Below are 126771 nucleotides of genomic sequence, written 5' to 3' on the forward strand. Positions count from 1 at the left end.
CATGAGATGTTCCATCTTGAGCTGAATGAGTCTTGTTGAGATACTGATTTATACCTGATACTACATGAGATGTTCCATCTTGAGCTGAATGGGTCTTGTTGAGATACTGATTTATATATTCTATGGACTCTGTGAACCACAATTTTCTTGCACAGGCCATCACAAAAACAACCGCTGTGCTACGTGATTAATGATTAGGCACTTGCACAACTCCAGAGTCGTGCTCTAGGCCGAAGTCCCAAATTGACATGAGAGTTTAAAATTGAGACTACGCAAGTAAAGCACATAATCACGTAAAGAATATAGATAAGTAAACAAGAAATATGCTCGTTTGGAGAAAACTTTCAATTATATGAAATTGTGCTACAGAACATTGACATAAACATGGATATCTCCCAAATACACAAACTCTACAAAAATAATCTTGGAGCTCATTGTAAATTTGGTTAAGAAACAATAAAAACGGCCTGCTTCAGAAACTCTAAGTTAATAGTGACCCCTTCTACAGTACAAATCGTTTCAGGTTTTGCTGTATCTTGAAGCTGCATTATCATTTTCGTATCCATTGTTCTTCCCCTTGATGAAGAAGAGGGAATTTCCACACACATTAAAGGATGGACTTTTCTGCGTACTCAGAATCAGCAATTTGCTCTAGAGTCCAGATTCTACAGAGGTCTGTGAAATCATGTCTAGTCTTTGCTTCTTGTTTACTTCTGATGATTTTGTTTCTGAGGCTGCACCAGGAACCTTTGGATTTCCAACAGCAACGAATGCTACTCTCTTCCTAGTCTCATGCTTGAGGTTCAGGTGTGGAACTGAATGCATACGAGTACTAAGGGTGTCAGGAACTGAACAAGCACCACTTTCATTTTCCAGTTGCCTCCCACTTTGAGAACCTCCAGCATCACTGCAATGGTTCATTTTATCTGGTTGATCAGCCGCAGCAGCACCTGCCTGTTTGGCTGTCTGGTTTGTTTCTTCAAAGTTTGGTGTATCTGAAAAAATGGCCACAAATATCAATGGAGGTAACAAGAATGCTTTTGTAGTTAGACACCATACAATGATAAAAAAAGAATGGACCCTGTTCAATGGAACACATAACAAACAATTTGGTAATATACCTTTCGTTTGGTTCCCTAAATAACAATTGACTTTCAAACCAACGGTAACCTAAAAGGTAATTTACAATTACAACAAGGACTAATCAAGTGTTGCACCATAGCTGTAAGCCTGTAATACACAAAACATGATGTATTGAAAACCAGGACCTTGTTGGTTATCATTCAGCTAGGCTATATCTGACGTTAATATTCTGACACATGTCAGGCATGGTATCTGCCATATACCATAAATCATGCCAACATGTTCAATGGTTACGGTTTACCAACAATTAATTCTAATGTAACATACTTCCAAAGATTGATGGATAACCCAAAAAAGCAGTCTCAAGTGCCTTAGTAGCTAGCATGGGAACAAGAAGCATAATAATGTTATCATTAAATAATTCAATTCTGTACATTTGATTAGAGGTATGTTCTTCAAAATGTATTACTACTAAGGTGCTTGAAGTTCATTCCAACTCGGTGCCTATTCAGTAAGCAATGCATCATGTCAACTAATTCAGAAAAATGCAACTAAGAATTGAGGATCTTCATATATTTATCATGAAGAGTAGAAGATAAAGCATTTCAACCTTCACTAATGAGTGCAAGCGTCTCATACTGGATTGAAGATTCAGGACCAAAGGACTTCTGATCCTCAACTTGGGTTTCCTGACAGCTACCTTTCATCTTTTCATGCAAAACAAATTTATCTTTCACCCATACACAATCCAGAATTGTGCAGGCATCATTCGTAGAGGGGTAGTACTCTCTGAAAGCCTGTGGAAATAACCAAAAGAAAATGAGGCAAAGTTATTCATTGAAATCATTATATCTTCTAGAAAGTTCAGATTGTGCGAGAAGTGAAAACACAGTCTTATACAGTACATTCCATGATATATAAAATAACAGTATTGCTGGTGTGGAAGCAAAACACACCTGCACTCCACCGATGCTAATCTTAACAGCCTGCTTCCTATCAGTAAGATCTGTAACCTTATTATATAATGATACAACATCAAGTAACATCTGTGAAACAAGTACCAGAGGGTCAGAGTCTACAGCAAAAACTCTGTTGGGAAAAGAGAAAGAATAACAATATCAGCCAGCATGTGATTCCAAAGTGAAATTTCTTAACTTATTAGGACGGTGTATGCCAGAAATTTATTACAGTATTTTCCTGATACAATCTTAGTCATGCCTGTGGATTGTAACCCTCACCTGTTGGACCAGGACCCTTATTCGTGCAAGCAAAGAAAGCACTGCTGTACAAAGATCAATGAAGAATGATCTAGCAAGTAAAAATGTTATCTGACTGTAATGTAGGTTAAGGAACTTTGGATATCTTTCAACCATAGAGATATGGTAGGAAGTTATATCTGCTTCCTTTTACAAGGCTAATCCTCAATGGTAAGCCATGACTCACTTATAGCCTAGTACAAGTGGACAACTGGTTCTATTAGGGGTTATAAGAAACTAAAAGGGACATGAGAAAAGAAAACAAAGGATACGTTGCTGCCTTCATAACAGGTTCAGCCATCTGCAAAGGACAGAGAAATTTTTGGCTGAGATTTGATAATTGATATGATACGAAGTTGGGTAGAGTATGAAATCTCACTTCCAGGCTACAGCGTCAATGCTCGGAAACACAAAACACACCTGGGATAACAAGCGGGCAACACCCAAAAGCCTCTCATGATGGCTGTGGTTTGCACCAGGTTTCTTCTTAGTCTGCCTACATCAGAATCCAGAAAAAGGCTAAGTAACAACCCGAGGAATTTGTAAGGAGCGCAAATGCAATAGCAGACTGACTTGGTCGGGACGAGGACCGTGTTGGCCGGCTTGCGGCATGCGAGGACGGGGAACACGGCGTTAAGGACCTCGGCGAGCCCGGCGCCAAGCAGCAGCTTCAGGTCCCTCCCCACCTGCGCGCACAGACACACGTGGACTCGTGTCATCACCGAGCGACTCGCCAGCCGAGATGGGGTTATCCGGGAGGATGTGGAGATGCGGCGCTCACCTTGAGGAGGTACTGGAAGTAGGCGGCGCCGCGGTGCTGGTTCCGGTGCTTGTACACCAGGCGCTCGAGCACCCCCGCCTCCGCCTGCAGGTGACGCAGCGCCGCCCGAAGCCGCTGCTCCTCGTCTCCCTCCGCCGTAGAACCCGCCTCCGGCCGCGGCCGCTGCGACATGGCCGACGGCGTGTGAGAACGCGGTGGCGGCGGCTGTCCGTCCGGTCCGGTGTTGTTTCTTTCTCTTGAACCGATTTGGGCCTGGGCGGGCGAGGCGCGGCTAGATGGGCCGCGAGTCTGATCCAGCTAGAAGAGTTCGACGACTCGATGGGACTGGACTTAAATGGAATCTCATCAACATCCGGATTTTTTGGTGGGAGTTCGAGGACTCGATGGGACTGGACTTAAATGGAATCTCATCAACATCCGGATTTTTTGGTGGGGGTGGCGGCGTGGATGCAAGGATCGAACTGTATCTACAGAGGGCGACGTAACCAGACATTAACACCGGACCTTTCTGAAGCCACTACTACCCATCCACACACACACACACAAAATACAACTGCCCCATGTCCAACTTGGTCATTTCGCTGCCCGTGGGCCTGTTTGGATACGATTATAATCGGCTTTTGGGTGAGAAAAATCGAGAATCGAAATTAATCGCGCCAAACGGTCCGCGCTTACTTCGATTTCCTCCGCCGCTGCTTCAGTTGGCCGGCCTCCTTTGCACGTAAAATCGAAAATCAGAAAACGCGGTCGCAATCACGATTCTGGAGGCCGCCGATTCGCTGCGCGGCGATTCCGCATGCCGAGGAAACAAACAGGCCCATGGTGGGGGTGGCGGCGTGGATGCAAGAATCGAACTGTATCTGCAGAGGGCGACGTAACCAGACATTGACACCGGACCTTTCTGAAGCCACTACTACCCATCCACACACACACAAAAAATACAACTGCCCCATGTCCAACTTGGTCATTTCGCTGCTCGTGGGCCTGTTTGGATACGATTATAATCGGCTTTTGGGTGAGAAAAATCGAGAATCGAAATTAATCGCGCCAAACGGTCCGCGCTTACTTCGATTTCCTCCGCCGCCCGCAGGCCCCGCGCGCCGCCGCTGCCCCCGCGCGCCGCCGGCCGCCGGCCGCCGGCCGCAGCCCCGCGCCCCCGCCCCCGCCGCCGCCCGCAGGCCGCAGCCCCGCGCGCCGCCGCCCGCACGTGATGTGTTGGAACGACAGCAATCATCGGCAGCAGATCTAAGAGAGGTTAATTAGTTTGCCTCCTTGATTATTTGTGGTGCCTTTTCTTTTTACATCTTCTTAACATATGATGAATTTGAACTTGAAATTTTATACGGTGGTAGAGTAGTCTATGAAGTATATACATAATTTTTTTGAGAATTTTTTATGATTTTTATTAGTTGGTTTGCACGGATATCAGGTTTGCACCTGATATGTTGCCTACTTCTAAACCATATTTTTGTTGTGAACCTTTATTTCCGTATAATATTTGAACATAATCTAGTAATCCACCGCCACACCTAAAATTTTCGGCGTCCTCCGCCACTGACCACAACCCGCGAGACCAGAGCTGCCACGGGGGGAAGACTGAAGAGGCTATTAAGGCGGCACCGGGTGCCTTCCTTGCCGCAGAGTTTATCCCAAGGCACCCGCGGCAAGGCCGTACTAGCCCAAGCGGTCGCCATTGGCAATTAAGGAATGGAATTAACGCTGGCTGGTTGCCTCGTGGGGAAGTGGAAGGGATCCGCGAAAAGGAAAGGTTCAGGCGATTTTTTTTTTGTCGCGCGTCGCGGCCGATGGAGGGAGGAGAGAGCGGCCGTGGCGGTGGGGGGCGGGGTGGAGGAAGATGCTCCTAGGAGAAGACGGCTTTGACGATCCCGACGCTGACGTGTGGGATGGAAGAGTTGGGCCTGGGCGGGCTGAGCTCAGTTTCCTCACTGGTCACTTGGTGGTGGTGGCCCACTATATACATAAATTTCAGCCTGATGAGTGTGGTGGCCCATCTCCGAGCTGTCCAGCGGCCATCGCCTTCTCCACGCTAGATCTGGGCTGTTTTTTTCTGAAAATAACCGGGCTGGGTTTGGGTATTCAAAGCTTTTTGGTTCAACTTGGGAAGTCCAGCCAGGTCCGGCCCGCCCACTAGCCCACGTGACGAGACGAGACCAGCCAAGCAAAACCGAGCCGGCTAGGGTTGCACCCCTGCTCAGCCTCGCCTCGCACGCAGGCTCGCAGCCTCCGGCTCTCCCCCGCGACACGACACCGCCGCCGCCCACCGTCTCTACCATCGCCGCTTACCGTCTCCGCCGCGCCCCTCCGGCAAAGCTTACCCCGGTTCGTTTCCCCTGCCTTGCCGCGCGCATCAGCAACCCCCCGCGCGAGGAGGGCTCGTATCGACATCTCAGGTTATGATCCGATCCGATCCCATTCCACTTATTTTTTGGTCGAATTGTTTCTGCGATTCTGGGTCGCACGATTTACTCGTTCATCGAGAGATCGGGTGCTACGCGGAGCCGTATTTGGTTATGTTGCGTGGTTAGCGGGAGTAATTAGGGTTCCTGGATGCGGAGTCTGATTTCGTTGCCCCTGAAATTTGATGGACCTAAAATCGCAACTACGGGCTAATTTTGTGATAAAATTTTCCCTTTTTTTTTCTGTGTTTAGATGTTTGGGCGAAATGATTTGGAAAAATTCCTTCCATAGCATTGCAAGGTCACCACTTGGTAAATACCATTAAAAGGTAGCTGCCCCATAAAAGGTAGATTCTGAAACATTTTGTACTTTTTATGGTATTTTACGGAGTGGCGATCTTTTACTGGTATGTTTTCAAAATGGAACCGAATTTAGGTATTTATGGGCACTCTTGTGGTTCTGAGTTTTGAGAGATTCTACTTAATGCACAATTTAGTTTGGTGAATTGCTCTTGGATATTGGATGAAATCGATTTTTCTTATATGCAGCTTGAAGCTTACACGATAGCAAGTATCTAGTAGGAAGAGCATTTTGGATAGCTTACACGATAGCTTGATGCTTCAATTCTCCTTATTTTTTTGTAAAATAATGGCGGACACCATTTTGGATAGGCTAAGTAGAAGGGGAAATAATTGGTCGAGTCCAAGAACCACTAAAATGTTCTCTAATTCTTCCTATATATATATATTTAGCGTTTATATATGTCGCAAATAGTTCCATGATGAAACGTCGAGATTCTCTTTGTTACTAATTTTGTGTATCTTCTATTACATTTAATATTTTAACTCTAATATTTCGTTACTAATTTATGTTTTCTCTTTGTTTGATAGCTTCTTTGGTCCAATTGTTGATTTGATGCGTACTTTACGTGTTTTTCTTCATTTGAGGTACTTCTAAACCATATTTTTGTTGTGAACCTTTATTTCCGTATAATATTTGAACATAATCTAGTAATCCACCGCCACACCTAAAATTTTCGGCGTCCTCCGCCACTGGACAGGAACAACACCGGACCGGACGGACAGCCGCCGCCACCGCGTTCTCACACGCCGTCGGCCATGTCGCAGCGGCCGCGGCCGGAGGCGGGTTCTACGGCGGAGGGAGACGAGGAGCAGCGGCTTCGGGCGGCGCTGCGTCACCTGCAGGCGGAGGCGGGGGTGCTCGAGCGCCTGGTGTACAAGCACCGGAACCAGCACCGCGGCGCCGCCTACTTCCAGTACCTCCTCAAGGTGAGCGCCGCATCTCCACATCCTCCCGGATAACCCCCATCTCGGCTGGCGAGTCGCTCGGTGATGACACGAGTCCACGTGTGTCTGTGCGCGCAGGTGGGGAGGGACCTGAAGCTGCTGCTTGGCGCCGGGCTCGCCGAGGTCCTTAACGCCGTGTTCCCCGTCCTCGCATGCCGCAAGCCGGCCAACACGGTCCTCGTCCCGACCAAGTCAGTCTGCTATTGCATTTGCGCTCCTTACAAATTCCTCGGGTTGTTACTTAGCCTTTTTCTGGATTCTGATGTAGGCAGACTAAGAAGAAACCTGGTGCAAACCACAGCCATCATGAGAGGCTTTTGGGTGTTGCCCGCTTGTTATCCCAGGTGTGTTTTGTGTTTCCGAGCATTGACGCTGTAGCCTGGAAGTGAGATTTCATACTCTACCCAACTTCGTATCATATCAATTATCAAATCTCAGCCAAAAATTTCTCTGTCCTTTGCAGATGGCTGAACCTGTTATGAAGGCAGCAACGTATCCTTTGTTTTCTTTTCTCATGTCCCTTTTAGTTTCTTATAACCCCTAATAGAACCAGTTGTCCACTTGTACTAGGCTATAAGTGAGTCATGGCTTACCATTGAGGATTAGCCTTGTAAAAGGAAGCAGATATAACTTCCTACCATATCTCTATGGTTGAAAGATATCCAAAGTTCCTTAACCTACATTACAGTCAGATAACATTTTTACTTGCTAGATCATTCTTCATTGATCTTTGTACAGCAGTGCTTTCTTTGCTTGCACGAATAAGGGTCCTGGTCCAACAGGTGAGGGTTACAATCCACAGGCATGACTAAGATTGTATCAGGAAAATACTGTAATAAATTTCTGGCATACACCGTCCTAATAAGTTAAGAAATTTCACTTTGGAATCACATGCTGGCTGATATTGTTATTCTTTCTCTTTTCCCAACAGAGTTTTTGCTGTAGACTCTGACCCTCTGGTACTTGTTTCACAGATGTTACTTGATGTTGTATCATTATATAATAAGGTTACAGATCTTACTGATAGGAAGCAGGCTGTTAAGATTAGCATCGGTGGAGTGCAGGTGTGTTTTGCTTCCACACCAGCAATACTGTTATTTTATATATCATGGAATGTACTGTATAAGACTGTGTTTTCACTTCTCGCACAATCTGAACTTTCTAGAAGATATAATGATTTCAATGAATAACTTTGCCTCATTTTCTTTTGGTTATTTCCACAGGCTTTCAGAGAGTACTACCCCTCTACGAATGATGCCTGCACAATTCTGGATTGTGTATGGGTGAAAGATAAATTTGTTTTGCATGAAAAGATGAAAGGTAGCTGTCAGGAAACCCAAGTTGAGGATCAGAAGTCCTTTGGTCCTGAATCTTCAATCCAGTATGAGACGCTTGCACTCATTAGTGAAGGTTGAAATGCTTTATCTTCTACTCTTCATGATAAATATATGAAGATCCTCAATTCTTAGTTGCATTTTTCTGAATTAGTTGACATGATGCATTGCTTACTGAATAGGCACCGAGTTGGAATGAACTTCAAGCACCTTAGTAGTAATACATTTTGAAGAACATACCTCTAATCAAATGTACAGAATTGAATTATTTAATGATAACATTATTATGCTTCTTGTTCCCATGCTAGCTACTAAGGCACTTGAGACTGCTTTTTTGGGTTATCCATCAATCTTTGGAAGTATGTTACATTAGAATTAATTGTTGGTAAACCGTAACCATTGAACATGTTGGCATGATTTATGGTATATGGCAGATACCATGCCTGACATGTGTCAGAATATTAACGTCAGATATAGCCTAGCTGAATGATAACCAACAAGGTCCTGGTTTTCAATACATCATGTTTTGTGTATTACAGGCTTACAGCTATGGTGCAACACTTGATTAGTCCTTGTTGTAATTGTAAATTACCTTTTAGGTTACCGTTGGTTTGAAAGTCAATTGTTATTTAGGGAACCAAACGAAAGGTATATTACCAAATTGTTTGTTATGTGTTCCATTGAACAGGGTCCATTCTTTTTTTATCATTGTATGGTGTCTAACTACAAAAGCATTCTTGTTACCTCCATTGATATTTGTGGCCATTTTTTCAGATACACCAAACTTTGAAGAAACAAACCAGACAGCCAAACAGGCAGGTGCTGCTGCGGCTGATCAACCAGATAAAATGAACCATTGCAGTGATGCTGGAGGTTCTCAAAGTGGGAGGCAACTGGAAAATGAAAGTGGTGCTTGTTCAGTTCCTGACACCCTTAGTACTCGTATGCATTCAGTTCCACACCTGAACCTCAAGCATGAGACTAGGAAGAGAGTAGCATTCGTTGCTGTTGGAAATCCAAAGGTTCCTGGTGCAGCCTCAGAAACAAAATCATCAGAAGTAAACAAGAAGCAAAGACTAGACATGATTTCACAGACCTCTGTAGAATCTGGACTCTAGAGCAAATTGCTGATTCTGAGTACGCAGAAAAGTCCATCCTTTAATGTGTGTGGAAATTCCCTCTTCTTCATCAAGGGGAAGAACAATGGATACGAAAATGATAATGCAGCTTCAAGATACAGCAAAACCTGAAACGATTTGTACTGTAGAAGGGGTCACTATTAACTTAGAGTTTCTGAAGCAGGCCGTTTTTATTGTTTCTTAACCAAATTTACAATGAGCTCCAAGATTATTTTTGTAGAGTTTGTGTATTTGGGAGATATCCATGTTTATGTCAATGTTCTGTAGCACAATTTCATATAATTGAAAGTTTTCTCCAAACGAGCATATTTCTTGTTTACTTATCTATATTCTTTACGTGATTATGTGCTTTACTTGCGTAGTCTCAATTTTAAACTCTCATGTCAATTTGGGACTTCGGCCTAGAGCACATGACTCTGGAGTTGTGCAAGTGTCTAATCATTAATCACGTAGCACAGCGGTTGTTTTTGTGATGGCCTGTGCAAGAAAATTGTGGCCATAGAATATATAAATCAGTATCTCAACAAGACCCATTCAGCTCAAGATGGAACATCTCATGTAGTATCAGGTATAAATCAGTATCTCAACAAGACCCATTCAGCTCAAGATGGAACTATCAGGCAGTCAGTAATCTAGCAAAACAAAAACAAAACTAACCATGCTTCAAACAAGAATAATTGGTGAGGCAAAGATCTCACAGAATGAAGATCTCGCTATTTCTATGTAAATTACAAGATCGGTGACAACAAGGAGCACTAACAAATATGCCCGCTACACATCATCCATCAGGGCAATCTTGGAAGAGCAACTTTGTCGAATGAAAGAAAGCTGACCCGCCCATTATCCACATGGCAATACTTGAGAGGAATACCCCCAAAATTGTTTTCCACCATTTCCAATTCAATCCTTGAGGGGGGCTTATTCCTGCACCAGATTGAAAAACAATGTCAATGTCTTCTTTTAGGACTTTAAGTCAACCAGTCAAAGTTGTGATAGTCTGATACAAACATTGATCAACAAAGTATATGAGAGCAACCCTATTACGTAATAAATTTTATTCATATGCTATAACCAAAAGTCATCTTGGCATCTTTTTTTCTTTACTTTCGTAACAGTATCTGCACTTTATAAATTTGCACAGACTCTTAGCCTAATGCATGACCAGAATCAGCTATTATCCTATCTTCAGGATAAAATTTGGTGACAATGGAAATAAAATGAGATAAGTTGCAATAAAACAGTCACAATGAGGATTAAGTGAGAGTCCACTTAGACATTGTTTGAACATGAAACTGTAATCAACTGGATAAAAGGAACATTACCTTAACAGACATAAGAGGAAACTAGGGGCGCCTGGGGATGATTTTTTAAATTTGCTGTTAGGCAAATACACTTCAAAGGATGGAGATATCTCATCAATGTGCATTTCCTTCAGCAATTTGGTTATGTTACTGCAGGTGCCGTCAACTCTATTGAAGCTCTGATCAGTGTGCACCACACTGGGAGGAACAGTAGTATCACAAGTACCGCTATTCTTCATCGTCCAGGGCAGTGGCGGAGGACCCAGTGTGGCGAGGTGTGGCGCTCGCCACACCTCGGCCCGGCCCAAGCGGGAATACGTCGGCCCGGCCCAACTAAAAAAACTCTAACCCAATCCCCAATCCCCAGTTCCCCACTAGCACTTTGCAGCTCCCGCGCCCGCCGCCCCGCACTCCCGCGCCCGCAGGCCCCGCGCGCCGCCGCCTGCGCGCTGCCGGCCCCGCGCGCCGCCGCCCGCAGGCCCCGCGCGCCGCCGCTGCCCCCGCGCGCCGCCGGCCGCCGGCCGCCGGCCGCAGCCCCGCGCCCCCGCCCGCCCGCCGCCCGCAGGCCCCGCCCCCGCCTGCCCGCCTCCCGCAGGCCGCAGCCCCGCGCGCCGCCGCCCGCCGCCCGCACGTGATGTGTTGGAACGACAGCAATCATCGGCAGCAGATCTAAGAGAGGTTAATTAGTTTGCCTCCTTGATTATTTGTGGTGCCTTTTCTTTTTACATCTTCTTGGAACAACAATAATGGTGGATTTACTGCTAACCATTTACGGGAGTCGCCTTGCTCGTCTGATGGCCTAACCGTGGTTTTGCCCTGCCTCTTACTTGAGGCTGTGTAGGAACGGGAGCAACACTCTTGGATGGTTATTGGTCCAAAAGTGGCGACAAGTTCTTCAAGGCAGGGGAAGCTAAGGGGCGGTATGCATGACTCTTTTGTTTTTTATTGTTCCTACATATACTGGATGGATCCTTTTACTCTATGATAAACATTTGTACTATGCGCTATTGTTTCCCTTTACTATTAGTACTAGATATCCCCATAAAAAAGTCTTAAAAATTGTACTAAATCCATCTAAGGGCGCATCAAATAATTTTAGCTATGTTCTAGCTGTAATGTCTATATATGTGCAACCTCGCTTCATTAACGACAGGTAGCATAATGATCTAGCAGGTTCATCTCCATCCACTTGTTCCTGTCTTTGCTTCAATTCTCCTTATTTTTTTTGTAAAATAATGGCGGACACCATTTTGGATAGGCTAAGTAGAAGGGGAAATAATTGGTCGAGTCCAAGAACCACTAAAATGTTCTCTAATTCTTCCTATATATATATATTTAGCGTTTATATATGTCGCAAATAGTTCTAGGATGAAACGTCGAGATTCTCTTTGTTACTAATTTTGTGTATCTTCTATTACATTTAATATTTTAACTCTAATATTTCGTTACTAATTTATGTTTTCTCTTTGTTTGATAGCTTCTTTGGTCCAATTGTTGATTTGATGCGTACTTTACGTGTTTTTCTTCATTTGAGGTACTTCTAAGGCAACATATCAGGTGCAAACCTGATATCCGTGCAAACTCCGTGCAAACCAACTAACAAAAGTCGCAACAAATTCTCAAAAAAATTATGTATATACTTCATAGACTACTCTACCACTGTATAAAATTTTAAGTTCAAATTCATCATATGTTAAGAGATACTAAAAAGAGAAAATTCTGAGAGATAAATAAAAGAGAAAACTCTTAAAACTTTCTCTTTTTTTATCTCTTAACATATGATGAATTTGAACTTAAAATTTTATACAGTGGTAGAGTAGTCTATGAAGTATATACATAATTTTTTTGAGAATTTTTTGCGACTTTTGTTAGTTGGTTTGCACGGAGTTTGCACGGATATCAGGTGAGGCAACATATCAGGTGCAAACCTGATATCCGTGCAAACTCCATGCAAACCAACTAATAAAAGTCATAAAAAATTCTCAAAAAAATTATGTATATACTTCATAGACTACTCTACCACCGTATAAAATTTCAAGTTCAAATTCATCATATGTTAAGAGATACTAAAAAGAGAAAATTCTAAGAGATAAATAAAAGAGAAAACTCTTAAAACTTTCTCTTTTTTTATCTCTTAACATATGATGAATTTGAACTTGAAATTTTATACGGTGATAGAGTAGTCTATGAAGTATATATATAATTTTTTTGAGAATTTTTTATGACTTTTATTAGTTGGTTTGCACGGAGTTTGCACGGATATCAGGTTTGCACCTGATATGTTGCCTACTTCTAAACCATATTTTTGTTGTGAACCTTATTTCCGTATAATATTTGAACATAATCTAGTAATCCACCGCCACACCTAAAATTTTCGGCGTCCTCCGCCACTGACCACAACCCGCGGGACCAGAGCTGCCACGGGGGGAAGACTGAAGAGGCTATTAAGGCGGCACCGGGTGCCTTCCTTGCCGCAGAGTTTATCCCAAGGCACCCGCGGCAAGGCCGTACTAGCCCAAGCGGTCGCCATTGGCAATTAAGGAATGGAATTAACGCTGGCTGGTTGCCTCGTGGGGAAGTGGAAGGGATCCACGAAAAGGAAAGGTTCAGGCGATTTTTTTTTTGTCGCGGGTCGCGGCCGATGGAGGGAGGAGAGAGCGGCCGTGGCGGTGGGGGGCGGGGTGGAGGAAGATGCTCCTCGGAGAAGACGGCTTTGACGATGCCGACGCTGACGTGTGGGATGGAAGAGTTGGGCCTGGGCGGGCTGAGCTCAGTTTCCTCACTAGTCACTTGGTGGTGGTGGCCCACTATATACATAAATTTCAGCCTGATGAGTGTGGTGGCCCATCTCCGAGCTGTCCAGCGGCCATCGCCTTCTCCACGCTAGATCTGGGCTGTTTTTTTCTGAAAATAACCGGGCTGGGTTTGGGTATTCAAAGCTTTTTGGTTCAACTTGGGAAGTCCAGCCAGGTCCGGCCCGCCCACTAGCCCACGTGACGAGACGAGACCAGCCAAGCAAAACCGAGCCGGCTAGGGTTGCACCCCTGCTCAGCCTCGCCTCGCACGCAGGCTCGCAGCCTCCGGCTCTCCCCCGCGACACGACACCGCCGCCGCCCACCGTCTCTACCATCGCCGCTTACCGTCTCCGCCGCGCCCCTCCGGCAAAGCTTACCCCGGTTCGTTTCCCCTGCCTTGCCGCGCGCATCAGCAACCCCCCGCGCGAGGAGGGCTCGTATCGACATCTCAGGTTATGATCCGATCCGATCCCATTCCACTTATTTTTTGGTCGAATTGTTTCTGCGATTCTGGGTCGCACGATTTACTCGTTCATCGAGAGATCGGGTGCTACGCGGAGCCGTATTTGGTTATGTTGCGTGGTTAGCGGGAGTAATTAGGGTTCCTGGATGCGGAGTCTGATTTCGTTGCCCCTGAAATTTGATGGACCTAAAATCGCAACTACGGGCTAATTTTGTGATAAAATTTTCCCTTTTTTTTTCTGTGTTTAGATGTTTGGGCGAAATGATTTGGAAAAATTCCTTCCATAGCATTGCAAGGTCACCACTTGGTAAATACCATTAAAAGGTAGCTGCCCCATAAAAGGTAGATTCTGAAACATTTTGTACTTTTTATGGTATTTTACGGAGTGGCGATCTTTTACTGGTATGTTTTCAAAATGGAACCGAATTTAGGTATTTATGGGCACTCTTGTGGTTCTGAGTTTTGAGAGATTCTACTTAATGCACAATTTAGTTTGGTGAATTGCTCTTGGATATTGGATGAAATCGATTTTTCTTATATGCAGCTTGAAGCTTACACGATAGCAAGTATCTAGTAGGAAGAGCAGCTCTGCACGTGTTCTTTATTTGTTCTTATAGTGAGAAAAAAACACCTTGAATATGTCACAAATAACAACTTGTAAGCTGGTCTCAATTGTAGTTTAATGAAATTATGAGCTTTTCTGTTTTTTCAGCTCTTTACCACTTCTTATGTTCTAAGAATTGTACTTAGTTCCTGTTAAGTTTGCAAACAGTAACACTACCTTCCTCACTTCTTTAGATCGCAGAGCAGAGAAGAGGAACATCCTACATGGATGTCATGCAGACAAGTGACTCTTCACATCATGGAATTGTAGAAAATAGCCCATATAGAATCCCGTATAGCAGAAATGCAGAAGGCGGCAAACTTGGTAATTCGTGGTATTTTAGTAGAAAAGAAATAGAAGAAAATTCCCTTTCCAGAAAAGATGGCATTGATCTGAAGAAGGAGTCTCATTTGCGCAAGACATACTGCGTATTTCTGCAGGATTTGGGAATGAGGCTTCAAGTGTAAGTTTGTATTCTATACAAAAATTTACCATTGCTTGTATTCCTGAAAAGATAACAGCCAATTCATCTGTAATATTTAAATTACTCTTTTCATGTTTGTTTGGCCTGTTATTTCAGTGCGGCCTATTTCTTTTTCCTATTAACCATTTGCTGCTGTCTGAAGAACTCTTTACATGATAACCTTACAAATATGAGGAAATCCTTGTGCTTCTCATCTGCAGTATGAATGATAATTACACGGCAGTGCTTGTATACGAAACGTTTTTTTAACATCTAGAGTGGACTGACATTTTGCGAAAGATGGCTAGAGGTGTGGGTTGGATTGGCAAGGTTAGACTGGTTGGTTGCAGCTAGAGAATATGGAGTGAGAGGGAATACTTGCTTGCTTTCCTTTAGCAATACTGGGACCCTTATTTTATTGGCTCCGTACATCATTGTAACCAAATAGATAAGATAGAATCCTAACAAAAATACCATCTGATACTCAAGCGGCTTAAAATGCTGCTCGAATTGTGGCCTACATGCGTACTGAGCATGGCCCACAGCCATAAAAGATACATTATGTCAACTAGGTGATGCCCTTTCTGTCTAGATACGGCATTTGTTGCAAAGATTCAAGATTTAATGTTGTCGCAAACTTTGGTTAGAATATTAGGATGGCAAATGTTTTTCTGAATGTACAAGATCTACCTAGTGCTTAGAAGGCACAGATGGTAAAGATTTTATGTTACATAAAATGGCTTTCTAGAGGCCAGGCAACCAAACATTTTGTGAAGTCGGCTATTCAAGTGGCGATTTAATCATTTGTTCTCTCGTTGCATTGAGTGGGCTTGTCTAGTTTCCGCTAGTACTTCAGCAAATCATAATGATTACTAGTTCTCTTATTTAATCATGTACTCCATTTCAAAATGTAAGTCATTTTAGTTTTGTCCCAAGTCAAACTTCTCTAACTTTGATCAAGTTTATAGAAAAATGCATCAACCTCTACAACATCCACCATGAAATGTCTTGTTAGTTCATTTATTTGGTGTTGTAGATATTAATATAATTTTCTATAAATTTGGTCAAAGTTAGAAAAGTTTGACTTAGCACAAAACTAAAACGACCTATGTTTTGGACCAGAGGGAGTACTCTCTGTCCTATTTGCTGTAGTTTATGAATTATATAGTTTATACACTTTTCCCTTCTGACAGCAAAATGCTTTTTAATGTAGGCCTCAAGTTACCATTGCTACAGCTATAGTGTTCTGTCATCGGTTTTTCCTTCGTCAATCTCATGCAAAAAATGATAGGCGGGTAAGTGTTATTGAAAATATACATGGGCTTGTACTGTTTGTGGAACATTTTATTTCATTTGTTTTTTGCACGACTGTATAGTGATACTCAGCAGTCAACAAATCATTTTCCTTTTTCCTGTCAATCACTTTGCCTAAATGTAGCCTGGGCTATCGTAGCATGTGGTAACTTGTCTGTGCGTTCTGTTCTGTTACCACCCATTTGTTGAAGACACAAAGATGATTTTGTTTTGGTAGCATGTAGATCATATCTTTACTTGCTAGTTGGTGGTAGGTTACAACACCTTCACCTTTGCAGATACTCCATGGACTAATCTCTGTGTGCATATGCATAAAGCATGAGGATGCCTTGTGGAGTATAGGGTAACTGGCACAGTCGTATCATGTGGCTTGTAATACGAAACTCTGGCTTATGATATGATTTTATGGTTTTTAATATAATTGCATGTCTGTAATGTGTAGGTTAGTGCGTAGTGTTTAGGATATTCACCTATTTAAGATCTGTTCTATTATGTGACAAAAATCATTTCCTGATACGCATATCACAATTAAGTTGGTTGGCAATACATCCTTTCTATTTGTAGTACCACATTGCTTACTTTTTCTTACTTGCTAGGGATAATGTTTTCCCGTCAACAGTTAATTTAATAAACTTATAATATGTATGTTCATTATATCATGTAGACAATTGCAACAGTCTGTATGTTCTTGGCGGGAAAAGTTGAAGAAACCCCCAGACCTCTTAGGGATGTCATACTCCTTTCCTACGAGATCATCCACAAAAAGGATCCTGCTGCAGTTCAGCGAATCAAGCAGAAGGTGAGGTAGTTGAATTGATTGATAGCATTCATCTTGATATTTTTGTTTTTAGGCAATTAGTAATCTTTTCGCAGGGTACGCCTTTTTTAGGTAATTAGTAATATCATTTTTTGCAACTGGCAGTGATATATTTAGTTTTACCTGCAAACACTTCCTCTGAAGCCACTTCTAGTTAATCATGATCATTCTTTTTATAAGATGGGACTGATCTGCTTGATTCAATTTTGTTTCTTAATTACTCTAGCATAACCAAACTGCCTGTGCTTTGTTTTGTTCAGGAAGTATATGAACAACAGAAGGAACTTATTTTACTTGGGGAGCGTGTTGTTCTTGTAACACTTGGTTTTGACTTGAATATCCACCATCCATACAAGCCCTTGGTTGAAGCAATAAAGAAATTCAAGATTGCTCAAAATGCACTTGCTCAAGTTGCCTGGAACTTTGTCAATGATGGGTATGCTAAAATTACTCTTCTTGTTACAAAGAGTAATCCTCAAATATGCCTATTTACTACGCCTTAAAAGTGGTGTACAGGCTCCGCACTTCGCTTTGCCTGCAATTTAAGCCCCACCATATTGCGGCCGGTGCAATCTTCCTGGCTGCGAAATTTCTCAAAGTCAAGCTTCCATCAGATGGCGAGAAAGTCTGGTGGCAAGAGTTTGATGTTACCCCACGTCATTTGGAAGGTTTGTTTCTGGATGCAAAGTGTGTAGGGAATACCTGCACTGCAGTAATAGGTATTCGTTTTTGGCTAGGGCTCGTATTTTGTAACATCGTAAGTTGCAGCTGTTGTTGCTGCTGGTTAGCTATCTTGGGATCTCATTGATTGGCACCCAAATCTGGTGTTCAAATTGATCATGGAGCTAGGTTAGGTGAAGACACAATTTTGCTGCTATGCCGCAAGAGAGTCTCTTGGTTTGTTGAGCATATTGCATTCTGGAATAGACGAGGGTATGACATGTAGTGGAATGCACCTTGATTTGGATGGCCACTACTAGTATCGAACTGGATATATTTTTGCTAGCGATATCTTTTGAGTAGAACTGTCTTGTTAGACCTTGTCACTTGTTCGAATTTATTATGGCTGTTTGCCACCATCGATGCCTCTTCCAGAGTCTCTCTTCAAATGTTACTTTTGATGCTCGTGATGTCAAGGAGGAATGCTGACACTATTTTATTTATGATATTTATTTTTTCAGAGATTAGCAATCAAATCTTGGAGCTCTACGAGCAAAGTAATGTTGCGCCACCATCATCGCAAGGAAATGACACTGATAGGAGCCCTGCTAGTGTTGCTAATCATCGTGCTTCTGGGAAAGCTCCAGGAAGCACTGGTGCACCTGCTGCCCATGAACACCATCAAGCATCCAGACAGTCAAGCCAGCAAAACATGCCAGGCCACCGTGGCTATGACCACCCTGATCCAGAGAAGCAAAACTCAAACCAGAGGACACCGCAGAATGACGCAAGGGATGGTGTTGTTAATAGCAATGATGGTCCCAAAATGTCATCCTCGATGATGGACGCAATGAAGAAGATAGACAAGGATAAGGTGAAAGCAGCTCTGGAGAAGCGGAGGAAATCCAAAGGTGATGTTTCTAGAAAGGTTGACGTGATGGATGATGATGACCTGATTGAGAGGGAGCTGGAGCATGGTGTGGAGTTGGCTGCTGAGGGTGAGAAGGTCAAGCAGGAGAGAAGGCAGAGTTGGTCCCATCCTTCTGCACACCGGGAGGACCAGCAGAAGGCTGCTCGCGTGACCGGAGCTACTGAAGAGGGCGAGCTGTCCACTGATAGCCAAGAACACCATTCCCCAACTCTTGACAATCGGAGGAGGAATGACATCCGTGAGCACCGGAACTATGACCGTGGTGAAAGGGACATTAAAAGGCTAAGGCCATGAAACTTGGACCCTCCCCTTCGGGGGAAGTTGTTTGTAGTGTATTGCATGTGGCTTCATGTTACATATGATGACTGTATGATGTAGAACCTATTTTTCTGTCGTGGGCGTCGAATAAGCATCAAGCTCATTCGGTATGCTGGGAGATTTGAAATGTGGTACATGATGTAAGAGATGGCTCCCCCGAGGGGGAAGTCTATATAGCAAACAGATTGTTGTATGTTTGTTGACATCCGATAACAAAGCAGATGCTGCCTATTCATGTTTGATATCAGGGGCATCCTCAGAAACCCAGTTCTGCCTTGAAAAGAATTTCGTCTTTAGTCTTTACTTCAATGCTGGTAATGGGAATGTGCACTTAAATACTGGTAATGGCTGTTTGCACCGAGTTTTTGCTGTTGCTTATTTGCAGCTTTTTTCCCCAGAGATTAAGCGGAAGCAAAGCCAAACGGCTGTGACATGTGAGACAGATGGCCTTGGATGCCTACACGGGCACGAATCTGTCTGTAACTTGCTCGCAACCTCGTGCGTGACTGCTCACTGTTGGGAACTTGACTGGGAGACGTGACACGAACGGGCGATGGAACCGGTCGATCGACGAGGCCGCCGGACCCCAGATGCCACAGTCCTGCAGCTCGTGCCCCATGCCACCAGCCGAGAACTCCTGCTGCTGCTGCAGCACTGTGACATTGACGGCGGCGGGGATGGGAGCGTGAGCCGTGGGCGTGGTGACGGACGCGTCACCTCTGGTCTCCGGGAGAAAGAGAGAGGAGAAAACACAACGCGGCGGGCGCGGGGCGTTTGGTCACTTGTCTCTCCGACGGCGACGATCCAGGCCGTGATGGGATGCGAGTTCAGTTCATCTTCGTACTGTGCGTCTGGGCCGGGCGAATCTGCCAAATGTCCCCAGCCTCCTCCCCTGCCTGATCTGGGCTCGGAAAGCCGTAAAGCAGCGGGCTGCTGCCGGGCGGGAACGTTTGGGTTGGGTGTGTGTGGCCCGGGCGGCACTGTGTGCTGAGTTCGTGTCGCCGTCGTGCCGTCAGATCCAATTGTGAAGAGCTTGAACAACGGTCTAGAAGCCTAGTAACGGTCTAGAGCCTACCAACCGTCTCTCTTTGTGCGCAACTGGGGTCACTACCACATGAGATGCTACCCTGGAAGGCTAGAAGGCTATAGCATCGGTGCGTTCGACGTTCGTGTATAGCGAAGCTCGTGGAAAGAAAAGGTTGGAGCAGTGCCGCCAAAAACAGAAGTGAATTTGATTTGACCGGTTTTTCTTGGGGTTTTTTCGTATGGTGCCAATGATCTGCACACCCTGAGCTGCCGGCCGGCGGCATCTTTTCCATAGTTGTAGTTGGCTGATCAACGACTTGGTTTACATGTACCGGAGCATCTCCAACACTCTCCCTTTTCCAGTAAACAAATAATATTAATAACATTAGGAAGAAGATATACTTCAGCAGTTCACTAAAATCTCTCCCTTTTCCTAATAATTATTAGGTTATCCAAATATTTCACCCCAACTCCTTTTAAATAAAAGGAGAATTTTTAACTCTTCCAATACGTTAGCTGTACTGGGATGAGGTTATTATAGAACTGTAGAAGCATCTCTGCCAATGATATATGAAAGTGGTACTGGAACATTCCAATACTAGGAAGATGTTTATTGAGGAACTGTTAGAGGTGCTCAACAAAGTTGGCCTGATTTACATTGCCCTAACAAAGTTGGCCTAGTTCAGTAGTTTTAGCTAACGACGACAGCCGGCAAGTTTTTTGCGAGATTCCTCAATTTGCCGGGCTGTGAAAGCGACATCTGATCTGAGAAACCTCCCAAAAGCACACTGGTGTTGAGTTCTTAACTGTTGCTAATTAGACCGAACGTGGCGATTAGTACCACGGCTTTGCATTCACAATGCTGTAGTGATGAAGTGCGTGGTGATGTTGAAATAGGACGGCCTGATGGGTGACCTGGTGAGGACTTGAGGTTATTTGTTTCTTGGATTCATTGAATGTCCTGTACGGCGAGTGATGGGGGTGGTTGGTGATGCTGGTCATTGTGTTGGCTTGCCTGTTATGCTTTTACAAATGTGATGGTGAAATCTTAACATTTGCTGAACCGTGCCATGTTTCTAGAACCTTGCACAGTTGTACTTTATGATAAAAGCAGAATTAGAAAACCATTTAACTCTTGTGGGAGTTACAGCACGGTGCTCAACTTTTCACCAATTATGAGAAGATTATTGCATTTGGATACGTGTGATTGCGTCGAGTAACAAGGCACATAAAGTCCTAAACTGCTGAGGACTACAACAGAAGTGTGCATATATATACTTTTCCACTGAGTGAGCTAGCCTTTGTTCGGCCACTCAATGGAGTTTCATCAGGAGGAGAGATGAAGGAGAATTTTATAAGATGAGAGAGGACTTTTATCCTATGAAATCCTGCCGACACAGTTACTAAATTCTCAATCTTACTAAATATAATATAAAACTGTACACTGAGACTGGTCTTAAGCTCATCATTAGATGGTAATGGAATCTAACCTTTAGAACTAGGAGGTAATTAACAGGAGCAAAAGAACTGAAACATTGCCAACGACGCGACTTAATTTCGCATCACCAAATTTAGGATTTTGATCGTTAAATAAATCATCCCACGCTAGATTACTGGTATCTGTTGGAATTATGGGCTTGGCCCATTTATTCTAATCAATACAATAAAGAATTTAAAGTCCACTATTAAATGCTAGGGAATCAATTGCTTAATTCCATACCGAGATCTGAGGAGGATCTCAACCGACTTAAAGGGTGGACTTCGTGTATACTACTTGTGAAGCCGGTAAAAGGAGGTCGGTGAACCACACGCGCGCGCTCGCTCGCCTCGCCGAGGCCGTGGGCGTGGGCGTGGGCGAGGCGCGGCCGGACATGACGTGCAGGTGCGGTGAGCTGCTTTCTGTCGTTCCTATCGCTAGCGAGAGCAGGCTTCCGGAACCTCCGCTCGCCGAAGGTCCTGCACGGGACACGGGCAATCAGATTTTTGGGGAGCGTCTTGACGCGACTGCTCGCTCCCTGAACGACTAATTCGTCTGCTTCCTGGTGACCGTTCGTGGGACTGCACTGCGAAGCTCTTCCTGCATCGATATCGTTCGGCTACTTCAGGCAAGGCCAGTTGAATAGCATATCTATTCCAGCTGGTAACGGCGCAACCGGTGCCTCCGGCACTGGTCCCGCCTTGGGGTACACTCTAAACGTCTAAACCTATTCTGATTTAACTTTTTATTCATGCTTATTAGTAAGAATAATATGAACACATGCACATATCTTATTCACACATTATCACTCGTTTATGCCATGAAATTAATGGTAATATTTGAAATTAAAATATACCGAAAATTGCCTAGTTATCTAACAGTATCACCATTACTGTAGGGCATTTTTGTCTCTTTGGAGCACCTACTGACAAGAACTAACATTTCGATTTTACGTGCCTCCACACACTGCAAGTCAGCAACAGTAATATGATTGTGCAGATGCAGCTTTCAGCTGTGCCCGGGAACCGAGCCTTGTTTTGGAAACCCCTTGTTTTCTAGCTCTGCACGCCCATGGCCATAGCCGCCTTCTTTTCTTTTTAGTGGCCGGCCAGCTCGCCTCGACGACGCCATGCCAAGCTAAGCAGACTCGCATTGCTCTAGAGGAGTAGCGGCTAGAGAGAGCCAGAGAGGGGCATGGCGCTGCTCGAAGCTGTGGTGTTCCCGCCAGATCACCCCCCGCGCGTCCCGTGCTGCAGGTCGTGCGGCACGAGCTGCGTCCTTAGCGGCTACGGCGTCGCCGCAGCCGGAGAGTTCGAGGGGATCATCGAGAGGGGCGTGGTGGTGCAGGAAGACGGAGTGCCGGCCGTGGTGACGCCGCCGCACGGCAGCGCCTGCTGCGCATGGGCCGGCGGCGCGGCGACCAGCAGCTGGGCTGGCCCCGTGCCGTCGACGACGTTGGCGACGTCGTCCCCGCGGCGGCCGACGGTGTATCAGCCCGCGGTCACCAGGAGGCCGCGGCGGCGGAGAGGGGCCATCGCCAAGGCGGCGAGGAGGAGCGTGGTGGAGGCCGAGAGCCACCGGCAGAACCACATCGCCGTGGAGCGCAACCGGCGGCGGCAGATGAACGAGTACCTCGCCGCGCTGCGCGCCCTCATGCCGCCCTCCTACGCGCGACGGGTACGCGTAGCTGCCGCCGCGCCATCAGGCTTCGTTCACTCGAGACGCGCGCTGCTTCCACTGTGCAGACGTCAAATCATTCTAGACACTGTTCGTCCATACGAGGATGCGCTGCTGTCACGATCACAAAAATGAAAAAAAATTGTGGCAACTGCGATAGCTGATCAGCGCTTTCTGACATGCATGGCAGGGTGACCAGGCGTCCATCGTTGGAGGCGCCATCGACTTCGTCAAGGAGCTGGAGCACCACCTGCAATCACTGCAGGCTCAGAAACGCCACCACGCCGCCGCCAGCCACGGCTCCGAGGGTTTCCCCGGATTCTTCACGTTCCCTCAGTACTCCACCGCCGCCGCCGCGGCCAACGACGTCGACGACGACAGCAGCGGCGGCGAGGGTCGCCCCACGACGCGGCCGGGCGCCGTGGCGGACGTCGAGGCGGCCGTATCGGAGGGCCACGCGACCGTGAAGGTGCTGGCCCCGCGGCGGCGGCGCATGCTGCTCCGGCTGCTGCTCGGGATGCAGCGCCGCGGCCTCGCCGCGCTCCACCTCAACGCCAGCACCACGGCCGACCAGATGGTCCTGTACTCCTGCACTCTAAAGGTACGCGCGTGTATAGTATTACATGGTCTCATACTCTCATTAGAGTAATTACATGGCCTTCTCGATAAGAACAGATGGCACCGATCGATCGTCGTGCTGTGCAGATGGGGGACGGGTGGCAGCTCTCGTCGGCCGCCGACGTCGCGGCCGCCGTGCACGACATCGTCGCCGGCATCGACACCACAGAAGAACGTCCTATTTATCCTACAAATTAAGGAATTATTGGGCTGATTTGCAGTCGGGAAACTAATTTATTAATGCCTTCGTTCTTTTGGTTCTGCACGCACCTATTCCCAGCGCCCCAAAAAAGAAGCAGTAGAAGAAGAAGACTGCCCTGCACGCACGCCAACCTGCAACCAACAAGCCCTGTGGCGGCTGGTGATCCCCATCGATGTATGATTGATTATTTTGATATCTAGGGTTTCAGCTAATTTAGTGATGTTGAACAGTATCTTCACACGATGTTGTGAACGCGTTTGTTCTAACCGTATGATGATCTCAAGATCATGCGGGATTTTTTTTTTTTTTTGAAAAACTAAGATCATGCGGTGCCATCGTAAAATCTACTCAAGATTCTCGTCCTGTTTCTCTAACACTACGGGTAGTGCTTCTGAATTGGGCTCATATAGCAGCCAAGCCCACTGTTCGAGCCCACAAAGCAACGGGCTTCTGAATTTGGGCCCAGTATTCGGAAGGAATTCGTTGGCAGAATTCCTGATGATCACTGAATCTGAATGAGAGTCTACTACTAGTAGGCCAAGACCCAAAGCAGCACATGCTACTTTGACAAAGGAAAGTAACCTAGCAACAAACCCAACTGATCTACTCCCCGTACCAACCCTAGAGCACCCATTCATGTTTGGTGGCTGACCAACCGGATCGAAGATCGACATCTACAGCTAGGTACCTTAGCTTGCTCTCCAACGCTTGCTCCTCTCCAATCCTCTCGGATAAGAACCCCCCCACCCACAAGCACCGAAACATTCGTCTCGTTGCCTTTCGGATCACCGTCCAACCGATCGATCTTTTGCACGTAGCTTACCTGCAAACTTAGTTTCATGTCACATCTTGCTTTGCTGCAAGCCTGCATGCTGCACGGCCTCAAGTGCACCCTGTCCCTGCTGGATCAGCCGGTGAGGATTGACGCGCCTCAAAGACTTCGCAGCCTCTCATCACATTCTCTGGGAGAGGTCATTGTCCACAGAGTAGGTGCCTGCCGTTAACCCAAGCAAATGATGAGCCATCTAAGCCCTAAGCTGCCGTTCATCATTCACCAAATAGTACGAGGAGCTAGTAAGATCACAGATAATCTTTGATCTCAAGGTACAAGGATTGGCATGCACTCCTGCTAATCGTCGAATAGTTCTAAAAAGAAACTTCTGGCCTCAAATGACCTTGGACTCTTGGAGCTAGTTAGATACTGTTAGTGACCAATGAAAGCCGTTCATGGCCAACCACAGCGCAAAGATGGCCAGTCTCAGTCTGGTGACAGTGCCAAGCCACCAGCAGCAGTTACATTAATGTCCTCGTCTTTTTCTTCCCCGGCCGGCGTCGCAAGAACAACAACTCCGCCTGACGCGTGTTCGCCATGAGAAAGATGTGGCAACTGAAAAAGGCGGCAGAAAGCTTTACCAACGACCATGGAGGTTCATTTTCCAAAAAGGTGCTCGATTAACAGGTAAAGTACTGATCACGGGGTAGAGTAGTTTCTAAGCCATCTCGTGTCCAACGTCTGTGCATCGGATTAGATCGATCGTCAGAGCTTCCTACTTCTTCTTCCTGCTCCCAACCAACGCCAACGAAAGCCACCCCACCAACTCCCAGCTGCTGCGACGTACTGTCAGTCTGTCGCTCGCACAGTGCCATGGGTATAAAGGGCCCGTGGCTTGCGATCGGCTCTGCATCTCGGTTCGGATCTTCTGCCTTGCATTGATCTCCTAGCTTGTTGGTTCCTCTGTGCTCGATAGATCGCTCCCAGGTCTCAGCTACTGCGGCAATGGCTTCCGGTGGCGCGTCGCTGGCCTTGGCCGCGCTGCTTCTTGTGGGCTGCGTCGCGGCGGCGGCGGCGACCAAGTACACCGTCGGCGACGCCTCCGGCTGGACGACCAGCGGCGATTACGCCACCTGGGCCAGCGGCAAGAAGTTCAAAGTCGGCGACACTCTCGGTTAGCGCCATGTAACCTGAACCGCTTGCTTTTAATCTTCGAAATTTTGTTCTCGCTCTCTAATCTCTATGCATTTCATTTTTGCTATGTACCCCAGTAAAACCATGTTGTTATGATTCAAAAATGCTTCAGCAACAGCTTAATATAAAATACTTCAAAAAAACAGCTTAATATAAACACTTAAAATATGATTAAATGGGACTTCATGTGCAGACTGAAGTCAACTGCATGCATCGTTGCTCTGTTTAGTGCAATGGTGCATTGCTACCAATTATACCAAATAAATGTACGTGCAAGACAGCTCATGTAATCTTTTTGTTTCCTCTCAGAGTTCAAGTACGCTGGCGGCGCGCACACGGTGGACGAGGTGAGCGCGGCGGACTACGCCGCCTGCTCCTCCAGCAACGCGCTCAGCAGCGACAGCGCCGGCACCACCACGGTGACCCTCAAGACCGCCGGCAAGCACTACTTCATCTGCGGCGTCGCGGGCCACTGCAGCAGCGGCATGAAGCTCGTGGTGGACGTCGCCGCGGCCAAGTCGTCCGCCCCGGCGCCGGCGCCGGCCGTGGCCCCGGCCCCGGACGCCGCGGACACCACCCCGGACGCCACTCCCGCCACGACCCCCAAGTCGCCCTCGAGCTCCGGCGGCGCCAAGACCCCGGTCACGGTCCTCTCGCCGCCGGCCAAGAAGTCCACCTCCGGCGCCGCCGGGCTCAGCGCCACCGCGTGGGCCGGCTTGGGCCTGGCTGGACTCGTGGCCGTGCACCTCGGCGCGTTCTAGGGCCGACGGCCAGGGCGGAGGCAGTGCTTGCTTGTTTTATTCTCGTTTTATTTTATTGTCATGTAGGATGCGCGCCATCGATTCATGTATTGGTTGAGGACCTGAGAGGTTTCTTTTGATCCAGGCAACTTGGTGCTTTTGCTGCGCTGCGCTGGTGGCAGTTTAGTTGGATGGATACTTGGATATTATGCTATTGTTATCATATTCTTTTCATGCCTTTTTCTATCAATATTTTCCACTTCCATTATTCTCTACAGAAAAGTAGTGCTTAAAATTCCGTATTAGAGCCGCATCGATCACCAACTGTAGCTTGCAAAAAAAAAAATCTCAAACAGAAAATACAGTGCTTGCGTCACGGTCATGTGCATTGACGGTTTGCTTCAAACCTTACGACATCAACTGCGGAACACTGTGCTCACCTCACCTCAGTGCCTCGCCAATGCAAGCACAACGCTCATATGAACACCGCAACATTAGACGAGGTGAGCGCGGCGGAGTACGCCTCCTGCAGTACATCCTGCTCCTCCAGCAACCCGCTGAGCAGCCATAGCAGCGGCACCACAACCGTCCAGCCCAACACCGCCGGCAAGGACCACACTGCTTCATCTGCAGCGTCGCCGGCCACTGTGCAGTCTGCAGCAGCGGCATGATGCTCCTCGTGGACGTCGACGTGGCCTCCAGCGCGGCACCCCGGACGCGGAGCTTGCACCGCCAGTCAAGCAATCCATACACTGCTCCAATCTGCCGTCGCCGCCACCATGCCAACCGAAACCCACATACACTTCCTGACTGCCACACTTCCAACTGTTGTTCACTCCACATCATTGAAATTCCAAATCCTAGCGTCTCCACATCGTCAAATCTCTCACCAAACAACCACACCACGATTGACAAAGGAGGACAAACTCAGCGAGTTAAAATTATTTCAATTTGAACAGATAGATATCATAAGATAAAATCCTGAGTGGCAAAAGAAAAATGTTACACGTTACAATGCCTATCTGATACAGACTGCAAAATGGTTATATGAGGTATATACACCATGAACTGCAAATGTTATAACGCCCATCCAACCATGAGCTGCAAAGGTAGACCTCATCCAACCATGGCCTGCAAAAAGAAAAATGTTACACGTAACAAGCCCAAAATACGTGTTCGTTCAGAAAATTTCAGACACATTACTGGTAGTGAGAAATGACCATGTTACCCCTAATTAACTATAGCAATTATGATTAAAAACCGCGCTGTTTATTTGGTTCCCTATATCCTCAATAAATACAAATTCATTGGAATCAGAAAAGTAGCATCTATTTAAGCATTTGATTGGCTCCATGCTCTTCTCTAGTTATTTTTTTCTTGGTATTTGATATAACTTTAATTAGATGAACTTCACTACAATTTAAAAGAACACTCTTTATGGGATAAAATTTGAAGGCTAAACGAACACCAGGAACTGCAAAGGTTGACCTCATCCAACCAAGACCCTGCATATGAAGTCGACCGGGCATAAACACAATAGCAAGTAACTCAATCTCACTGTCACATATAAATAAACCAGTAAATGGTGAAGCATCAACTAGGCAAGAACGTCATGCTTTGGTTTTTGGCTTTTCTAGAATTTTAGAAGCAGTTTTTCCAAGTCTTATAGATGTCCACAAGCTTCGAGGATAGACAGCCCACTGCACGACATAAAATTGTGAACATGGCTTTTATTACTGACATCATTCTTATGGAATTATGCATTTGCAATACTTAATTTAGTAGTTCATTCACGGAATGCTGATTGTCAATCTAATTATCTTAGCAATTTTAAATGGCACACCAAACTGCCAGTCCACATAAGCAGCAAGTTCACCTTAGCATATCACTGATTCATGCGGAGGGCATATCACCAAGCAGCACGTTCACCTTAGCAAGTTCACCTTGAGATGCAGCAGCTGATGATTTGTATTGAATTATGGGGAACCTTCAATTAGCCCAAGCTTCTTAAGGATCTTCTTCTCCTGTGTTTTATCTGCAACATGTCAAGAAACAATGACACAGGAAAGCTGCTTATGATTTACAGAATCCAGCTGTATTTAGGGATGCAATATATATATATATATATATATATATATATATATATATATATAAATGAACTAGAGTGGCATGCCATCGTAATTAATTAGCTGGCCCAAAAAACACTATTGGGTACCCACTTGCATCCTTAGCTGTATTTATGATGGAAGCATCCCAAGTGGCAAGGATCCAGTTATCAGCAGGACATACATTCTGCAGCAGAATTAATATTTACAGGGGAGAATAGATGCCTCTAATGTATATCCTTGCTTCCACAGGCATGCTGAAGAAATAGACTAATATTTTTGAAGATACAACAAAACAAAAAAAACAAAGAGAATTCAGTTTGAAGTTTTTAGGGAGATTTTACTGATAAAATGACTTGAATCCAAATCGCATGTTAGGATACATTCTTCATCAGGGTTTTCTGTAAAATTTGAGTGCAGAGCATTTCCAACAGTGTCCACTATTGGAGATGTTGTCGTGGAGGATTCAATGCACAATATGGCAGCAATGGCGTCAAGTTGTTTAACCTCATTTCTGAACATTAGCCTTGCATGTGCTACACCAGACACAATAAACTGTAAGAACAGGGTAAGATAGCCATTGTGAAAAGGAGGAAAAGAATCCCAGGAGATAACACGACATGCCTTGTGCAAGCCTTATCAAACTTTCAAGCATGCGTACCGTCGTTCGTGCTGCAACAGAAGCCAATTTTTGAGAGCCGGGAAACTCTTAAGGTTAGGGATTAATATTTGTTTGGCTAACCTGCATTATGTGTTCCTGATTTTCTCTGAAGCTGATAATAACTTGAGATAACTCTTTCTGCCTCCTTTGTCAGAACTGGTTTAAACCGCTTTACATAGTTGATGTACCTGGAATTTTGATGTACTTAGGTATCATTGTATAGTATTGGCAATGAAAGACAGGAAATTTCAGCACTGAACTGCACATTCAGGCATTCAGCTAAATGCACTTGGAACTTTTTGCTGGTCATTATTTATGATCTGACAAACAGCATTTTCAGAAGCTGACAAATGAGGTAAGGATATTAAAATAAAACATAACAAAATAAATTTATTTGTATTGCTGTGCATCAGCCTCTAAGCTCAGCCTTATCATCATGGGAGGTAAACCAGACAGCAAAAGGGTCTCCACCTTCTCAACTTGGGGAGCATCCATTTTGCATCAGAAGCATTTGTCTTGTCTTTCTTTTCATCAAAATTCTGCACTTTTAAAAAAAAATCACTTCTTTAATAGAAATTTTTCATGTTGATTGACAATCCACTGGGTTATTTTCATGCCTATAGATGAAGAATATTCAAGATGCAGACAGTAGAGTAGGTCCAACAAAATAATAACGAAACATACCTCCTTCAATATATGAGATGAAACGATTTTATCCCAATCAGTATTTTGTGTATCCAAGAGAACAAGAACTATATCAAATCTACTCAACAACGGTCCTGAAAGTGTTGTATTCACAGATAAGCCTGAAAGGGAAAAGCAAAGATACAGCGATCAGAATAGATAAGTCCTTTTTGGATGTTGTAGTTTCAAAAGGACGTTTCAAGAAATTGTAGTTTCGGACACAAGAGATGTGCAAAACCATGGTTTAGAAAAAAGAGGTCCCGACTGTAATTATTAACAACCTGTTTGGATGTTGTGGTTTTGAAAAAACACAGTAGCACTCTAGTTTCAGAGGCCAGAAACGTGGAAAACCATGGTTTACAAGAAAGAAGCTCTAAAACTTCGAAAGGACTGCTTTAGAAATACCATGGTTCTCAAATTTTGCATCTAAAGCACTCTTAGCTTTCCAAACCAAAGTATTTTGCAGAAGCGTAGTATTTTTCTAAAACTCCAAAAAGAACTCGGTGTCCAAACAAGGCCTAAAACTCCAAAGAGACAGTTTTAGCAATATGATGGTTTTCAAAACTATAGAATTCGTTGCATGCGAACTTTCAAAAACCAAAGTATTTTACAAAACTGTAGTATCTTTCTAAAACTAAAAAAACTGTGTATTAAAACAACATTTATCTAAGAATAAGCCAATGATAAAAGCTTAGAAGCACGCATTTGCTTTTTAATCCCTTGCTAAACTAGTATTGTTAAGCAGATTGAAAATGGTTTGGGCCAATTTACAGGTTGTGGAAGTCCACCAGATAAATCTTAAGAAATTAACTAGCCTTGTAATATAATTGTCCAATAGCCCAATAACACTATCATAGTGGAATCAAGAATTAAATATGCCTGCAAGACAGTGCTGGCTTCTGGTAATGTTCAACTTAAGTAACTAAGCTATATAATTGCTTGATGTGTAAAAGCACTACTTTCATCAGGGTCGTATTGCCCTTTTGGATTTGTGGCACCAAAAACAGTAGTCCTTGTACTGAGTGTTGTAACTAGTCCAGCCTGGAAGACAAAGAAGCAATGATGCTGAGTCAAAAGTGCACACTAGTATTGTGAATGTTACAGAAACTGGCAAACTTTCAAAGATGCAGTACCTTTGCAATACTTATTGTCTGTTGCTCCATGGCTTCATGTATTGTTGTTCTGTCGTGCTCTCGCATGCTATTGAGAAGAATGTCAGATTAAGGTGTCATAGACCTCCACAATAATTAGACTATAAAACTATCTTTGCATTAATTTTAGCAAAAATCCAAAGTATACATAACACAACGCAGCTTATAAAAAGTATGAACGGCACTCCGATAGGATGAGCAAACAAATGAGTGACCCTCACTATCATGGAAACATATGAACTATCCATTCATGTTCAGCAAAAGAAAAAGAACTAGCCACTTACCATGGAAAACAAATCAGGTAAAAACTATAAGTGCAGATTATCTGAGATCTCGTGTGTGTGTCCAGGGAAATTAGTGGTCATCACTCATCAGACCCAGCCCTGAAGCAGAGCCACCAGGGCACTACCAAGGGGCATATGGCAAAGGGGGCCCAAACCTTGGCAGGGTTTAGTCCATTAAAGAAGGTGGTGTTTACTTATTAGGTGCATGTGTATACATCTCATACAGGTGTGTACAAAAAAATAACCGCGATTATTAGACATCGATACTAGGCATGTGTATGCATCTCGTACACAGCACAGTTATTGGACATCATTACTGCAGAGGCTAGTATTATTGCAAGCGCTCTCGTGGGCTGGTGGCGACTGGAGTGCGCTCTCAGTCAGCCAACCCGTGTTCAAGACTTGCATCCTCTTAATATCAAAGCGGGGGGCGGTCTGCCCTTCCTGTCAAGTTTTGTTAGGCTAACATTATTAATATTTTTTTGCACTGTCAGATGATGTCTAATATTGGAATGTGTGAATTTCAGATAATCAAAGTGCACTATAATGACACTAACCAATGGTATTACATCAAAAATCAATTGTTTATTGTCAACCTGTCAAATTCATCAATGCAGCATAAACCACCATCAGCCAGAACAAGAGCACCAGCCTCAAGCATCCACTCTCCTGACATTAAAGCAACACCCCAAAATAAGATCATTATTAGGTTCAGATGAAACAAAAAAAAACTAAAATACAAAGAATAATGCTATGTCAGACATAGTACCTCCATCCTTGACAGCTGTGACAGTTAAACCAGCACTGGTGCTTCCAAGACCAGTTGTAATCACAGAGCGGTTGCTCAATTTAGCAGCAAACTTTAAAAACTGGGATTTACCAGTACCTGGAATTCAATGGAATAAAATATAGATGCAATTTTGCCTTTCCTTTTCTAAATAAAATTTTTCTCACATTTTTCAGGAATAGTTAGGGTCAAGGTCTGCCTATATAATTGGCAACCAGCACACCTCTTGGAATTAAGAAATAAATCAATCTACTATCTTACTTCCCTTCAATTTATTATCAATCCAGGGTGTGTGAATCAGAGGATGGTGGGTTGTGGAAGACCAAAGTTCTGCTTAAGATTCAGATTTTTTTCTGTGGATGCTATGGCATGATAGATTGCAAATGGCTGATCAACTGAGAAAAAGGAATTCGAATGGGCCCAGGGAATGCAAACTCTGCAATGAGCCCGAGGACGTGGATCACTTGTTTTTCAGATGCCCCCAAGCTTCTTTTGTGTGGTGCTGGGTGAGAGATAACTTGGTGTGAAATAACATTCGTTCGAGTCTCAACAACTTCACAACTCAAGTGATCGGGCTTCCAGGGAAAAAAAGGGAACTCGACATTGATTTACTTGCTAGCTGGAGTGTGTTGGGCGTTATGGCATACTGGGAATGATTGGGTGTTCTCGAATATTCTGATTACTAACCCCAAAACTCTGGCTTGTAAAACAGTCGGTTTCCTCCAGCTTTTTGTGCAAGATGGCGTCGAAGGAGGAGCAACCAAGAAGGGAAGAAATGCTCAGAAGCTGAACCTGGAGTTGTGGAAGATCTGACCCAGACGATCTATCTTTAGCTGTAGATTTGCTTTTTGTGCTTGGTGGGTAAAAAGGGAGGGAGCTGGCGTCTTTCTATTTTCTTTTGCTATATGGAGAGGGAGAGGTTGAGTGATTATAGCTTTTGAAGTTGTGGTGTAATCTGTGCTGCCCCGCGGCTTGAACCCTCATCTGTAAGCTGGCAACCCCAGCTGAACTTTTTTTTCTTTCAATATAAGCAGGACCATGGGTCTTTGGTCTAAATCTTATTTTCCTTCTCTACCCCCCATCTCACTGGTGCAGTAGCCAACCAAGGCTCCCCAGCTCTGCTGATGAGGTCCAGAAACCTCTCACGGATACCCTCTCCGATCCAATACACCCACATACAGACCTGAACATGACAGTGCTTATTTGTTTTAACTGGCAGTTATTTTTTCTTGAACACATTTTAACTGACAGTTACATTTTTTTTTCTTCCGATGCCTCTTTTGCATTGCTACCAGGACATCTGAGTCCTTTTTTTTCTGAGTCGGACTATCAACACCCTAGTTGAGTTCCAAATGACATATGACAACCACAAAATCTTATGGCTGAAGGGACCAGAGTCCAAATTAGATTCCAACACCCATGGTCATGTCCGTGCAATAGTCTCTAGGCACCTTTGCATGGAACCTCTATTCTGTTTTTTGCGCTAGGCAGAGCTCCTGCCCTATTCTCTCAAAAGAAGCTCATCCTTGCATCAGCCCATGGAGAAATTGCTACTTTTTGGAGGGAGGGAGGGAGAAATTGCTACTTGTCTATACATGTCATGAATACTGTACCTGGATCACCAACAAGAAGCATATGGGGTTCTCCACGAACCTTTGTTCCAGAAGCGTCAACATGCTGCACTCCACCAATTAATGTAAGAGCAACTGGAATCATGAAACATTGAGATGTTTTGATAACTTAATTTGACATATAACAATTTCAAAAACAAATAAGCTAGTGAGTGTTTAGAGAAAATAAAATCTAGACTCGAAACAAGAATTCCCTATAAGTTTATGCTGAGATTTATAATCTAAATTAATGAAATACTTTGGAGCATGAAATAAATATCAGATGCTATCAAGCATTTAATATGACATGGCTCTCTCATTCTTCTTTGGACTCAACTTTAACATAGGATACAAGTTTTGGGGGGTTCTCAATCGCTTGATATAAATTCAACCAGGTAATTACAAATGTTGAAAATCGAGCACCATCATGCGATCCGCTGTGATGTTTTAAGCCTTGGCAATTACATGAGGTTGAAAACATGGTGCACATAAAGCAACAGACAGGATGAAGAACTGAAAAATGAATTATGAGTTATGAAGGTTTTAGGAATAAGCTTTTCAGTGTTCTGTTGGATAACCATTGTGTAATGCAATTCATATTGTCTAATTACAACTGGGCAGGCTCAGCTTGATCTTGATGCTAAATTACTTTTATAACTAATTGCCAAGGCTATATGGTGTGCGCCTAAGATATAGTTGCCTGCTGGAGAAGTCATAGGGTATAGGTAAGTTTGTTCCATAAAAGAGCGTGTAGCCCTGTAAGTGACCTGGTTTAATTGTTAAACTATAAAAAGTAACTAATGGCTGAAAGTACTTTCCTGCTCCTATAGGAAGCGAAAAAAAACTGAGCGGCTAGACGATTGGCTTACAATACTCGCGACTGCTTTAAATTTTTGTGCATTTTAAGTCCTGAGAGCATATATCAAGGTTAGCTGCATAATTGTACAGCTACTTTACTAGTTATAGTTACTAGTTAGTACAACTATAAAGCTCAGAGTTGCATACCTGAAAGCTTCACTGTGAATAGCCCAAAAATTTGAGGACAGATGCCTTCCAAGATAAAATTTCTTCCTGTATACAACAGAAAAAGAATAAGATGTCGTGTGCCATCAACATCATCCTCAGCACTGGGCTGCACTGATAGTTTGCTGCCATATTGCAGGAGTGCAGCTGATCACATGTGTGACATACAGGCCATCTCAGCAACGTGGGGCTACTAAGGGTGGGAACAATGGCCACCACTACACAAGTCAAGTATGAGCTGTCTTGAAACTTGAAAGGTGAATGAAGAGAAGTTGTTATTGCAGCAGTACTGTTGACCTGAACATTACACTTGAGGTACTGTTGCAGTAGCCATGTTAACTGAGTTTCAATTGACTGCTGCTGCTGCTGCAGCAGCAGCAGCAGCAGCGTATATTAATGTACACATTAGGTAAAGAAAATAGGCATATTGGTTTAGAGATATTTTGTTCGGAGACAAACCCATCAATGAAATAAGGTGTACCTGGCTGGCTGTTATCATTAAGCAAAGAATGATTAGTCTTTTCACACCCAAATTTTCGAATCGCCCCAATGCACAGTACCATCTCTCTCCCCTAAAGTCCCTTCCCTTTCATCTGTCAATCACTCCAACCTCTAAACTACAACATTTATCCCAATTCACAAAGTAATTGGAAAATGCAATGCATTGCATATGCTTAAAGGGTAGAACATTGGTGGTTTAGGCCAGTCTTGAAAACACCCAGGCGCAGACTAAGAACCAGAACTTAAGCACCTTTTAGTGGAGTAAGCCTGTATTTTTCCCAGAAATGCTTAAACTCCTCTTCAGTTTCCGCAGGAATGTCTATATCAGATTTCAGCTCATTTGTGCTCCTGCATGCAAATAGTCATTCATAAACATAAGAACAATGAATGACAGTAACTTACATAGTTCAAACTTGAAGATCCAGAAACAACAAATCATTGGACAAACAAAAGTAGCTTCTCCTTCTAAAAAAGTAGCTGCCAACTTCTAGGTCTAAACATATGGCTACCTGTAATGACATCTGATCTGACTACTTCAGTAGATGATAAAAAGAAAACTACAGTGCAGTGACTGAAGCAAAACTAGTGAATGAGTCAGCTTATAGACTGTAAACAAAGGCTTCTGTTTAGTTGGCTGCATACGGACCAGACATAGGAAAACAAGAATAAATTTCAGCTATAATCAACATGATAGAGCTTTGCTGGTATCAGAGGATTGATCTGGGTGCATGAACAAGCCCCTCCAAGATTCGAAGCGAGCATAATATGCAATGAAATACTTTAAAGAACAAGAAATTTAGCTAATCGCATAGCTAAAGAGATGATTACAACTCTAATGATCAAGATATTCAAAATAAGTAGAACTGAAGCTTGCTGAATGGTCAATTTTTATCAAATTACCTCACATAATTGGCAAGCAGCATAGGATCAAGGTTGGATCGCACATCCTTAATATCAGGAGACCATTTGGCAGATAATATGCCCGTAATAATAACATCATCTGTAGAAAGAACAAACACTGCTAAATATAATAGAACAGCAAGTTAAACCAGCACGCAACAATGGATGACCATTAATAGGCAACTCATGCAAATGAATACAACATATTGCCTTTTTGACTTTTCATCTTGGAAATTACAAGAAATCAACACTAAAATGTTACAAAGTTAACTGGTCAAGCTACTCCAGGAAATATCAAGGGTTCTGACTTTTTCGAGCTCAGAACACAACTGGGAATTTCAAAAAGTTTTAAAAAAAAGGAATGCAAGATAAAGACAGAGGACATGTGGGGCAAAAGAATAGCATTAGTAGTTCCACATAATCCTGTGGATAAAGCACAAAGAGGCTGCTTACCTCCAGCTTTAATGCTATCAACAAGGTCATCCATCAAAACTACAGGTATTGAACGGGGTATAGATCCAACACCCAGAAGTTGTACGTTTTCCTGAATTTTAATTTCTTGGTAATCACGGCAGACGGTACTACCTTCTATGAACTGGAAAGAAGCACTTCCACAGCCTCTTGAACTCTAGATGGACAGCAAAATTATCAGTAGCAACTTCCACAGCAGTTATGGCAAAAGTTTAGCCAATTACAAAACGTAAAAGGCAAGAAAAATAGTACATCTATCACGGGCAAGTGTTCACCACATGTTGAAAAATATATGTAGAACCAGGGTAAAACAACACCAAATCTACTAAGAAAGTCAAATACCTTTGATGGGCACAATGCAGGAAGGTTTATGCGATTCCCAGCCTCCAGCTCAGGACAAACCGAGAAACTGTTCAAGGTACATAAAGCTATAAATTGTCTGTCCATTGTATGAATGTATGGTCATAATGTTCAACAATACTTCTAAGGAGAAATGATGAGGTCAAGATTATTTTCTTTGTTATATACTTATATGTCAACTCACAAAATTATTATCTGGAAGTTCATCTGAACTTTCAGGGCAATCAACAAACTGTTTTGAACTCTGAATGAATCTCACCAAATAGTGCTAAGTCTGCATAATGCTTTAAGGACGGCATGCTTCTCAAATAATCATACTGTACGCCCTTGTGGTAGATGCTTAAGCAATGAAGAATCCAGAGTGACTCAACTTGCTCAGGGCGCTTTTGGCTTACAGGTTTAAGTAACCCAAATAGGCTAGTGTTACCGACAATGTAACAGAATATAATCTTGCCAGCTTAAGTAGAAATACGAAACTCTACTTTAGCTTTAGGAAGTCTTTCTCTCTCCTTTTTAAGAGGAACTTCTACCGAACCAGCTTAATCAGTATGCCACCATCATAAATAACAGAACTGCACTGATACAGAATTCACGGCGATGCTTCGCCAGCTCATATTAGTGTACATACTACACAAGTCCTGAAATATGCATCACAAACCTGTGCTGGCACTTCCTGCACATGTAGTCCCTTTCATACTCAATCATCTTGACTCCGCCTGATCTTATCACAGTTCCCTTCAGAGTAATCAACTTCCTCATGTGATTCACCCTCACCTTTCCAATACTCGGGGACGCCTCTGCAAAACACCTCCATCACCACCAAATCACGATTCTGATGGAACGATCCGCCAAATGACGCGGCCAAATCACCACACAGGCATTCGAACGAACACAGGAGGTGCACGAAGTACGCACCAGGGAATTCTAGCGGTGATCCAGAGACGTCGATACGTACGCGCACGTACTTCCTTGGTACTGCGTGTTTCAAATCACCCAATTCCTCGAGCAATTTCTCGAGCATCTTATCCTGTAAAGCAATACTGAGGTTTCAGAATTGAGTGTGGAATGGGCATGCAGTAGGAGGTGGACGTACGCCCGGCTGGTTCGCTGACCTTGACCCATTTAGCGGCCTTGTCGAGGAAGGGGAGGTACTTGTCGGGACTGGAGTAGAGTTTCCCGGCGAACTTGGGGTCGAAGTCCATAAGTTCCGCGAATCTGCGAGAGGAGATGGGGTTAGGGTTTGGAGGAGGACGGGAGGAGCGGGTCGGGAGGAGGACGCACTCAATAACGAGCGGGAAATGGAGCTTCGAGGGATCGTCGTCGAGGAGGATGCTGCGAAAGCTGTCGGAGTAGGTATCGTGGAGGAAGCACGCAAGCGCATTCACCTGGGCGTCCTCCTCCTCCTCCTCCTCCTCCTCCTTCTTCCCCGACATTTGGGCGGCGCGGCGGTGGGGATTTGGGCGGGAAACGGCGGAGCGGAGGCGGGCAGGCGGCGGTGATGGTCAGGATTGTTCAGGCCGTCGGACTTCAGAGTTGGAGCGGCTCAACTTTTCTCTTCCCCCCGAATTTTTGTCCGCATGGCGGCTCTATAGTGGGCTTGCGGAAATATACGAGGGCCTTTGCCGAAACAGACTCTGGCTTGTGGGCCACAAGTTCTGTGGGCTCAAAGACTTTGAGAAATCTGCACTGTTGTTTGGGCTTTACTTGTCTTTTTACCCAGTTTAACGTAGAACTTCTTTTACACTGTTGATCAACCCAAACGGGTGGGAGATGGGTGTTGCAAAGGAGAAAAGCAAAGAAACACGTAACAGCACTAGCAGACCTTAGCGCACGTGAGATCCATCAGCTCCATCAGCTCTCGCCTCTTATTCGGCCATGTCGCCTCGTATTTTCCACCGTCTGATCAAGATCGGGCCGTCCAAAAGCGGGCACCGTAGCTCCCACTCCCCAGCCTCCCAGAGCTTCCGTCCCGAGCACTGCCATCTCCGTCCTCGGGCCGCGGCTGCTCTAGCTATCGCCCATCACCCACCGACACGCAAGCACGCCGCTCGCCTCGCAGGCGTCCCCGCACCTCCGTCGCCGCTACCTCGTCCTCCTCCACCAGGCCACCCTCCTCTCCCACGTAAAACGGTGCCACCGTTCATACGCAGCTCGCGGAGCTGCAGATGGGCATGACGGCGGAGCTGAGGAACAGCTCGGCGAGGAAAAACTGCCTGAAACACTCCGGATGAGACGTCATTGAGGACGCATACGCCTTGGAGGGCGGACGGTGCCGTCGCAGGCTGCTCCACAGCAGCGATGCCTGCTGTAAGCGGCAGCCGCTGGAATGATGCCCATAAGGTATTCGATGAAATACACGTTCGGAACGCTATGATTGGAAATCTCTCCTTGCCTTTTCCTCCTCCTACGCTTGCTTGGTCAAAGCGTTCGCGCTGCTGAAGCGCATGCTCTGCTCGGCGACTGGCGTGGGCGTCTGCGACTGCGACCACACCAAGCTCGCCACACTCATGAACATCTGTGGGCATGCTCAGCGAAGGACACAGGTACAGCGACGCGCTGAGGATAAATGCTTGAGGTAGCGGCGGATGCTGTGCCCGTCGATCAAGCCGCGTGGGCTCTCTCCGAGTACAGCCGGTGGCAGCCAGGCAACCACCAGGGGCGGATCTAAATGGGGGCTAGGGGGGCTCTAGACACCCCCCCCCCCCCCCCCCAAGCTCCATTAAAATCAAAGGAGAAAGATGAGAAGAAAAAGGAGAAGAAATGAGTGGAGATGAGGGGAGGAAGAATTGCTTCTTGTCTTACTCTTGAACCGGATCTTATTTGAGCTAATAACTATAGCAAAGTTAATTGGTTGTGCATTACAAAATCTAATTGCTTTAGCAGCCGTAGGATAGGCGATGGATGGCATCAAGGAGGGAGAAGTCACGGGCGACTTTTTTTTTTCAGGAAGTCAGACAATCCTCGCCGCAAATAAGCAACCGGAGTTGCTGCCTTGTGTAGAGGGACAAGTAATAAAGGTCATATTAGTCTTTAACCCCTTGCCGTAATCTGTCTGAAAAGGTCCAAAGCTAGCTACTCCTACATTGTAAGATGATGGAATTAGTAGGCGTATTAGAATTTTAACTTCATAAATTTTGATTAATAATTAATCGACCGGTATGCGTGTTTACTGCTTAGTATGTAAAAGTTATATAAATAGACTCATTTTTCCAAAAAAAAAACTTTCATTAAACAACATTGACTTTGTTGCAATTTATGATGATACTTTGTGAAGAGAAACTGGTGGCAAAAAAAATTACACACATAGAAGACTTTACAAATCTTAATGTGGAGGTAGTAACGTAATTCCATATAAGCTACTCATTACCGAATTAGCATGGCAAGCTTTGTTCCCCAGACTTCTTTCAAAAAAAAACTTTGTTCCCAGACTTATTTCAAAAAAAAACTTTGTTCCCAGACTTCTTTCAAAAAAAAAGAGCATCGTAGATATACTCGAACAAACGCGCGGAGACAAACAACCACTCGCCTTGGATGCGTGCACTGCGCCAGCGCTTACCTGCGTGCGTGCACGCCGTTTGCGAGGCACAGCGCTGCACTAGCACGAGTGCACGACCAGCCCACCCGGTCAGTCCCTGCCTCGTCTCCTTTCTAAAGCGCCTGTCATGTTCCGGAGCGCCATCCAGCCTATCACGCACAGAATGCGGCCAGAGCCCAGTGGCCACGCACCCCCAAGCCATGAGCCCGTGCCCACATGAAGCCTAGCCAATGCCCGATGGCCAATGGCCAGCCGCCGTCCGCCGGCACGAACGGACGCTTCCAAACACGCGCGCGCATCGACGCCACTGCGACGCCAGCGGCTGCGCGAGCAAAAGCGCCGAGCCTCCAGCGCAGCCCGAGCCCCGCGGACCGGGCAGGCGGCGGACACGAAAGCGATGGTAAAGCCGCCCGCGCCAGGGTGCCGGTTCCAATCAGGCCGGGCAAGGCAAAGGCGAGGCCTGCCTGCCGGCAGACGCCGCCCGCGCCGCGCTGTTCAGCTGTCAACGCCGGCGTGGAAAAAGCAGCAGCCGCGCGTACGTGCTCGCGCACCGTCGATCGGGACGCGACGGGCGGCCGGACCGCGACCGGCTTGGAATCACGTGTGGAGGAAGGGGAGGGAGGGAGAGAGAGAGAGAGAGAGAGAGAGAGAGAGAGAGAGAGGAGGGGAGGCGCGCGCCGCACGTAGCCCCCGTGCGCATGGGTAGCCGCCGCCGCGGTCTCGGACGGAGGGGACACCGTACGCGCGGCGGCCGGCGCCCTGTCTAGACTCTAGACGGGGGGCGAGGCGAGGCGGCCCCGCGGCGTGGCGTGCACGGTGCTGCCGCGCGCGGATGGGGGGAGAGTCTCTCCCGCCTCCCCGTGCCCGTGCGTGCATGTCTTGATTTCGCGGGTGGTGCGGCACGGTCACCTAGCCTCTGGGAATGCGTGGCGGTGGTGCGTCGGTTCGCGCGTTGAAGAAGCATGCATCGTGAGATCGAGATAGGTAAAGTCCAGTGATTTTCCTTGCCCACGGATTTCCGGTTACCACTGATCATCCGACGGGAGTTCAAGTAGCGCAAGCGTAATTTTTTTCTACAAAGGCCAAAGCTAAAGTAGCCCCTGCATCATCTGGACGCTAGGCACCGGAGCATTTTGCTCACAGCCAGACCGCTTTCCCCTCCGGCGAAAGCGCATCCGCCGGAGATCGAACCGTGGCCGCTGACTCCACGGATGGAGCAGCTAACCGGCCGGCCGTCCCCCGGGCCCTATAATCCTTTTTCTATAGAGAACCGAGACGTGGATGCGAGCATGATCATCCAAAGTTGTTTGTGTCCTCTTCGAGACTTTGATACACGATCGAATGAAATGGCTCAACTCAACAATCTTTTTATCCAGTCGTGTCTTTTATATTGTGAATCTCGAGTAGCACTGCAACTGACCAAAGCAAAAGAAAGCACGGTAAACTCTGTCGTCAGGTTCTCCAGGACGTGCACGGTTGTGTGCGCCGCCCGCCGCCCGCCGCCCGCCGGCCGGCCAGCCAGACCCATCCAACCGAGCCAGTACTACCGAACCCCAGGGAGGCTCCAACCACGCCATCGACGCACGCACTCCACCACCCCAAACCCAAAACCCCCCAACCGCCACGCTCCCCCGGCACCCAACTCGCTGGCTGGCTCCCGCCCGCGCCCGCGGAAGCTTCCCCAGGCCCCGCGCCATATATAGGACCGCGCGCCCGCACGCCCACGCCGCACCACCACCACCACGAGCACACGCCGCACGCGCGCCCTGCTCCTCGCTCTTCCTCCCCCGCCGCGCCGCGCTCGTGTTCGTGCGCACGTGTGCCGTCGCGCGTTCGGTCGGCGGCTAGCTACTCATGGCGGCGGGCGTGGCGGGCAGGTCGAGGGAGGCGGACCCTGCGCGGTGCAGGAGGCACCCGAAGCACCGGCACGCTGCGGGCGTGTGCCCGTTCTGCCTGCGGGACCGCCTGTCGCGCCTCTCCGCCGCGGCCGCGGCCTCCGGCTCCGCGCGCGCCGGCGCCAACGCGTCGCCGTCGTCGGCGTCGGCGTCCACCCCCTGCTCGTCGTGGGAGGAGACCGTCGCGCTGTCGTCGGCCCAGGCGCCGCGCCCCCGCCGCGGGAGCCTGGGCCTGCTGCTGCGGCAGGAGGGGCGGGAGGCGGCGGCGCTGGCCGCGGGCCGCCGGGCGGAGCAGGACGACCACCACCAGCAGGAGGAGCAAGAGAGGACGACGGCCAAGAGAGGCAGCAACTTCTGGGCGCGGCTGCAGCAGCAGCTCCACCACGGGGGCTGGCACAGGAAGGACGGGTGCTCGGCGGTCGCGGAGAAGCAGAGCGCTGCCGCCGCGCCACGCAGGCGGGCGCCGGTGGTCTGACGAAGGCGACGGGTCGGAGACCGTGCCGTGCCGGTGGACGAGCGCGTCGAGCTGTTCGGTTGTGTGCTGTTCCTGTGTGTTACGGCGTTGATTATCTCGTGATCCCCCCTTCGGTTTCTTTCCCTCCTGTCCTGTGATCTGCTGGCCGAGTGGCGGCGAACGGCGGCCTAATGGCTCGCCCATTTTGTAAACATCTCCAAAACGAAGCTTGCGCTCGGCTCATTCGTGTTCTTCCGCTGCCATGATCAGATCAAAATTCAAACAGATCATGTTCATTCATCACTGTCAGGCTCACGGTCCGTTCGCTAATCAGAACTAGCCGTGCGACCGAGTTGTTTACTTGTTTTCGTCAAGTAGTGACAGGCATTTTCTAGTCGTCAGGCAGGCACCACCTGCTGCGTAAAGCAGGGCCCGCCTCTCGGCAATCAGCATGCCACCCTGCCTTTTCTTTTTGAGAAAAGACACCTGGTGCTTTTCTTTTCTTGCATGGCAGGTGCAACTAATATTCTCGCACGAAGTAGTGTACAACTAAGACACTGCTTTGGCAATAATCTTCATTATGCATGTACTATTCTTTTTTCCTCTCGGGGAATTCATTACGCATTCTCCGTTGTGAATGTTGTTTGGAGTTCTATGTTCTGAGTAAGCAATCGGGTAACACTCCAGATGCAAATGCAACAAAGATTATGCAATGATCACAAACACATCTGAACTTGCGCACACACAGCACATGTTGGCGTTTCGCCCTCTTTCTGCTGGGACCCCTAGCCTCCTACGCTCAGGGCATCTCATGTTACCAGACACCAGCTCCTGTTCATGTTTACACTTCTCCAAATGAACCAGCGACCTGGGTCCCACTCCTGCCCGCGGAAGCCTACAAAATCTACTGCGCCTTCTGTGCCTCGGTCAACTCCTGTCATCCTGTGTCCACTCCTCTCTGTATCTACTGTCCTCTAATCTTCAACCGGAGCTTTCTCGTTTCCTACGTTGAGATCGCTAAGCGATCTTGATCTCTCGACGGCCGCGTTCAGTGTGGCCGCGTTCCTTCGTGCTGTCGCCGCCATCGTCGTCAGGGTAAACCGTCGTCGTCGAGGTGGTCCGCATCCGCGTTGCTCGAATTCCGTTTCAATTTCCGGAAGATCTCGTCGAGCGATTCCGTAGCGGACGCGTTCGTCCCGAGACTCGGGGACGGGCTCAAACGGAAGAACTTCTTGGAGCCCATGCTTGCTCTGAAGTTCTGAAGACCCATCTTCATTGAGGCCCACCTTGAGGCCGTTTCGGCTGGTGGTGACTCTGGTGCTGTACTCGCGGAAGGCGGCTCTTCTGGGCTTCCGGCCTCAAGGTTGATGGAGACCGATGAGATCCCCTTCTGCACTTGCTCCACTGGTTTCAGACTGCTGCTTTGGTCTCTGACTGAAGAATATTTGAAGGCAACGTTGCCACTGTGTTTCGTTTGGGTGGTTCGTTCCGGAGCCATTTCAGCTGTTGGTTCACCCTGTCCAGAAGAAATTGAAGATGAACAGAGGGTGAGATTCCAGCAAAAGAAGACTGCAGACTCCTGGAGGAAACAAAGTAGCACCATGAGAAAGGACTGATGATGCAATAAAAAATATTCTCACCAATGGTACGTTTCCCGATTCGACGTCTTTGCCTATGCTGCTGAAATTTCTTGCTAGTGGGGTTGCATGCTCACTGACCTTGCGTCCCTGTTCCATCGAATTTCTCTCTGCAGAAGAAAGCAAAATACATCAGGCGGTATCTGATAGAACAAGCAAGCGCCGGAGCAGAGCAGACTTCTCTCTAAAGAAAAGTAAGTAAAACGAGGGTTGAGGAGAAAAGGATTGATGGTTCCCAAACTGTAGCAGAGTTTGAAGTGTGCTTCTGTATAGGTATGATACATGTTCCTACCAGTGCAGCTCTCAATTCATTGACACAATTGAAATCCCCATAAGAACATAACAAAAAGAAAAGAAAAGAGGATGTGTGGGGTAACAAGAAAGGATAAATTATGCAGTTCCTACCAAAGGATAAACTATGCAGTTCCTATCCTACCTTTCTGCAGAATAAACATTCCAGATGGATCCAACCCATCCATATCTTCTTGATCAGTCCAGCACTTGAACCTTTTTAAGCTTCCGAAAAAGTCCGTCAGATGCTCAAAGAAATTACCGGCGACTAGTAGGGTATAAACAACCATAATGAGTGGGTAGATTTTGTTGAAGGTTCTCCCAAAGAAAGGAACAACATCATCAATGTTTCCCATTCTCTACATATTAGTACAAGAGAAAATCAATCAAGCAGTTAAATGATTCAAAAAAACAAAATAGATTTCAAATTACTCTAGCGCAGCGATAAAACAACCAGAGAAATTCTGCACTGTGCATTTGCAGTAAAAGAATTGTCCTCCAAACACCTCCCCTTCAGAGAACCTGACCATCATTAGGGGAGCTACTGAATCTGAGTTAGGCCTGTGTTTTAAATATTTCTTTATAGGCTTCACAAAATTAACTTGGGTGATATATGAATTTTGGATAAGTGATTATCTGAAGAGCAAAAATCCTAAACTGGGACCCTGTATTTGGTATGCAAACTCTAAGCTGGTAATTGTATAATGTGTTTAAACTTCTGTTTCCTAGTGTGCCAACAAAATACTTTCCCCAAAGAATAAGAAAATAAAAATTGTTTTATCAACTTTTTTCTTACCAACCAAACATCAAATATAAAATTTTGAGATGAAGAATGAATACCCGAAAAACACATATTGATTTTATGTTATTGCCAATAATGTATTAAAAAATACAGGAAAGGAACATATAAAAAATATCACCTTTTCAAAAGTAGTTTTAGCATTACCACCAAGGTGAATGAGATTCAGGAAGTTGTAAGAAATAGGAGGTGCATATCTTGCAACCATTCTGCAGTGAAATATTTGGTGCAAAATTCATATTAGGATGCATTTTTTTTAACAACTCATGCCATTTGAAGTACCAAAAGGTGGGAAACTGGGAAACTTACGAGCACATCATAAGCAAGCTGACAGAACTAGTTTGTCCTGGGGTCAACGAATAGAAGAGCATCATCCCTATCCTAAACAGAGAATAATATGTGCAGATGCACATGTACAACAAGGGAACAAACGCAGCAACCTGTTAAGAGGCAACTTGAATTAGCAAAAAATAAGTTAAAACCGCTGCTTTCAGATTTTTTCCCCTTTCATGAAAAATTACACTTAGTAAAAGGAACAACATACTTTTTTTTACACGATAAACAACAATATTTGATCCTATAAAAGAATAAAATATGACAAGCCATCAGGGAACATGTTCACGAATTAAAGCACAATTACTTGTGTAAATGACCAATACAAACGAGAAGCGAAGGATTAAACATAATCTCATGCAAAGAACGTTATGCTTTAGATAGCAATATATCTGTGTGTGCAAGTGGGGGTCCTGTGCATTTTACTCCAAATTAAAGGCAATGATGACAAGGCAAAGTTACATCGATAGAACCGACAAATTCCGTACCTGCACTAGAACTTCTTGCTTTCCTACAGCATTTATAAGATTGGAGAAAAGTGACAGATCAACATCACTTGGTAGCAAAGTAGCCTCAGCTAACAGTATGGAAGCCGAGATGCAGCCAAGGATTACAGAAAGTACTCTCATAAGTTGCTTTTTCAGTAAACAGCGCCAAATGAACTCTGAAAATGTCAATGCCATTTTTATCAGTTCCATAAATTATTGAAAGAAGATCATGGATGTTAGCTAGAAACCCTATGCACGTCTTATATGATAATTGAGAGGGTTAGGCAGACATATTGTTGCTATAACATTTCTTGAAACACTGTTAAGCTATAAAATTACACGTCATGAATAAATGTCAAGTTACTGTTTATGATCAGTACAACTAGTAGAATCTTGCAAGATATTTCGAATTGTTACATCATTAGGAGATATTGGAGGAAAATACCTGTGGAGTCAAGGAAGGACCCCAGGGATCCTGATCGATTTTCCCTAAAACATGATAGATATTTCCTGTAAAAGTAAACAATGAATGAGACACATAGATGCTTGAAACAGACCTCTCGAAATATTTCGCATGATGACGACTGGTCAGCTGATAACCAGCTTGCAACACTCGACGATTGAGGCAGTTTGCACAAAAGTTAATGCATATATGCTGAAATTTCATGAGTAAATCTACTGAAATATCCATGATAAATATGCTGATATATCCATGTTTATTACCACTCAAGTGCTTTGAAGGGGCCTAATGTAGCAAAGAGTTTTAATTGTTGGAATTGCACATAAGTACACTACTTAGCACTTATCCTACATGATAAACAAAGCCTAGTATGCAATATCAATCAAAATTCAGATAAAGATAGCTTAAGTCAGTGGAATATTTACTGTGGTAAAAATAGCAAAAAAGATCCCCAAGATAGCTTATCGTAATATGATTAGACAAAATAAAAGACACATCAAAATTCTTCTGAATTTGCAGTAAAAGTTTATTAAGAGTCAAGACCTGTAACTACCTGTGAATATACCTAAAATATGGTTGATTGTGTTGTATACGCATTTTCCTTCTAATACAAAATACACAGTTCTCCTGCATATTCTCAGAAAAAAGGAGATAAACCTAAAATAGTAAAATACCAACTCTTTGCCACGAAAGCACATTTCATGAACTGGCATAACCATTTCTGCGCAAACATAAACAATACTTACCATCCACTGACACCACGTTGCTCATAGTTTCTAATAGTGTCTTCAAGCTCAAGGGCTTCCATTACACAATTCATATAATCACTGCAAAAGTAGAATATACAATTAAGCACAGTGGACATAAACAAATGCGTGCCTTTCTTTAATAAAAAATTGCATGATATCAAAGCTATCAACATGTAATAGTCTACTTTATCGTACCTTTTACGCCTATAATACTCCTCATGTGCTCTCCTAAGTTGACGTCGGAGCGTAGCCATTGTTTTATTATCAGTATCATAGTCCATATCATTTTCCCCTAATTTCCCACCAGAAGGCTTGAATAATGCATCATCTTGCAGCTGAGGGAAAAAAGGATGTGAGGTAATGAATTATTATGACTAATCCAATATTTAAATGAAACTTCATGTGGTACCTGAAAATCCATACCATTCGAGCCAGCATATTATCAATGATATCCATGCAAGGTCTTAATGGATCACGCTTGGACATTTGATTCGAGGTGGCTTGAACAACCTTGGATCAGGCAAGGAGCAATTATTCAGATAACTGCAGTGATCAGGATATGACTATTTGGAATCTAGAAAAGCACATACATATATTGCACTGCAATATTCTTGGTGAGCATGATCAAGCTTTGTAGACATCTTGGCAACTTTGTGAGATAAAAATTGGAGGCGGTGAGTCCAATCAGCATTTCTCCATATGTTCCTTGGAATTTCGCTCAAGCCAAAACCCAGCAGGAAGGCACCTGTCACTAAGCCAAAGGTATTTGAGCATGCCATGGCAAAGCCCAAGATACCGTGAACCCTGCCAGCAGGCAATATTTCAAGTTAAGCAAGTGAAACAAGAATTCAAATGAACCCTTCTCCAAATAAAGATTGACAAAAGGACTGGACACAAGAAACAAAATGTTTGTCAAGAGAGATTCAAGGAAGTGGTTTGGAATTGCATAGATTTCAAGAGAAAGTTAATTGTGGCTATTTGTTTCACTGCAGTGTAAACAGAGCAATCACGTTTGAGCCCCAGATGCAGAAACATATTAGATTGATCAAGGTCTATACAAGCGTGATAGACTTCTGAAGCATACCAATTATGACGCATGATAATAATCAGGAGGAGTCCAAAAAGGCCAGTGGATCCCATAATTGCATAATATGTCATATTCTTTTGGATGCTACTTTTCAGCCTTTCTTTCAATGTGAAATCTCCAGAATCTTCATAGCCCTGAAGAGTGGGAACAATAGACCTGTTCAGGTAGGTAGATAGAATTTCAAATGACAATACTGTAAAATGTACACTGTGACAAACAACGTACCAACCGCTAACCTAAATACATGCAAGGAAGTAAGTTGTTCGTCAAAAAAAGTTAGGCAATTAGGATGCCCCTAAGTACTTTTTCTTATGTTAGCCACAAGCCCACAACTCAGGTGAAAAATATAATATTGTGAAATGAAACAGCAATACCGACCAAGAGGTCAGGATTTTATCCATGGTTACTACTTGTAGAATGCAGGGCAAATAACAGACCATGTCAAAGGACCTAGTTTATCTAGTTAAGAGAAACAATTGAAGTAAACATTGACGTTGACCAACCGCACAGTTAAAGAATCAATGTTTATGCAACGGTTTCAGCATTAGCACTATGCAAAGGACATGTCATGTTTGAGCTCATCATAAGAAACACAATCATTCCCCATCTTCCAACACTGCAGCTATGGAGACAAGTGTGAAACACGTTTTGTCTGTCAATATCACAATATGCAGTACAAACACGAGCGAGCGTTTGGGATCACTGACATACCACGCTAGGATAAATGTGCTCCAATACGACCAGCTCCAAAAGAACCCGACGTCACTGTTCTGGTTTCCTGAAATTGCCTGCAATCCGATTCCATAATAATAGCATAACGGGTCAGCCGATCAGGTCAACAGATTGAAAACAGATTAGCTTGCAGATGAGTACTACACGAGTGTAGCGTAACAAGTAACGACACGAGTGTATTATTTGTACAAACTGCGACGGCAAAAGTCTAATCGGTTTTTTTGAGGGTGATTGTTTGCTTAAGTTTTTAAGCAGCAGGAGTTGACAAGCCATTGAACCAGTCCCATGCCAATTTGACGGTTTCACCATTTTATCCCAGTCAATCTCGTGATTGTTTTCACGATTTTTTACCATGTTAGCATTGACATTACCTGCACAGAATGATCTAAAATCATTCCATAACAAACACAGCGTAATTCCTCGTACGCCCAAATGATCACGCTAAGCAGGAAGCAGCAGCCAGGCAGCTAGCAGAGTCCGCGGCGGCGTAGCGCTAGCAGCGTGGCGCGAGGGGGACCGAGCAAGGAGGCGGCGGGATCGCACCGTCCAGATGTCGGTGGGGACGAGGACGACGAAGGAGAGGGAGCAGAGCCAAGCGTATCCGACGACGGCGAGGACGCGGGCCGGCACGGCGGGGCCCGCGAAGTAGCGCAGCGTCGCCGCCACCATCCCCACCGTCAGCGGCAGCGATACCACGTAGAACACCCACATCCCGCCGCCGGCCCCTCGAACCGGGGCTTCCCCGCCTCGCTGCGTCGATGGGAAGAGAGAACCGGAGATGAAGCGGTGCGCGCCGCGGCTTGGCGGGGAAGGAGGCGGGGGGCTCTTAAAAAGCTTCGGCGTTTTGGGGGCGAGGTGGAGTGGTGGTGGTGGGTGGCGGAGCCGGGACCAGACCGGTTCAGCTGCTCACGTGGCTGGCGGTGGGCCCCGGCCACCGGGGCTCCCGTCCCTCGCTATCGGCCTCACGCCGCGCATGGAGTCGGACGCGGACCCGTTCCGCGCCCTCCGACCAGATCGTCGCCGGGGTGAAGCGCCGCCGCCGGGCAACGCAAGCAGCATAAGCGTGTCCAGTGAACGCATCGGGCCCAATCATGCGTCGCGTCCTGCCTTAACAAATCGGTAATCTCTCCCTGTACGGAGGTTTTGGGGCCGGTCTGCGTGCCCTGGCTTTCATTTGGGGGGTGGTTAAAGTATAATGCAAAATGTGTTGGTGGGTGCAGGACTCTGTCAAAAACGCATGCGCCCTGCATACCGCGACGTGCATGTACGTACACACGGGCTACTCGGTCACACCTCTAATAATTAAAGTGTCGGATTACTCGGAGTAATTGTTTCAGCCATGTCGTCAGCTGGAAGGAGACATCGCTGACTTTGTTCGGTCAACTGTTTTGCCCATAGTCTCCATTTTTAAAAGGAAAGAAAAGTCATCTTTTTTTTTTTGAGAAAAAGGAAATCTCATCTGCTCAAGGTTCGCAACCATACCCTCCCTCTCGGGAAAAAAAAAGAAACTTCTAAACCGTTCCCGACGGCCCGCAAGGCCCAATGGTGGACAATCAAGCCGGGCCGAAACTTATGAGAGGAAGCCTACGGGAACATGGTGGCCCATCAGACCTCGAAACACAGTACCCATCCAATGCACATGCCTCATTTTCAGCTGCTGCGTGGAGGGCTGCTCGGCGTCACAGGTGCGACTGCGAGCGAGGGCGTCGCAGAAAGCCCACTCCTAGCCAAGAGGAGCTCACCCCCGCGCCGCCTGCCTTTATTATCTCCGACGGCTCCCGCCGCCGGATCCGGTCTCCTCCAACCCACTGCCACCACCACCACCACCGGCTGCCACACCCCAGGTCGGATCTAGGTCCATCGGTTGTCTCGTCACTACCCCAGCTAGCGGCACCCCGCCGCCGTGCCGCGGCCCACCCCCTCCTGAACTCCGGCGGCAACTGTATGTAGCAAGGTAGAAGATGAACACCGATAGAGGGGCCCACCTACAGTGACCGTGGATCTCCTTTTGCTAGGGAACGTATTGCACCCGCGCATGATTCCTAATATTATCGGCTGCGTGTAGTTAATTCAACTAATTAACTTTATACTTTAGCTACAATCTTTCTGGTTTAATTAGGGGTGGTAAATGGCTTCAATTTTAATCTAGATAATCTAAGGGCCGGACTTTAATCTTATAAATTTTGAGCTAAAAATATTAAAGATCAAGTTGGATCGTGAAAAAAGCATTAGGATCATGATTCATTACCACCCCAGATTTAATCCAGATATTGCAAATACTTTTGGCGTTATTAGAGCTTCACAATTACAAGTAACTTATCTGAGTATGACTGGCTGAGACTTGCTGTGGGAAGACTCGTCTTTTAAACTGTGATGTCGCCGTGTTTACGAACTGGTCATTCTGGTGTGACGTGTGACGGCGCGTGTGACCGTGGACATGTTCCTATGGTGTGACTTGTGAGTGTTTTGAAGGCATTTATCAGTGTGTCTCTGTGTTATGGATTGATAGTACTGTGGTTTGGATGATGCCGACTTGAGTTGAACGTTTGAAGCAATGCATGGTTAGGTGCTCTGGTGTTCTCATAGTGAACATGTTTTCAATCAGACTGTTTCGACTATCTTGATTGATATTTGTGGTATCATGTTTGTTTCCGGCTTTCACATTATCATCTTCAGTTTCAGATGAAAATGCAAAGCTAAAAATGGCTAGAGCCTTCTCCTGACTTTCCATTTTTCTTTATCCGTCCCGTCACCGCCGCGGCGCCGCCCCCACCATCTTTCTTCACCGCTGCTTTCGTACAGATCGATCGTAAAAAGGCCGCCATGGAGCAAGCAAGGAATACCCACCCTCTTGCAAGGAGCCCGTGTCGCTATCTTGCAAGACCTCCTTTCAGAAAGAGCTCTCTTTGCTTAAGCACAGAGTAAAAGCAAAGCGTAAGGAGTGTTTAGAACAATGGATAAACAGATTTGGTTAATTTTGTTGGTCCTCCTCATTTTTTTTTCTTTGTGTCCTAAGTCTGGTTCGTAAAGATTTTTTTATTTCTCTTTTAATGTAACTATATTCAGTAGGGATGAAAATCCCCTCCTGATGCTTAAAGAAAGAGCAAGGAATAGCCACTGTGACCATGCGCGTCCTCCTCGGCGTCGCCGCCCGGCCACGTAGGCAGGCGGGCAGCTGGCCCCCGCGATGCATGCGGCGTGCCATCTACTTGCTCCTCCGCCGCTTGCCCTAGATAATTGGTACCATCAGAGCTCGTGTTCTCCAGAAGCGCTCATCACCTCCCTTGCTCACTTGTTTCCATGATGGCAGCTGGTTGCGGCGCTGCGCGTGCTGCTCGTGTGGCTTCGACGGTAAGATCTCACCCGCTCCGGCGTTGCGTTTGCAGGCCGTGGATGGAGTCACCTTCACGCGAGGTCATGCCCCGTGTTCAAGGCGATTTGGTACGGGAGCTGCTACTGGAGCTGGGAAATCTGCTCGATCGTAGTTTACTCAACGAGCGTGCAGTGGTTCCTGAATCCCCAGGGGTTTCGTTGCGTTTTTATTTGCTCTCAACTTGTCGAGGCGATGCGCGTTGTTGGCGGATGTGCAGTTCTTCCGGAAAATACTACCGGGAGGCCGGAACTCAGGGATGGGATAGGTTTAATTGTATTGATCGAGGCCAAACGACGATTACCGATGTACGGGCGATCACTACTGGTACAAAGTGTCATCATGTCAGTATAGCATGTTAGTCCCGTCAGACCAGCAGTAGTAGAGCTGCATGTGCACCTCGAAACAGATTAATTATCCAGCGTACAAGACTGATGGATGCTTGGAAGTCAGAAATCTCGTCAACGTGAATTATCCAAAACCAGAGCTAACAATCCTAGTATCTAGCGTAAAAAAAAAACCCCACCTATGCGAACATATTTGTCTTACTAGGGAAGGTGGTTGTACTCCTACTCAACAGGGGTAAAAACCATCATATTTGTCTTAATCTCTTTCGATGGTAGATGATGTGTTCGTCGATGGGTAAGAGGTGAAGTGCGAAGAGTATACAGAGACGAGACTTTATCAACCTCAAGATCTATTATTTGAGTCGTTGCTCATGGTCGTAGATGCGGGTGAGCATTTAGACATCTTTTGAAATTTATAGATTGTATAAAATCCGCGGGCGAAATCTTGTCCGTGATGCTCGTATCATTGTACGGGCCGAACCAGTGGGCTCGCCTCTGGACGCCTCCTGACATGCCGCCTCCTCCACCGCGTCACGTGCACCTGCAGTGCCTCGGGGAGGAGGCCCAGTATGCTTCCATGGCAAGGCAGAACATGGCCAGGGACCGAGGTCAACTCGCTCCCCCGTCCCCGCGCATGCGTCCGTGGAGCTGTAGCTGGGGGTCTGCACACGGCGCACCACGCCGCGAACGCCGTGGATCGTCGGATCAACCAGGGACGGCTTGCCGAGCGCCGAAACGTGGCGCGTCGCGACTACCGGCTGCATAATGCTCCGCGTCGAGGGTTGGTGCGCAGCGCACATGCCGGCGCCATGCCCGGCCGGCCGCCGCGCGCGTAAGTACGCAGCGACGCCTGGACCCGCCGCGGAAGAGTCCCGAGTCCGGCGTCAGTGGCAGTAGGACCGACCTGCGTGTCCGAGGCCCTCAGCTTCCCCAGCTGTCCGGCGGTGGACTGGCGCGCGAGACGTGTCAGGACGCCGGGGGCACGCCGCGGCCCATCACCATCACCGGGGCCTCCCATGGGCATCCGCCACTCACAGTTCCACACCCCGACCCTACGCGGCGATCGCGGCGTGTCTTTTTCCTGCCAAGTGGGATCGACGTGCATGTGCCCCCGCGGTGGACACCTGTTGGACTTGGACCGTACCGCGGCGCGACAGCCCTGGCAGTGGCAGCACAGCGCGGCACCGATGCTCGCCGACTCCGGGACAGAGGAGTGCTCAGCCCACTAGGCCACTTTGTTTGTCTCGCTGAAATGCTCGGCTAAAATATCTCAGCACATACTCTTTCACTCTGGCAGCACGCCCAAAGCCGGACATCCTCACGTGCGTGGAACACACTTTTCGTGGAGACGGTGCATACGGTACACCTGTAAGCTCGCCGTACACACCACACCGGATCGTACTCGTGCAGTCGCACATCCGTAACCTCGTGACGGTCACCCCCAGAAGTCCACCCTTGCCGTGGACAACACATCGAGCGAGATCCCTGCGCCAGCGCGGCGGCACGCAAGCTGCCAAGTCCAGCCGCCCGCGGAGAGCTCCTGTGCGGGGGTGCCCAGTGCTCTGCCCTCCCGTGACGGACAAGAGCTAACCTTCGGGAGTTCCATCCCATGATTGCGAGCTGCAGATCGGACCGCGCCAGGCCCCGCCGCCCACCGCTCTGTCCTCCCGTCCGTCGCGCGCGTCGTGGCCTCCACCAGGCCGGGGGGTGGGGAACAGGGAACGGGAAAGCGGGGGGCACCGTCGCCGGCGTCGCGTCCCGCCGCGAGCACGCGTCGCCCGCCGCGGCCAGTCGCGTCCGTGCCCGCCCCGTCCTCTTCCCCGGCAGATCCGCTGAGGAAAGCAAGAATGCGATGACGGGAGACGGGATCACGGGACGAGTGCCTGCTGCCTAGCCTCTCGACTCCGAAACCGTACATTACCGGGAGCGAGCAAGTGTTTCTAGCCTTTCGGATTCACTTTCTCCGCATTTCAATCTTCAACGATCGTTCTTTTCCTTTTCTGAAAGTCTATATTAACTATTCTCTCTTCAGAATCATAAACCAACTAAAAGAGCTGAGTGATTTTACAAAAGTGATTCTAGTCTACGGAGAAACGTTCCTATAAAGAAATTGATTAAAACCAAATCTAATAGAACATGGAGCTCTACCAAACAGATCCTCTCAGACATAGCTAAGATATGCATCACATATACCTCACGGTTAATATATAAAAGAGATACATTAATTTTTACTTAAGATACTGTATTAAATTACAAACGCTAGAGTTAATGTGTTGTATTGGATGGTCACATCCTCCGGATAATTGAGCCTAAGAGGTTAATTTGCTCAACAACATTTTAAGCTGGCGATCTTTTATTTTACTTCTATAATAAAACGAGATATTTTCATATTGGAAGTACATGATTACCACACTTGATTGAGAATGTTGATATGGTGACGATCGAGCGCAAAGAAACTTGGCGATCACAATGCAATGATTCATGAAGTTGTAGTTTCTTTTTACTTGGATGATGTTTAATGTAGAAATGATAAACTGATACTTCAAAACTAATATAATGGAGGTAGTTGTCCATAGCATTTACGATACCGTCAATTCGGTTTATCTCTTAATCGCACCGAAAAAAGCGGTAGTAAATGTGCCCTAGAGTAGACCCGGAGCATGAATCCAAGTCTTCAACCTGCGCCCTACTCCCCGGCCCCATCCACCCATCGGCGCAGGCACAGCCCAACCCACGCCGCATCCAGAACAGGCAGGTGGTGAACGCCATTGCCCTCCGCTCGCCGTCAAAACCCCCTCCTGCCTCCCTCTCCATCCCTCCCTCCCTCGCCTTACGGCGTCGTTGAGGGTTCTGCACGCAAGCGCGCGCCGGGAGAACAAAGGGAGTAAAGCGGCAAAGCCCTCCCACTCGAAGCGGAGACGAATAGCCCAGCGCACCGCCGTCGACCGTTGGAGGGGCGAGAGGGGAGGGGAGTGCTTCCTTTTGTCCCCCTAGGCGGATGAGATGCAGCTGCGCCGGAAGGTGAGGCCCGCGGGCGCGGCGGCGCGGCGGGCGGCGCTGCGGTGGTGGCTGCTCTCGCTCGCCGCCACGGGCGCCGCCGTCACTGCGGCGGCCGCGCTGCTCGCCGTCGCCCTCCACTTCTCCGGCTCCCTGGCCGCCTCCGCCTCCTCCTCCTCCGGCGCGCCCTACCGCCTCTCGCAGCCGCGGGAGGCCGAGGAGCTGCGGTGGGAGCGAGAGGTGGCGCCGCCGCAGCTGGCGTCGCCGCAGTCGCGAAAGGTGATCGATTGGTCTCTGTTCGGTGCCCGCGTATCTCCCTGTTCTGTTACTGGCTGCCGCCGCCGTTGCTTTTTTGAATCCATGGGAGGGAGTCCATGACGCCGGGATTAATCTCTAGATTTGACAGCTGGACGGCGCGGCGGAGAGGAGCCTGTGGCTGCCGGCGCCGTCGCGGCGGTTCGTGCCCTGCGTGGCGCCGTCGCCGGAGTTCAAAAGTACGCGCATTACTGGCACACTTCCCCGACATCGATTTCTCGCCGTGCGGTCCAAATTATCGTGCGCGGCTCTGATTTCGTTCGTCTTGCCTTGCAGGCCCGGTGGCGTCCAGGGGGTACCTGCTTGTACACACCAATGGCGGCCTCAACCAGATGCGCGCTGGGGTAAGCTGGACCGTCCTGGTCAAGATTTATCTAGCTGTTCCTGCTTGTACTAGTGAGATTCATTGCTTGGTTTGTATGCTGACTTCAGTGTGAGAACCAGTATCTCAATAAATAAATATATAATAATGAAAACAAGAGTGTAGGAGAGCAGCGTGGGTGCATGTGGGATGTTTAAATCAGCCTTGACAACTGGTGAGCAAGCATACATCATCATCAGATCTGCTTTTGCGGGTACTATGTTTTTAGTGCTCTTATCAATGTGCTTTTTCTTAACTCCCAATGTATGTGGGCACTGAGCAGTCGTTTGGTACTTTAATCACATGTAGTTGGTGTTCTGGTGCTAATGTGCTTAAATAAGCTGTACATGGTGGTTGTGAAACTAAGCTGTTTGTTTCCCTAGTATTGGTTGACTGAGTTATCGCCGACACAGATTGAGTGGCTCAACTGTGGTTAAAGATAGAGCCCCCGAGAATAGTTGGTGGGTGGATGTTGTCTTCATTGCCATTCCAAATTTCTTTCCCTTCATATTGAGTGTCATGATCATTTTTATTTTTCTTATAAATGATGCTTGTTTGGATGTCCTCTGTCATAACTTTGACAGCTCTTCGGTGATTCGGTCGTTATCTTGGTTTTCATTTATAGCAGGATATAAAGCAGGCGAAAAAAGGTGCTTCTTTTGTTAGGGGAGACCAAAAGCAGTTCTCTCTTGGGCATGCAGATTGTTAGATAACTAAAACTAACTAATGTTATAGTTGTACTTGAGTTTAAAGAACTAGGAGGATTTGCTATTTTTGTTTAGGTTATCTTAATTGTGGTTAATGCCATTTTAATGATAACTGAAACTACTTTTCTACCAATTGGTACTTGTACTAATTCTCTCAAACAACGGTGTCATGTGATTTGAGTAAAATAGAAGGGGAAATGTTTCTTTATTGCTTGTTGCACATGTTTTGTCCTTTGTTTACTGGGTACAGATCCGTGTTTGCTGTCATGGGCAGAAATACTTTTGGCCGCAAAATCCAACACATTTTTTATCTCCTTTTTAATAGCCAGCTGTTATTCTTATGGCAGATCAGTGATATGGTGGCAGTTGCGCGCATACTTAATGCTACACTCATCATTCCAGAGCTTGATAAGAAATCATTTTGGCATGACAAAAGGTATGTCATATGTATGGTTTATCGTCATTGACTGATCTGAGTCTAACAGACCATTTTTCGATATCAGCAACTTTTCAGATGTCTTCGATGAAGAACACTTCATAAATTCTTTAGCAAATGATGTGAAAGTTGAGAAGAAGCTGCCTAAGGAGTTGGTGAAAGCTCCAAAGTCTGTTAGGTACTTCAAGAGTTGGTCTGGAGTAGATTATTACCAGGATGAGATATCTCCACTGTGGGATCATCGCCAGGTCTGGATTTAACCACCACTATGCACTTCCATACTAAACAATTATAAGCAGTGACTGCTGGATGCATTTTTTTTTTTGGTACCATGATACTGACTGAAAACTTGTAGGTCATTCGAGCTGCTAAGTCAGATTCTCGCCTCGCAAATAACTACCTTCCTACAGACATTCAAAAGCTTCGCTGTCGGGCCTTTTTCCAAGCACTTAGATTTGCTCCCCCAATTGAAGCTTTAGGCAAGGTAAATCATTCTCTAATATCTTATCATAGTTATTATTTCCCTTATTTGTACCAAGAGTTGTTTTGAGAAGCAAAGATTTTACTGGTTTTGGCAGCTATTGGTGGAGAGGATGAGATCATTTGGACCATATATCGCTTTGCATCTACGCTATGAGAAGGATATGCTTGCTTTTAGCGGGTGCACACATGGTCTATCTCAAACAGAATCAGAAGAACTTGCAATGATCAGGCAAAGACTTAGGGTTTATTTATTTATTACACACTGTCTTGCCTGTTTTTTTACAACAGTAGATATTATCAGCTGTTATTTTGAATTATGCTTTTTTTATTCTTACAGAGAAAACACAACCTACTGGAAGGTGAAAGACATTGATCCATTAGAACAAAGATCCCATGGCTATTGCCCCTTGACACCAAAGGAGGTTGGCATGTTTCTTTCTGCCCTAGGATATCCATCAAGCACCCCAGTGTACATAGCCGCAGGGGAAATATATGGAGGTGAATCTCATATGGTTGATTTGCAATCACGCTTCCCGATTCTGATGAACAAGGTACAGCCACTACCATTCCATCTGTTAGCGTTTGATACAACTTTCTTGAGCCAACATATGTCTGTGCTTCATTGCAGGAGAAACTTGCCTCAGCCGAGGAGCTACGGCCTTTTAGCCAATATGCTGCTCAAATGGCAGCTCTGGATTACATTGTTTCGGTGGAGAGCGATGTGTTTATTCCATCCTATTCTGGGAACATGGCGCGGGCTGTTGCAGGTCATCGCCGTTTTGTTGGTCACCGGAAGACAATCAGTCCTGACAGGTGAAACCACAAATCAGTTAATTTATCAATTTCTGTGAAATTGTCTTACCGTTCCCTTAGGAATCTCATTATTTCCTCTCTGGTTCAGGAAAGCACTAGTTCGATTGTTTGACAAAGTTGACAGTGGACTACTGAAGGAAGGCAAGAGGCTATCTGAAAGGATACTAGACATCCACCGGAAAAGGTATTAATCTAAAATGATTGGTGAGCATGAAGAGTACTAAAAGACAATTATGTGTTGTTGTTTTACCTTTGATCTTATTTGGCTCTTCAGACAAGGCTCTCCACGGAAACGAAAAGGTCCAATCTCGGGAACAAAGGGCAAAGACAGGTTTCGGTCAGAAGAGGCGTTTTATGAGAATCCTCTTCCCGACTGCCTGTGTCAGCCAGGGTCTCCAGACAGCGATGATTCTCTTGTCAGCATCTAAGCCATGGAGCCGGTCATCCTCGCTGATCCTGGTAGCCACTCCTGTGTAAATAGAGCAATTCAGAAACACAGAGCAAGATGTACACAAATAATTCGACCGAGCAAGGTGCACACTGATCAGAGCATCCATGTCCCTGACTTCATGCGCCAACTATTCGTTGACGCACCATCGTCCAGCTGCGGCTGAAGTTCTAGCATGGTTGGGCTTGTTCAGAAGTCGACAGCTGGAGGTGGAAGCAGCTGTACAAGGCTACATATGTTGCCAAATTGCTGTATAGGACTATAGAGAAGTTTTGAAAATTTTTAGATCGGGATAATTAACTCAACTGCTTGTAAGTAGATGGTAATAAATAGAGAAATATAGAATTACCGGAGCAGCTTGACACAAACATTCACTCAGATAAAGTTTCATGTGCCTTCCTTGTTACCCATCATCATGAGCCACCTTTCACTGGAAGGATGAGCAAAGATGAACAGATTTGCCATTTTCTATACCGAGGCTGAGCCCACCTTATCACGGATGCAGTTTTTGTTTCTGAACGTTTGCTGTTTCTATTTCTGAGCTCTCATTATATGTTTGAGATCATATCCCAGATTCATCTTGTTGCAATAGCTTTCCTCTAATTCCTCATGGAGCACGTAATATTTTGTGCGAAATGGAGCAGGTGATATCGATCTGCTTTTGCGCAACAGGTTCCACGGTTAATGGATGGTGTAATGCAGTACTAGTAAATCGCAATGGAGATGGACACTCCCACTTAACATCTGAACTTCTCAAGCAGGGTATAATTGGTGGACAGGCCCTGACAGACTTGGTGGATATTACCATGTGGCTGTGGGAACACAAATGACATTTAGCATTTGGTCCAGTTTACAACCATACGATCAGTCCAACAAGGAGCAAAGAAAAAACCCACAAAAAAGGAAGGACATAGATGCTAACAAGTAATTGGAGTCGTCATCTCTCTTCAAGATCATCAGTCATCACCGTCGAGCAACCTAGACAAATCAGAAAGACGAAATCTCAAGCGCACAAATGGCATTCGGCACCACGTTGCAGCTGCTGCACGTCTGATTCTGAACAGTCAGCACGTTCAGAATTAACCAAGGGTAAGCAATCGACTTCACGAACGATTAGCGCAATAGCACTGCTGAAAACCCACAAGAACAAGCAACAAACGCACATGCTGATCGTCAGTAACTAGCACTTCATCGCTCAAGTTCATAACCAAATCAGTCAAGTCACCACCCATCCAAGAAACTCAACAGGATTAAATGAACACAGAAATGTACACAAAACGGCCTCAGACCAATTTGGCATTTCACTCCAAGCTGCGGCTGCTGCATGTCTGAACCATCATCAAGTTCAGATTTCACGAGTTCGTTCTCAAACGACGAGCAATGAAAGAATCCACAAGAACACAAGCACAGGAACACAGATATATACTAGTATGTCCTAACGCCATTACTCATGAGAAGTTCATAGCAAGATCATCAGGAGTCGTCGTCACCACCATGAAACCAAAACAGGACGAACTGAAAGGCAAACATGGCTGCCTCAGACATCGACAGGCTCGAAACACCACCACCAGTACACCACCGAAAAGCACGTCTCCCTCTCGATCGCAACCTTCTCCATCAGCATCAACTACTGCACTAAACTACTACTGGTGCTTGCGCACTGCTACTACAGAACTACGAGACCTTGACCTGGTGGAACACGTCCTTGCGGTCCTCGACCTTGATCTTGGGGAGCGGTGACCTTGAGCACCCCGTCCTTCATCTCCGCCTTGATCTGGTCCATCTTAAACGCGTCCGAGGGGAGCTCGATGTAGCCGCCGTAGCGCGCCGGGCCTTCGTCGTCGTCGTCCCCGGTGCCCTCGCCCGCGATCACCAGGCCACCCTGGTCCGCCCACACCATCACGTGCTCCTTCCTCTTTTGAGCAGTAGCCGTGTATCTGTTTGTGTTTCCATCGGAGAACAAGAAGAACACGAGAGTAGCGTTTCCCACCAAGATGAAGAAGAGCTCGTTAGCGAGTAGAACCTGGAAACCCCAACCCCTCCCATCGGGCAAGTCCCCACAAATGACGCTGCTCCGGCCTCCCTCCTGTGCGACCGCGACACCGTCACCGTCCTGCCCTTGCGCCGCCGCGAAGCCGATCGTTCTTTCGCGCCGCGACGTTGTCTATGTCGAGGGCGGGCTCCGATGATGCTCCTCCCTTGGATCTCGGAAGGAACGGCGCCACCGGGGCGAAGGCGGGTTCCGATGCTCCCGTAGACCTCGAGAAAGGCGCCGCCGGGGCGAAGGCGGCGGCGACAGAGGGAGGAAGAGGAGGAGATGGACCCTCGCGTGGCGATGTGTATCAAGATCTCGCTGGTGAGGGCTCTTCTCCCCCTGTCCCATCCTTCTAGATCTTATCTGATTCCTATCTTGGCACTCCAAGCTTTGCTCGGGATTTGTAATGCTACTAGATTGCTAGCTGTCTGTCTAAAACAGCTTAGAACTAACGGATTCTCCGAGCCGAACATGGCCGAGCATAATCAAAAGCAACATCCCACTGTGCTAGTATTATTGTGTTGCTAAATTACTTATAGGCTGCAGATCATTGCGTTGCTCTTTAGTTGATGATCGTTCTGGTAGTGAACTCAATCGCTCAAACTTTCCTGTGAATTCATAAATCGTTATGGTGGATTGTTGATGCAAACTACTTACTCCTGCCTCCTAATCTTTTTGCTCTCGCTGCTTGTCTCTCCTTTGTAGGATGTGGGCGCCGTGCTGTATGTCTTCTATGCCATTGGCATGATGGCGTGGATGGTCACGCATTCTTAAGAGCAAGGTTAATGAATACGCCCGCTCGCCGGCTGCAAGAAACTCCAGGTCATCCAAATTGCCGACCAGTGGTGGTGGACCTCACCAATATTCAATGCTCAGCTGCGACGTGGAAGTATCGGAGTGGGAGAGCGGCCGCCACAGTACACTTCGTCCGTTTTTAGCCGGCGTCTCGCGAGGCGCCCATTTTCTTCTCTCTCCTGCTTTATCTCTCTTCCACGTTGGATTTCGCCGGCGCTTCGCCGCCTGTAACAAGTGGTCTGACAACTGGTGGGATATATGGCCGGCTGTTCTTGTCCTGACGGCAACCTTGGCATGGGCACTCTGGATGGCACCCAAGATGAAGTATGACACCAAGCCTGCACGAGGAAGCGGCGCCGGCGATCTAAGACAACACTATTACCATCTAAGAAGTAAGCCTGAGTGAAGTGAATAAGGGGCGCCGTTTAGTTGATGTTTGGTGTGCGGTGCCCCGGTCGTAGTATTGGACTGGTAGTATGCGTGGTGCCTGCTTTTAGTCTAGTTCTTGAGCTCTGTACACCCTCCTGATAATTAATTCGAGCAGGCACCAGATGGGATTTATGTTTAGTCTAGTCTAGGCTACATGTCAATGGAATAAAAAGAGTACATGCAAAGGATTTATGTTTATACTTTACAGTAAATCAAGCATGCATATAATTCAAATCACATGCAACTATCATGAATAATTGTTGAAAAGGCATTCATAGATCATAGTGATGTTGAACCAGTCAGGGAGATGGGATGTTTTATATCTGGGCATAGCCTTGCCTCTTGCTCACATCTAGCTGATGTATTGCATGTTAAATAGCTCATTACAGACAGTATTGAATTTTATACAATTATTAAGTATAAACACTCTCTGCTTTTTAGGCTCATTGACATTTCCAGTATTAAAGAATAGTACTGCCATTTTAAGTTTTAACAAATCCCAATACAGATGTTAGTAGGTACGGAGTAGTATTTACCTATAATAACTATGGTTTGCATTATCCCAGAATGGGACTAACTCAAGCACATAGATCAATGTCACCATTACTTTCTTGGCTCTATAGCAAGGACAACAGTTATTGGCTTATATCTGGAATTTATATGATGGTTTCTTCAGAGTAAGAAAATTGAAAGAGATCTGAAAATAATGTGTGGCAATGTTTCTGATACCTTACAATAACCAATTTCAATAGGAACATCATTGGCAGAACTTACTTATCAAGTTCAGTCAGTCTGAAATTGTAAAATCATGTGAAAATGGCTACTTGGGACAATAATTTCTAGGGTAACTGAACATTCTGACAGATCTACGAGAATGGAAAATACCTTCTCACAATCTCACCACTATAAAGATTGGCAATATTTTTCCAGCTTTTTTTGGGAGGCCTCACACAGAAAACAACACTTTCTGATCAACAAGTTCCAGTTCAGTATCGCCTCCAAGGAATCAGCAAGCCCAGCCGAAGCTGCTGTTGGATATGGCCACATCACATTTTGCTGCAGCGCACAGTTGCTAATAAAATTAAGATAAAGAAATGCTTCTAACAAAGAACTCCATACCAGGCCCTCAATCAGCACTACTGTATAATTGCATAATGACAGTCTCAGATTCTAGCAAATATAATAATCTCTTACATTGGTGACCATGACTTTATGAACTCAAGATAAAACTGAGATGGGGACTTAAACTAAGTCCAGCACACATACATACTAAACCGTGAGGTGCGTCATGTACTCATATCAAGGCCTTGGCATTGTAAAAACAAAACACAGATATTTGTGATTAGCTATTGTGAGTTGTTACCAAAATTGGTATCATCTAGCATATGGTGGAAGTGTGGATCAACAACCATGTGATGCATTCATCTTAAGGTACAAAGCATTCCACTATAGGGTCTGTTCAGGTTCAAGGCATGGGATCAAGCCGATTCAATCTCATGCTAAACCAGGGATAAGCAAAAGTTACTCATTCTGTAAAATGAAGCACAGAGATTTGTCAAAATTGAAGAGCAAGACAATACATTTTAATGTACCATGTATAAAAATTATTATTTATTGCAAATTTGTTCATAATACTTTAACATGTTCAATCCAGGTATTGAACCTAATATATGTTGCCGAAGCTATATCTGTCAATCAACACACATTACAGGACATCATTTATTTTATGGGTACAGGTGGTACAGCTTACCATCAATCATTCAATTGCACCAAGATCACATAGCCTTCCATAAATGCCTTGTATTCCATTTGATCCCTTTGCTTGAAAAATTGCTTTCAGAGCAGTGCTTTGGTTCTTAGAATCCATTGTGGTTTTCATCTCTGCAACTTTCTGCTTTGCTGCTTGTTCCATAGGGATCAGTGAATCCTCCTGTTATTTGCATTCCTTTAATAAAATTTTGCGCGCAATACTCAGCATACACCACAAATAAGTGATGGCACAGCTTAACGGTTCCAGGGGGGATAAATGGCTCAAACTAAGCTGGAAGTGACTTACCTGTTCAATTTTGCGAGCTTCAGATGCTTCGATCTGGTGTTTCTCTGTTTTTACTGAAGCCCCACAATGTATGAATCCTTTATTTTAACTTTCTCCTTTGTACATTCAATCTGGTTTTGAGCATTACTCGATTCTGCTTGAGCTCCATCATGCTGAAAACAGGCGATAAGGTCAAATGCAATGGATAACGGACCAGAAAAATCATATATCTAATTAATGACTCATAGAAACAAATTAAAAGGCTAGCCATATTTGTTTCTGAAACTGTTGCAGTGCCAATGTCACGCAGAATTCTTATTGCACACCGACAAGGTAAGCCCAGGTTGGAATGGCAAAAATATATAGGAATCGAAATCTATGAGTGAACTGGCAGTCGGGCAGCCAGGTAGCTTAACAATAGGCAAAGCGCATTTTCAGACTTGACAACGATCTTGTTTCCAATTAGAAAAAAGATGGTGCGAGGAAAAAAAGAAGGGGGTGTGGTGTATATATAGAAGGTCTACCTTTTGTTTCATCAACTTTTTCGCAGCTGATGCAAAATCTAACCTTCCTTTACGCTCAATAATTTGATTTTTCCATGGTTCAAGTTCAGTTCAGCGTGCGTCTCTAAATTTCTTCTGTAACTACAAAAGGAAAAGGTTTGGATATCAGACATAATAATTCAATGCGCAGGGACAACGTAGGCTAACTTCACCTTGAGAGGATTCTTTTATCCACTCTACGCCTCTACCTTAACACCACCTCTTCTTCATTCAGTGGCTCCTGCAATTTGGGTCTCTCTCCCTCCAGCTTCTTGATTTTCTGCTTAAGATGCTTTAAATCTTCCCTGTATTTTGCATCTTTCCTCTCAAACTCTTCATACTGATCCTTGAAGGCCTTCATGTTATTCTTAAGGTCCTAAAGACATAAAAAGGGAACTAATAATAATAGAGGCACCTTCTGGTAGAAAATACTAACATGTAAGCTTCAAATACAGGAAACGAATGAACTTTTATTCAGTTATGGTTTAGGTTACAGAACAAGTGTCTTGCTTTTTGACATGTTTATTAGAAATAGACTCCATTTCCTTCACAGTTTGAGAATTGTGCTGAATCTTCTCCCTGTATTATAACCAATATATGCTTACTCAGAGGCAAACTATCAACAGGTTCAGGTTCAACCAAGTATAAAAAAATTCAGATTTAACCAAGGATAAACAAGTTCAGATTAACCAAGGATAAACACACAATTTCGCAATCCATAAGCGCGGCAGGAAACCCACAAGAACAGGCAACAGGAATAGATGCCAATAACGAGGCATGTCATTTTACTCGAAATTCAGGATAGATATCACCACCCATCCAAGAAACTCAACAGGGCGAACAGGGAAAGGTTGCATGTTGCAACTTCACAGCAAGTCTGAACCATCAACATGTTCAGATTTAGTGAACGTCAAAAACAAATTCACAAACGATGAGAAATGCAGTAATCCACAAGAACAGGAAGCACAGATAGATGCCGATCAGTAACTGCAGATACCATTTCCATTAGAAGTTCATAACAAGGTCATCAGTGACCATCACCATCCAAGAAACTAACTCTGCAGGACGAACAGAAAGGTAAACAGGGCTGCCTCAGACATCAGGCACGAGACAACACCACCACCAAAAAGAAACGTCTCCCTCTCGTTCGCAACATCTCTCCATCAGCAACGACTACTCCACTAAACTACTACTAGAGCACTGCAACTACGATATGGACTGCAACTACGAGACCTGGACGGACCGATTCGATCCCCACCCCTACTCGACCTTGATCTGGAACACGTCCTTGCGCTCCTCGGCCTTGATCTTGGGAACGGTCACCTTGAGCACGCCGTTGTTCATCTCTGCCTTGATCTGGTCCATCTTGAAGGCCTCTGCGGGGAGCTGGAAGCGGCGGGTGTACCGCGCCGGGCCCTTGCGGTCCTCGGGGTCCTTGTCGCCCTCGCCCTTGATCACCAGGATGTTCTTCTCCGCGGACACCTTGACGTGCTCCTTCCCCAGCCCCGGCATCGCCACCTTCAGCTGCACCGCGTCGTCGTCCTCCTTCGACACCCACCACCCGTGCCCGGAGAGGCCGGTCGGGGACGCCGCACCGCCGTCCTCCGTCAGCGCCAGCAGCTGGAGCAGCTTGCTCGGCTCGCCGAACAGGTCCAGCGCGCCTGCAGAAAAAACCCCCCAAATCATCAGTACTCGGTCTCGCTTTGCCAGGTTAGAGCAAACAAGGGGAAGGGACGGGCCAACAGGAGACGGTACAGTACCTGTGGAGAAGCGCTTGGGGACGGAGAGGTCGAGCGCGAGGCGGCCGTCGACGGTGTCCTTGCCGCTGGGCTTCTCGGAGGTGTCGTCGCCGCCGCCGCCCTTGGTGTTGAGGAGGCAGAGGGCGGAGGCGACGGGCTTCTCGAACGCGGACGGCGCGGCGGGGAGCTCCTTGAGGTGGCCGGCCATCGGGGCCCCATTGACGACGGCCGCGGAAGCCATGGATGGATCTCCCCCTCTCTCTCTTCGCTCCCTCCTCTCTCTTGTGGGGTTGGGGTTTTGGTTTTGGACTCTAGCGGCGCGCTGCGAGGAGTGCCTTGACAGCGACGGAAGTGGGGTGGGGGTTTAAAAGCTGGAGATTTCTTGGGGGAGGGGATGGTCAAGGAGCATCGACGGTTCCAGTGCGGCGGGTTCCCTGCTTTGCGATTCGTGCGGCCCGGGCTATAGATGGCTTGGCCGCTACTCTTTCTTGGCAGAGTGGATGATGGCGAGGACACGCGCACGCTGCTGAGCCGCTCCAGACTCCAGTGGAGGACATGCCACACATGCTCCATCGATTGGGGACGCTAGTGAGTCGCTGAAACGTGGGGTCACTCTCGGCATTCTGGGTGGGCTCCAAAGAGCCAAGGCCCAAGCATATTGGACATGGAAACCGAATTCGTGGCTCCATGGTATTAAAAAAAATCGTTGCACCACGTTGCACACCGTTCACGTGACTCACACAACACAAGTTTTTTTTAAGAAACCGGGTTGCATTTCACGTATAATTCTAACAGTTTACATCCCAAATCTTAAAACAACACTTTCGAAAGAAAGGAAGATTATATTCAGATCTTTGCAAGACTTTCGTGGTCGTCCTCGTCGCTAACGGTCGGAACAGTCGTCTTGAAGTCAACCACCTTTACGACGAAGGAACGTCAAGGATTTTCAGTGTCAGTAACACATCAGAAATACCAACATGGTTTGTAGTCGTTGAACGTCCAGGCCGAGCAAGATGGCCAGTGGCCATCGCCTCGCCAGAAAACAAGGGATCTGCGCCTTAACCTCCAACAACCCCGCCCGCCGGACAATCATATATCTAGAAGAGGAAGTAAACCACCAGAAGAGGTGGGAACTGAAAACCAACCCAATCTCACAAGTTGGTAACCCAATCTCATAAGTTGGTAGAAGATACTGATCAACAAATTAGCATTATCGTCAGTATGATTACCAAGCCACGAGCCACCACGTCATTGGTAGTGAAATTGACTCTGCTGATGACGGCATGAGCATCGAAGGCGCAAGAAGGCACGTAGAAGGCGAAGATACCAATGCAAAAGATGACTTCACCGCTGAAAACATCATCAATGTTAAAACCTCCACAGAAAATACCTTCGTTATGCACCGCGCACCCACCAAACCCCGCGAAGATCAAACCACCAACAACGACGGCAACAGAAGAGCTCGGGAAGAAACTTCCGGATTGTTTGGAGATGCCATCATCACTGAAAGCAAACTGGAAGACCAAAATCTTCATCTCACCATCATTGCAGAACATACCAGCATGGACGGCAGATGAACCAAACTCCCTTAATAGAAAAGTCGGTTCGCGAATCCTTATTTTGCCACTAATATCATACCTACAACTATATAGCTCCCTCACCAAGATTCACATCACAAAGCTCACCCGCAGGCAACGGATCCGCGCACCGTTGCCAGGCTCGCTCCTCAGGAGGCTTCAGGAGGGCCGCGCCGCACCGCCGAGCACGCCCCGCGGGGCCACCCGCCACCGACGGGCTCGCTCTACACGTGCCTCAATGAGGGAGATGAAGATCTGGAAATCGCCGGGAGATCGCCTTCCGAACTGTAGCAAGTCGAGAAAAGTTGAGAGGGTGGGTTTCCACTTGTTAGAATTAAGTTTATTAGTGATTAATTAGTTTGCATCTTTTCGTAGGGAGACACCTCTTAATAGATAGATATGAGCTTTCACAAAAGGTTTTGGACCTTCCGCGAAGGGGTCTGAACCCTGAAGGATATATCCTTTGGACACACTCTTTCACCATGTATAAATACGTAATCACGCTGTTCATTCAATTAATCAATGAACCATTTGTTTATTATATTCTACTCTCTACTTTTTACTTTTAACACGTTATGGATCGCTCTTCGCTGAGATCGAGAACATAAAAGGAAGAAGACAGGAAGAACGGTGACCGCCGGCGATATGATCGGCCAACACCGGAAGAACGGCGGCCGCTTGCCGGCGACGACAACGGTGGCACATGCATCCACCGATGCCGCCGCAATCCCTTTCAAGGCACTGCAACCAATACAACAGAGGCGTAGGCTTAATTGCAGGCTCGATGGCCTGAAGACACGAAGAACCAGAGGCAAATTGAACATCAAGGCCACGTCCAAATAGATGAACGGAGGCCTTTTTCCTTAACGTTACTCCCTAGAATTAAAGATCAACAACTACGCGGCGGTCTCGGCACAAATCGGCCAAGAAGGCAAAACACATGAGCAGAAGAATATGCAATAATAATCGCCACTCACCCATCAACCAGAGGCACGAACACCAAGAACCTCTAAACGCACCATGATGGCCTAAATCAGAGCGCAAGAACAGAAGCAAAGATGAGAGAAAGGCCATTCGGCCTCCAGGAACTCAATCTATTTATATATATATATATATATATATATATTTCTTGTTATTTTTGCTATAGCATCGATAATGGACAACATGCAGGAAAGTTTGATGCTATGGCCAACAAGAGAACAAGAACTAACTGCATGAACAAATAGAAAAAGATAACTGCAGGAACAAACAGAAAAACAAGAACTCAGGCAAATCGGCCTCAAATTGGTACACATTCCACATGTTCTTACTTTTGGCCGTACACTAATGGTTGCGGATGCGTCGCCCGCCAGCATGTGCCCCAGTGACAGCGGCGACGACGCCAGGTAGAGCCACCACGGCCGCGCTCCAGTGGCGAGCGTCGGGATCAGATGACGGTTCTCGGATGAGGCCCTCAACGGCGGTCCGGCACGGCAACAACGCTCATCTGCCAGTGCTCGTGCGACGGTGTAGTCCGCTCGGTGCCGATGGCGCCTGAGAACCTGAGGCATGTGCTGCGCGGACGGCAGTTGCCGATGGACTACAAGTCCACAGTGGCGAAGGGAGAAGAATTATTGGTGCAGTACTTTTACTCCTATGCACTAATTATTAGACTAAAAATTTAAATATGTCAACCTTGTTAATTTGCATTTTACTATATAAATTGTATTTTAACAAATAGAATTGTCTTAATTAAGTTTTACTTAACTGATGACGTATTCGATGCAAAATATATTACATATCTTCAACTTGGAACTAGAAAATAAGGTGATGGAGACCTAGGCATCGGCTGCAGTGCAATAAGTTCTTATTCTTCCATAAGAACTTATTTGCCTTAAGACCAAGCTTTTATGTAGCAAATTACTTGCCTGTCACTGACATGTCTACATCTATGATGATTACATACACGTGTTCTCCAAAAAAATATGTTGCAAATATGAGATTGGTCTACACCCTAGTTATTTGTGCATAGTAATTTCAATGTTTAAGTTCACAGCTTAAACTCGAATTATATCCGTGTAAGTCATGCAAATTCACACTTCAGATCCTATTTGGTCCAGAAATTGTCATTATTCAATGTGCATGTGTAATGCAATCGCTATAGCATATGATACATTTAGTGATTTGTTAGTTTTGCAATTTGTTACCTATTGCAATTTTAACAATAATAATTCACCATAATTAAGCATCAAATACCATGTTATATGACCAATGTGCTTAATTCAAGTGGAACTATATGCAAAAGACAAGTGTCACCTTATCATTTTGTACAATATAAAATTCCAAAATCTTATATATTGGCCATACACAAGGTAGTACCTTATTACTACTATGGGATATATATACTGAATATCCTCAACGTGCATACCCTGCACCCAATATTAAAGTTTGGATATTAATGGTTACACCTTTCTTTTTTGTGATTATCTTAGTTCATATTTCATATTGACCATACACAAGGTAGTATCATGATACTACTGCGGGATCTACACTATCACATAGTGACTATTCTCAACGTGCGTACCTAATTTTAAATATGAATCAAATAAGGTCTACACCAGCATGGTAACCACCCCTACCAATATAACACATACAGTGGAGTCTAAGGCATCTATTGCGATTGACGCCAACCTATGCCTATAGCAACGAGTTTCTCGTCCACTAATGTGAGGCCTACACTATTTAGGTGACTACCTTTGATGTGTTAAATTATAAATACATAATGACAGAGTTGATATCTAGATATGAGTATCATTCATCTTTGAGGACCACACACTACACGTAGATCAAGTAGCATTTTGGATCTATAAAATTTTGCATATATTAATTCAAGACTCATCTTGAATTCATAGTTTAAAGCATTCATCTTTTCTTAGTTAAATAGTAGAAAATAGTGCAACATATTTTGGTGACTATCTTTACTCAAATAAGTAGAGCCTATATTTTGACAATGGTTCTTGCATTGTCTATTCATTGTAGAATAGAGTTCAAAACAATAGTAGTGATAATTTTGTCACTTATCATTGTTAATTATTGGATAGTCCACTTATACTCAAGTATCATCTTGGTTAAGAAATATGCACATCAATATTTTATGCTATGTAATTTACGATCCAAGTAAATTAATTAAATACATGATCAGTTCATATAGGACAAAATTAATATTTTGGCAATGGATTTTCTTTTTCCTGAACTTGTATTGAATGTGATTAATTCTCTAAGTAGAGACACTATGTACAAATAATATGATTGGGCTACTCGTGATAACATTGCCACCATAGCTCTACCCAAAAGAATTCCCATCCTATTTCTAAAGTAACTACACATGCAACATAGTGTGTTCTGTCTACTCAATTTTTTTTAAAAAAAGATGAGTATTTAAAAAAGCAAGGTCCATCAAATTTTGCAATTTTCATTCGGAATTGCTAGCAAAGAATGTAATATTGCCCAAACATAAGTAATTGTTACTTATTCATCTATTATGATTTTAAGTTAAATGGTAATTTACAAAGCAATGGATCTCTAAAATACATATGATGTCAGTAATGGAAAGTCTCACACTTGTCCAAAGGTGTGGTTGTATAGCTTAAATGCATACCAAATTAAATATTTGGTTGAATCATTCCTCCAATCCATTGGAGGTAGTTGAGTTTAAGGAGATAACTTTGAAGCTCACTTCAACAAACGAGATTCACAAAAATCTCCATATTATACTGGAATTAACATTAGTTAAATATTATACTACACGCGTAGTATATTATCCATTGTAAATATCATGTAATTATACATGGTATTCATATCTTGTATGAGTTAAATTTCATACTAAAGTTCATTTGCGATTCAACCAGATAGAAAAGAAAAGTTGTTTAGTGGAGTATTGCACCACTAACATGAATATGGAGACCGTACTCTCGTTATGGGTACTCAGTTATTAATCATGGATGCACTCATGCGTCACCACTATATGTTTTCACAATATCCATTTATATGATTTCATATTGAAATCTATTACTAAGAGTGATGATGAAATATAGCACTCAACTTGGTACAATGGTTCAGTACAATGGATATGAAAACTAAATACTCATAAAAAAAATCTTTTCATAGCATCTGGGTGTATTATGCATACATCAATCCTATATTACATGTTGTGTACAAAATAATTTTTCAATCTTAACAGAAGACTTGGCATGATAGTCTTGGTCATTTTGCATAAGGGATGATAAGAAAAATTATTATCAATTCTATTAGTCATGTACATTCTTGTAATTCTCAGATTCTATGTACTCCTCATGTGTCACAAGGGAATTGATTTTAATATCATGTTATCTTAAAATTTGGAAAAAAAATTAGCCATTCAATGGATTATGTAGTTACTCTAAAATGCTTGTTGACACATTTAAAAATAGTTTCACATGTGTCCCTTACTCTTAATGCACCACAATTTTACCAAATTCATTGCTTGTATTTTAATTAGAGCAAATTATCTCGAACAAGGGATCAAATCCAATCTCATAGAATTATTTGGTTTTGGAAACTATAACATTGAGTACTCTATGTCCATATTAATTATTGGCTAATTGATTCTCTTATCGAGATAATTTAAAATGTATGACCAATGAAACAGAATTGCAATTTATCTTGGTAAATGCGGACTTACACACCGTATTATTATAACAAATTCATTAGACTGCAATCATACGGCTCCTTCCATTGCACTTAGTACGTGGAGGATTGGCCTCAGCCAAATAATTTCCATCTGCGTGTCGGTTATGTTTTACACATAACGATATCACCACTTCAGTATACGCTCATGGCATTGAGAATTTATAAGGAGGTATTATTATCCGTCATAAGTACCTTTGATCGCTGATAGAGGATTAATTTACAGCCTGCATACTGACTACACTATTGAGGGTAATTCATGGCATTAGGGAGAGATAAATATCATATATATAATGCCAGGAATCTAAAGTGAATGGTAGGCAGAAAGGGGGCACATGGGACTGGCCGGTTCATTCGTCACTTGTGGATGAAGCATGCCTTGGGGATCCAATCGAGTGGTAGTATGTGGCCCGCCAGGCAGATGCGTGGCCGGGATCGTCGCCGTGGTATTTGGTGGGATCGGAAGCTGAACTGCATCGCCATCGAAGGACAGGATTTTGCTCAAGATACACAAGAAGGGGGTGCAGATCAATTTGTTTTTGATACCTGATTGAAGAAGGAGGTGCTAAGGGTTCATATTTGCTTGGTGATGAAGATGAGTATGTGCCTGAGTCGGAGCCACAGGATGTTGTTACGGTGAGCAGAATTAGTGGGCCGTGTGCCAACCAATGTCGTCAGCGTTTGGGGTGAGCCATCTTAACGTTGCCTTGCAATTTGGTTGTCATACTGGTACCTCACTGATATTGTGTATAAATTCTGTGCAGTACTTTGCTTCATGAGTGGCGCCGGCTTATTTCTGATGTGGAGACTGAGAGTGCCAAGGTGGACATGGAGAGCGCCAAGGTGCATATGGACATTGTCAAGTTGGAGACGGAGAGCGACAAGGTGGAGATGGAGAGCGACAAGTTGGAGATGTGTGCTAAGGTGTTGATGAGCGGTGTCAAGTTGGAGAACGAGAGTGCCAAGGTGGAAATGGAGAGCGGCAAGTTGGAGATGTGTGCCAAGGTGTAGATGGGTGGTGTCAAGTTGGGGAAGGAGGAGCTGGACCATATAGCTAGCTTCTCTGATATCGAAAATGATGAGGCATGTTCGTTCCAGGATGGTGTGGACCTGCGAGGCCATTCATAGGTGGAAGATGACGACTTTAATGAACAGTTAACGGACATGTTCACTACCTTCACAGGTGCAAGATCGTAGTGAAGGTGTTGATAGTGCTGCTTTTGTTGTTTAGCCGTGTAGAAGGGCATATGTACTGATGGTACTGATGGTCTATTGGTTTCTTGCATTGCACTGTTGCTTTATGTTGGAGCGGTTTGGTTACTTTTGATTTGCGGTGCTTGCACGTATCTATGGTATGCATGGTTTAATTTGTGGTTTGCAATGTGAAATGCATAGGATACGGAATTATTTTGCCTCAGCCACAGGATGATTTCAACCATGTTTACATGTACAATAGAGAATTGAATATGAACAAAAGAAACTTAAACCTTGTTTATACATACAGCAGCAGTACTTGCTGAACAACGCAAAAGCATCATAAGCGATGTTTACATGAACATAACCACTAATTGTTCAACAACTCAAAGCCCTTTCAACTAGGTGCCTATCACAACTTAGAGCTCTAGGGAGCATGCCTAGTGCCTCTAGTCTTTCTTTGTTCATGTGAGGGATCTTGTACCTATTGCCCCCATTATCTTTCATAACTTCAATCATGCATCCTTGTAGTGTGAGGAATACCCTATTCAGAATGACAGGGTTGTAGTTTTGATATTCCTTCTCAACATCTTTGGTAGAGTAGTTGGATCTAGCATAGAGAGAACCCATCGTAGCCTTGCCAGTTTGTTTTCTTGCTTCAAATAAGGCCTCAGTGAGTTGGAGTGTCGTCGTAGCAAGCCTTCTTTGAACAACCTATGTAGAGAGCTTTTATCGATATGAAGAGCATTTACTAGTTACCTTATGGTACCCCTTCTGTTTAAGGGAATATCAACAACCCTTATGAGGTCTACTTGAATTTTTTTACGACCACAATTCTTAGGTCTCAAAGATTTGACATCTACTGCCATGCCTTGTGCCAAGCAATTTTTTGCTCTCTGCCATACCCATTGTATTGTACGCACATAAACATTGTACTTTGCAGCAATAAGTGTTGTACTGTTTCTATGTAATGTGCCATTAGTGTTTAACCGAAGCAAATCTTCATATATGTCTTGCCTTTGTCTTTCTGTCAAATTTCTGGGCATATTTGAAGCTTCTTCTTGTAGGGTTTGCTGATCATCTTCGTCATCCGAGTCGGACAACTCCTCTTCATCAAATATGATGTCGACAGCATCTGTGTACACGCCAAAGTCATGTATGACATCGTCCAAGGTATCTTGTTCTTCTTGCAAGGCACTGTTATCTCCTACAGATGGTGTGCTGATTGTCAGTAAATTGATTATGAAACCTTTTCACATGGAGAATTTTTTTTGCAAACTTTACTTGGACATGAGGGAAATAATCATCTGCATGCAGGTTTTCTTGGTCTTCTTCATGTGGATCATTTAAGTCAAATGGATGGCCAACGTTGTCACCTGGTACAGAAGCAAGCTAATGATTATGAGAATGCATTGTCACCCACACATGTGAGTTATTCTCCCCTCTCACTCCAATTTAATTTACAACCGGAAGAAAAAAATATGAGCTGCATCCCTAACATAAAAAATTTAACTAATGTTGCTTGCGATTTTATGAGAGAAACTAAACCAGCTGATACTAATTTTAGCACAGAGAGGATACAAAGGAGCCGTGCTGAGTTTCAAGTGAGAGATATACACTAAAAATTTCCAGTTGTTGCAAGTCATTTTAGTAGAGAGGAACTCAAGCAGCATGTACTAATTTAGGGGAGAGAGAGGCAGGCTACAGAGAACACCCGCTACACAAGAGTTTTAGGTGAGAAAATAGTACCAGTAACTAAATTCCCTGATGTTTGCTTGTGATTTTAGGAGGATGAAATAAACCAGCATTCTAATTTTAGTAGGAGAGAGAGAAGAGAGAGAGGGAGAGGGAGAGGGAGGGAGGGAGGGAGAGAGACCAAAGTGTTTACCTTGATGAATTTGTTCTTATTCATCATTCTGATCAGGGTGGAGACCAAAGTGATCAGCTCCCCCAACTTCAACTTCGGCCACTACATCTTGCAAGGGATCATGGTCCTCTTCATGTTCAGCAGGACTCCTATTGAGATCAGGCACCTCGTCTCCATCCTTCTCTGGTAGTGTGTTTAAGTCTATTGCCATGGAAGATTGTTGAGAGGGGAGTGGTTCAAATGGAAAGGCAACGAAAGGGTACCGGGCTTTATTCCCACGGGTATAGAGAAATGGCGCTGGGGCCAATAGTTTGAAATTTCAGTTTGCTTTTGAGACGTGTAAAAATGGAGCGCATGATTTGTTTTGGCGCGAGTGTTGTTTGCCGCCAAATGAAATGCATGTTCTACTGGCCTCTTCGTTTTCTGTGAGGCCAGAACACTGTGCTGCATGTTTAAATGTGAAAAAGTGGAGGTGAGAACTAATTTGCTTAATGTAAAAAATCTGATGCTGTGTGTGCCAGGCGTGCTTCTTCATGCTACAGATACAACATTAATGGCATGCCCATCAGAATATGGCAGCTGACAAATTATTGCTACATAGAGGTGTTAGGGTCTTTTGCCAATTGCATTGGTTACTGTCCCTGTTTTCTGGCGACGTTTAATTAGGGACGGATGGAGCAGTGTCAGATGCAACATGCAAGCAAGAACAGAAAGACGACGCTAGGCGGGGAGCACTGAAGGATAATACCCAGTGGGCTAGGGTGGGGTGGGGTGTTTAGCCAAGAGTGGCTAACGTGCTGGCCGGTTGCAGTGGTCATTGGTCAACAGGGTTGTGGTACGGTAACTGTCGTGGACAAAAGAGGACGACAATACAGGGGCGTCACACACTAGTTGAAGGCTTGAAGCTCGCCGGCATATGGAATGAAGATGATTGGAAGGAGATCGAGTTGGAGGTAGAACACACATGGGTCACTTGATTCCGATACGATAGCCACGGTGCATTGACCCCTGAATTTTGCCGTCCTGGAGGCAAACAACGCATGAGCTATCTCGCAGTGGTCTAAGCTTACCACAATACTGCTGGTGCCAAGCTGACGGCGTTACATCCTTCTCTAAAAAAGGACCATATCACCACCCCTGTGAGCATGGCTACGAGCGTGGTTGATCGTGTACACTATGGACGCGATCACGTGAACGTTAATTAGCCTCACATACAAATTTAAAGGGCAGCTCACTAGTTTACATAACTCTCTCTAGTTAAGATAATACCTTTTTTTTATAAATGTTACTAATTAGAGTGTTAATTAAATTCAAGACCGTATTAAATTTCTCTGATCGGGGAAAGTATTAGTTTATAGAACTCTTTCCAATTAATATAATACATTTTTATAAATATTACAAATTAAAGTGTTAAATTCAAGACAGTATCAAGTTTTTGCGAAGCAAAGACTGTACCAATGTGTACTTGGGGCAAGTAAGTATTAGCCAAATTTCCTGGAGAACGAGATGGGCCTAGTTAAGCCCAAACCACACCCCAGCAGGCCGGCACCCAAGCCCATCCTTGGTCCGACACGCTCCCGCGGCTATATAGCCCGCGAGGCCCCGATTCTTTCCCTAATCGGCTAATCCCCCGCCCCCACCGTGTCTCCCATCCCCCTCCCGAGACCGGATTCGCGGACCGCATCAGAGGTCTCGTCTAGCAGCCGAGTTCGCACGCCGGCGCGGGCGGAGGCCATGGAGGACGAGGAGCACGAGGTGTACGGCCAGGAGATCCCCGTCGACGGCGAGGACGTCGACATGTCCGGTGCCGGCGACGACGCCACCAAGGTCCCGCTCCGCACCACTTCGCTCCCGCCGCCGCGTCCCCGCCCAAACCCTAGCGGTGGTACTGACCCGTGCTCGCGTGTGCAGCTGCAGGAGCTCGACGAGATGAAGCGCCGCCTCAAGGAGATGGAGGAGGAGGCCGCCGCGCTCCGCGAGATGCAGGCCAAGGTCGCCAAGGAGATGCAAGGTACGGAACCCCTCCCTCCCCGTGCGCGCTACTTTTCCCCTAGAAGTGGCAAGATCCGCATCTGAAGTAGGGTTGTTGCGCCAAAAATTTGCGTTACCTTGCATATGCTTGTTTGTAGTTGCGAATTAGCCTGTTTAATTGGAACTTGGAAGCATATGATGCGCTGTGCTGCTTGTTTTCGTTGATATGCGGACATGGCAGTAATGCAGGGTGGTTGGGAAATTTGTCTTAACTTGCATCTCCTTATCAGTAATTGGGAATTGGCAGGTTGAGTTAGAAGTGATATGACGTGGTGTTGTCGTTTTTGTTGCTGCTTGGACATGGTGTTATGATGTGGTGTGTGGTCGTATTCATTGCTGCCTGATGTTACTGCTGATCTATAGTAGGGTGGCTGTGAGATTTACTAACTTGTATCTGCTTATCAGTACTTGGTAAGGTTGCTTTAGAAGCCATGTGGTTGTTTAGATTGATTGTTCTGGTTGCTGCACGGATGTCAATGCAGCACATTATATTACCAGGCGAAATTACTGGTTAGGTAGTTATGTGTTTAACAGGTTCGGTATGGGATGGGTGATTGTGACATACATCTCTGTTTTGTACCCTCTCTTTCCTGTCATGTTTGTCAACCCCGCTCTGCTATCATGGTCTCCCTGTCACTTAGGAATTAGAAGGCTTATCATGATAACAAAATTCTAAGATGACTTTGTATTTGGTATCCCCTGTATTTTCCATTGCAATAACCTCAGCTTTCTGTTTTAGCACCTTTGGAGTTTGTCCGTACATAAGGGCATGTTTGGAATAGGAACATATGTGCAATTGGTCATAAATTTTTAGATTTTAGTAATCCTATGTATTTGGATCCCAATCATCCCATATCCAAACAGGCCCTTAGCCTTTGCTTGTTGCATTTTGTAAGATACCTATATAGACATTAATTTGTTTGTTCTCACAGCCAATCATTGTTCTTTTTCTGTAGGTGTAGATCCTAATGCAACCACATCTGAAAACAAAGAGGAGATGGATGCTCGGTCAGTATTCGTTGGAAATGTAAGTTTTATCTCTTCCCGTCATATAATTTATTAAGAGTACTGATGTACAATTCAATATTTCTTAAACTATGGCTGTGCATATCTCTGATGATCCATGTTTTGGTCCTTGTTACCAGAATATGTTTTTTCGAAACAAAGATATAAAATTGATATTCATCTGCTGACTATTTAAAACATAATACTTTGGGATTTTAATAAGGATTTTTCTTGCTTTTGTATTTTCTTTTCACTTTCAGTATATAGTATATCCCTTTGGGTGGGCTCCACTAGAAATCTCATTTCGACGTGAGGGTTGTATTATTTTGTAGTTCCTGCTGCAAAGTCCCATTTCATTGAACAACAGGATTGATGTTCTTATTGTCAGTTAATGATACAAATCATAAAGTTGTCTCCTATCTTTATCTATTTCTTTTTTCTCTCTCTCTGTTGCATTGATTGAGCAATGGCAATGGTCGCAGGTTAGTCTGCTGTCATCAAGCCTTTCAATCAAAGTTTTGGCATCTGGTTGAATCTCAGCACAAGTTCTAGTATTAGCTTAATGAGGGAAAGAAAAAGAGGAAAAGTCCCAGAAAAAAGTTCTTGAAAAAAAGAAAAGAAAAAATGCGGAAAAAAAATCAGAAAATGATTTGAAAAAAGTAAAAAAAAGTATAGAAGAAAAGAAAAGATAGAGAGAGGAAAAATGATATCATAGACTAGGAATTATCCCCCAAGGTAACCAGCAGAGAACGTGTCGGGCACATTCCTGGTACTGATGTGGCGTGATATCATTAGCCATTTACTGGAACGGTTCATAGGCATGACATGTAAGTTTGACCTCACATTTATGCTGAGTATACTGTAATGATTGTATGCTTCTATTGATATTTTGCCTGTTGGGATTTACTCTTGATATTTCTTCTGCAATTTGTATTGGTGTTTTATCCTCTTTCATACTGAAACATTCTTTTTGGCACTTCTCAATCCATTTTTAAAAGAAGTCAACCTCTATCCATTAGTTTGCCTTGTGATCTCTGAACACTGTTCTTCAACAATCCAAGTGTATTTTTGTGTCTTGCTTGGCATGTCTTTCTTATAGCTACATGGCATTGTATAAACAGTAGACGTAGCAAGATGCCAAATCATATTATAATAAGCTTAAGCTAAAGCCCCAGTGCTTCATGATAGATGTCTGTATGTCATGCGGCCCTGAAGATATCTTCTCCTGACTGAAGCTTTCATAATATGTTAGAAACCTCTTATTAAAACTTACACTCCATTTCATCTCATAAAAAATATCATGTTTTAGGGAAGATATTCATATAGGTAAGTGTATTACTAGGGACCTCTAGCTGAATTGGTTAGGTGGCTCTAGTAGCACTCCTTAGGTCCTGGGTTCGACTCCCCGTGGGAGTGAATTTCAGGCTGGGGTTAAAAAAATATCCTCGTCTGTCCCACACCAAAGCACAGGTCTAAGGCCTGGCCCAGGTCGTTGGTCGTCTCACACGGGCTTACGGTGCTGCTGTGTATGGGTGAGGTAGGGGTTCGGGGGTTTTCTCGACCTGCGTGAGAAGGTCTTCTTAACAAAATGCCCCGGGGCTATCATACCCCCCGCAGGTCGAGTTTTTTTTATATACTAGGGACTGGTGCTAGTGATGGACTCTTTTGTCTTTGTTGTCATTAGATATTATGTTTGTGGACTATATGTAACCGGGGTTCATAATTTAGTTTGTTTTATTATGCATGTACAACCTAACATTCTCATGGCCTTCATCTATGTAATTAGTGAATTGCCTGGTATAGTGTAAATACATGTTTCTTTTCGAGGTAAAGCATTATGCACATGTTTCTGGCAAGTTGCATTCATTTGTTTAGTTCAGCCTTATGCTGGAAGATGCGAAGTAGATGTTCTGTATAGTTAAAATAGTTGCCCTCAAATTTAATCAATTATTTTGATGTCTGCGAATTTGGTTTGTTGTGTAGTGGCGATGTGGATTCATTTTGTTAACGAACTTTCTAACCACCTTAGAGCATCATTTAAACAGTTTAGGGACTAGGTAGGGATAATCAAACTAGCTGGAACATCACTTTTTGTCACCAAACTACAGGTTGACCTAGATGGACCAGTTTATAGGAATGATGTTCAATAATCGAAGTGACACCTGGACAAATGTTGAGTTAGTTCTGGTGCAGCATCTCCCATATGATATTTTGGAACATCTGACTCGTGACTCACATACTATTCTAGAACAGAGACAACTTATGAGTGACTTTGTAGATACTTCACATGAATTATTTATTGTCTGCAAAAATCTAGATTCAAGGTTGTCTTATTTCAGTTGCATGATTGTCTTGTCAGCTGATTGGTTATTGAAGTACATGGCAATACAAATCCACTCACATTTGGTGTAATCACAACTGCAGGTTGACTATGCCTGCACTCCAGAAGAAGTGCAGCAGCACTTCAATTCTTGTGGAACTGTCAACAGAGTGACAATACTGACTGACAAGTTCGGGCAGCCTAAAGGTTTTGCTTATGTGGAATTTGTTGAAGTTGAAGCTGTTCAGGAAGCTGTTAAGCTGAATGAGTCAGAGTTGCATGGCCGCCAACTCAAGGTGTGAATCTTTGTGTTTCTTGCTTTCAATGAGTACATCTGATGATCTATTTTCATTTTTTGCTCCCTCCATTGACACTCGCATATTGACATTAGTACCTTTTTTCTCATCAGGTGGCACCAAAGAGGACTAATGTTCCTGGGATGAAGCAACCCCGCGGCCGAGGTTTCAATCCCTACCATGGCCACCCCTACATGAGGCCATATGGTTATAGTCCTTATGGCTATGGGTGAGTTGTTAACTGTTTATTCAGCTTCATGGCATCTAGACTGTCTGAAACAAGAATATACTAATTTCGATCGCTCCTGTTTCTAATGATCCTGTTTGTTTTTTCTGATGCAGGAGATTCCCCAGATTCCGCCGCCCGCGCAGACCTTACTTTTGAAGCTCAGGTCTCCATAGAGTTATCAGCACATGGAGCATAGTCGGTTCAGATTCAGGAGGAAGCTGGACCTTATTCCCGCGTTCTGTTATTTCATAGCTTAACACCATCCCGGGTTTATGTTCCCAGACATGTTTTCGAATTGACGCTGCTTATGGCTTGTATTGTAGTGTTGTCTTTCAGTGACGGTTGTGTGAAACGATTACGATTTGGTTACACGGAAGGTACTGTTGTGATGTTGCTGGGCTGCTGTTGCGGCGATAACGTGTTTTGCTTAAATGAATGTAAGTTTGGAATATGATTGTCTTCTTTAGGCTGATGCATTGCTTCTTCTCTTCGTTGTCGCACCTAAATATTCCGTTCAATTAAATCTGGAGCTGGCGAGAAACCCGACCCTCGCGTGCACGGTCACTGTTCCCCACTGACGTGATGCCAACCATGGAACCAGGCCCCTGCCAACAATCTTGCAAAGTTGCAATGACATGAGCAACCAAATCATTCCCTTTTTTTTCCTTAGAAAAAGCACATACTATATGCAAGCAAAACTGGCAGATATGCACGACAAAATGGGCAATTCTCGTGTCCTTAAACGCAAACACAAGTGAGCAAAATCAGTCTGCATCCGAGCACTCGATCCTGCGCACGGAACGCAGCTGCTATCGGCAAAAGCTAGAAGCGGACGGCGCTTCCCCACGCGTGCGCGTCCTTGAGCGTCGCCGCCAGCCAGCCGAGCCCCTCGAGCAGGCCCTCGCCGGTGAGCGCGCAGGCCCCCACCACGCGCGACGTCCGGTTCTTGAGCTCGTACACGCCCAGGCGCTGCCCCACCTCCGGCGGTTTCATCGCCCCTTTCTGCGCGCAGAACAGAATACGAAGAGACAGAGATGAGAGCTAGTTGTCTTCGTGTTCTGTGCCGCGGTTAGGTTGGATTGGATCGCTAGTTACCATGTCCTGCTTGTTGGCGAGCACCAGGATGACGCTGTTGAGCATGAGCGGATCCTTGACGACGGCCTGGAACTCCTCCCTGGCAACCCCAATCCGGTCCCTGTCCATCGAGTCAACCACGTATATCTGCAACGCAGATGGGGTAACAATCTTCAGCACGGCACATCGAGTCTCGTTCAGAGTTCGCAAGCAGCACTGACGACAGGCTCTGAATTCAGAACCCAGCCAGCGTCCCAGTGAATGGTAGATCAGATAGTGGGGGAAATTAGGATTGGGATACCAAGGCGTCCGAGTTGCTCAGGTACTGCCTCCAGAGCGGCCGCAGCTTGTCCTGCCCTCCCACGTCCCAGACCGTGAAGGCCACGTTCTTGTGCTCCACTTTCTCCACGTTGAAACCTGCACGGATCGAGCAACCAACATTCGTCAGCTCGCGTTGGTGCACATGCGCAATGCACAGCGTATCTGCTAGAAGCCTAGAATCACTGCGACTAGCTGCGGAAATCTACCGATCGTCGGCACCGTCGACAGAACCTCGCCGACGTGCAGCCGGTACAGGATCGTCGTCTTGCCGGCGGCGTCCAGCCCGAGCATCACAACCTACATCGGCACCAGGACAAGGTAAGGGGGGAAAAAAGAGAAAGAATTCACAGCCACAAGTAGAGCTTAATCACAGTGCCGTCTTCAGCAATGGGTATGGCGATGGCGTGTTGCTTGTTACCTTCACTTCTTTATGGCAGGAATTGTCGAAGAAGAGCTTTATCAGAGACTGGCCCATGCTCGCGCCGGTGCTGTTTTGCCCTGCGCCAGATCCCGCCGTCTTCTTCCTCGCTCCTCCCTGTTCCTGCGTCCCTGCACGCAGAGTTCTGAGCCTTCTGCGCCGCTTGCGTTGCGGCTCTCATTCTGGCTGCTTCATTTGCTCGATTTTTATTGGTCCTCAGGGATGATTTGATGAACGTGGAGTGTCGTGGGGTTACCTGCGGTTGACGGGGTCGACGGTGGTGATCATGCTGTCCATGTCGCCGCTTTGTTCTCGATGGCATCCCGCGTCGGTGTTTCACTTGAACCGACGGAGGATGAGAATCTGCAGTTGGTTCGACATGGGAGCACGAAGGCACACCGGACGATTGCTGTGCTCCACGGCAGATGGCACCGACAGTGTTGTCACCCCCTCTAGTCTCTAGATTTCTTCGAATTTGATGGTTACCGGGTGCCTGCCGGACTTGTCATATGTTAGCAGTCTCAGCCAACAAGCTACCAAGGTGGTCGTTGTAGTATAGTGGTGAGTATTCCCGCCTGTCACGCGGGCGACCCGGGTTCGATCCCCGGCAACGGCGTAATTTTTTTTCCCGCACTATCCTACGCAATCAACCATGCTACCACCTAAACAAAGAGTGATGTTGTAACTTCAGCTATAACAACCCTTTTTTTCGATAAGTACTTTAGTTCGTTCAAAGAGAGAGAGAGATGTAGCACTGCAACTCTTAACCATAATTTTTTTAGCTAAATAACATTGAGAAGTTAGTTCGTGCAGAATAGTCCAATATATAAAGCTGAATCCCTAGATCCTTTTGCGAGTCACAAAAATTACAGTGTGAATAACTGAACAAGTTCTGAATGTATCAGCAAAAAAAAAATGAGGAGACTGTCGACAGCATCTGCCTTCACCAGTCTGGTCTTCGTCCCGTCGCCCAGTTCCTCCGCCGGGTCAGAACAGCTCCATAACGCCCTCGTGGGGAGAGGAATTATCCCCTTCACGGGCGTCATCCCGTTCATCTGCTTAATTAGAACAGAACAGAACATCACAAACCAAGGCTCTCTGTACTGTTGCATAAGACAAGAAAGAACTCTGCTAGTAGTTGAACTCTCATCACTGCAAGCAACATGAGGCAGTATTGGTAAACTGAGGAAATTCAAACCTTTACCACCATTGTCAGCCTGACTCAGCTAATTCGTGCCCATTTCCACCAAAATACTTTAACCTTTGTTACTTAAGGAACAAACCACGATCTTTTCCATCACTAGTTCTGCTAGGTCTTACCAGGAAAAGAGCCACCCTTGCCACCAGATCTTGGATATCATCCAGGATGTCAGCACGAAACAACAACCCAGCTTGTACTTGACATGGCCAATTGTGCAAAGTGCCAATGCCTCACAAGCTGAGGTTAGGTACCAATTCTTTTTCAGATGGTGATAATGGTGAGCCATTCAGCAGAATAGAAAGCGTTGCAGCCCTGCATAGCACAATCAGTTCGGCAAGATGCAGTGTATGTTATGACACTACCAATGCAGTTAAAAAGCTCTTTGATTACTAATTGCGTAATTTATATCCTACAAAAAAAACTGAGCCCTGAACAGTAAATAGAAAATATAAGATTTCCATGTCATTCAAAACACTTTAAACCTTGAATTTCTATCTGGTGGTACAAAATCTTGAATTAAAATGAAAAATCTTGATGCCTCCAGAAGACTACAGATCTAGAATGCAGGTCCTCAGTGGCTCTTGGTCAAATAGTTGTTCTTACTTTCCACAGAGTAATCTAAACCTATGCAGATAACTTGAAAAGCAAAGTAAAGGAACACAGATCCATAATGATGTCCTTCCAAAACGAAGACTAGACAGAATAACAAAGAAGCTCATGAACACTGTAGACAATTTAGGATTCAAAGGCGCAAATCACAAACTAAATCAACAGTTGCAATATAGGCATTCAAAAGGAAACTAAACAAGTAAACATCAGGCACAGCATAACTAACAAACTACACAGCAGTTTTACCACGGAGTACAGGATGTGCTTACCATTGGCCAACATGATGGTACTGATCACATAGGTCCCCTAGCTTGAATTAGGGTAGTGGCCTGTGCATAGCTTGTGTCTTTCCCCCCAAACTCCCTTCTTTTCCTGTACTCTGAACTCTGGTATTTCCGTTCTCTGATAATGGAAATGGGGATGGCCTCGATTCAAAAAAACATGATGGCTGCTGATATGTCACCAATTCCCTATTGCTTAATTGAAATGACAAGCATTCATAAGTTCAGAGTTCCGCAAATTGAGGCGGCTCATGTGTGTATGGCCTCATGTTCACCTGGGCTCCTGAACAATGAAGCTGTTTCAGAGTTCAGCCTCTTCTTTTGCATTTATAACAGGCAGATAACCATCACCTGGGAAATTTCGTCTACATCAACCATAACCTTGTCATATCATATGACACTGTAACCAACTTCTTTTCCTCTGGATGTTTCCGCCAATAATTTTCTGGTCCTCTGAGCATTTTCCCACAGACATGACTCTGCAAAGATGTTCGCAAGAACAGCATAGTTTACAGAACTCTCAGGATCCATGCTGAAAAGATTCTTGGCTGCAGTTTCTCCAAGAGGCACATTTCCATGTATTTTACAAGCTCCAAGCATTGCACCAAACATTGATGAGCTGGGTTCAGCGTTTATCTTCTGAACAAGCTTCCATGCATCTTCCAACTGACCTCCACGAGCAAGAAGGTCAATAGCAGAGCTATAATGCTCCACTCTTGGATTGATACCATACTTGCTCATCATGGACGTGAAATACTCTATCCCTTTGTTCATAAGACCAGAGTGACTACATGCAGACAGAAGAGCAAGGAATGTCACATCATTTGGCTTTACACCATCCTCCGCCATTCTGTCAAAAAGGGTCACAGCATCTTCTCCGAAACCATTTTCCCCACAGGCCGTAATAAGTGAAGTCCAAGAAATCACATTTCGGTGGGGCATTTCATCAAAAGCACGCCTAGCATCTGTGAATTCTCCAGCTTTTGCGTACATGTCAACTAGAGCATTGTCCAATGCTGCATCGCCCATAGGTTGCTTCTTGCACATATAAGCATGAACTTGTGTCCCAAATTTTATTGATGCTGTATTAGCACAAATGGCAAGCAAAGAACTTAACAGAACACCATCAATTCTTAAACCCTTACGGTGAATCTTACAGAAGAGCTTCATTGCATCTTTGCTGTGGTTTCTATCCATAGAGTACCCACTGATCAGTGCAGTAGATGAAACGAGGTCTGGTTCACACATGGAGTCATATATCACCCTTGCACTGCTCAAACTCCGACATTTTGCATAAGAATCGATAAGTGATGCAGTAACAATCTTGTTGCCCAGATAACCCAGCTTGATGATGCAAGTGTGTATTAGCTCAACGTTGGAGAGCAGACTCACTGCTCCAGAAGCCTTTAGAGCACTTCCAAATGTGAAATGGTCAGGCACCATTGCTGTCAAATTATTGATGTGAGTGATTGGCAATGGCAATCCAAACAAAAGGGGATGCGTCGCATTATTGAATGATAAACAAGAAGGAAAAGCAGCATGATAAAGAAATTAAAATAGACTGAAGAGATTGGCGAGGAACCGTTGAAAACAATTAACGTACACCTAGGCACCAATATTCCCACATAAAGAAATGTTCCATTTAGCACTTAGCACTATCAGCTATTCCATTTAGTCTATTTGAATGCAAAGAAATGCTCCATCTTACCAGTGTATCACCTTCTCTTTTTCACTAGTACCCGATGCAATCTACTCTAGTGATATGCTAAGGGTACAGGGGGACGTGTGGGTTTGAGGTCATGAGGTGCATAAAGATAAGCAAAATATTTCATGTCCGTGAATAAGATGATTAACATACCATCTCTCAGCATTGAAGCGAACAATCCAAGCGCATCACTGTAATGCCTGTGCTCCACGAACCCCCTGATCAGGGCATTCCAAGAAACCACGTCCTTCCTCTCCATCTCCGCAAACAGCCGACTCGCATCCGCCACCGACCCACACCGCAGGTGCATGTCCATGAGCGCGCTCTGCACGAACATGTCCCCCGCGAACCTGCCTTTGGCCGCGCACGCGTGCACCTGCTCCCCGCTCCGCGCGCACCGGGCTCCCGCGCACGCGCTCGCCACACTACCGAACGTGAACTGGTTCGCCCGGGCGCCGGACCGGAGCATGAGCGCGAACAGCTCCAGCGCCTCCCGGGGCCGCCCGTTCTTGGCGTACGAGGAGACCATGGCCGTCCAGGACACCACGCTCCGGTGCGGCATCCCGTCGAACACCCTACGGGCGGCCGCGACGTCGCCGAAGTGGGAGTAGAAGATGACGAGCTTGGTGCTGAGGTGGAGGTCCGGCGGCGAGGCGGAGGGCGCGATGATGGTCCGGTGATGCACGGATTTGCCTTGCCGGAAGGCGTTGGAGCCGATGCAGCTCTGGAGCAGGGAGGAGTAGAGCACGGCGGCGGATTTCGGGCCATTGACAAGGGTCATTGCGGCGCGCGTTATTCGACACCCACGGGTCTATCGCATCCTGCCGGTGTTGAGTTCGTGCGGGAAGCAGGACCGCAGGAAGGTAGTGGGAGAAGGTTGCCGCCGTTGAGGTAGACGGCGGCGCTGGTGGCGGGTTTGTTCGTTTGGTAGTTTCAGTTTCAGGCTGGTTTTGAGTTTGGACGACAAGCCGGGGTTTTCCAACGTTTTTTTAAAAAAGCTGGGCTTTCCCGAGTCGCAAAATGTGCAATAGCGATGTTTTTTTCCCCCTTTTCTTCGAAAAATGAGGATCCTCAATATTAATGCGAAGCTATTCATGATAAATTTCAAAATGATAAAATGCCATACATTGGATTTTCTTTTTCTTCGTCTTGTTAAAGTGGACGTACTTATGAGATCATCATTAAGATGCCAGGGACCAGGAATTCAGCAAGGGCAATTAAAGTTTGAAGACAACAGCAGCATTCAAGGTAATTCACAGTGCAAACCCACCACAAGCGGCAGCACCTTCAGGCTACAAGCAATACTGATTCTTATACCAAAAAAAGAAAAAAAAATGCTCGACTGCTCTAGACAACTGATCTACATGACTACATCAAAAGCCTCAATACAAGGTGTTTATTCGGCCGCGACAAGTAATGCAAGCTGAGCAGGAAGGGACAAGTTCCCAGCATGTGAAGCGCCATAATAGCAGTGTGATGGCACGCTGCAAACAATACAGAAAGCTCATTCCTCCTAGACGGAAAATGACCCTCTATAGGTCTTTCTTCTACACACTCTGAGCAGCATCACTGTACAACCAGTCCTAGCATCACACAGGAGTTCTCACAGATCATGGTGAGCTTCTTTAGATGGAATTAGTCCTCCCTGAAAAAATGGAGCACATAATTCATCAGCAGGTCTGTGATGAAAAGTGCAGGCAACAGTAAGCAACAAGGTTTGTATCATGCATATCGCTAACCATGGTTTCATTTAGTAGCAACAGATGAAATAATGTGTATCGGCAGCTATAACCCAAGCAATAGGGATCTGTTGCAAACTGATTTATTGCACTTAAGGGTGTTTTGAATGAAAGAAAACCTTTTTGGATTTTATACATTTAGTCCAAAATTTGAGCTAAATCCCCCGAACTCCTCTTCTCAAGTTAGAGCAGTGTAAAACCCGGGGAAAAGTTTTGAAGGTACTGTTCTTGGGTACCTATGCAATTGTATGTTTTTGCTATGACATAAAGCACATACCCTTCGCTATTTGCTCTATTGCATTAAATAGATGCTGCTTCAGAATTTGCTGGTCAAGGATAAAACAAGGAAATCTATGATGCTTCTGTGATGTGGGCAATGTAGCATACTGGAAAACTGGGTAAAGATTGTTTAGACTTGAACTTTGCAAACTGGATTCATGTACATAATTTGGATCCTCAACTTAAAACAAAGCTGAGCCGTGCAGAATGGGGCAGTGGTACCTTATTCCATTCTCTGAACCAAAATGTGTGATACAAAAGGACGAATCACATGAGTGATCAAGACAATAGAATACTAGAAAGCCAAGAGCATGTAGAATAAACAAAAAATATTGAATTAAAAATAACGATAAAATAGCACGCTGATTTTTTAGTACATGTTTCAGAAACAATATGAAGGAAAAATGTAGCACATTGGATGTAGATGGTTTTTGCACGAATGGCCTAAAGCAAATATGACTATTTTGGGCATTTGAACTCTTATTGAACATACCGGGTGACCTACTAGCTAGGGAAATCCAGGATCCCACAAAGGACTGGAAAGAACTATTCGATGATTCAATGCTATGCTATGTTAGTTGATTTAGCATCACAACATTCCACAAATATCTTCAAGCGTATCATCTGTTCATGACAGGGACAGATAACTATATTCCAGTAAATCATATGAATTCAATTTAATCTCACTATTTCTGCTTACATCCATAGCAACCTTCAAGTATTTTATCCAAAGACTGTTTAATCGCAACTTTTCTGTACATAACCTTACTTGGGTCTGAACAGGTCTGCAGTGTCTGCTCTTCTAATCTACTCTTCTAACTGGCACTCAACACTACCCAACTGGTTATGAGTCGCATTAAATTTTGGGATATCTTTCCAACATAGAGGGTTCTACAACAATGATTAGAGATACCATGGAAATGAGAAAGAGATGGGTTTGGAAAACTAAGGTAAAAGCAAGCAAACATTTTGGGTCATCTCCCTTAGACAGCATCTATCATACAAAGGGTGCGTTTGGTTCATCTGTGAGCTGTGAAAAAGCTGTTATCATATGTCTGCTGTGAGATGCCCGCTGTAAAAAAGCTGAAAGTCGTTTGGTTCAAACTGCTGTGAGTTGTCGACTGTGAAAAAGTTATATATTATCTTTATGCAAATTGACAGTATACAATATTTCTTTGTGATGACCAAATTCTTTTTCCTTTAAATCTTTATTTATATATATATGAAAATATTTGGAGTTAACTTTTTTGTATTCTTTTTTATTTTTATTTTCCTATATATGAAAATCTTTATTTTCTTATATATAAAAAAGAATTGAAAGGGTATATATGTGACCAATAGTAGGTGTGTAGTTTTCACAAATTCGGAAAAGCTGCAAAAGCAGGATACAACCTGCTTTCAAATTTATACTACAGAAAATCAGCTTTTTCAAAGCAGCTGCAGAAAAGCTGAACCCCTTTGGTTCAGCTTCTGCTTTCTGAAAGCAGAAGCAGGAGCAGGTTCAAAAAACTCAACCAAACGCAGCCAAAACATCTGAAAACACAACTATTTGACCATGGGTCTGCAAATCATTAGAGAGTTAGCCTATCAGCCAAAACAGGCTACAGGATCAGGATCAACATAGAATTTTTCCTAATTCCAACAATGCAATGCCAGATAAATGCAAAGAAAACAAGCAATCTGCATTATAATAACTTCTTTCCAAGAATTACTGTATCCAGAGGTTTCAATTGATAAAAGTGACACCGATTTTCCTTTTCCATATGGTTATCGATCATATTTCATGACTCATATGCCAAACCTAGTCTAGAAACAAAACTGAACTAGTCACTGCACAATTGAGCAGGTTTCTCAGCCATTCCCTGCAGTAGAAGCTCTTGTCTAAGTTGGAATTAACAAGATCAATTCATGGGCACCAAATACATGACAAGAAAATAAAATAGTGCTATGACTCATACCATTTGATTAGCGAACCAAAGAGGAAATGCTGCATGATCGGCACTTTCTCAAGCACCTCGGCCTTGTACATCTTGAGCAGCCCGCTATTCACCTTCTTCCAATTGGGCACGCCACTGATATCATCCAACATTGGTGAATGCTCTGCGAAGGGCCCCTTCTTTATCTTCTTCACATACGCGACACATGCCAGGTACATGTACTCCTTGGAGAAGTTCTCCAAGATATCCGGGTTGTGAATCGACTTGGGCTTCATGTACTTGTGATCGATAAGCTGCGCAGCCCCAAATATGAAGGGCAGGAAGTGGAAATCATCAAGGCCCCACACGCCATGGGAGCCCGCAGGCTCCAGCTGGTACGTGTCCTGCAGCGTACGCATGAGGTTGAGGTAGGCTGCGAAGACGCGCAGCACGATGGCAGCGTAGTCGGGCTCGGTGATGAGCCCGAGCCTGGCGAGGCAGTAGAGGAAGGCGGCGAAGTTGGTCTCGTGCCCCGTCCCGTAGTCGATGCGGGTGGCGTTGCCGAAAGAGTCGAGGAGGTACGGCGCGAGCTCGACCTCGGCGCCGGCGAGGTCCGCGGGGGACGCGGCGGTGGACGTGATCCGCGCGATCAGGTCGCTGGCGGAGTCGGTGAGCTTCTCGTGCCAGAGGCGAAAGGACGGGTTCCCGTAGCGGGAGTTGTGCGGGAGCGGCGGGGTGGACGCGACGAGTGCCGTGAGAGCGGAGATGAGGTCGAGGAGCGCGGAGACTGCGGCGGACGGCGGAGCCGGGAGCGGGTCCGAGAGCTTACGGCCGTGGACGGAGGCGGATAGCGCGGCCACGAAGCCGAGAAAGTGGCGGCCGTGGAGGGAAGCGTGGAAGCGGGCGATGTCGTCGGGGGAGGCGATCCGCTTGGTGGGGGTCTGGAAGGCGTGGGGCGGCGCGGCCGGGGGCACGGGTAGGGGCTGCGGGACTGGGGAGAGGACGATGGCGGCGGTGTTGGTGGGCGCGTTGATGGCCGGGAGGCGGATCGGACGGTACGCCGGCGGCGGGGAGTCGGAGGTCCCCGACCAGGGGCCCGGGGTCGGAGCCGTGGTGGGCGCGCCGCAGGAGCGGCAGAGCGGGGTGTGCACGTGGTCCTGGTGGGCGGAGGAGGAGGTGGGGAACGAGCCGGGGTTGGACATGGCTACCGTGCCGGTGGCGATGCGGCGGCGGCGGCGGTGGCGTGCGGGATCGGTGAGGCGAGTTCTCTGCCCTGGGCGTTTGGGTCGGCAAGGCGTAGTTGGGCACTGATGCTGGAGAGGGGCGTCGCGAAGTTGCCGAAATGGTTGGGTTGGATGGGCCGAGTAGGACAATTTAGGCCGAACTGATGGGCCATCGGCATATGGATTTGTTAGATTTCTGGGCCGAAATCTTGGGCCTTCTCTGTGATTTTTTGCTAATCCGGCCCTCTTCGTCATGCTTAGGACGTCGCAAACCCATAAACCCCCACCACTCCACCACCTTTACGCCTCGTTGTTTATTGCGAGACATTTATTAATAGATTAATTGGATTCATGCTATTATAATTGTTCAAGTTTACTGATCTATTATTATAATTTATTATATTTGAACTGGACCATTATAATTTTTCAGCCCCTCAAAACACACCACTATTTACCCCTTCGATGTGTCCCCCAGACTTCTTCTTTCTCTCATCCCCTCTCTCCTTCCCGTGGCACCGGCGCCCCTGCTCCACGCCCGCGCCGCCGTGCCCCTGCTCCTCTACCACACCAGCCGCGCCAGCTCGCCACCGTCTGGCTCTACGCCTCCGGCTCGCTGGCTGCTCGGATGGCAGCGAGGAGGTGGTGCATACACCACAGCAGTCTGCGAGGAGCACCTCGTAGCGCTCGCGGGGCTGGTGGCCGTAGCGCATGAACATGCATAGATTGGGGAAGAGGATCCTGCTTGCTGAGCGATGTGAGAAAGTTGAAGGAATGCTCCCTGACCGCTGGGCCCTTTTGCTTGGATAAGGATGGAGGCGTTAGATTAAAATGGACGCTAGAGATGGAGGATAACTTCATTGAGCAAGGTTATTGAATCCGCGGCTCCTCCCTACCCCCACCCCCCGCCAATTCCCGCCCAAAACCTCCCCCTGACCCCGGACGCCCCCAGCCACCCGCCTGCCCGCTCGTCTCCCCACTGCCCCAAGCTGTAGGATCAAGAACACCGACTAGAGGGAGGGTGAATAGGCGGTTTAAAACTAAAACCAACAACACTAGAGAAATTTAATTAGTAACAAAAGAAAGCTCTATGTCAAGCTACTACTATCTATAGAAAGATTTGCAACCTAGGATGACAAAATACAATTCAAGCTTTAGTAAAGTAAATTGCTCGAAATAAAACAACAATTAAATTGAGCAAGAAAGATAACCAAGCTTGACACACAAATTTATCCCGTGGTGTCGATGACTTGCCGGTCACCCCTAATCCACGTTGAGGTGGATTCTAAGAATCAACCGCTTCTCTTATCAAGAACCTCTTGATCTTGAGCCGGCTAGAAACAAGGAACCGCTCCACACCTCGATTTCACTAGAGTTGCTCTTCACCACTCCGGCAAGGTGAGCACAAAACCTCTCACAAACGAAATCGGGGCTTCTCAACAATCTCCTTCAAGAAGCTCCACGAAATCACCTTCTCCAAGCCGTCTAGAGAGCGGCAACTTCCAAGAGTAACAAGCCAATGATCCTTGCTTGAAGATTCTCTAGTGCCACAAAGCTCAAACTCTTGATGCAATGCACTAGGAAGCACTCTCACTCTCAAAAATTGCAAATCCTTAACAAGTGTGTGAGAGAGAGGGATGTCTTAGCACTAGAGGGTCAAGAATGCAGTCCAAATGGCCAAGAGAGAGAGCCAAAGGCCGGGCATTGGGTATATATAGGCATCCCATCAAAAACTAGCCGTTACAGTCTTTTCTGCGAGATCGCGGACCGTCCAGTTTCAAAAACCGGACCGTCCGCCGTTATAAACCAGAGAGTCAGAGAGCATTAAATGCGTGTCAGAACTAGCCGTTACAGCCCTGGCGGACCGTCCGCGCCCAAGCGGCGGACCGTCCGCAGTTAGAAGTTCCACAACTCCAGAGACATGACAGTCTCTGGAACAGACCAGAAATTAGCCAGCGGACCGTCCGCCCCCAAGTAGCGGACCGTCCGCCGTTCATCCTAGAAGAACAGGCAGAGACAGCAATGTTTCTGGATCAAGTTATCAGAGAGCCTGCGGACCGTCCGCGCCCCAGCGGCGGACTGTCCGCGGACCAGACTATTTAGACAGACCAGAGAACACCCTTTCTGGAACGAAAGTGAGTTAGAGTGGCGGACCGTCCGCCCAGGAGAGCCGGACCGTCCGCCAGCCACAAGATATTTCCACTAAGCCTTCTGAAACGGCACGCTTGAGCAGTCAGCACTCAAACATGTTCTTTTTGAAAACCCGGCAAAGCGTAGTTAGCCCTCATGCATGCACTTAGATATTTTGAGCAAAATGGCACTAGAGACCCATCAAGCACGAGTACATGACCCCTCTTGATAGTACGGCTATCTATCCAACAAATCCGGTCACTTATCATCCACTAAACACCTTGTGACCGGTAAAATTCAAAAGACCCTATTTTATACCTTTGCCTTGAGCCCAAAACTTTTCTCATCGTCTCCAAAAATCCACACGTTCACAAATAACTCTCATTCATCCGTGGATCAATCTATACTCATTTTCTCAAAAAGAATTGTTAATCCACAAACCGTTGTCATTAATTACCAAAACACGAATTAGGGGCCTAGATGCTTTCAATCTCCTCTTTTTTGGTAATTGATGACAACACTAAGTTTTGGAGTGATAAAAGTGTTCAAGTCAACTTCATACGCTAGGCATAAGGTGAACTTGAAATTGAACTTTGGAAAAACTTACTCATTTTTCTTGAAAATTTCAGAATATTGTATGAATAAGTTTACCAAGTTCGATGAGTAGAGAGAACTCCCCCTTGATATGTGCATATAAATTTGAATGAATATCCAGAGCACACATATTTATATATGAACATTTTGACGGAGTTTTCCCTACAAGTGGCAATCGAGGCATACAAGATACACAATATATATGACATGAATTTTAGCTTGATTACCACATGTAAGTGCAATCAAGCTCTTTGTGGGTTTTGGTGTTGATGACCACCTAATTAGGGAACTAATGAGATTCATCGAGATGACATGCAGGAAATTTAAAAAGGAGGATGATGTACAGGTTGGAGGATCCCCCAAATTGATATGATGGCTATCTTGACTCATGAAGGCTTAATTTATTTTATATTTTGAATATTGAGTTTAAGGAAAGCCGTACTATAAAGAGGGATCCAAGAACTACTGTCCAATTGTTGAACCAAATGCTCAAATTCTGAAAACCACATCCTCATACTCAACCAAAACAGCCAGCAATATTTCACATTCAGCAGAGTTGTTTTGATGGGTGCGGCAGTGCCGCGCCTTGGTGCGGCAGTGCTGCACTTAATGTACCGCTGGGACCAGAGGGGTATAAATTCCCCAACGGTTACAGACCTCCCAACAGTGCTTCCCAACGTTCATATTCGCAGAAGACAGAACCAGAGCTCTTCTCTCTCTCCTCCATTGCTCCCAACTCTTCCCCCAAGCGGATCTCCACATCCCACCACCAAATCTTGAGGGAAAAGGCAGCAAACTTCGATTGGAGAGCAGATCTACTGTTTCCCCCACTCAAAAGAGCATTTGGTTCACGTTTGGCCGGCGGATCTAGGGTCTGTTACTCTTGGAGTTCGCTCCTAGCCGGCTAGTGGTCGCCCTCGAGCTTGCCCCTTCGTGTGGCAGCCTTGGGAGGTCTGTAACATTCTCTTGCAGCTAGTAAAATCACCCCTCATCTCAAGAGTTCACCCTCTTGACTTGAGAACGAGGAAGGGCCGACCTTTGTGGTGAAGCCCAAGCCTTTTGTGGCAGCCTCAACAACGTGGACTTAGGCCAGCCTTTGTGGCGACGCCGAACCACGGGATAAATCCTTGTCTTGCGTGCTGATTTACTTTATTGGTTAGTTTTGTTCTTGTTCAAGGTTTGAGGCCGATCTATTTATCTACTGCGGTGTTCCCTGTTCTAGTTCCATATATGTGTTGCTGACACCTGCAGGAAGCCTAGGAATTAACTCGATCTACTTTTGTTTCAGCAGTTTTTGAATTCTGTAATTTGTGTTCTGCCTGAGCACGGCAGTGCCACACTCGGCACGGCAGTGCCGCACTCTCCTCTAACAAGAATTTGGAGTTGAGTTTTTGCAGGCCTATTCACCCCCCCCTCTAGGCCTCTTTACTGGTCCAGTGATCCTACAAGTGGTATCAGAGCTGCGTTGCTTCGTATACGCTTCACCGCGTGAAGTATGGAGACCGGTGGAGGTTCGAGGAAGATCGGTGGCAAGGGAAAAGAAGTTCGCATGGAGGATGTTGGTAGTAGTAGTGAGTTGTCACTATCTACAGCCAGCAACACCACTCTCAAGGATGCTCCCGAAGGAAACACCACCGATGCTACGAGAAGAAAAGAAAGAAAAGAAAGAAGAGAAGCAAAGCTCAAGAAAAGAGAGGAGCGTGAGCAAGAAAAGAAGCTTCAAGAGAAGCTGAGCCGCAAGGAAGCTAGAAGAATCACAAGAGAAGAAAGAGCCAAGAGAAGAGAAGAAAGGGTCAAGAAGGTGTATGAAGCATCATCAAGTGAACTATCATCTAGTTCGGATGATGGTGATGATGATGTATTATACCATGTCTCTAAGGACAGCAAGAAGGGTGAGAAGAAGAAGAAGGATGAGAGCAGCAGCAACAAGAATAAATACTCCGCTGTATCCTTCAATTATTCTTCTTATTTCACTAACCGCGATAAGAAGTCTTTCATTAATGTACCCGCGGGCAAGTTGCCTCATTTTGATGGGACCAACTTTGCCAAGTGGAAGCACTTAATGAGAGCCTATCTTATTGGCCTTCACCCCGGTCTTTGGGAAATTGTATGCAGTGGTTTTGAAGGACCGGAGGATCCCGAAGCTCCCACAAATGATGAGCTAGCTGCTGTCCATCTCAACGGCCAAGCCACAAGCATTCTTCTTAGCGCCTTGGATGGAAATGAGTACAATAGAGTGATGAATGTTGATGTTGCAAAACAGATTTGGGACACTTTGCATCTAGCACATGAAGGTGTTGATAAAGTGAGAAAAGCAAAGATTGATTTGTTGATGGCCAAGCTCAACCGGTTTGTCATTGTTGATGGAGAAGGACCACAAGAGATGTTTGATAGGTTGATGATTTTGGTGGGCAAGATTAGAGGCTATGGTGGTGATGAGCTTGATGACCACAAGGTAGTGAAGATTATGTTAGAAGCTTACTCACCGAGAAATGAGACCGTAGTCACCTTGATTAGAGACAAGAAGAAGTTTGAGCACTTCACTCCCAATGATGTGCTTGGAAGACTTTTGACATTTGATATGCAAAGAGAAGAAGCAAATGAGAGAAGAAAGCTTGGTGAGCTGCAAGCAAGGTTGGATGGCATGAAAATCAAAGATGTAGCTCTCAAGGCCAACAAATCAAGCAAACAAGGCTGTTCAAGCAAGGCAATGGGCAGCAAGCAAACTTCTAATTCTCAGCCCAAGAAAGAGAAGGAAATGCAACAAAATGATGATCCAACTTCCTCCTCAAGCGAAGAAGAAGACCATGGGGCAGATTTCAAGAAGATAGATGATATGGCACTATTCATTAAGAAGTATCACAAAGGGCTGAAATCAAATGGGTACAAGCTTGTGCAAAGAAGGTTCCCAAGCAAGAAGAAACGGACTTGCTACAAGTGTGGCAGCACCGAGCACTTCATAGCAAATTGTCCTTATGAGAAGAAAAGTAACAACTACAAGAAGGACAATCATGAAAGCAAGCATGAGCACAAACAAGAGTATAAGAGAAAGAAGAAGCCTATGGGAGAAGCACACATTGGGCATGAATGGGATTCGAGTAAGGAGTCAAATGAAGAGGATATGAAGATTGCAACCGTAGCCATCCAAAAGACATCCTCAACACCAAGGCTCTTCAACAACATGTCCGATGATGATGACTACCACTCTCACATTTGTCTTATGGCAAAGGGTGAGAAGGCATACTCCTCCGGTGGATCAAGTTGGGTGCTTGACAGCGGATGTACAAATCATATGACCGGAGAAAGGAGTATGTTCTCATCATATTCCCCAACTACAGATTCGAATGAGAATATTATTTTTGGTGATAACTCAAAGGGGGATGTGATTGGTCTTGGTAAAGTTGCTATTACACTTGAGCATTCAATTTCTGATGTTTTACATGTTGATTCGTTGAGTTACAATTTGTTGTCGGTTTCACAACTTTGTGAGAAAGGCTTCAATTGTCTCTTTACGGATAAGGGTGTGGAAGTCTTTAGTAGGGAGGATTCCTCTATTGTCTTCACAGGTCACCTCAAGAACAAGCTCTACTTAGTTGATTTCAACAAAAGTGAGCCTACGCTTGAGACCTGTTTAGTGGCAAAATCTAGCATGGGTTGGTTATGGCATCGCCGACTAGCTCATGTTGGGATGAGGAACTTGGCCAAACTACAAAAGGACAACCACATTCTTGGACTAACCAATATTGACTTTGACAAAGACAGGATTTGTAGCGCTTGCCAAGCCGGAAAGCAAGTAGGCGTACCTCACCCACCAAAGAGCATCATGACCACCACTCAACCTTTGGAGTTGATTCATATGGATCTCTTTGGACCGGTTGCCTACCTTAGCATCGGGGGTAACAAATACGGATTAGTTATTGTTGATGATTATTCCCGTTTCACTTGGGTATTCTTTGTCTTTGATAAGTGCCAGGTACAAGACAAGGTAAAGACATTTGTAAGAAGGGCACAAAAGGAATTCGGTCTCCCTATCAAGAAAGTGAGAAGCGACAATGGGACCGAATTTAGAAACACCCAAGTTGAAGAATTTCTTGATGATGAGGGCATCAAGCATGAGTTTTCAACCCCATACACCCCTCAACAAAATGGTGTAGTAGAGAGGAAGAATAGGACACTCATTGATATGGCAAGGACGATGCTTAATGAGTACAAGACGTCGGACATCTTTTGGTGTGAAGCCGTCAACACCGCTTGTCATGCTATCAACCGCCTCTACTTACACAAGAAACTTAAGAAGACTTCATATGAACTTCTCACCGGTAACAAACCAAAGGTATCATACTTTAGGGTGTTTGGGTGCAAATGTTTCATTCTAAACAAAAGGCCCCGAACCTCTAAATTTGCACCTAAAGTTGATGAAGGCATTCTTCTTGGTTATGGATCAAATGAGCATGCCTATCGTGTCTTCAACAAAACCTTGGGTAGAGTTGAAGTCACAATAGATGTGACATTTGATGAATCTAACGGCTCTCAAGTAGAGCAAGTTGATTCAAGTGTTGTAGGAAAGGAGGATCCACCATGTGAGGCAATCAAGCAATTGGCCATCGGTGATATTAGGCCACAAGAAGTTCAGGCCACAGACGAGGAGGATCCACAAGCTGTTGCTGCACAAGATTCCGCTGACGTACTCGATGACCAAGTGCAGCACACTCCTGCTGGAAATCAGCAGAGCGGCAGTGCCGCACTTAGGAGCGGCAGTGCTGCTCCCTCTGCCTCGGCAACAGCTTCACCAACTTCTGCACCACCAATTCAGGGGGTCAATCTTGATCCCATATTTGAAGTAGAAGAAGCTGAAGGTGAAGAAGAAGAAGAAGAAGAAGAAGAAGATGTTGAGCATCCTAAACTACGCCAAATCATTCAACGGGATCACCCTATTGACAACATCATTGGAAGCATCCGAAGGGGAGTAACAACAAGATCACATTTGGCAAGTTTCTGCCAACACTACTCTTTTGTGTCACCCAAGGAACCAACCAAGATTGAAGATGCTCTAAAGGATCCAGATTGGGTTTTGGCAATGCAAGAAGAGCTCAACAACTTTGAGAGAAATCAAGTGTGGAGCTTGGTGGAAAGACCCAAGACCAACATCATCGGCACCAAGTGGGTTTTCCGCAACAAGCAAGATGAGAATGGCGTGGTGACAAGGAACAAGGCAAGATTGGTAGCTCAAGGCTTCACTCAAGTTGAGGGCTTGGACTTTGACGAAACATATGCACCGGTGGCAAGGCTTGAAGCAATCCGGATACTCTTAGCCTTTGCTGCTCATCATGACTTCAAGTTATACCAAATGGATGTCAAAAGTGCATTTCTCAATGGTCCAATTCAAGAATTGGTATATGTGAGGCAGCCACCAGGATTTGAAGATCCCAAGTTCCCCGACCACGTCTTCAAGCTCCATAAGGCGCTCTATGGGCTTAAGCAAGCTCCAAGAGCATGGTATGAATGCCTTAAGGATTTCTTACTCAAACAAGGCTTTGAAATAGGCAAAGCCGATTCTACACTCTTTACACATAAAGTTGGTAATGATTTATTTGTGTGCCAAATATATGTCGATGACATAATATTTGGTAGTACTAATCATGTGTATGTTGAAGAGTTTAGTAGGACCATGACAAAGAGATTTGAGATGTCCATGATGGGTGAACTCAAATTCTTCCTTGGATTTCAAATCAAGCAAATGAAGGAAGGGACATTCATATGCCAAACCAAGTACACCCAAGATATGTTAAAGAAATTTGACATGGTGAATGCAAAGCCAATCAAAACTCCCATGCCAAGCAATGGACATCTTGATCTTGATGAAGAAGGAGCACCCGTGGAGACCAAGGTATATCGTTCCATGATAGGTTCTCTACTTTATCTTTGTGCATCTAGGCCCGATATTATGCTTAGTGTGTGCATGTGTGCTAGATTTCAAGCTAACCCGAAAGAGTGTCATTTAATGGCCGTTAAGAGAATCTTGAGATATTTAGTGCACACTCCTAACCTTGGCTTGTGGTATCCCAAGGGCTCCAAGTTCAATCTACTTGGGTATTCGGATTCCGATTACGCCGGTTGCAAAGTAGATAGAAAAAGCACTTCGGGGACTTGTCAATTCCTTGGACGGTCCTTAGTGTCTTGGAGCTCTAAGAAGCAAAATTGTGTAGCCCTTTCCACTGCCGAGGCCGAGTATGTTGCAGCCGGTGCATGCTGTGCTCAACTACTTTGGATGAGGCAAACCTTAAAGGATTTCGGATGTCAATACTCAAAAATCCCACTCTTGTGTGACAATGAAAGTGCTATCAAACTTGCAAACAATCCTGTAGCACACTCTCGTACCAAACACATTGACATCCGTCATCACTTCTTGAGAGACCACGAACTTAAAGGAGATATCGAAATTCGCCATGTGAGCACCGAAAAACAACTAGCCGATATCTTCACTAAACCTCTTGATGAGTCAAGGTTTTGTGCTTTGCGCAGTGAGCTAAATATACTTGATTCTCGTAACGTGGTTTGAACTCCTGCACACCTTTTGAGTGATCAACTAGCATGTGTAGGAAAAGAATTTTAAAATAAAACATCATATTGGGTTTCAAAACTAATTGCAAAACTAGCTCCAAAGTTTCTGACCATAGCTCGTATTGATTATTTGTTTCTGGTCATGAAATTTGGAAAATATAGGTCCATATCTAAGATAGGAAGAGTCACCTAGATGGTAGCTAAAACTGGTCACACTGGGCAGGTGCGGCAGTGCCGCTCCTAGTGCGGCAGTGCCGCACTTACGGTTTTCTATTAAAAATTTACCCGTGACTTATTCTCTCTGTGGGGGCCCGTTTTTATTCTTTCCTATCTACTCTGGCCCCGCAGTAACTCTTCCTCTCTCTCTCTCTTCTCCCCGTCGCCCGTGACCGTGCGCTCTCTCTCCCTCTCGCGCGCACACGGGGTGACGGCCGCCGCGCGCCCTGCCACAGCAGTGCTGCGCCGCCCCTGGGTGTCCTCCTGCTCGACAGCACCCAAGGGCTAGGGTTCCTGGCCGGACCCCTTCTCTCCTTTCCTCTCCATTCCACGCGGGCAGTCAAGGTAAAACCCTAACCAAATCTGTTTGTGTCCGATCTGTGCAATGTGATGTTCCTGCTCTCGGATTTCTGTTTCTAGATGCAATGTAGGGTATTTAGAATTGATTTTGATGGTTTAAATTGAATCAATTTGGTGTTCCATGATTTGGAAGAAAAAGGGGGAGGGCGGCAGTGCTGCCCAAGGCAGAACATCAATGTTCTGTGTTGATTCAAACAGCAATTTACCCCTCTTTCATCCACGTCATTGATAACCAAATAGATTGGATTTACTCTTTACAAAGTCAAGTCTTTATTTCTCATGTTTATTCTCTCAAATTCGTGAGCAAACATCATAACTTTTAGACTGTGATTCAGAAATTTTGGTAAAGAAAAGATGGAACTTGGAGATGATCAGAGAGGCAAGAGAAAGCCAATTAGAAAGCAGCTTGCTCGCAGAGGCAGGGGGAGGGGATCCAGCAGCAGTGCAGCCCCTCGAGAGTCAGTTGACAGAGAGACTCACAGGCAGGACATGCATCAGGAGGAGTTGCAGCAGCAGATTGGGTACACCATCCCTACTGAAGGTGATCAAGGCACTCCTCTTCACCTTGCAAATGCTAACATTGGATACATGGTCTTAAGAACAGAAGAATTTAACCTCACAGCTCCAAAGAATGCAGCAAATCACCGTTTTGAAAGCTATTACAGAAAATTCAAGGAAGTGGCAGATGCTAGAGAGATCAATACTTACACAAATCCAAAGAGTCTAGTTGTTGACCATAGATTTTGGGATGGGTTCCATTCCAACTTCTATGCTTCTGTCATCTTCGACTGTAAGAAGAGTAAGATTTGCAAGATGCACTATATTGACTGGGCAGCTATGAGAGATAAAAATGAGCCCGAGTTCAATGCTGCAATTGACACTTGTGAGAAATATGAGTTGACTAACATCATGGGTTTCAGGTATAATTGGAATGTGGAAATCCTTGCTCAGTTTCATTCCACATACTTTTGGAACAGAGATTCAGATGAGATCCACTGGATGACTGATGGTAGACACTACCGTGTTAGCTTTATCACTTTCTGTCAGATTCTTGGTTTTGGGCAGATGCACAGAACTTACTACAGGATTCACCAGGATAATCCTTTCAGGGTCAGTGACATTAGCCATTGTTGGAGAGACCCCAGCCAGGCAGATGGCAAGAGGAGTGGTCTGAAAAGCTACTATTATGTCATGAACAACCTTCTGAGGAACACCATTGATCCTAAGGATGGAGCAGCTTCAGATATTTGTGGTTTTGTGAGGAACTTGCTTGCTCGTTTTCCTGATGGTGAGAAATTCAATGTTGGTAGGTTCATTTGGGTGCAGCTAGCTTATGCTATGGATGATGCTAGGAGGAGTCTGCCCTATGCTCCCTATCTTATGTTCATGATTGAGAGGGTCTCTGGTTATATATTTCCTAAGGATGGTTTCCACACCGTCTATAATATTGAGAAGACCCAGTCTTATGCAGCAGCCACAGAGACAGTTGGTGGCACCTCCAGGGGTCGTGAGGACATTCCCGAGAGTTCTCACTCTAGGTCTCGCTCTAGGAGCAGTGGCAGAGGACTGAGTAGCACAGTCAAAGCCTGGATGAGAGCTATCTTTGGACATTGCTCTTATGCTTCTCAGACAGCCTATGACACAAGGATGGAGCTCAGAGAGTCACTCCAAAGGACCAGAGAGCGTGCTGGGCTTGCACCATTTCCACCTGCTCCTGTCCCACCTCAGTTTGAGTTGCCTGATCTTTCTGGGACAGAGCAGAGCAGTGACTCAGGACAGCATTCCAGTGATGATGATGATGAGTGATTCCTCTATCTTCTCTTCTCTTTTTGGTACTTGATGCCAAAGGGGGAGAAAATTAGAGGGGTCAAACTTTTGATGTCGTGTCCCTGCTGCAGCTGCGCTTCATGTCATAACCGATGAGAGTAGATGTTAGGTTGTGAGTTTGAGAGTCGATCAAAACTCTATTTGTATAATATTGCTACCTATTTGACTCCATCTATATCGGTTTATGTGCTGTAATGTACTTCATATATGCTAGGGATATTATCTCTCATATATGTCTTGCTGAGAAATCTTTCTTGTTGATCTGACTGATGCATATGAGTGCGGCAGTGCTGCACCTGTGTGCAGCAGTGCTGCACCCCATTGCAACAGGCAGATCCTATTATGCTCTGAACTGTCACATGCATCACGTATTGTTATTTTGACACAGTGTTCAGCACCCCACAGCAGGCATGGATGTAGGGGGAGGCCCCAAATCACATCTAAATATATGAACTTTGACCTTTATGTCAAAATTGGAATTCAAATCCAACTCATATATTTAGGGGGAGGCTCCTACATCCATTTCTCAAAAATTCTCAGTTATAATTTATATCTTTTGTAAGCTCTAATTGGGTTGTCATCAATCACCAAAAAGGGGGAGATTGTAAGTGCAATCAAGCTCTTTGTGGGTTTTGGTGTTGATGACCACCTAATTAGGGAACTAATGAGATTCATCGAGATGACATGCAGGATATTTAAAAAGGAGGATGATGTACAGGTTGGAGGATCCCCCAAATTGATATGATGGCTATCTTGACTCATGAAGGCTTAATTTATTTTATATTTTGAATATTGAGTTTAAGGAAAGCCGTACTATAAAGAGGGATCCAAGAACTACTGTCCAATTGTTGAACCAAATGCTCAAATTCTGAAAACCACATCCTCATACTCAACCAAAACAGCCAGCAAAATTTCACATTCAGCAGAGTTGTTTTGATGGGTGCGGCAGTGCCGCGCCTTGGTGCGGCAGTGCTGCACTTAATGTACCGCTGGGACCAGAGGGGTATAAATTCCCCAACGGTTACAGACCTCCCAACAGTGCTTCCCAACGTTCATATTCGCAGAAGACAGAACCAGAGCTCTTCTCTCTCTCCTCCATTGCTCCCAACTCTTCCCCCAAGCGGATCTCCACATCCCACCACCAAATCTTGAGGGAAAAGGCAGCAAACTTCGATTGGAGAGCAGATCTACTGTTTCCCCCACTCAAAAGAGCATTTGGTTCACGTTTGGCCGGCGGATCTAGGCTCTGTTACTCTTGGAGTTCGCTCCTAGCCGGCTAGTGGTCGCCCTCGAGCTTGCCCCTTCGTGTGGCAGCCTTGGGAGGTCTGTAACATTCTCTTGCAGCTAGTAAAATCACCCCTCATCTCAAGAGTTCACCCTCTTGACTTGAGAACGAGGAAGGGCCGACCTTTGTGGTGAAGCCCAAGCCTTTTGTGGCAGCCTCAACAACGTGGACTTAGGCCAGCCTTTGTGGCGACGCCGAACCACGGGATAAATCCTTGTCTTGCGTGCTGATTTACTTTATTGGTTAGTTTTGTTCTTGTTCAAGGTTTGAGGCCGATCTATTTATCTACTGCGGTGTTCCCTGTTCTAGTTCCATATATGTGTTGCTGACACCTGCAGGAAGCCTAGGAATTAACTCGATCTACTTTTGTTTCAGCAGTTTTTGAATTCTGTAATTTGTGTTCTGCCTGAGCACGGCAGTGCCACACTCGGCACGGCAGTGCCGCACTCTCCTCTAACAAGAATTTGGAGTTGAGTTTTTGCAGGCCTATTCACCCCCCCCCCCTCTAGGCCTCTTTACTGGTCCAGTGATCCTACACCACAGCCTCACAACCACAAGATGAACATAAGTAAATAGAAGTAGCGTACATCAACATAGTTCATCACAAATGACAAGCCAAATCCACGCAAGATATAAAACATAAGTCCATCCAATAGAGTTCAACGCAAATTAAAATATTAGTGGCAAGCGGAAGCAAAAGCGAATGAGTTCCATGAGAAATCCATAAGCTCCCCCTAGATCAAAGCACTCCAAAACTCCTTCTCCCCCTTTGGCATCAATTTCCAAAAGGATCAATCTATCAGCGGCGGAGGAGGAGGCGGTGGATAGAACGGCTGGTGCAGGTAGAACTCTGGAGGCGGCACTGGAGCCGGGAACACTGAGTAGAAGTGGTCAGAAAACCCAGTGAAGGCTGTGCTGAAGGTGTCAAAGCGCTGCTCTAAATGCTGCTGCCTATGCTCGAGCTGCTCAAACTGCTCAGACGAAGGCAAATCCTCAAAACGGGAGTCAAGAACTGCAATATCTGAGTGTAAACTCTCCTGAACACCCTGCATCTGAGCCATCATGGGCTGGAACATCTGCTGCTGCATATTCTGGAAGTTGAGATCCATCTAACTCTGCATCTGACTAGTCAACCCGGCAATCTGAGAGGAGAGATTTTCCTGCATGGATGTAAAATACGGATCAAAATAGCCAGCTGGAGGAGCCTACTGCTGCTGTACGGGAGGGGGTGGTGGTGGCATGCCATGCTGAGCTGCAGCTGCTCCTATGTGAGCATCATCGTCACTATCGTCATCACCACCATGCCCCTGTGCTTCAGCATCTCCAGGGAAAGGAGTCAACGGCCTCATAAGAAAAGCATGATCATTCTTGAAGGGCCTAAAAGGAGTATGCTTGCACTCACATATGCCTCTGAAAGAGGTCGTTGCCTTGATGATGGACATAATGTATGGAGCAAAGTATAAGTTCATCTCCATATTGAGCTTTAAATCTGCAAGCTGATCCATAATGAGAGCAATGACATCAATTCGATTCCCATTCATGATATGAGAGATCACATTCCAATAGAGCTCTCTAACCTTGTCCTTATTTCCACTCTTAGGCATGAATGTGACTCTTGCAATTTTATTGATCACTGCAGGATGATGCCTCATACCCTGAGTTCCCCCAAAGCTTCTGGCTATACCAAGATGTGCAGGCTCATAGTACATGGGGTAGTCATTCTCATCTAGAGGATTTTCCAAGACTACATTCATGCTTTGCTCACTAGTGATGAAATCATAGTCCAACTGATTAGCTGCAGCAAACTGAGCAAATGTGGCAAAATATGTTCTTTTCCCAGTGGACCATCTAAATATGCCAGCTACCATATCAATCTTTAGAGTGGCATAGAACTGGCGTATGACTGTTTCATTCCAATCACATCTATGTTGCAGAAAATTTGCTAACCCCATTTCCTCAAATCTGTCCACTAGATCAGTCATGACCGGATGTGATCTCATATACCCCAGGTCAATGGTTTGATGTTTGAACACAGTCTTCTTAACTAAATGACCGAAGTAAGCATTTTGTTGTACCTTGGTTCTGAAAAAAAGGATGTTGGTGTCAAAAGGCATGTCGAACTGATTCACCGCTCTAGCATTTGCATAGCTCTCAGCAGTCCACTGTCGGCTAGGAAGATCTAACCCCATCAAAACAGTAACATCATCTTCAAAATCCTCAAATTCCTCCTCTGAAGATTCATCACCAACACCACCAACTGAGGATGCTGCAGCCATCTCACTAGGATTAGGATCATAGTCCGAGTCATCGGAGTTATCACCGTCTCTTTGCCTTTTTGATGTCCCAGCCTTCTTGATTTTTGATGTGAATGTCTTGGGAATTTTCCGAGGTGGCCTGAGATCAAGAATTGACCATAAGAACAATGACAAAAGTAAGAGATCCAATCCATAATCATATAAGTCAATTCTGAATCTTGCTGAAAGAATTTGCCACTGGCGGACCGTCCGCGTGACACTAGCGGACCGTCCGCTTGCAGAAGCGGACCGTCTCCCTACTGACGGCGGACCGTCCGCGACTCATCTGTTCAGCGCATGAACACAGCAGTCGCCCCAACATGTGATTCATCCACAATATGAGTTTAGATTCAAATCCACCAACCGAATCAAAACTACACCATCTCCTCATCACTAGGAACAAAGTGCCCCAACTATTTGCAAGAATCCATGGTCCAAAAATAGATCGGAGCAACTAACCCTAACTCTTTCCAATGAAGAACCCAAGAACAAGATTTAGAGATTCGTCGAAATACCGAGAGGACATGATGAAGAATCTCGATAATAGTCCGGGGATGTGCTCGGACTGTCCGCGAATCACGCCAAAAATCCTTGACCTTGAAGTCTTCCCCACGTGCTTGATAGAGAAAGAGAGAGAGCTTTTGGAGAGAATGTCTCGGGTTGGTGAGAGGAGATAAAGAGACATCCTAATATAAGCCAAGTCTGGTCGGCCCCATCTTTCTGTCCAGTGGCGGACCGTCCACGACATACAGGCGGATCGTCCGCGTTGAAATCAACTCTGCAGAGCCTGTGGTGATCAAACCTGATGATCGGCGGACCGTCCGCCCCTCACCCGCAGACCGTCCGCTTCTTAACACTACGGACCAAAATAACTTTGAAGTCCCTCTGGTGATCAGTTCTCATGACCCGCGGACGGTCCGCCTCTTGCTCGCGGACCGTCCGCTTCAAAACTTCTGCGGCCCAAAATAAGTTGCAGTGCCTCTAGTGAACAACTCTCATGACCGGCGGACCGTCCGCCTCTTACCCGCGGACCGTCCGCTGTACCAAATATCAATCTGTTCAGATTCTTGCCAATTTTCACAATTCCAACTTCAATATGGGATCATTGCTCATATAAAAATCTAAAAATCTCAAATCTTGCACGAAAACCTTCCAAACTCTCATATGAGCAAGTTATATCAAAAATTCAAAAATAAATCGAGTGAAATCATGAAAAGTCATAAACGGCTCAAAAATCCCTCAAAAATTCAGAAAAATGAAACAAAGAAAAACATGGAGGAACCATATGCCACATGTGCTAGTTTTCAAGCCACATTTGAGAAGTCAATGATGTTCAACTCATTTCTCAATTTGCAAAAACGAGATTCATCCAAGGGCTTAGTAAATATGTCGGCTAATTGATCATCCGTGCCAATACCATCAATCTTGATATCACCCTTGTTCACATGATCTCTAAGAAAATGATGGCGGATATCAATATGCTTGGTTCTTGAATGTTGAACCGGATTAGTAGCAATCTTCACGGCACTTTCATTATCACACAACAAGAGGATTTCATCAAATTTCACACCATAGTCAAGAAGAGTTTGCTTCATCCACAACAATTGTGCACAACAACTTCCGGCCGAAATATATTCCGCTTCCGCGGTTGAGAGAGCCACGGAGTTTTGTTTCTTTGAAGACCAAGAGACAAGAGACCTTCCAAGAAATTGACAACCACCGGAAGTGCTCTTCCTCTCAACCTTGCACCCCGCATAATCGGAATCCGAGAATCCAACCAAATTAAAGTGAGCACCCTTGGGATACCATAAACCAATATTAGGAGTGTATTTCAAGTATCTCAAAATCCTTTTGACGGCGGTCAAATGACATTCTCTAGGTGCGGCTTGAAATCGTGCACACATGCAAACACTAAACATGATATCGGGCCTAGATGCGGTCAAATAGAGCAAACTACCAATCATAGAACGGTAAATCTTTTGATCAACCGGATTACCTCCCTCATCTAGGTCGAGATGTCCATTTGTGGCCATAGGAGTCTTGATTGGTTTTGCATCTTCCATACCAAATTTCTTCAAGATATCCTTCACATATTTTGATTGACACACAAAGGTGCCTTCCTTGAGTTGCTTGATTTGAAGTCCAAGAAAGAAACTCAATTCACCGATCATGGACATCTCAAATTCCCTAGACATCATTTCACCAAATTCTTCACAAAAACTTGGGTTAGTTGAACCAAAGATAATGTCATCAACATAAATTTGACAAACAAACAAATCCTTACCAATGGTTTTAGTGAACAAGGTAGTATCAACCTTACCAATTTTGAATCTCTTGGAAATAAGAAAGTCTCTCAATCTTTCGTACCAAGCTCGTGGAGCTTGCTTCAAACCATAAAGAGCTTTAGAGAGCTTATATACATGATTTGGTTTCCTGGGATCTTCAAAACCGGGAGGTTGCTCAACAAAAACAAGTTCACTAATCTTACCATTTAAGAAAGCACTTTTCACATCCATTTGAAAAAGTTTTATGTTGTGAGAGCAAGCATAAGTTAATAAGATTCTAATAGCTTCTAGTCTAGCAACGGGGGCAAAAGTTTCACCGAAATCCAAACCTTCTACTTGAGTGAAGCCTTGAGCCACCAATCTTGCTTTGTTTCTCACAACCATTCCATCTTCATTTTGCTTGTTTTTAAAAACCCATTTAGTGCCAATAACATTATAATTTCTAGGCCTCTCAACTAGGTTCCAAACTTGATTCCGGGTGAAATTATTCAATTCTTTATGCATAGCATTCACCCAATCCGGATCTCTCAATGCATCATCTACACGGTTAGGTTCAAGAAAAGATACAAAAGAGTAATGTTCACAAAATGAAGCAATGCGAGATCGAGTTTGGACACCCTTACTAATATCACCCATGATTTGATCCACGGGGTGATCCTTTGCAAGAATATGATGAGTTCTTTGAAGAGCGATGTGTTCTTGAGTTGATGGAGAAGGTGTACTTGATGAACCAACTTGATCTTGTACTTGAGAATCATCGTTACTAGAATCTTGTACTATTTGTTGTGCTTGATTATTTGAAGTAGAGGTTGAAGGATTAACTCTAATAGAGATAGAATTACCATCATCATTTTCATCTTTTTCTCTTGGACTAACATCACCAATTAACATATTTTTCATTGCATTTTTTAAACCATCACTTCTCACATCATCAAGATTTTCTTGGTCATTATGAGACCCATTTGTTTCATCAAATTCAACATCATATGCTTCTTCAACAATACCATGTGTTTTGTTGTAGACCCGATAAGCCTTGCTACAAGATGAATACCCGAGAAGAAAACTCTCATCACATTTGCTTTGGAACTTTGACAACCGAGTTCCCTTCTTGAGAATATAGTATTTGCAACCAAACACTCTAAAATATGATATATTTGGTTTCCTTCCAATGAGCAACTCATACGGGATCTTGTTATGAAATCTATGGCAATACAATATATTTGACGCATGACAAGCCGTGTTGATTGCTTCGGCCCAAAAGCTATCGGAAACATTGTACTCGGAGAGCATTGATCTTGTCATATCAATCAAGGTTCTATTTTTCCGCTCAACAAGACCATTTTATTCCGGAGTGTACTTGGTTGAAAATTCATATTTGATTCCTTTCTCATCACACCATTCTTCAACTCTTGTGTTTTTAAATTCACTTCCGTTGTCACTCCTCACTTTTTTCACCTTGAGTTCAAATTCATTTTCGGCCCTTGTCAAGAATTTTTTGAATATGTCATAAGTATCGGCTTTGTCATGAAGAAAGAAAATCCAAGTATACCTTGAGTAATCATCCACTACCACAAGACAATAGCAATTTCCACCAATACTTCTATAAGTAGTAGGACCAAATAAATCAATATGCAATAATTCCAATGGTCTCTCGGTTGACATGACACTCTTAGTTGGATGAGCATTTGCAACTTACTTCCCGGCTTGACATGCACTACATAACTTATCTTTCTCAAACTTCACATTCTTCAAGCCAACTACTAAATCATGCTTTATAAGACGGTTGAGTTGTTTCATGCCAATATGACCAAGTCTTTTATGCCATAACCAACCTAAAGATGATTGAGTGAACAAACATGTAGACAAGTTGCCTCTTTAGTGGCAAAATCCACAAGATATACATCCTCATATCTAAATCCCGTAAAGATGTGATTTTTTTCATCCAAGCTAGTCAGTACAACATCATCTTTAGTGAAACTACACTTATATCCAAAATCACAAAGTTGAGTGACCGTTAAGAGATTAAACTTGAGAGAATCAACCAACAAAACTTTTGAAAGAGAATGATCACTTGAGATTGAAATTGTACCAACTCCTTTGACTTTGCCTCGGCTATTGTCACCAAAGATAATATCACTATAGCCATCCATATTTTCATCTAGAGAGGAAAACATCATTGGATCTCCGGTCATGTGTTGAGTGCATCCACTATCAAGTACCCAATGTCTTCCTCCGGACTTGTAGTTTACCTACAACAAAGAGATAACCTTTTTAGGTATCCAAACTTTTTTGGGTCCTTCAACGTTAGCAACCAAGACTTTTGGTACCCAAATGGTATTCTTTTTAGCACCATCTATAGGTATTCCAACAAATTTTGCACTAACATTGCCATTTGAATTTCTCATAAGAATGTAACTTGAATCAAAGGATATAACTTTCATGTTGGTGCAATTCTTCTCAACATGACCAACCTTCTTGCATTTTTCACAATATGACTTACCACTACTCTTCACAAAGGTAGTTTTGGTTTGCACAAAAGCCTTCTTCCCTTTCTTAGGAATATATCCAAACCCTTGCTTGTTGAAGGTGAACTTTTGACTTGCCCAACAATGATTAAACATGGCTCTACTATCATAGCACTTTCTCAAATCATTAGTCAAGCAAGTAACCTCTTTCTTTAACAAATCATTTTCCATAATGAGAGATTCTTTGCAAGACGAGTCATCAATTTTGGTGCAAAAAGAGCTAGTAGAACTAGAACCACAAGGTTTATCATCGATTAAGTCACAACTCACACCAATGCTCAATGTTGCTTTTCCTTCATGATTAAGTAGGGCATTGTGAGCTTCCTCAAGCTTCTCATGAGTTTCTTTGAGATTCTCATGTGAAGTCTTTAACTCCTCATAGGAGTTTTGAAGAGAAGAAAACTTAAACTTCAATTCCTTTAACTTGGTCTTTTCTTTAGTCATGAATTCATCGGCATCATTGAGCATTTCAACAAGATCATCATATGAAAGTTCATCAAGTTCATCATTTTGTTGTACCTTTGCACCACCCTTTGCCATAAGAAAATGTGATGTGGAGAAGAGTGCTGGAGCCTCCTTGATGGCGATCCTGGCCACTCCCTTGGATGGCTTGTCATCATCATCATCATCATCATCATCATCATCGGAGCTTGCATCGGAATCCCACTCAACAAAATAAGCTTGACCATTCTTTTTCTTCTTGATGAACTTCTTCTTCTTCTTCTTTTCATTATTTTTCTTGTCCTTCTTGTTCTTGTCATCTTTCTTGTTTGGACAATTGACACTAATATGGCCCATTTCACCGCATTGGAAGCAAGTCTTGTCCATAAAAGGATTTTTTCTTGATGATTGATCTTTCTTGCCAAAGTTCTTCTTGTTCATCATTCTATTGAATCTCTTGACAAAGAGAGCCATCTTTCATCCGATTCTTCTTCTTGGCACTCACTTTCTTCTTCCTTTTTGCTATCTTGAGTTTTGAATGCCACACTTTTCTTTTTCATATCAATTTCTCCACCATGAGCTTCATCTTGAGATTTCTTGAACATGTCATGAGTGAGAACTTCTTCCAATATTTGTGTGGGAGTTGCGGTCTTCACATTTGACCTTACAAGTAAGGTCACAATTGTATCATATCTTTCCGGAAGGCATCTAAGAAACTTGTGGTTGAAATCCGCATCCGGTACCTCAAATCCAAGTCCCTTGAGGTCATTCACAATGTCATTTAGCCGGTTGAACATCTCGGCTATACTCTCATCCTTCTTCATGGTAAATTCACTAAAATTGCCCTTAAGCAAATATAACTTAGCCTCCTTCACACTTGATGTGCCCTCATAAATTTCCATGAGCTTTTCCCATATGTCATGTGCATTTGTGAGACCCTTGACTCTATTAAATTCGATCACACCAAGGGCACTAAAGAGCACATTGACCCCTTGATCATTTAGTATCTCATTTTCCTCTTCTAGGGGTGTCAAATTTTTTGAGTCCAAAATGATATATCCATCATTAACCACTCTCCATAGCTTTCTACTCATAGCTTTGATATGAGCCGACATTCTAGTCTTCCAATAATCATAATTGTTCCCATCAAAGAACGGTGGCTTCTCAACATGAATTCCATTATCACTAGTCATTGTTCTACTCCAAGATGGTTAAATCCGTAATTAATGGAGTACTTAGCTCTGATACCACTTGTAGGATCAAGAACACCGACTAGAGGGGGGTGAATAGGCGGTTTAAAACTAAAACCAACAACACTAGAGAAATTTAATTAGTAACAAAAGAAAGCCCTATGTCAAGCTACTACTATCTCTAGAAAGGTTTGCAACCTAGGGTGACAAAATATAATTCAAGCTTTAGTAAAGTAAATTGCTCGAAATAAAATAACAATTAAATTGAGCAAGAAAGATAACCAAGCTTGATACACAAATTTATCCCGTGGTGTCGATGACTTGCCGGTCACCCCTAATCCACGTTGAGGTGGATTCCAAGAATCAACCGCTCCTCTTATCAAGAACCTCTTGATCTTGAGCCGGCTAGAAACAAGAAACCGCTCCACACCTCGATTTCACTAGAGTTGCTCTTCACCACTCCGGCAAGGTGAGCACAAAACCTCTCACAAACGAAATCGGGGCTTCTCAACAATCTCCTTCAACAAGCTCCACGAAATCACCTTCTCCAAGCCGTCTAGGGAGCGGCAACTTCCAAGAGTAACAAGTCAATGATCCTTACTTGAAGATTCCCTAGTGCCACAAAGCTCAAACTCTTGATGCAATGCACTAGGAAGCACTCTCACTCTCAAAAATTGCAAATCCTTAACAAGTGTGAGAGAGAGAGGGATGTCTTAGCACTAGAGGGTCAAGAATGCAGTCCAAATGGCCAAGAGAGAGAGCCAAAGGCCGGGCATTGGGTATATATAGACATCCCATCAAAAACTAGCCGTTACAGTCTTTTCTGCGAGATCGCGGACCGTCCGGTTTCAAAAACCGGACCGTCCGCCATTATAAACCAGAGAGTCAGAGAGCATTAAATGCGTGTCAGAACTAACCGTTACAGCCCTAGCGGACCGTCCGCGCCCAAGCGGCGGACCATCCGCAGTTAGGAGTTCCACAACTCCAGAGACATGACAGTCTCTGGAACAGACCAGAAATTAGCCAGCGGACCGTCCGCCCCCAAGTAGCGGACCGTCCGCCGTTCATCCTAGAAGAACAGGCAGAGACAGCAATGTTTCTGGATCAAGTCATCAGAGAGCCTGCGGACCGTCCGCGCCCCAGCGGCGGACCGTCCGCGGACCAGACTATTTAGATAGACCAGAGAACACCCTTTATGGAACGAAGGTGAGTTAGAGTGGCGGACCGTCCGCCCAGGAGAGCCGGACCGTCCGCCAGCCACAAGATATTTCCACTAAGCCTTCTGAAACGGTAGCGGACCGTCCGCACCCAAGGGGCGGACCGTCCGCGCTTGAGCAGTCAGCACTCAAACATGTTCTTTTTGAAAACCCGACAAAGCGTAGTTAGCCCTCATGCATGCACTTAGATATTTTGAGCAAAATGGCACTAGAGACCCGTCAAGCACGAGTACATGACCCCTCTTGATAGTACGGCTATCTATCCAACAAATCCGGTCACTTATCATCCACTAAACACCTTGTGACCGGTAAAATTCAAAAGACCCTATTTTATACCTTTGCCTTGAGCCCAAAACTTTTCTCATAGTCTCTAAAAATCCACACGTTCACAAATAACTCTCATTCATCCGTGGATCAATCTATACTCATTTTCTCAAAAAGAATTGTTAATCCATAAACCGTTGTCATTAATTACCAAAACACGAATTAGGGGCCTAGATGCTTTCACAAGCCCCCAACCCTAGGCAGCGCAAGCAGCGCTGCAGCCAGGCTCGGCCGGCGGCTGAGGGCTAGCGTCCAAGGGCCGAGGCTTGGACCGCCAGCACCCGGTGCCAGACACCCGCGTGGCCGCACCCCCACCGCCCCGCGTCGCTCAAGGCCAAGCTCCGAAGTCTGGCTGCACGCCCACGTCGTGCAGGCAGTAGGGGTGCTGCCGCCGCGCCGTGCCGAGCAGCCAGCGAGCCAGAGGCGATGCCGCGATGGCCAACGGCCCGAGCGTAGGTAGCATCCTCTAACCCAGGCGAACAAGCCAGTGAAGTGAACCAAGGTGAGGATTGACAAATTTATCCGTATTTTGTGAAAATATGTCATTGGAATTTGTGATTACTTATGATTTGTAAAAAAATAGCAGCAATGTAGTGAGGAATTTTTTAGCTATGAATCTATACTTTAGGCTATCAAAAAATGACCTTTAAAATTTTTTTGAATACCCATACCCCAAATCCCCGAAAAGGATTTTCGCAACCGTTATGGACATTACCAGCAAAAAGGGGGACCAATTAGCTAATGCATACCGCAACAACAAAAAGATACATTTCAAATAAATAAAGAGTAACTTCAAATTCCCAAACTCTTTTTGATGTACACCGTCTGACCCTGAGCCACTATCTGCCAATATCATGGACCTGATTGTATTAAAAGAAAAGCATCGGATACGAGGGAAGATACTATGACCCAAGTTCCAAGATCCTGTATCAATATTGTCCAGATATAAAACATGAGCACAGCAAAATACCATCAGACATACCAAAAAGAGCTCACAAGATACACACAAAATTCACATTTTTATGAACCATGCATTTTTTTAAAAACCAGTCAGACAATATACCTGTAGAAAAAGCGAACATTCACACTTTTCATATCGAACTGCAGCTTCACAACAGCATCAATCAAACGTTCCATAACATAGTCAGCCCAGTAGTAAGTCCGTATTAAAGAAGGAACATCAAGCGCATTCCAGTAGTCAAGAGCAGCATAGTCATATTTGACTCCAGGTGCTAACAGAGTAGACATCACATAAACCATAAACGATACCCGAAAGGAATCCTCCTCATCCAAGCTCATACTCCAATCACAAGGCCTCTCAAGAACCTCCCGTGCAACTTTGATTGATCGATTTTCCTTACCATGAACACCAACATATCGATCCATTATCCTCGGGGGGAGTACCTTCCTCAAGTACCCTACGGCCACTGCTAGGTATCCTAAATACAACACCAATATGATCCTTAGTGAACTTGATACGTGTTCAGACATTAATAACTACATGCTTCGACATCTGATCAACCATACTCATCAACCGTACTGACAACCTTTTATTGATTTGCCTAAGATCAGGGGAAGTGAAGGAGACCATCAAACCCAATTGACCTAACTAATTGCTTCTTTTTATCATCAAACCTTGACATAACATCATATAAGTGCCTGAACACCTCGAAGAAACTACTCCAGAATTCCCTTTCGGCAAGGCCTGCCCGGGACTATCTGCCAGTGAGTTTGTCAAGCTAACCGATGAACAGCCCTACATATTTTCATAAAAGGTACCCAATAAGCAAGAGTACCAACATATGAATGTGTTGCGCAATGTATCTAAAAAATCATGGGGAATAAAAATCATATAGCACGGGGATTTCTAGTACTCTAGTAAAAAAAGGAAAAATGGAAAACCTCCTACAAAGCATCGGCTATGTCTATGGCGCTTACTAAAATCACCCCTCCCATTCCCGGACAAAACCCCTCCCTTAAGCACAAGCAACCAGATATCTACCTTACCTTGCCTGTCAATCCTGATTTGACTGAGGAGAAGCCATTACAGATGCGGCTCCGCCAGCGCTTCATGGACAGGGTGTGCCAAATTCAGGCCTCCTACCATCATCATCTATGGATGATCGGCTGCGTAGGGGTGCACAAATTGCATGGATTAGCAGCTCCTATTTTAACCCCTCGTCCAGTGGCGATTTTGCTTTCAGAGCTGCTCGTCGAACGGAAGAGGACGAAAGGGAAAGTGCAACCTGACTCTGACTCAAAGTAAGAGCCCCTTTGGTAGGGCTCCACAAACGACTCTAAAGCCGGATCCAGCAGGAGTCCTACCAAACGGGTGCAGCGCGAAGCGCTTCTGCACAGGCGCGGAAGCATCCGCAGAAGAAAGCTGGAGCCTTTTTTCCAGATGCTCAAGTAAAGCCGGCGGAGCCAAAAAACGTGGCTCCGCCTGCTCGAGCTCCGGCTCCAGCTCCGGCTCCGGCTCCGTCGGTGGAAGAAGTCCTCCCAAACGCATCCTAAACCTACCACACTGGGCCCTGCGGGTGGTCCAGCCCCTATGACCTGCCACGCCTCCCATTCAATGTGTCTTCAGAGGACAAATCAGATGAAACGAACCGCCTTATGTGTGAACACAAATTCTGGTCAAAAATGAGCTTAAATAGATCACTCAGTTTACCTTGTAGTCAGAACTGCACACGATCCACGTGGCAATCCAAGAGTGAATGTCCACGCGAAAACGAATGGCTAAAATGCAAGGAGTACGTACCGCTGCGCTGAACTAAATGTTTGGCACAACGGCGGTTCGCTTCGCCGCCATGGAAGAGGCAGTATGAGAACCGCGTCAGCCCACGAGCCACGGCCGTCGCGCCAATCACGCCGGCGAACACACCGTCGTTCTGGAAATGAAAGGCCCTGCGGGGACGTTCTGATGCACTCATGCGCATGCTGTAGGTCAGCTGGTCGGCCGCTCGGGCCGTCGACGCGGAACGCGCACCCGTGCCCGGAGAGCTCGGACCAGTACGGGTACGGCGTCCGGCAGAACGGGTCGGTGCCCGGGACGAGGCGGAACGTCGGCGAGGCCGTCGTGTCGAAGAGCTGGTGGCGCTGCGGGGAGTGCGGGTCGCACCCCTTGCACCGCATCCAGATCAGGGTGCTCGAGGAGTCGACGACTTTGAAGAGGTAGTCCTGGCGCCCGTTGCCGGTGCCGACGCCGACGACCAAGGCCGCCGGCAGGCGTAGCGGGGCGTACATCTCCGGGCTGCGTAGGGTGGTGGTGACGTTGCAGATGCAGGAAGCCGTCGCTGCCCCGGCGGACGGTGTGGTCTAGGCCCTCATGATCGGCGGCGGCCACCAGCTGGAGGCTAAAACCGGCCAGGCTAGCGTTGGCCGGCGTTATTGTGTGGTGAGCAATGGTGGCGACTGTGAGAAAGGGGTGTTGCATGAGTAGTGCGGTGACGATAGCATGACTGATAACGAGTTTCATCTCCATGTATATGGTATTGCTTGGATGCCAATGGCAGGACCACATACATGGTTAGAGAAGATATATAGAGGGAGGGAAGGGGGGGGGAGGGAGGGAGGGAGGGAGAGAGAGAGAGAGAGAGAGAGAGAGAGAGAGAGAGAGAGAGAGAGAGAGAGAGAGAGAGAGAGAGAGAGAGAGCTTAGGCCTCACGTTAGTTTATTTTCTAATTTCTATCTTGGAGATAGCATCTTGACGATGTTGTGCTGTGTACAAATGGGCTGCTGGAGCTATCTACTATAGCTACCGTCAAGAGATGGAGTTCTATCTTGAAGATAGGCTTAGGATGCGTTTCATTTAGCATGTAACCCTACAAATGCATCATACAATCTTGGAGAACAAAATACATGTACATTCAAGCATGCAACAAGTGAACCAAGAATCTAAACAAATAAATATGATGATTTAGGTGACGATTTTAAGTACTATCTAGAGAGAGAGAGCATTACTCCACGTTTAAACATAACATGCAAATCCATTAGATCGAGCATAGCAGACATGCTACAAATGCATAGTACATACAATTTGCTCTTCGAAGAGCAAACTACGAGTATATGCAGCAAGGAAGTGAACAGAAGGTATGGACATAAATAATGAGGCATTTATTCTTCCTCCCTCATGCAGAGGCAGAGCGTTTGGCCGTCTCCCCCGCGCTGCGGGCGTCTCCCTCCGGCCACGTCTAGACAAGTGTCCTGCACTGCGAGGTGGTCGGGTCCCACAACGCCGGGAGCAGGTACTTCCTCCCGCCCAGCCCGATGGCGTTGTAGCTCGCGCCGGTGGCCGGGTCCGTGAGCAGCTTCCCGGGGTAGCCGGGGTAGGCCCCGCTCCCGAAGATCCCGGCGCACGCCGTGGCGGCCTCCAGCCCGGCGCCGGCGTCCTCGCCCTGGTAGTACCCGTCCCCGTAGGGGTTGGTGACAGTGCCGGCGAGGAGCGCGGCGAGGCTGATGACCATGCCGTCGGCGCCGACGTCACCGTTGGGCGGCACGAGCGGCGGGGCCTGGGGCCCGTGCAGCGGCTGGTGGAACGGCCACGCGCACTGGCCGGGGCACTGCCGCGCGGGGTTCCCCGCCCACAGGTACGTGTACCGCGCCCGGCCGTGCGCGCCGCCGCGGTCGCGGCCGTGGATGCCGCACCGCGACACGCAGAAGGGAGCCACGGCGACGTCGGCGGCCGTTAGCACGGCCGTGACGGCGCCCCGGTGGTGCCCCGCGGCGCGCGCCAGCGCCGTCACGTTGCCCGGCGAGAGCGGGCCCCGGCCCAGCGACATGCGCTCGTCCAGGACCTGCCTGCCGAGCGCCACCCGCGAGCCGCCGCCGCGGTACAGCGAGGTGGTCCGCCACCACGACGCCACGGTCGGGGCGGCGACCGGGTGCCGGGGCGCGGCCGAGAGGGAGCGGACGAAGTCGGCCACGATCGCGCGCTGCGCCGGGGCGAAGCGGCCGTAGAAGAGCAGGTTGACGGTGAGGTTCCCCGTGAGCAGCGCGCCGCCGTGGTCCCGCAGGACAATCGGGTCCGGCTTCACCAGGAACAGCATGCGCGGGTTGAACGCCGCGCACCGCGGCGGCGCCGTGCTCAGCAGGACGATGGCGACGATGGAGATGATCTGCAGCGGCAGGAACGCCGGCTTCTTGAGCTCGCCCATGGCTTGCGCGAGGCGAGACGGTGGAGATGATCAATGAGGTGTTGATCGAGCTATGAGATTGCCGAAGACGAAGCTGGTGTTGTGTGAGGAGTTGGGGCTCTTGGGCTACCTCGTGGCGTCGCGGCGGTTTATATAGCGGGCTGGAGCGTGCGGGCGTAATGGCGACGACGTGATGGAGGTGTGCCGCGCGCGCGCGTGTGGCCGCCGGCTTGGCCGCGCCGCCGAGTTAAGAGGCGCATGGCGCGCGCGTGCATCAGCCCAGGCGCGGGAATGGAAGATGCCGCGACGAAGGCGAAGTCGTTGGCCTGCAGCCTGCTGCCACTTGCGGTGGGACGGAACGTGGCCGCAACAATTTTCATGGCTGTAATCTTGAACGCCGCGGGATCGCGTTGCGTTGCGCACTTGTTTAGAGAAGATGCCTGGTTGAATGGATTTCGGGGGCTTATTCTGGCAGCGTTCAAATGGTTGACTGGTGTTGCCGGCGTGTGGTTTCTGTTGCCAGCAATTGGAGTTGGAGCTCCCGGTTTTGGCTTGGGTTTGCGTGCTAGAGAGATGTACAACTTATGCGTGTGTTTAATTTATTCGATTTGAAATATTGTATATATGCTTTGTTGTAATATTTTGGGCCAGAGCAAATATATTAGCCCATTGATAATTACGGGCTACTTACGTGGCCCGTCACAGAATTTATCCTCGCCCGGCCCATTTCAAAAAAGCACGTCCATTTTGTCGCCATCCAGGGGCCAGTGGCCACACCAGTGTGACAGACACTGACGCACTTCACACGTGCAGCTTGCGTCGCCATCAAATGGTACGTTACGTGTCATTCCATGATGCGCACACGCCTTGGTGTCCCAAGCTCCCAATAAGGCAGCGTGGACCGGATCTCCCTTTCTCGGCGCGGCGTCGTCTTCCTCAACCCATAGCCGATAAGTTTCCTGAGCTCTAGATTCACCTGCTACACGCGGCGCCATGCCTCTCTCTTGAAGCACGTGAAGGACGAACCACTCAACCATACATGCAAACGCTGCTGTACACGATGCTACAACTTTACAGGTCCTTTTATTTAGCACTGCCCGGCACGCTACGTACGATGATACTCACTGTACTATACAGTATTTACACATAGCAACAATTAAAAAAACATCCTTTTCTGGATCCGTCACCTCGGCACGATCGGATCCACGGGGGGCTACACCAGCGTGGAGCACGCCGACGTGTCGGGGTCGAACAGCGCCGGCAGCAGGTACTTCCTCCCGCGCGCGCCGTGCGCGTTGTAGCTGGCGCCCGTCGCCGCGTCCACCAGCAGCCGCCCGGCGTACCCGGGGTAGGCGCCGCTAGCGTAGACGCCCGCGCACGCCGTGGCGGCCTCCAGCGGCGCGGCGCGGTCGCCCTGGTAGAACCCGTCCCCGAACGGGTTGGTCACCGCGCCGGCCACCATGCTGGCCACGCTGATCACCGCGCCGTCCATGCCGGCGTCCCCGCTCGGCGGCACCAGCGGCGGCGCCTGCGGCCCGTACGCCGGCTGGTGGAACGGCCACGCGCACTGCCCCGGGCACTGCGCGGCCGGGTTGCCCACCCACGCGTACGCCGCGCGGGACGACGACCCCGCGCCGCCGCCGTACGACCCGTGGTGCCCGCACCGGCTCGCGCAGAAGCCCTCCACCGCCACGTCCTGCGCCGTGAGCACCAGCGCGATGCCGCCGGCCTTCGCGGGGCGCGCCGCGGCCGCGAGCGCCGGGAGCTGGGACATCTTCAGGTTCTTCCCCAGCGAGCACGCCTCGTCCGAGACCTGCCCGGCCAGGACCACCCGCGCGTTCCTGGCGCCGGCGCCGTTCGCGCCGTTCTTGCTGACGGCCGCCGCCTTGGATAGGTAGAGCCGGTTGATGCTGCTCCACCACTGTGCGACGGACGGGGAGGGGGACGACGACGGCGCCCCCCGCGGCGGGGCGGAGAGGGAGAGGAGGAAGTCGGAGACGACGGCCTTCTGCGCCGGCGTGAAGCGGCCGTACCAGAGGATGGAGACGGGGATGTCGCCGCTCAGCACGGCGCCGTTGTGGTACGTGAGGAGGTTCGGCTGGGGCTGGACCAGGAACGCCGCTGACGGCGGGGCCATGGTCACGGCAAGCGCCATCAGTAGCAGGAGGAGGGCACCGTGCTCGGCCATTGGGAGAGAAGGCTCTCGAGACGGGCTAGAATCTTGGAAGAATCTTCCCTCTACCTCGGTGGCTCTGTTTGGGGATGGGAGGTGATGTGTTTGGGACTGTGGGTAGCAAAGCCAAGCCAAAGAACTGCTTATATAGGGGCGCCGCGCATCCCCATTCCCCACTGGACTCGAATTATTGTGACTGTATCCATATCGATAAGCATGCGAAACAAGTCACCTTGTGGTAGATTTACGGTGCTTCAGCTACGGAGCTACCAACCAGTTCAGTCCTACACACACTTCATCTTTGCAGTGTTCATGGTGCTTTAGCTACCTAACAGAGTAGTAACAGTTCACTCAAAAGGGTGCTTACACGTACTTCAGGTACCAGCAACACAGTTCACTCAAAAAGGGTAGGTGGTTGAGGGAAAAAGGACATTCCCCTCAACCATTTCGTCTCACCAGACCGATTAAGGATTTAAACCTATCCTAAAATCCCATTTGCCTGCTCTGAAATTTAACATCTTTTTTTTGCCTATAATGGAGTTCAACTAATATTACAATAGTATTACAATGTACTTCCTCCATCCTAAATTATTAGTCGTTTTGAATTTTCTAAATCCATAGTTTAAAACGGAGGCAGTGGCGGAGCCACCAGTATGGCGAGCTATGGCGGCCGCCATACCTGCCACGGATAACCCCTTCCCTCCCCGCGCCAGTTCGTTTCCGGCCACCCTGCGCCATGGATCCATGGATGTCAGGTCTGTTCGTCTGGTCTAGAGGAAGAAGAACATCACGTTTAGACTTTTGGGCTTCTGGAGAATTGGACAGTCAGGTACTCAGGTAGTCAGGTATCAGCCCATCACAGACCGCACAAGCCCATCATGAATCGTCAAAACCAACTACCTGATGGATGGAGTCGCCGTTGCCCTCGCCAGTCGACCTTCGGCCTCCGCGGTTTCGTCGTGTCGGTTCGTCGCCTCGTCGGCTTGTCGCCAGACGCGCGATGGCAGCGGACGGGGAGCAGGGCTAGCGCAGCCTCGGCCTCGATGGCATGGAAACGGAGCCGGCTAAATCCTCCTTGAGACCCTGATGTTTCCATTGGTCTATCGTCTAATTGAGCTAGCACTGCTCCTTCCAGTCACAACAGCATCTGTGGAAAGAGTCTTTTTGGTTATAAAAATTATAAAAACTGAACAACGTAATAAGATGGACGATGACTGGCTTAATGATTTGATGATATGCTATAATAAGAAGGAGATATTTAAAGGAATTGATAATGAAGCAATCATGAAGCGCTTTCAAGCCTTGAAACATCAGAGGCTGAATCTTCCTCGGCCAGCTCGCCACACTTAGTGCTTGTACAGTATGTTTATCTAATCGTCTACTTATCAATGCCTAATATTTTTATACAATTAAGACTGATGAGCTGATATATAGTAAATTTATGCATATTCAATGGTTATATTTTTTTATACAAATAATTAGTGGTAGGTTCGCCATAGGTAAATTTTAATCCTGACTCCGCCACTGAACGGAGGAGTAACAACTTAAAGTTGATAAGGAAAAGGAAAGACCAACCACATACTTGTACAATATACTGTCACAAGTCTATTGGCAATAATCTTCTAAAACTTTTCAAAAGCTCTAGGCACCAACATCAAAAATAAAACTGATGATACTCTGAATTAGAAAAATGGTGGTGAGAATGAGATCATGCAAAGCGAGAACCAAGGGCGGATTTAGGGGGGCTGCAGGGGGCTCCAGCCCCCCTACTATCGAGAAGTCCATTTGAGACAAAGGGGAAGGAGAAGGAGATAGAGAGGAAAAGAAGAGAAAAAGAGAAAGAAAGAGTGAGATGGAGGGAGGAGGAAGCCCCCGTACTCCAAACTTGCCTCCACCACTAGCGAGAATATAATGGTAGTCCTGAGACTCCGGATCCCAATCATCACCGGGCGGGGCCCGGGGCACGCGTACGTGGAGGTCAAACGAGCGTTGCCTTCCTCCTTGCTCGGACCACATATAATTGGAGGGGCCCCCATGGCGATGATGATACCCTTCCCGGATGGGGGAGCTCCATTCCGGCCGCAAGTACGCGAGGCAAAAGTTGGCGCCAGAGCTTGACAGGGGATGGATATCCCCATCGCCATTCGCGCGTACATGCAGGCACGCATGGAGCCGTCGCGGTCTGCCCATCCCCGCCGTCGCCGTCGCGGCTCCAGCTGGATGCCGCTACCCATTTTCCGACTCATCTTTTTTAAGGATCAAGGAAATATATTCTGCGTATGCATTTGGTACCGAGTGGTGTCTAGTGGGATGGAATGGAACTAAACGATTCTTGGAGCACATACACCATCGGTTCTTTTTTCTACGATGGGAAAAGGCCATCACTCTTGATTTTTCGAGGCCCATAATTGGCCACCTTGTTCGATTCTGTTGAATTTCTTTCTTTTTGTTTTTGTGTGGGTTTTCGCAACTATTTCTGCTGTATGATCGAGGCTCGAGTGACCTGCCATGGATAAACACTCAGATTCGGCGATCCTTTCTCCAATCAGATGACAATAGACAATATATTGTTCCATAAAAAGACAATTGTCAATATATCACATATGGAACCTATAGTCTATAACTTGAGATATAGAAACAGATCAGGCTTTGTAAAGATTATCCCAGAGGCATATGCAGCCACCAAACA

General features: G+C 45.9%; 17 protein-coding genes, 1 long non-coding RNA gene and 1 other non-coding gene across 49 annotated transcripts in view; 10 read left to right on the forward strand and 9 right to left on the reverse strand.

The window, feature by feature from the left end:
* The window catches only part of LOC112888586, a 6910-nt gene extending 6835 nt beyond the window's left edge, over positions 1 to 75 (forward strand). For 7 of the 13 annotated variants that reach the window (XM_025954828.1, XM_025954826.1, XM_025954823.1 and 4 more), the window contains one exon: positions 1 to 63. This exon is cut by the window's left edge and continues 313 nt beyond it. The gene's annotated coding sequence lies outside the window, so the exon portion shown is untranslated. The other 6 variants (XM_025954834.1, XM_025954835.1, XM_025954833.1 and 3 more) reach the window with 1 other exon arrangement.
* A 249-nt stretch (positions 76 to 324) lies between these two features.
* LOC112888585 lies at positions 325 to 3342 on the reverse strand. Its single transcript, XM_025954821.1, has 8 exons — positions 3121 to 3342; positions 2913 to 3025; positions 2760 to 2835; positions 2612 to 2640; positions 2322 to 2415; positions 2040 to 2129; positions 1694 to 1880; positions 325 to 995 (listed from the first exon to the last, which is right to left on the reverse strand). Exons 1-8 carry the CDS (start codon positions 3289 to 3291, stop codon positions 652 to 654), a joined length of 1104 nt encoding a protein of 367 aa, XP_025810606.1. The 5' UTR covers positions 3292 to 3342; the 3' UTR covers positions 325 to 651.
* A 1926-nt stretch (positions 3343 to 5268) lies between these two features.
* LOC112888584 lies at positions 5269 to 9624 on the forward strand. 3 transcript variants are annotated; one of them, XM_025954818.1, is made up of 11 exons: positions 5301 to 5531; positions 5791 to 5884; positions 6429 to 6485; positions 6599 to 6827; positions 6924 to 7036; positions 7114 to 7189; positions 7309 to 7337; positions 7534 to 7627; positions 7820 to 7909; positions 8069 to 8255; positions 8954 to 9624. In XM_025954818.1, the coding sequence occupies exons 3-11, from the start codon at positions 6454 to 6456 to the stop codon at positions 9295 to 9297; spliced, it is 1194 nt and encodes a 397-aa protein (XP_025810603.1). In that variant the 5' UTR covers positions 5301 to 5531; positions 5791 to 5884; positions 6429 to 6453; the 3' UTR covers positions 9298 to 9624. The 3 variants fall into 3 exon arrangements, with proteins under 3 accessions (XP_025810605.1, XP_025810603.1, XP_025810604.1); XM_025954819.1 differs by having other exon boundaries at positions 5791 to 5866; XM_025954820.1 differs by lacking the exon at positions 5791 to 5884 and having other exon boundaries at positions 5269 to 5531.
* A 1530-nt stretch (positions 9625 to 11154) lies between these two features.
* On the forward strand, positions 11155 to 12163 carry LOC112888588. The gene is made up of 3 exons (XR_003227847.1): positions 11155 to 11297; positions 11461 to 11539; positions 12097 to 12163. It is a non-coding gene; the product is annotated as an uncharacterized LOC112888588 (long non-coding RNA).
* A 1491-nt stretch (positions 12164 to 13654) lies between these two features.
* Positions 13655 to 19247, forward strand: LOC112889040 (cyclin-T1-3-like). Of its 3 annotated transcripts, none has more exons than XM_025955516.1 (8): positions 13655 to 13866; positions 14126 to 14219; positions 14676 to 14944; positions 16158 to 16239; positions 16923 to 17057; positions 17336 to 17511; positions 17592 to 17743; positions 18257 to 19247. In XM_025955516.1, the coding sequence occupies exons 3-8, from the start codon at positions 14706 to 14708 to the stop codon at positions 18958 to 18960; spliced, it is 1488 nt and encodes a 495-aa protein (XP_025811301.1). In that variant the 5' UTR covers positions 13655 to 13866; positions 14126 to 14219; positions 14676 to 14705; the 3' UTR covers positions 18961 to 19247. The 3 variants fall into 3 exon arrangements, with proteins under 3 accessions (XP_025811301.1, XP_025811302.1, XP_025811300.1); XM_025955517.1 differs by having other exon boundaries at positions 14126 to 14201; XM_025955515.1 differs by lacking the exon at positions 14126 to 14219.
* Positions 19248 to 22681: 3434 nt separating this feature from the next.
* On the forward strand, positions 22682 to 23980 carry LOC112890542 (transcription factor bHLH96-like). The gene is made up of 3 exons (XM_025957418.1): positions 22682 to 23164; positions 23355 to 23765; positions 23870 to 23980. Exons 1-3 carry the CDS (start codon positions 22682 to 22684, stop codon positions 23978 to 23980), a joined length of 1005 nt encoding a protein of 334 aa, XP_025813203.1.
* A 1538-nt stretch (positions 23981 to 25518) lies between these two features.
* On the forward strand, positions 25519 to 26955 carry LOC112890975 (blue copper protein-like). The gene is made up of 2 exons (XM_025957862.1): positions 25519 to 25930; positions 26260 to 26955. The coding sequence occupies exons 1-2, from the start codon at positions 25762 to 25764 to the stop codon at positions 26709 to 26711; spliced, it is 621 nt and encodes a 206-aa protein (XP_025813647.1). The 5' UTR covers positions 25519 to 25761; the 3' UTR covers positions 26712 to 26955.
* A 643-nt stretch (positions 26956 to 27598) lies between these two features.
* Positions 27599 to 38808, reverse strand: LOC112890974 (probable DNA helicase MCM9). 7 transcript variants are annotated; one of them, XR_003228374.1, is made up of 21 exons: positions 38509 to 38808; positions 38340 to 38442; positions 38143 to 38254; positions 37886 to 38024; positions 37210 to 37276; positions 36850 to 37024; positions 36397 to 36496; positions 35747 to 35844; positions 34978 to 35043; positions 33976 to 34068; positions 32345 to 32461; positions 32172 to 32244; positions 31274 to 31340; positions 31100 to 31181; positions 30141 to 30262; positions 29928 to 29995; positions 29538 to 29644; positions 29420 to 29467; positions 29303 to 29331; positions 28620 to 28725; positions 27599 to 27821 (listed from the first exon to the last, which is right to left on the reverse strand). XR_003228374.1 is itself a non-coding variant. In XM_025957860.1 (21 exons), exons 1-20 carry the CDS (start codon positions 38658 to 38660, stop codon positions 28667 to 28669), a joined length of 2001 nt encoding a protein of 666 aa, XP_025813645.1. In that variant the 5' UTR covers positions 38661 to 38808; the 3' UTR covers positions 27599 to 27821; positions 28620 to 28666. The 7 variants fall into 7 exon arrangements, 1 of the variants encoding a protein (XP_025813645.1); XR_003228373.1 differs by having other exon boundaries at positions 28567 to 28725; XR_003228371.1 differs by having other exon boundaries at positions 28567 to 28725; positions 29179 to 29331.
* A 3703-nt stretch (positions 38809 to 42511) lies between these two features.
* LOC112890857 lies at positions 42512 to 43411 on the forward strand. The gene has a single exon (XM_025957722.1). The coding sequence runs from the start codon at positions 42617 to 42619 to the stop codon at positions 43130 to 43132; it is 516 nt and encodes a 171-aa protein (XP_025813507.1). The 5' UTR covers positions 42512 to 42616; the 3' UTR covers positions 43133 to 43411.
* Positions 43412 to 43742: 331 nt separating this feature from the next.
* LOC112888454 (LMBR1 domain-containing protein 2 homolog A-like) lies at positions 43743 to 50673 on the reverse strand. 3 transcript variants are annotated; one of them, XM_025954672.1, is made up of 14 exons: positions 50231 to 50673; positions 49667 to 49743; positions 48953 to 49111; positions 48459 to 48672; positions 48292 to 48378; positions 48064 to 48203; positions 47866 to 47946; positions 47105 to 47169; positions 46660 to 46835; positions 46148 to 46278; positions 45960 to 46047; positions 45185 to 45398; positions 44752 to 44858; positions 43743 to 44627 (listed from the first exon to the last, which is right to left on the reverse strand). In XM_025954672.1, exons 1-14 carry the CDS (start codon positions 50396 to 50398, stop codon positions 44202 to 44204), a joined length of 2133 nt encoding a protein of 710 aa, XP_025810457.1. In that variant the 5' UTR covers positions 50399 to 50673; the 3' UTR covers positions 43743 to 44201. The 3 variants fall into 3 exon arrangements, with proteins under 3 accessions (XP_025810457.1, XP_025810458.1, XP_025810459.1); XM_025954673.1 differs by having other exon boundaries at positions 50059 to 50351; XM_025954674.1 differs by having other exon boundaries at positions 48953 to 49089; positions 50231 to 50286.
* A 5400-nt stretch (positions 50674 to 56073) lies between these two features.
* Positions 56074 to 60460, forward strand: LOC112890231 (O-fucosyltransferase 7-like). The gene is made up of 11 exons (XM_025957128.1): positions 56074 to 56680; positions 56808 to 56895; positions 56993 to 57060; positions 58132 to 58220; positions 58288 to 58468; positions 58576 to 58704; positions 58799 to 58932; positions 59041 to 59254; positions 59332 to 59516; positions 59605 to 59700; positions 59791 to 60460. Exons 1-11 carry the CDS (start codon positions 56408 to 56410, stop codon positions 59942 to 59944), a joined length of 1611 nt encoding a protein of 536 aa, XP_025812913.1. The 5' UTR covers positions 56074 to 56407; the 3' UTR covers positions 59945 to 60460.
* A 6314-nt stretch (positions 60461 to 66774) lies between these two features.
* LOC112889613 (26.2 kDa heat shock protein, mitochondrial-like) lies at positions 66775 to 67863 on the reverse strand. The gene is made up of 2 exons (XM_025956336.1): positions 67561 to 67863; positions 66775 to 67461 (listed from the first exon to the last, which is right to left on the reverse strand). Exons 1-2 carry the CDS (start codon positions 67778 to 67780, stop codon positions 67061 to 67063), a joined length of 621 nt encoding a protein of 206 aa, XP_025812121.1. The 5' UTR covers positions 67781 to 67863; the 3' UTR covers positions 66775 to 67060.
* Positions 67864 to 78511: 10648 nt separating this feature from the next.
* LOC112889346 (polyadenylate-binding protein 2-like) lies at positions 78512 to 83213 on the forward strand. 3 transcript variants are annotated; one of them, XM_025955930.1, is made up of 6 exons: positions 78512 to 78708; positions 78793 to 78892; positions 79869 to 79939; positions 82342 to 82533; positions 82647 to 82762; positions 82876 to 83213. In XM_025955930.1, the coding sequence occupies exons 1-6, from the start codon at positions 78616 to 78618 to the stop codon at positions 82916 to 82918; spliced, it is 615 nt and encodes a 204-aa protein (XP_025811715.1). In that variant the 5' UTR covers positions 78512 to 78615; the 3' UTR covers positions 82919 to 83213. The 3 variants fall into 3 exon arrangements, with proteins under 3 accessions (XP_025811715.1, XP_025811716.1, XP_025811714.1); XM_025955931.1 differs by having other exon boundaries at positions 78799 to 78892; XM_025955929.1 differs by having other exon boundaries at positions 78512 to 78892.
* Positions 83214 to 83406: 193 nt separating this feature from the next.
* Positions 83407 to 85015, reverse strand: LOC112889347 (ADP-ribosylation factor-like). Of its 3 annotated transcripts, none has more exons than XM_025955934.1 (6): positions 84832 to 85015; positions 84576 to 84706; positions 84364 to 84454; positions 84138 to 84253; positions 83858 to 83983; positions 83407 to 83764 (listed from the first exon to the last, which is right to left on the reverse strand). In XM_025955934.1, exons 2-6 carry the CDS (start codon positions 84630 to 84632, stop codon positions 83585 to 83587), a joined length of 570 nt encoding a protein of 189 aa, XP_025811719.1. In that variant the 5' UTR covers positions 84633 to 84706; positions 84832 to 85015; the 3' UTR covers positions 83407 to 83584. The 3 variants fall into 3 exon arrangements, with proteins under 3 accessions (XP_025811719.1, XP_025811718.1, XP_025811717.1); XM_025955933.1 differs by having other exon boundaries at positions 84576 to 84757; XM_025955932.1 differs by having other exon boundaries at positions 84576 to 84761.
* A 104-nt stretch (positions 85016 to 85119) lies between these two features.
* TRNAD-GUC lies at positions 85120 to 85191 on the forward strand. The gene has a single exon. It is a non-coding gene; the product is annotated as a tRNA-Asp (tRNA).
* A 196-nt stretch (positions 85192 to 85387) lies between these two features.
* Positions 85388 to 89443, reverse strand: LOC112889402 (pentatricopeptide repeat-containing protein At3g20730). 3 transcript variants are annotated; one of them, XM_025956010.1, is made up of 4 exons: positions 88525 to 89443; positions 86655 to 88111; positions 85896 to 86088; positions 85388 to 85630 (listed from the first exon to the last, which is right to left on the reverse strand). In XM_025956010.1, exons 1-2 carry the CDS (start codon positions 89150 to 89152, stop codon positions 87057 to 87059), a joined length of 1683 nt encoding a protein of 560 aa, XP_025811795.1. In that variant the 5' UTR covers positions 89153 to 89443; the 3' UTR covers positions 85388 to 85630; positions 85896 to 86088; positions 86655 to 87056. The 3 variants fall into 3 exon arrangements, with proteins under 3 accessions (XP_025811795.1, XP_025811796.1, XP_025811797.1); XM_025956011.1 differs by having other exon boundaries at positions 85388 to 85727; XM_025956012.1 differs by lacking the exon at positions 85896 to 86088.
* Positions 89444 to 89594: 151 nt separating this feature from the next.
* Positions 89595 to 93632, reverse strand: LOC112889403 (serine/threonine-protein phosphatase 2A activator). The gene is made up of 2 exons (XM_025956013.1): positions 92348 to 93632; positions 89595 to 90016 (listed from the first exon to the last, which is right to left on the reverse strand). Exons 1-2 carry the CDS (start codon positions 93505 to 93507, stop codon positions 90007 to 90009), a joined length of 1170 nt encoding a protein of 389 aa, XP_025811798.1. The 5' UTR covers positions 93508 to 93632; the 3' UTR covers positions 89595 to 90006.
* Positions 93633 to 120778: 27146 nt separating this feature from the next.
* On the reverse strand, positions 120779 to 122013 carry LOC112889405 (protein EXORDIUM-like 2). Its single transcript, XM_025956014.1, has one exon. The coding sequence runs from the start codon at positions 121928 to 121930 to the stop codon at positions 120968 to 120970; it is 963 nt and encodes a 320-aa protein (XP_025811799.1). The 5' UTR covers positions 121931 to 122013; the 3' UTR covers positions 120779 to 120967.
* Positions 122014 to 122925: 912 nt separating this feature from the next.
* Positions 122926 to 124217, reverse strand: LOC112888486 (protein EXORDIUM-like). Its single transcript, XM_025954707.1, has one exon. The coding sequence runs from the start codon at positions 124095 to 124097 to the stop codon at positions 123123 to 123125; it is 975 nt and encodes a 324-aa protein (XP_025810492.1). The 5' UTR covers positions 124098 to 124217; the 3' UTR covers positions 122926 to 123122.
* Positions 124218 to 126771: the final 2554 nt, after the last annotated feature.

This window comes from Panicum hallii, chromosome 4, assembly GCF_002211085.1.
Source record: "Panicum hallii strain FIL2 chromosome 4, PHallii_v3.1, whole genome shotgun sequence".
Lineage (NCBI taxonomy): Eukaryota > Viridiplantae > Streptophyta > Magnoliopsida > Poales > Poaceae > Panicum > Panicum hallii.

Bases quoted from the DNA above. Each gene is read 5' to 3' on its own strand.
- LOC112889403 (XM_025956013.1), bottom strand. From the start codon at position 93,507: ATGTCCAACCCCGGCTCGTTCCCCACCTCCTCCTCCGCCCACCAGGAC.
- LOC112890231 (XM_025957128.1), top strand. From the start codon at position 56,408: ATGCAGCTGCGCCGGAAGGTGAGGCCCGCGGGCGCGGCGGCGCGGCGG. The intron at 58,933-59,040 runs GCAAAGACTTAG...TTATTCTTACAG, and splicing joins GAAGAACTTGCAATGATCAG to AGAAAACACAACCTACTGGA. The intron at 59,517-59,604 runs GTGAAACCACAA...TCTCTGGTTCAG, and splicing joins AAGACAATCAGTCCTGACAG to GAAAGCACTAGTTCGATTGT.
- LOC112889347 (XM_025955934.1), bottom strand. From the start codon at position 84,632: ATGGGCCAGTCTCTGATAAAGCTCTTCTTCGACAATTCCTGCCATAAA. The intron at 84,254-84,363 runs GTAGATTTCCGC...CGATCCGTGCAG, and splicing joins GTCGACGGTGCCGACGATCG to GTTTCAACGTGGAGAAAGTG. The intron at 83,984-84,137 runs GTATCCCAATCC...TCTGCGTTGCAG, and splicing joins TGAGCAACTCGGACGCCTTG to ATATACGTGGTTGACTCGAT.
- LOC112890974 (XM_025957860.1), bottom strand. From the start codon at position 38,660: ATGTCGGGGAAGAAGGAGGAGGAGGAGGAGGAGGAGGAGGACGCCCAG. The intron at 38,443-38,508 runs GTGCGTCCTCCT...CTCCTCTCGCAG, and splicing joins CATTTCCCGCTCGTTATTGA to ATTCGCGGAACTTATGGACT. The intron at 38,255-38,339 runs GTCAGCGAACCA...ATTGCTTTACAG, and splicing joins AGGCCGCTAAATGGGTCAAG to GATAAGATGCTCGAGAAATT.
- LOC112889346 (XM_025955929.1), top strand. From the start codon at position 78,616: ATGGAGGACGAGGAGCACGAGGTGTACGGCCAGGAGATCCCCGTCGAC. The intron at 78,893-79,868 runs GTACGGAACCCC...CTTTTTCTGTAG, and splicing joins GGTCGCCAAGGAGATGCAAG to GTGTAGATCCTAATGCAACC. The intron at 82,534-82,646 runs GTGTGAATCTTT...TTTTCTCATCAG, and splicing joins TGCATGGCCGCCAACTCAAG to GTGGCACCAAAGAGGACTAA.
- LOC112888584 (XM_025954820.1), top strand. From the start codon at position 6,454: ATGCGTACTTTACGTGTTTTTCTTCATTTGAG. The intron at 7,190-7,308 runs GTGTGTTTTGTG...TGTCCTTTGCAG, and splicing joins TTGCCCGCTTGTTATCCCAG to ATGGCTGAACCTGTTATGAA. The intron at 7,910-8,068 runs GTGTGTTTTGCT...TTATTTCCACAG, and splicing joins TTAGCATCGGTGGAGTGCAG to GCTTTCAGAGAGTACTACCC.
- LOC112888585 (XM_025954821.1), bottom strand. From the start codon at position 3,291: ATGTCGCAGCGGCCGCGGCCGGAGGCGGGTTCTACGGCGGAGGGAGAC. The intron at 3,026-3,120 runs GTGAGCGCCGCA...CTGTGCGCGCAG, and splicing joins ACTTCCAGTACCTCCTCAAG to GTGGGGAGGGACCTGAAGCT. The intron at 996-1,693 runs GTTGAAATGCTT...CCATTTTTTCAG, and splicing joins GCTTGCACTCATTAGTGAAG to ATACACCAAACTTTGAAGAA.
- LOC112888486 (XM_025954707.1), bottom strand. From the start codon at position 124,097: ATGGCCGAGCACGGTGCCCTCCTCCTGCTACTGATGGCGCTTGCCGTG.
- LOC112890857 (XM_025957722.1), top strand. From the start codon at position 42,617: ATGGCGGCGGGCGTGGCGGGCAGGTCGAGGGAGGCGGACCCTGCGCGG.
- LOC112890542 (XM_025957418.1), top strand. From the start codon at position 22,682: ATGGCGCTGCTCGAAGCTGTGGTGTTCCCGCCAGATCACCCCCCGCGC. The intron at 23,165-23,354 runs GTACGCGTAGCT...CATGCATGGCAG, and splicing joins CGCCCTCCTACGCGCGACGG to GGTGACCAGGCGTCCATCGT. The intron at 23,766-23,869 runs GTACGCGCGTGT...CGTGCTGTGCAG, and splicing joins TGTACTCCTGCACTCTAAAG to ATGGGGGACGGGTGGCAGCT.
- LOC112889405 (XM_025956014.1), bottom strand. From the start codon at position 121,930: ATGGGCGAGCTCAAGAAGCCGGCGTTCCTGCCGCTGCAGATCATCTCC.
- LOC112889040 (XM_025955516.1), top strand. From the start codon at position 14,706: ATGGATGTCATGCAGACAAGTGACTCTTCACATCATGGAATTGTAGAA. The intron at 16,240-16,922 runs GTAAGTGTTATT...TATATCATGTAG, and splicing joins ATGCAAAAAATGATAGGCGG to ACAATTGCAACAGTCTGTAT. The intron at 17,058-17,335 runs GTGAGGTAGTTG...TGTTTTGTTCAG, and splicing joins TTCAGCGAATCAAGCAGAAG to GAAGTATATGAACAACAGAA.
- LOC112889613 (XM_025956336.1), bottom strand. From the start codon at position 67,780: ATGGCTTCCGCGGCCGTCGTCAATGGGGCCCCGATGGCCGGCCACCTC. The intron at 67,462-67,560 runs GTACTGTACCGT...TTTTTTCTGCAG, and splicing joins CCCCAAGCGCTTCTCCACAG to GCGCGCTGGACCTGTTCGGC.
- LOC112888454 (XM_025954672.1), bottom strand. From the start codon at position 50,398: ATGTGGGTGTTCTACGTGGTATCGCTGCCGCTGACGGTGGGGATGGTG. The intron at 48,204-48,291 runs GTATGGATTTTC...TTTTTCCCTCAG, and splicing joins ATAATATGCTGGCTCGAATG to CTGCAAGATGATGCATTATT. The intron at 46,279-46,659 runs GTACGGAATTTG...GCCTCTTAACAG, and splicing joins AGCAAGAAGTTCTAGTGCAG to GTTGCTGCGTTTGTTCCCTT.
- LOC112889402 (XM_025956012.1), bottom strand. From the start codon at position 89,152: ATGACCCTTGTCAATGGCCCGAAATCCGCCGCCGTGCTCTACTCCTCC. The intron at 88,112-88,524 runs GTATGTTAATCA...ATAATTTGACAG, and splicing joins CGCTTCAATGCTGAGAGATG to CAATGGTGCCTGACCATTTC.
- LOC112890975 (XM_025957862.1), top strand. From the start codon at position 25,762: ATGGCTTCCGGTGGCGCGTCGCTGGCCTTGGCCGCGCTGCTTCTTGTG. The intron at 25,931-26,259 runs GTTAGCGCCATG...GTTTCCTCTCAG, and splicing joins CAAAGTCGGCGACACTCTCG to AGTTCAAGTACGCTGGCGGC.